Here is a 143,324-nt window from a genome sequence, read left to right on the forward strand (position 1 = left end):
GAGGTACGGCAAGAGCCCCGCCACAGATGCTGCAGCACAAGGGCTGGAGCTGCACTGCAGGGTGGGAGGGCTTTAGCTCTGGTGTCAGCTTGGATCATCCTGGCACTGAGAGATCTGCACTGCTGGGAGGCCTCTGCTAGCTGGCTTACTCGGGATGTTCCTCAAGGAGCACTGTTTGGTTTCCAAAATCATATGCTGAGCTTACAGACCTTATGGTCAAGGCCTGAAGCCATTCTTGTGTTTTTGAGAGTGATTGATTTGATTGCAAGGGGGCAGAGCAAGGATGAGGGCAGAAGGTGGCTGTTAGAGAGATGTTATTGCATAAAGCAGTTAGCTTTTCTTCTTTGTCTCATTTCCCCCCTCCTGGAGAGCAGAATGATTTGTGTTCACTGCAGGAAGCTCCAGTGGAGACGAAAAACTCTGCAGCCATGTGTAGTGGTTCAAATTTATTTTATCAATTCCTTGTAAAGTGGTTTGTTCTGTTGTACCCCATGTTCTCCCTGAGCTGGTTTACCCCTGGGTTTTACCCTCCCTCAAAGCTGTCCCTCATGCCATTCCCTTCCCCTTGGTCTAGCTGTTTCCCTGCCTGTCAAACCCAGCCCCTTTTGTTCCCCAACCTTCTTTGCCAATTTAACCTGGAGCCAATCCCTGTCTGCAACACCCCTTTGGAATTCCCCTATTCCTGGAGGCCCCATTGGCCCATGTGAGCCATCCTCCCCACCCTCCTACCCAAAGTGGCCCTAGACACTTGATGTAATCCCCTCAGTGCTCCCCTGAGGATTCCCTGTTATGAACAAAAATTCTGATAATTTTTTTTGTGAGAAAAGGTTACAAAAATCAGCTGAGATCACTGTAGCTGCCGAAGTTCTGCTTGTTGTGTTATGGTAATTACGGGTCGTTGTTGTTAATAGTTGTTTTTGTATCAGTAAAAGCCCTGGCTGGGGCGAGTTAATGGCCCTTCTCTGAGACAGTGAAGGGTGGGGTACCTCCCAAACAGTGAGGAGAAGAGACTTTGGAGGGGAGGGATGTGCAAAATACTCCAAGGACCAGCATGCTGTGTGGACCCCTACTCCAAACGTGCTGGGAGAACCCCAAAAACAACAAGCCACCTAAGAGTTGAGAGATTGGAGTGATGTCTGGACGAGAGGAGCGGAGTGCTGGGCCTGTAGAGATGCGGAACACCTTCAGAGTCCCTCTCGCCCTGAGCATGGGAGTTGTCCCTGGCGCCGAGGGCCGGCTAAGACAGTCAGCAAAAATTAACAACAGAGGGTCTTGATGCTCTAAAGGCTCCCACGAGGACCGGACCCCCAGCTCTGCCCTAGTGGACAAAGCTGCGCATTTCCTTCTCCTCTGAGTCGCCCTGGGAGAGACGGCGGGAGACTGCAGCCCCGCCAAGCTACCCAATCCTGAGCTGATCACTTATAATAAAGGCATTAAAAAGGAGAAGAAGTCTCCTTGCCCTGTTTATTTCAGCTGAGGCGCTCGTCCGGAATAGCCACGCCGAAAGAAGACAACAGGACTGGTCACTTGGACCTCCAGGACAGCTGGCTACCAGGACCAGAGGGATCAGCTCAGGACCAGCGACGCAGAGGAGCATCGGAGCACCGGACTGGTGAGAAATCCGGTGGTGGGAGTGGGAGACGTGCACATGTGTGTGTGAGTGAGATGAGGGCTGGCAGCCGGACCTTCAAAGTGAGAGCGGAGCCCTTAGTACCACGTTTCTGAACTTTCGCGAGAAAGCCGGCCGGGAACTGGGGAAAGCGAGTGGAATTAGCGTGAGTGAGTCATCTCCAAAGGGGGAAAAAAAGGCCCCCCCCGTCCAGGTGTACAGAAGGAATAGTTGTACGAGTGGCACGCACCCAATGTAAGTCCTGACAGAGGGAATTCAGGCAGATTTGTAAGTCCTGAGAAGGATTCGGGTAGGATTTGTAAGTCCCAAGAAGGATTCGGGTAAGCTCAAGCCCTGCAGGCAAAGTAAGTCCTGACAAAGGAGTCAGGCACAAACCCCAGCGAAGGAGGCTGCGGTTTGCTTATAAGTCCTGATACGGTGAAGCCTAAGAATTGGCAGGTTAGGCAAACTAAAAATCAGGCAGTTGTTTTTCCTGACTGAGGGAGTCAGGCACAACCTGGATTCTTAGGCCGGGGTTTCGTGTGTTCAAGTCCCAACAGATCTAAGACCTGACGTTGGAAAGTTGGGCAATCAAGAGATCGGGCAGTTGTTTCAGTATAAAGTCCTGAGCATCAGGCAGAAATTTGAAGTTCGGTGGAGGAGGCTGAAGCTCCTCAAAGAAGGTTTTTTTGAAAATTACCGGTCAGTAGAGGCACCTTTGGTACTTTTTACTGTTGAGACCTGAAAAATGGGAGGGTGTAATAGTAAAAAGACCAGCAAGAGACTGAGGTATATACATCCCAATAGTCCCTTAGGAGAACTGTTAGTAAAATGGGACTCTATGGAGGCCACGGAGGGATTAGATAAAGCGAAAATGATCCATTATTGTGTAGAAGTCTGGCCGGAATTAGAGGTGCAAGGAGGATGGCCTTGGTGTGAAACAAAGGATAAGTGGATATGCCAGCAACTGAGTCATTATCTGACAGCTCGAGGAGATACTGATCCTGAGCAATTACTGTATGTATCTTGCTGGTTAAAGAACGCTATTGGGGATGAAGGGGTGCGAATTTGTAAGGTACAGAGGAAGGAAGAGGGGAATGAAGGAGGGGATGATAGGACTAGTAAAAGATGGGACCCCCTGGATTATTTGCCTCCTTCTGCCCCTCCACCTTATAATCCTCTTCTTCAAACACCTCAAATGGCAGGTCCGGTTCTTCCCCAAGCTGCCATCTCATTACCACCTGCTCAAATTCCTCCTTCTACCTCTTCATCTTCCCCTATGATAAACACAGTATCCCCTCCAGTAACCACTCCCTCACCACTCTCAGCTCCTCCAGTTCCTTCTGCATCACCACAAGTGCCTACTCCACCTGATGCATTCTCCACCCCTTCTCCAGCTCCACTTAATATCCACTTGGGCTCTTCTCCCCCTCCTATTGCTGTCCCTTTACCTCCTCCTAGTTGGGACACAAATATCTCCTTGCCCAGTAAACAGCTATCAGCAAATACACCTGCTGATGTGCAGGAAGTTCAGGGTAACCCAGATATCCCTCAAACTAGTAGTTTGGCATCTGAAGATGGGCTGTACAGTAGTACCAGGTCCAAGATCTCCAAGGCAGTGAGACTCTTTCCCCTCAGAGAAGTTCATATGGGAGGAGTAGCGGGAGGTGTTGGCTTTGTGAATGCTAGCCTAACTGCTTCTGAGGTGAGAGGATTCAAGAAAGAGTTGGGGCATTTAGTTGAGGACCCAGTGGGCATAGCCAACCAAGTGGATCAATTTCTAGGTCCAAATATCCACACTTGGGAGGAGATGAATTCCATCCTGAGTATATTATTTTCCCCAGAAGAGATCCAGATGATTAGGGCGGCTGGCATAAGAATATGGGAGAAAGAGAACCATCCAGGACCCCAGGTGCCATCAGGTGAACAGAAATTGCCACTAACGGATCCCAAATGGAACCCTAATCAGGAGAAGTGGAGGAAGGCCATGATGAAATATAGATCTTTGATAATACGGGGGATCAAAGAGTCAGTTCCCAAAGGAACTAACACCCAATTGGTATTCGAGGGTACACAAGAGAAAGATGAAGCTCCTGCTGCCTGGCTTAACCGCCTAAAGCGGAACTTCCAGTTGTACTCTAGAATAGACCCAGACACCCTAGAAGGTCAAATGCTACTAAAAGTCCAATTTGTTACCAAATCTTGCCCCGATATACGGAGAAAATTGGAACAGATGGAAGATTGGCAAGAGAAGGACATAAATGAGTTATTAAGAGAGGCATTGAAGGTGTATTTAAGGAGGGAGGAAGAAAAAGCAAAGGCCAAGGCTAAGATCATGATTGCTGTAGCTAGAGAAAGTGTGGGGTGGGTGGGTCCACCACCAGGAGGAGGCAAGGATAAGCCTCTTGTACTGTCAGGTGCAAGAGGGATGGAGACACCTCAAGTCCCTTTAAGAGAACAACATTGCTATTATTGTGGAGAGGCAGGACACATCAGAAGGTTTTGTAGAAAGCTCAATCTTGATGAGGCAATAGCCAGGGAAGAAGATAATTTAGGGAAGATCCTTAGAGGTGACAATTAGAGGGTCAGGGGCTTTACACTTTAGGGGACCCGATGCAACATCTAGAAGAGCCCTTGGTAAACTTTGAGGTGGGACCCCTAAATGAAGAATTACAATTTTTTGAGTAGATACAGGAGCAGATAAGTCCTGTCTCAACAAGGCAACATCTGAAGTTAGACAAAACCAGCTAGGTAGAAAGGATATCCAATAGCACAAAAACTGGCCAGTAACACTAAACTTGTAATAAGTGATGTGAAAGTAAAAGGTACCTTATTGTTGTCTTGTTGTGTGTGTGAGAGTGAGTCACACGCAAAGTCAGCCTCAACTTCCTGGGCAGGTGGGAAGGGGGGCAGTGGAAGTGTGTGTATGTGTGACCTGCAAACCAGGCTTGTGTCCCCCGGGCGGGTGGGGGCTGTGGCCAAAGGGTGTGTGTGACCTGCAAACCAGACTAGGGCTCCCCAGATGTGTGAGGGGGCCATAGCTGTAAGAGAGTGAGTGACACACAGACAGCCTAACAGGTGAATGTGCACCAGAGGCAACCAGAGTCAGGGCCTTCCAAGAGGCCCAGAGACAATGAGACCTGTGGGCCAACCCCAAGGTGAGGGGGGGGCTAAGGGGACCAGTGATTATCTAGGAATAATGATCCAGTTTGTGTCTTGAGGGTGTGAAGGAATGTGTGAAAGTGAATGAGAAATAATGTAGACAAATTAAAGTAGAGGTAATGTAGATTGTGCATTACAAGTTTTACCACATCTCCTTAGAGGGAAGTGCATTGTGTAGAAGAATAGTGTGAGAAAAAGTGTAAGGAGTTAAAAGAAAAGTAGTATTTAAGCTGTAAGTGAAAGTAAGAAACAGAAGAAAGAGATAAATAAATAAGATCTTGAAAACAGAACAGAAAACCAGTGAATTAAATACACAGAAAAATAGGAGAATAAAAGCACTCTGGGAGTTAAGTTAGCTGACAGAAATACAACTCCTTGCAAAATACAGAGTATGTAGAAGTTGATGAGAGAAACATACAAGCTATGGGAAAAGAGAAACTAACATTAAACAGAGAAACTGAATTTTGATATAATCATAAAATAGCAGACCATTAATGCCTGTGTTTGAAAGCCCATTTCAGGTACTCTTCATTACTAATTCAACTGTGCAGACCAAAAGAAAAAGGTTGGACCCACATCACTCTCACCCCCTGGCATTGGACCAGGATTCAACATCAGTTTTTTTCCCTCTGGCATTGGACCAGACTCTATCCCATTCTCCTTCTGGCATCGGGCTAGACTCCCAGTTTTTCCCTCTGGCATTGGGCCAGAGTCCACACCACTCTCACCTCCGGGCACTGGACAAGGATTTAACCACATCACAAGTTAATTCACTTAAGTATACTGTGATTTAAAGTTGACTCTCAGAAGAAAGTGTCAAAAAGACTGAACTGTGTGGGAAAATTGGTATCAGAGCTCTAACATTGCTTAAAATGTTTCAAGATGGTTCTGTGTAAACTATGTTGGTAAAAAGTGTAAGACTGTAAATAAGTAATTCTGGTTAAGTTCTCCAATTTAATTCTAAAGACTCCAGGTTAATCCTCTACAGAGCACTTCCCTAGGAGAAACCAAAATTGGTAGGGAACAAACCAAGAGAGGTTTAACCAGAGAAGCAGATAGAAGGGACTCTAAAGAGCTTGGAAGCTTCTTCTCAGTAAAATTCCCCAAGAGGCAAGGCCGGGTGGGCAGGCTCTGCAAGATGACCCATACCGGACTCTTGGGAAGGGTAGTAATGATAGCTCTGATTGCTGGTGTTGCTCTGGGGAGCCCGAGAGAGCCGTGCAGTGAGTGCTACCAACCCCTCTATGAGGAGGAAGAAGTAAGCTCCTGGTCTAGAGTCCACATCAATTCTAACCCTAACTGTGTTAACCTCTCCCAATTAGTCTTTATCACAAAAATAAGAGAGTGTATTGGATAGCACACAACACTGCCACTTGTAGGCAGTCACTCCTAGTGTTGTAAAAAGAAACGAAATTTAGCAAAATGTTTAATTACAGTTTAGTTATGAGTTGTGTGTGAATTGGTTTGTTAAAAACAGTTTGTAGCCGTTGATAGTATGTGTTGGGTTTCGTGTGTAACTTAGCAGGTAGTCTTAGGAACTTAATAAATATTTAAACTAGTGTAGGAAAGTAAGAATGCTAACCTGTCTGGAGGCAGCATACAATGTTCTTAGAATAAGATAAGCAGAAGATTTATGATTTTGTTTGTGAACTAAGGAATGTATCACAAGGGGTCTGTTGCTAGGCAAGGGGAACTGTTTCTTGGAGACCTTGTATCATATAAAAAGGGCAGCATCTGTATGTGAAGTTGGGGCTCTGACTTGGGATGCTAGTCCACAGGCTCCTGGGCCCTCAATAAAGCACCGCACAAAACTTATCCGAGTTTTGTGTCCTTTATCTATCGGGCAACACTAGGACAGTGCCCTATAGGGGAAGCCTGGTTGTGCTTTAAATGTGATGCTGCTGAAACAAGCTCAGTAGATCTAGTAAAAAGAAAAGAAATGGTAAAAATGGTAAGAAAAATTGTTTGTAACAAACATTTAGCAGTAAAGTATTCAGCTACCCGGTGGATCCCAAGAGATCCACACAAATTAGAGTCTGTTGAAAAAAAAGAAAGAGAAAAGTGTAATTACCATGAAGTTTATGAATGTTATGAGTGTACTGAAAAAGAGATAAACCCCTTTTGGAAAATGAAAGAACTATGTAAATGTTGGGAATGCCCAACAGAAGCTGAAAACACATTTCAGGGGAGCTCTAAACCCCTAGGTTTGATCTCTGATACCACAGCACACACCAAATTGTCAGGAGACTGGTCTGGCAGCTGCACCGCTAGAATGATAAAACAAATTTTCTTCTTGTTGCCCAAAGAAACTGGATCAAGTTTAGGAGTTCCTATATATAATGATTTGGGAGAAATTAAACAGAACAAGCAAAGGGAAATAGAAATTGAGAGAATTAAAAATTGTAAAGGACAAGTTCAGACCCCAATATCTGTGTTAAACAAAGTCATCAGGCTCCAGGCAGTATTAAAAATAAAGAATGCAGTTATTAGGAGCATTTCAAACGAAATAAAAAGATTAGCATGTGTAAATAATCAAGAACAAACTCCTACAGTTGATTCCAGTTGGTGGGAGAACCTGGAGATTTTCAAAAAGGATGTGTGGGAAAAGGTAGTTTTTCTCACTGTGTGTATACTTGGAGGATTGCTCTTTTTACTATGCTTATTTATCTGTTTCATTAAAACAGTATTTGCCGTGCAGACCAACCTAAGAAACCAAGGAAAGTAACAAAGTTAAGTAACCGTGATTACCAAAGTGCACAAGAAATTTATAGTCAATTAAAAAAATTAAACATGAAACCCATGAGTCAAAAATTGTAAGTTGATGGGAGCTTAAAATTTAAGCTCGATCAAAGAAAAAGAGGGGTGACTGTTATGAACAAAAAATTCTGCCAATTTTTTTCTGTGAGAAAAAGGTTACTACTGTTGCTGCTGGGCTGCTGCTTGTGTTATGGTAATTACGGGTCGTTGTTGTTAATAGTTGTTTTTGTATCAGTAAAAGCCCTGGCTGGGGCGAGTTAATGGCCCCTCTCTGAGACAGTGAAGCGTGGGGTACCTCCCGAACAGCAAACAGCGAGAAGAGACTTTGGAGGGGAGGGATATGCAAAATAACTCTAAGGACCAGCATGCTGTGTGGGACCCCTGCTCCGAATGTACTGAGAAAATCCCAAAAACAATGAGCCACCTAAGAGTTGAGAGACTGGAGTGATGTCTGGACGCCAGGAACAGAGTGCTGGGCCTGCAGAGATGCTGAAAACCTTCGTTGTTCCTTACCGTGTTTGAGAGCCCCCAGGCCGGGTCTGGGAGGAGGTGAGACTGAAACCAATTCAACATCGAAGGGTCTTGAAGCCCTAAAAGCTCCCACGAGGATCGGACCCCCAGCTCTGCCCCTAGTGGACAAAGCTGCGCATATCCTCCTCCTCTGGGTCGCCCCGGGAGAGACGACGGGAAGCTGCAGCCCCGTTAAGCTGCCCAATCCTGAGCTGATCACTTATAATAAAGGCATAAAAAAGGAGAAGAAGTCTCCTTGCCCTGTTTATTTCATTTAGGGAGCTCCGAGTCTCAATGAAAGCAATTTAGGGCTATTTTTAGCTCAGAAGCAGCAATTTAGAGAGATTTCAGCCTCAGAAACATCAATTTAAGGATATTTTGATGTCTGAAATACCATTTTAGGGAGCTAAGAAACACTCATTTAGGGAGGATTTGGGCTCAGAAATATCAAATAAAGAGTTTTTGACCTCCCAAATAAAAAACCTTTTTGGGAAGGGTTTTGCTCATGAGGGCTGGAATATAAGTGTGGGGAGTCCTGGCAGACTGACTGTTATAGGTTAGTTGTGGTGGGGAATCGATCATCGACTAGTAAGTCCAAATAAAATGAAATTTATTAATTGATAGAGCAAGTGATAATAGGCAAAGTCAGTGCTGGGTGAAGCCAACAAAAGGCTTGCACCCACCTGGGAGTGCTGGGTATGGCCGCGGAGTCACCACTCCAGCAATGGCCCACACTCTTCTGATATTTCGTGGAGATTTTATACAGTCCGGGTTGACGTGTCTTTCAGGGTAGTACTCTGCGTATTCTTCTCCTGCTGCTAGGAGGTCTGAAGATGAAAGCCGGTATTTTCCTTATTTGACAGGTTTGTCTGATTCCTGGAATTTTGGGCTCAATCTGCTGAGTTCCTGGAATCTTAGGTTTACTGAGCGGATAAGCTAATACTGTGCTATCAATCATAGCAAGCCCATCACCCATATTTAACAGTTTACTAAGCAGATAAACAAATGTTTGTGAAACCCATTGTCTTTGGTTTCGTCTTCCTTATCCTTTTAAGTCTGGAAATTTATTAGGCAAACAAATGGAGGTGGTGCAACAGTCTTACTGGAATAGCTTTGTCAGCTTGGATGAACAAACTTAAAGTTTTAACCCATTACACTGACTATACCCCAAACCCACCACGGCAAGTGCTATGTGCCCCTGGTGGTGAGAACAACCACTGAGTGCCTGCAGACAAACCCTGTGTTCCATGTCACTGCATGGGACAATGTCCTGAGCTTGGAAATGGGTGCTATGGGCACAGGTGCCCCATGAAAGAATTTAATCAGAGTGTGGTACTCATTGCTAAAGCAACCTTACAGACGCCTGGGGAAGAAGCAGGCACCAAGTGGATTTATGACATCCCCTGTGATGGACCAGCCTCTGGAATGATGGAATGGGCTGGTGAAGATGACAGCGAGCAACATGTCCTTTCGGGACTACAGCTCACATCATGCACCGCAGCATCCACTGAGCACCATTGCAGCCGAGACTTCATCTCCCGTGATGCTCTGCGCACCGTAGAGCGTCTTTGTAACCGGACCACCATTTTCAATATGCCCCGCGACCCCGGAGCCCAGACATTACCCGTTCCGGCCATACAAAGTGCCATCATGTTCTGTGCCCCAAAGAAACTCATAACAACTCTCCAAGTGGCCCCCAAGGGCTTCCCGGCACCATAGGTTCCTTGCAGATGCCCCCTGAGGACCTGAAGTGGCCGCTCACACCCACAATTGGCTCCCCGGAGCCCTAAGTGCTGCAGTAGAGCTACTTCTGGGACTACAGTTCCCATCGTGCTCCGTGGTGCTTGTGGCATTTTAATGCAGCCGGGACTTCATTTCCTGTCACCCTCGCGCTCTGCAGGGCGCCATTAGCGCTCCGCCTTCACCCCCGCGCCCAGAGAGCCCCGTTAGAGCCCCCCAAGGGCCCTCCCGGACCCCGAAGGGCCCCAAATTCCTCTCCCTTACCTCCAAGGGTCTCCCTGCATCCCCAAGGGGTCCCCTGGACCCCGAATTTTCCCTCAGAATCCCTGAGTGCTTCCCCCCACCCCCCATTTCCTACCCGGCTCCCCCAAGTGTTCTCCCGATGCTCAAGTTCTCTCTGAATTCCCTCCCCAGACCCAAAACTGCCCCAAATGTGCCCCAAAATTATCTCCGTGTAAGCCAAAGTGCCCCCTTGAACCATGTGTGAGAAAACCATGATTAAAAAGATTATAAAAGGACTAAACATAGGGCAAATTAGCATAAAGCGGGGAAAAATCAATAACCAATAGAGGTGAATTAGTGAATGAAGGGAATTGTTATACTTAGAACCAGTTACCATTAATTTTATTGGTTGTTAAACATGCATAGATTTTTGATATAAATATAAAATTAGGTAATAAAAATGAAACAACTATTATTAAAAATAAGAAACAAATACAATAAATACATTTAATTGAAAAAATATTAAAAATAAAGAATAAATTACATAATTTTTTTTGATATTTTGGTATGTTAGTCCCAGGTGGATGATGTCAGACATGGTGAGGCTGGGGATGAGGAGCAGGTTGTCCAAACAGAGTCAGCTTGCAAGGGTGTTATTCTTCTCTGCGCCCAGACCTCCTAAGGAGACATTCAGCATCAAGATCACTTGGGGAAAGCTTCAGTTATCTTTTCTCTAAACTGAAAAATAAAAAACAATACTCATGATTAAAAAACTAAAAATCATGAGGTGCACTTTGAAATCATCCTCCTGAACAGAACTCCAAACTGACTCTAATCACTGCACAAGCTGTGGAGACTCAAAAACAATGGAAGGGAGACAAAGACCCCCTGAGGGCATTCTGTATTTTCATGATCCCCATGGTGGGTTTGGAGCTAGGTCCAGGAGCCTCAGGCATGGAGAGAAGGATGAAGAAGCTGCTCAAGGAGTCAGCAGCAAAACTCCAAGTGCCTTGGAGCATGGCTGGGCCCCACTGAGGGCAGGGAGTGCCAAAGGCGGCCCAGGGACTGCTGAGAGCAGATCCTTGAGGCCAGGATTGCAGGGAGCCCAAGGCTCTGAGCAGGGAACTGCAGTGCTGAACAAGGCCTGGCTTGGCTGAAGGAAGCAGAAAGGCCAAGCCCTGAGCCCAGCCTGGGACAGCGGGGCCTGTCCCTCAGGGCTGGCTCAGGGCTGTTTGTGGGCCAGGGGTACGTGAAGGGCAGCAAGGACAAATGGCATAAACCTGTGTGACACTCCAGATCCTCATGGAACCGAGGGGCCAGTGGGACACTGTGGGAAGTTGTGGAACCACGGGGATCATGGTGGCACTATTGGGGCCCATGGAACCAAGGGGCCATTGTGAGCCTGCAGGGCTGCAACACCCCAGAACACTGAAATGCTGGGGGTAACCAAAGGTTCCTCTACTTGAGTTTGGTGCACAGGAGAAACACCAACCAGATTTTCTCAGCATGGACAGATACAAAGAATATTCTTGGTAGGAAGGGCCCAGAAGGATCAAGTCCAGCTCTTAAGTGAATGGCCCACACAGGGTTGAACCCACAGTCCCACTGATACATGCTCTGATCAATGGAGCTAAGAGGTCAAAATGACACAAAATATTACGGGCAGAATATAGACAATCAAGGAACTTGTGCAAAGGGTTTAATACAACATCCACTTCAATATGAAACCCTTATCATAGCATTAAATTCAATAACTTAGTAATTTAATCTAAAAACCTTTATCCCTTAAGATGTTAAGTTACCCTAAAATGTTCCAGGTAAGCAGGATTAGAAGGAGAAGAAATAGCGAACAAGAGAAAGACAGAAGATCCATAGAAAGACACACACATAGGTACCAACTGCTCAGGTTCCAGCATCACTAACAAAGGAACCCCAGGAGAAGGCAGGACCCAGACCATGGTCTGGCCTCGTGCTCCGTCTTTTAACCCCCTGGGCCCTCATGGGCCCACCCCTGGGGTGGGACTGCCAGTTGCTTGTCCATTCAGAGCCAGGGTAGCACCAGCTGCTAGTGTGTGATTGATTGATTACCAGCTGGGCTAATCAGAGCTGGATTAACATCACCCCCCCCCCCCCTGCTGTGTGATTGACAGCTATGCCAGGCCAGGGCTGGGAGCGGGGCTCTGTCCCACCACAAACCAAGGCCTGAGCCAGCCCTGGCCCCACACGGGCATTCTGAGCACCCCAAGGTGTCTCGGGACATTGATCTCATCCAGCCTCTGACAGCGACCATGGTGACACTACAGAACCTCATGAAACCATGGGTCAGTTGTGACAATGCGGGTCCAAGGACACCACGGTGAGACTATGTAACCCCATGGAATCAAGGAGACCACTGTGCAACTCAGAGGCCCTATAGAAGCAAGGGTCAATGATCAAACTGTGGGGCCCATAGGAACAAGGAGCCATTGTGACACAGCAGGACCGCATGGAGCCATGTGGGCCTCATGAAACCAAGAAACCATTTGGAACATGGAACAGGTCTGCCTGGTTTGGCCTCCTGGGGGCTGTCTGACAGGTCCCACTGAATCAGACATGCCAAGGGCCACTTCCCATCTGACCATGAGGCACTGAGGCCCTGTGTTTTTATTCCTATGGAAAAGAACTGTCTTTCTTGTCTAGCTTCCCATGGCTGAAATTAGGATTCCACCTCTGAAATTCCCTATATCCAAGGGTTGCTCCCAGATAAAATCTGCTAATACAGTCAAGTCTGGCTAGCCTTGGCCTCTGGTGACTGCCTCTCATCTGCCCCTGCATCACTGGGGCTCACTTGTTTCCTTCCTGTGGAGACCATTGTGGCACTGCGGAGCGTTGTGGAGCCAATGGGCTATGGTGACACTGCAGGCCCTTGTGGAGCCTGTTACACTCTAGGAACTTGTGGAACCAAGGAGATCATTGTGACACTGTGAGTACCATGGATCCAAGGGGCCATTGTGACACTGTGGGGTCTTGAGGAAACATGGAGATCATTGTGACTTTTTTGAGCCTTGTGACATGCAGGGGCCATTGTAACACAGTAAAATACCATGGATCCAAGGGACCATTGTGACACTGTGAGGCCTCATGGAACCAAGGACATCACTGTGGCTCTGTTGGGCCACATGGTCCCAAGGGGCCAGTGTGAAGCAGCGGGGCTTTGTGGAACCAAGAGGCCATTGCTGCATTTCAGGGCCTCGTGAAGCCAAAGGGCCATTGTTATCCTGAGGGGCACCGTGGATCCATGGAGATCATTGTGGCATTGCAAGGCCCCATGGAATCATGGAGACCATTTGTCGTGATCCGTCCTAGTGAATGGATGATGTGATGGTTCGTAGGGGTGATCTCAGGGTGCAAAAAAAACCAACATGGCACAGAGGATTTGCAGTAACAATCAACAAGTACAATTTTATTGAAATAACCACAACAGAAATGCATTGGTGAGGGGAACCGGGGGAACAAAGGAGAAAATAAGGAAAAGAGGGAGGAATAGGAGGAGTGGGTTATAGCTATCAAACGTGGTGCTGCATTATCCTTTGGGATCCAGCTGATGGAGTCTGCCAGGCCACGTCCGGGGAGATCTTGGAGGCACAGTTCATCTGGACCCCAAGTTATACTATTTCTCATTGGGGGAAGGGGGAATGAATTTCACAAGCGAAACAAAGGTCTTCAGGGGGAAAGAATAGTATTTGTTCAGTGATGAAGTCGAGCCAGGCAGCAAGGAAGAACCATTGTTTTCATGGTCCACTGCCTGCACCCGTGCTTGCTCTGGGCAGCTTTCCTCCCTGCCCTCTGCACATCTCCCCCGAGTTGGGAGGGTTTCAGTCCCAGTCTCTGGAAGAAGGTGAGAGGGGGCCTTCTCACACAGGGGTTTCATGTCTCAGTTCCTTGAGGAAGAGGCCTACATCTCTACTTGTCTATCACGATGGTTGAGGACGGGCGAGAGGGGTCTTCTCTTGGAGGAGGGACCACGCTAAAGCTCAAACCAGCCAGGCCAGGAGGTGGGGAGAAATTCCAGGACCATTGTTCAGGAAAAGGGAAGGGTCCTCCTTCGAGTTCAGTGTCGCGTGTAGCAAAAAAGACCTCTGGAAACAGTGAGCTAAGAGGCACATGATTTCCCCCCCCGCCCCCACATGTTTAGCAGTTTTTAATTTTTTGGTGGTCTCTCTTCATGGCAACTGTGAGGCAAAAATGAAGGATATTTTGGACAGACTCTCACATGGCCTCAGGCCCAGGACCAGCAGCCATGGCCAAAGTGCTGCAGGAGTTAGCTCTGGCAGGGCTGTCTTGCAGCTGCTGCCCATCCCTGTGCCCTGTGCAGCCCAGGCTGTCCTACGGTGTCCCTGCCCTATGCCTCTGTCCCTGCAGGCTGTCAGCATCCCCTGGCAACCCCACCTGGCTGGGCCCTTCCTTTGCTGACAGCTCTGCCTCCTGCCTTCCTCTGCCTGCTCACACAAAGCCTTGGGCTGCTCCAGGCTCCTGCTGGGGACGTGCTGCACCACAGCCCTGCCCTGGCAGGGAAATTCCTTTCTCCTGGTGTCCACTCTGCACCTCCCCAGCTGCTCTAGGTGCTATTATGTCTTCTTCAGGCTCATTCTCACTATGAAGAAAAGCTCCAGCCCCTCTGAAACCACCCTTCCACCCCTCCCAGGCTACTCCTGTTCTCTCCTCAGTCTCCTTATGCCTTCTGATATAAGGCAAGGCGACCTGGTTCTGAGGAACAGCACGGCAACCCAAACTCTCCAGGGTCACTCGGGCCAAGGAGCACGCAGACACCAATGTGGTGGATGGCCCAAAGGGCCTTTATTATCTCATCTCGTGGGGTTTTATAATCTAGGGGGTCTTCTACGTCAGAGGGGGTCTGTCTTTACTATCTATGTTTAGTAAGGAGTGGAAAGTTACTGGGTAGGGAATGGAAAGTTACTGGCATTCAGTTTAGGGAGGCTACATTCCTATGATAATTTCTTATCTAAGGGGACCAGGGGTCCTGCCTTCCCGTTACATCACGAGATCTTCCGACCGCCTGTCCCTATCTACCACATCTCCCCCCCTTTTTCACAAATGAATGAGGTAGTCATATACATGGGCACTGAAATGAGGTATAAGGTTGTAGTTCGACAAGGGAAAGGGGTTTGGTAAACCTCAGTAAGTTTTTGCCAGACAAGTTTAGGACTTGTGACTGGCAGTGTTCCCTGGTTGAATTCACAGCAATTGTTGCCGGCCTGTGAACAGGATGTTGGTCCATTCTAGGCAGGCCTGAACTAATGAGACTAGCTTGTTCAGCAGGCATGGTCCGAAGGTAACTGCCAAAAGCAGCAATGCCAATGGACCTATTAGGGTAGAAATCAGAGTGGTTAGCCATGGTGATTGATTGAACCAGGACTCGAACCAATTCTGTTGGGCTTCCTTGTCCTTCTACCTCTGAGCCAGTCTGTTTCGGAGTTCCGCCATGGAGTCTCTTACAACTCCTGTGTGGTCTGCATAGAAGCAGCACTCCTCTTTCAAGGCTACACACAGGCACCCTTGCTGCATGAACAGGAGGTCCAGACCTCGCCTGTTCTGCAGGACCACCTCCGAAAGTGAGGAGACTGACTTCTCTAGAAAGGAGATGGATTTCTCGATCCTTTGCAAGTCCTCGTTGATTGTCATTTGCAGCTGGGACAGTCCTTGGTGTTGGGTCGCTAAGGTTGAGACACCCATTGCCGTTCCTGCTGCTCCTAGACCGAGCAGCATTGCGATAGTTACACCTGTTATTATTTCTCTTTTGTGGAGCCGGCTGGGTCCCTCGAAAAGGTGATACACTTCTTCATCTGAGTGGTACAGGACCCTAGGAACAATCAGAACTTGGACACAAAAGTCGTTAGAGTCATTGAATTTGGCAAGGAACACACAAGGACTCACTCCAGATAGCTGGCAAACCCACATCCCAGGTGCGGACGGGACTACCCACTTATTGTTTTTCCTGTTGGGCCTGACTACTTTGGTGCAGACGTTGCCTCTCTGCCTAGCTAGGGTTGCGTTGCCAAAGCATCTGCCCGGGCCTGTGACATGACTCAGGGTGATTCCTTTGCGAGGGTTATCCCATCTGCACTGGTGAGGGGCGTCGGCTGTGGAGTAACTGAAGGGAGTGTTTAAAGCGACTCCTTCGTAAAAGGGCGGTTTGACATCATAACAAAGCCAAGCAGGATTCAGTTAGGTTAGGGTTGGATTCGTTCAGGGATACAAAGTTAGCTTCTAACATACGAAGGATTGGGTCTGAGTCCGACCCGGCTAAATGGCCTATCTTAAAGGCTTCCGCATGGCCGGTCGGGACGTTGCTGAACCCTGTGGGTAAGGTTTTGGCATAGATTACGTTTCTCCCTTTCGGCACGCTTTTAATCACTTTGTGGGGTCCGACCGCTCAGGGTGCTGACGGTTGGAGCCTGATAATTCGCACATTCACCCTCTCTTTCGACCCTTGAAGGACTACTGTCCACGTTCTGCCTATGGCCCAACTGGGGTGATGTGGCTGCAAGACCATCATGTTATAGCTAGTACATTTCCGAATTTTTGGGACTTTATGGCGATTTCGATAGAAGCTTCCGTGAAGGAAGACGGATGTTTTGCAGCCGCTGGGTGCCCAGGTGAACTGTAAGAATTTGTTGGGCTCTTGTGGATCCCACCCAGGCCCCGACGGTCTGGCATCTGTAACTATGGTTTCGCAGCCCCAGTGCCCACAATATCCCCACCCTGGGTGATTGCAGTAGCTTTTCCCAGGGTTTGAAGCTGGGCACCAGTAGGATAGGTACATGTGTGTGGCGTGTGGGGAATTGGGGTCTACCTTTGGTCGTCCTGGAAACAGGTCGGTGATGCGGAGCACGAAGGATGGGGTGTTCGGTGTGGTGATTTCTCTGAGCACCTTGTCACTACTAAGGTGTCGCGTGACCCACCTGAATGGCTGATGGGGGTAGTGGTCTGGGCTGGCTTGCCCTCTGGCAACAAGCCCCAACAGCAAAATCACACAGAAACACCTTCGATGCTTGGGTCTCACCCGTGCAGGTCTCTCGGGCGCTGCCTGGTGGCTTGGTGGTCTGTCACTTTCCTCTGGAATGGGGATGTACGCGTCACGAGGATGTCCCACGAGCATGTCCTGTAAACAGAAACTCGCAATTCTCGTCAGTCTCATTCTGCTCGTTATGGAGGTCGGGCTTAATTGACTTAAGTGGACACCACCTGATTCTGCCGTCCTTTTTGACAGCTGCGTACCCTCGCCCCGTGAGCATCAGCCTCCAGCCCCGTTCCCATTTGCCTAGCTCATTTCTAATTACCACCTGTGGGCCCTCCTCTAGCGTTTGGTTGGCCCAGTGTTTTTGAACGAGACTGTTTGTTTCATCTCCTCTAGGGAACTGATTCAGTGCTAGCAAAGCGGTTGCAAGCATACGCGCCTGATCTCCTGGGGGAATGGCATTGGCAAAGCCCTCTGCTTTCGCCAATACTTCTATCTTGGTTTTCAGGGTGTGATTTGCTCTCTCAACTATGGCCTGTCCGGTACTGTTATACGGGATACCTTGCACTAATGTGATGCCCCATTTTGAGGCGAATTCTTGCACTGGTTTGGAGGTGAAATTGGACCCGTTGTCCATTTTGATCTGCTTGGGGATACCGAGCCAAGCCATGGCTGTCAGCCAGTGTTGAACTGTGGTTTTGGAGTTAGTTTTGGGGTGCTGTGTGGCTATGATCGTTCCGCTATAAGTGTCTATGGTCACTGCAAGCCATGCTCAGGCCTTCAGCAGTTGACACCAGGTGAAGTCCGACTGCCAGATCTCTGAAGGCTCGAGACTTCTCGGGTTGACCCCACAGGTCCATAGGGGTAACTTCTGGCAGTAAGGGCAAGTGGCTACCACATGTTTTGCGTCCGCTGTCGGGATTCCGCATTTCTTCGCCAGTGCTTTGGCTCCGATGTGGAGCGACTCGTGCAGCTGACAGGCTTCCTGCAACGTCCATATGCCTTTTGCTGCGGCATCCACTTTGTCGTTGCCGATCTGGAAGCAACCTTTGACTGGGTCATGGCTGTTGATGTGAATGACTGACACGGTACCCTGTCGCGAGGAAAGTGCTTCTTAAAGCATTAGGGCTGCTGCTGATGTTGGCACTACTGGTCCTGCCATGGCTAGGCACAGCCTTGCCACGAATATAGAGTCCGTTACGATGTTGAGGTGTTCTTCTTGGAAGAGTCCACACGCCAAGACGACTCTCTGCCTCCAGTTGTTGCACTGACAGTGTGGGGTCACATGCTTTGACGCAATGCCATTGCTCTCTTGCCTGCCACACTGCTGCTGCGGTTGAAGTCGTGGAGGAAGCGTCTGTGAAGACCGTTGGTCCTGGCTGCGGTCGGTCCTTGACCTTTGGCGGCATGTCCATGTCGACTATGGTCAGCAGCTGAGTCCAGGGTGGTCTGGAGGAGTAGGAGATTACTCCTACTGGCTTCTCCTCCGAAGCCAGTAAGAGGAAGGGCTAGGTACTCCGATATTGTGGCTGACTCCAAGGTCGGTTGCTTGCGAAACAGAAGGTGGATGCTTGTCGGCTCTGTCCCTAGGTGTTTCAAGGCGAGTTTCCTGCCTTTCATGATGAGGTTAGCGATGCATTCGATTCCTGGGGAAAAAGCATGGGCAGGTCTTCCAAGAACCACCCATTGGATCGGTCGAGCCTTTTCAGAAGGTCCTTGAGCCAATGCTTCCACTCCCCCCTTCAGTGTAAAGTGGACGTATAGGTGCAGGGGCATGGCTGGGTTCCACCTGGCAAGTGTGCCAGCGGTCATCTGGCTTTCGATGAAGTCGAGGGAGCTCGTTGCCTGCGGTGTCAGCTCCTTGGGTTCCCAGGGGTGCTTTCCTTTCAGGAGGTCATATAGAGGGTCCATGACCTCGGGAGGGATCAGGACGATGTTGCGAAGCCACTGCAGTGATCCCACCAGGCGTTGCACGTCGTAGAGTGTTTTGATGTCTCGACTGACCTTCACCTCGGGGGGTGTCATGTAGGAGCTTGTGATCCCTACTCTCAGGAAGGTCACGTAGGGTCCTCTCTTGATCTTTGCGCTCGCGATCTCGAAGCCGTTGGCCTGAAGCGTTTCCGTGATTGTGGACACCAGGTGATCTACTTGGCTTGCTGATGGTGCTGCAACTAGGATGTCATCCATGTACTGAATGATGGTTGCATTGGGATAGGAGTGTCGGACTGGCATCAGTGCTTTGTCCACAGTGATTTGGCATATGACAGGGCTGTCTACCAGACCTTGTGGTAATAGTCTCCATTGGAAGCGGAGGTTGGGCCACTCGCCGTTTCAGAATGCCACGGAAAAGGCGAATCGTTCTCTGTCCTCAGGGTGCAGAGGTATTGAGAAGAAACAATCCTTGATGTCCAGCACCACGCACGGCTGCCCTGCGGGAATGGCTGAGTTCGTGGGTAGCAGTGTCTGGACTGGACCCATGGGTCGGATCATGTTGTTCACTTCTCTCAGGTAGTGGATGAGGCGATATCCTTCTCTGGACCTTTTGTGGATCACGAATACAGGGGTGTTCCATAGGCTGGTGGAGGGTTCTATGTGACCCTTTTGCAGTTCGCGGTCGACCAGTTCCAGCAAGGCTGCCGCTCAAGGCTCTGTCAGGGGCCACTGCTCGACCCATACGGGGTCTGATGATTTCCAGGTCAATTTGATTGGCAGCGGAGGGTGTACGGCAGTGGCCCTCAGGATAAATTTTTAATCCGAAATCCTAGCATGGAAAGAACGTCCCTTCCTAACAGGGGTGGAGAATTTTGCAGTATGTAGGGATAAATCGTGACTGTCTGTTCTGGTCCCTTTTTCGTATGAAGTGTTATAGCCACCAGCTGGGTGCTTTTCCATGCCCAGGACTGCCCTCCCACTCCGTTCACTGGAGGGACTTCTTTGAATTGCCAATGTCCGGGCCAATGTGCTTGGGGAATAATCATACAGTCTGATCCCGTGTCTGCCCAGAACTGAAACCCTATGACGTGGGGATCCTGGCTGCCATAAAGGCGGCATGTCCCCCACACCATCAGGGGTTCCTTTCCTATTCTCATGGCCAAGGCCACCCAGGGATCCTGCTCTGGCGCGTCTCCTGCTGGCCCTGTACCACCGGTGCAGGTTGTGGTAGTAGGGGGTGCGAGGGTACTGAGGGTGCTGCATAACTCTGCCATTGCACCATAGGCGGGGATGCAAAATTGACTGCTCCCTGTGGGGGCATGGGGTATGAGGGTCCCCTGCCCCACTGGGGGTTGCTGTAGCTGGGCCGCTGCATATTCCAGGTGGGAGGGGGCTGGATGCAGCCCAGCTGCCTCCTCCCTCTCCTGTTTCCCTGAAGCCTGGATCGGCATTCCTTAGCTAAGTGCCCCTTCCTTCCACATGCCCAGCACGGTCCCCTAAATCCCCCTTGGTGTGGTGGAGCAGTTGCTCATAGGCATCTTGGCTGGGGGCAGTTTACTGCCAAGTGGCCTGCATGGCCACACCTAAGGCATGACATGACACTGGTTATTGCAGTGTGAACTGCTGCTTGGATGGGAGCTAGGTGTTCCTCCTTTGCAACGTGTCTGATCATGGCTGCTATATTAGACCCAGATGGCAGTGACCTTAAAATGTCTTTGGTGGCTGAGTTGCATTGCTGGCGTAGGCAGTCTGCCAGCACGGGACCCTTAGCCTCTGAGGGTAATGAGGAGGAATCTAATGCTGCCTGAAGCCTGTCCACAAACTGAGTGAAGCTCTCACTCTTACTCTGTTTTATAGTTGACCATGGTGAAGGTTTGGCTACTACTTTGGAAGTAGCACAGATGGCTTCTTGGGCAGCCCGGGTGGTTGTCATAACCTCATGGGCCCGCAAGCCCTCAGCCTGGGCCTGGGGGGTAATCATAGTGGGGTCTCTGCCCATCAACCTCTGTATGGTGGAACCGTGCAGTGGATGGTCAGGTCCCGTTATCTGGGCTAGCTCCTTTGTGCATTGATCCTCCCACTCTTGTTTGAAAACAATCATCCCCGCGCCATCGAAAATCATCCTACACGTCTGCTTAATATCAAAGGGCAACATATCATCCCCTCCAAAAACGTCATCAATGAGTGTGGTAACAATGGCAGAATTAATTCCCTTGTCTGCAATCGCTTTAATGATTTCCTGGACATCCTTTGGATTAACCGGGGAATAGGTCCTTCGTTGGTTTTTGCCTGCCCCCCCCACACGGACCGGGAACACCAGATTGGCAGACGGGGCCCATTCCGTGCAAGCTATCTTTATTTTCCGCCAATCTGTAAGCGGGGTCCGGTCTTTCTTTGATAACCCCTTCACCCACGCGGGAGCACTGCGACTAGAGACCTTATATGCCGCTGCTCACACTCTGTTAAAGCTAGAATAAGAATCGGAGTCCTCTGATTCCCTCTCGAGCATAGAGCTCGAGACTGAGTCGGAGTCGGAGGTCGAATGACCGAGCATTTCCAGGCTGCTCTGCCTTTTTCTCGGGCTCCGACCCCGCCCCTTCCTGCAGGGGTCGGGCCGTTCCCTCCCCCTGGGGTCCCCCCGCCTCCAACTGGGGGAGGTCCCTTCCCTATAAGGACCTAATTTGAATAGAGTGCTCTGATTGGTCTTACGCTCCACCCTTTCTCCCTGCTCGTCCGCGCACGCGTTGTTAAGCAGGCTGACTGCGTTTCCGCCCCCCGCCTCCTCCCTTCCGCCCTTGCCACACGGTTCGGCGCCATTTTCAAACGCAATGGCGGGGGCGAGTTTTTACCAATCCCTGTGGGGTCCAACAATCCGGCAGCGTTCTGCGCCTCCTCCGCGAGTCCCTGCCAGAACACCCGGGTGTGTTCCCCCCCCTCCGATGGTGAGTCCACTCGCTGAGGGGGTCCCGGCAACCGCGCCTCCTTGCGTCTGCCCGGATCAAGAAGCTCCGCGGTCTGTGTTGCCGCACCCACCTCGAGCTGCGGCGTGGCTAATAAACAGGTTTCTGCGGCTTTCCAGGTTTCTTGCTCTTGTCAAGCTTTTTGCAGAGCCTGGATAACTCTGCCCCACGATTTTAGGGCTTTCCCTGACCCCGAGGACATAGTGTCCTCCGCCAGAGCTTTTGTACAATTATCCCACACCCCTGGGTGTAAAATATCCACAGGGCTTTCTATAGCCCCAAGCTTAATCAATATCGGCAATGTGAGAGTCATATTTCTAATTTTACATTCTATACCCCATTGTGCATGCATTTCTGATACGACCTTCGTGATAGCATCCATGCTCGTCGCTGGTCCGAGGGCGTCCCCTCCGCTGCACTAGGCCAGCTGTGCAGCCGCCGTCCTCTGTCCAGGAGAATCCCCGTTCCCCGGGCGCAGATCGGCTCCCGGGTTTCAGCACCAGTTGTTGCCTTCTGATATAAGGCAAGGCGACCTGGTTCTGAGGAACAGCACGGCAACCCAAACTCTCCAGGGTCGCTCGGGCCAAGGAGCACGCAGACACCAATGTGGTGGATGGCCCAAAGGGCCTTTATTATCTCATCTATTTTCTCCCAAATCTTGCCATTACAGAAAAAGGGTCAATATCTTTAAAATGAATGAAGGTGGATTTACATTTGTTAGAAGGAAAAAATATTTTACAATTATGAAAGTGGCATGAAACTGCACCTGATTTTCTAGAGAATTGGATGCCCCATCCCAGGAATTGCCCAAGAGCGGGAGCTTTGTGTAGCCTGACCCAGTGAAACCCTCCCCAACCAAAGAACAGAATTCCTGTAGTGTGGGTTCTCTGATGTGCTGGGTGCCCTCACAACGCTTCTGGCCAGAATATCCGCTGGGGGCAACCAGGCTGCTGCAGCGGCAGTGACCTCACAGCCATCACCATGGCAGCCCTGTCCCCTGGGCCTGGCTCTCCCCTTTCCTCTGCCCCTGCCTAGGCTCTGCTGGCATGAAGAGTTTTGTCATTAATATCTTGTCCCCAAGGTGCTGGGGCCAATGGCTTCCCAGTCAGGATCCTGGAGCAGAAGTGGCTTTTCAGAGCCCAGCCAGGAATGAGCCCTGAGGCAGCAGCTCTGCAGTGGTTCCCACCAGGCCAGGCTGCCAAGGGAGGCTTCTGGCCATGGCCTGCAAGCAGCTGCTGCTGCCAAGGTGCCTTTGGTGCCTCAGGCTCTCCCTGGCACAGCTGCCAGCATGGCACTCTGCCCTTGTGCCCGAGCCCTTCCCTGTGCTGGGGCTGGCCTGGGGCTTTTCCTGCAGTGGGACCTGCCCTGCCCATGGCACAGGAAAGGCAGTTCCTGCTGGAGCAGGAAGTTCTGCCTGCAATGGGCTCCAACAGCTCCAGCAAGGCCCTGTTGACTTCAAAATTTCTTCCCAGGGAAGAATATTCTAATTGTTAGAGCTCCAGTGCTGTGGAGGAAATAACTCTGATCAAGATCTTTCTGTCTAAGCATGATCAGAATCAATCAGAGCTGTATTTTTAGAAATCTCTCTGGTATTCCATCATGAATCCTGTGGGACAAATTGCATTAAAGTTCAATTCCACCTGTCCAATCTTTTGCCCCTTTGTCAATGTCTGGGGCTGGGATTGGATCCAGCCACCCCCAGTCTCCTCTCTGAGATAGAACTTAAGAAGTCTAGAGTTCAATGGTGGCTGCTGTGTCCCATTTCTCCATCCCATGACTCAGCAGGAGTTTCTCCAATAAAGAAACAAAGCTTTTGCCTGCAGCTCCCACTCTGCCCATGACAGGAACCCCTGTGAGTGTCTGAGACATCCTGAGACTTGGGCAGCCTGGAGACTCCTGGGATGTCACCGTGAAGCCCCCGTGATTGCCTGTGACAGATCGGTGCATTTGCAGCCCAAGGTGCCTTGGGATGTCACCATGGAATGGCTGTGACTGCCTCTGACCACAGGGCTCTTCATCATCCCCAGAAAGCCCTGGGAGGTGTCCATGGAGCCCCTGTCTCTGTGTGTGACATTCCAGCTCTTGAACGGCCTGGAGACTCTTGGAAAGTCCCCATGTGTTGCTATAGGACACAAGAGAACACAAGCTCACACCGCTGTTCTCATGGTGAAAAAAAAGTAAGTTTATTTTCTGACTCCAACATTTATAGTTTTCCAAGAGTGACAGTGGATTGGAGGGTGACTGTGCCACCTCTCCAATGACACTGGACAAACCAAGACTCCATCAACTTTCTCCTCCTCCATAAAGGAATGCAAAACGATGAGTTATTTACAGCAAGTGTGTGAGAAAGTTTGCTACAAGAATGTCAATATCTTAGAAAATCTTAAAAAATCAGGGCACCTCCCATGGAACTCCTCTGAGTGCCTGTGGCAATTCAGTTAATTAGAAGGCACCCATCACCAGAACCCATTGCTCTGGACAGTTTCCATGGCTACCCTCGCCAGCCCCCTGTTGCCATGGTCAGTTTCCATGGCAACCATCACTAAACCCCTTTTGTCTGGACAGTTTCCATGGCAACCATCACCAGCCCCCTGTTGCTAAGGTCAGTTTCCATGGCAACCATCACCAGCCCCCTGTTGCTATGCTCAGTCCCCTGGCAGCTCCATGGAGACCCCATGCCAAGGGTGGTTGCCATGGACACCAGATCAGGCCTGCAGCCACAGCCTGTTGCCATGGCAACCATTGGCAGCCCCATCCCCAGGCTCATGGGATCCCAGAACCACAGAATTGGCTGAGCTGGGAGGGATTCATCAGGATCCTCCAGTCCAACTGCTGGCCTTGCACAGGACACCCCAACAATGCCAGCCTGGGCCTGCCAGTGCTGTCCAAACACTGCTGGAGCTCAGAGAGCCCTGGAGCTGGGACCATTCCCTGGGGAGCCTGGGCAGGGCCCCAGCAGCCTCTGGGCAAAAACCTTTTCCTGACAGCCAACCTGAGCCTGCCCCGACTCAGCTGCAGCCATTCCCTCCACTCCTGTCCCTGGGCATCAGTGTTGTTGCCATGGCCACCAGGGCTGGGACCAGCTGGGATGCTCGGTTTCCAGGGGCTGGGGTTCAGGAATGGGATTCCCCAATTTCCTGCTCCTGCTAAAACCACGCTGCCCTCACTGCCCTCCCACCTCCCATGGAAAGCACAAAAGGCGAAGATCCCAGCCTGGGATGAGAACAATTTATTGGGAACAGCAACCAGATAAGGAACAAACAGGAACAGCAACAACACTGGTAACAGGAGGGATCAGAAAAACTACTTAAAGGGGAAACTACAACACCACTGACTGTCTCTTTCCAGCCACATATTCACTCCTGCCTGGAAAGGACACCCTTCTCTCAAGGGGAGAGAGTCCCTTTCCTGCCTCTGGCATTGACCTGAAGCAGCAGTGAAAATAATGACATGGCATTAGCCAGACCCTCATGTTCTTCGATCCCACATCATGTCGTTGGCAGGGGCAGGAAAAGGGACAGGAGTTTTGCCAGTAAGGCTCACAGGGAACATGGAGCACCAGCGTTCTTCCCAACTTGGGTTCTTCAATGGGAGATGAAGCTGGAGCTGTGCACAAAGCTCCTCCTGCAGTTAGGGCATTTGCAGGGCTTCCCTTACTGGTGCCTCTGTTGGTGTTTGGTCAAGGCAGAGCTCCGGCTGAAGCTCTTCCCACACTGGGGACACTCGTAGGGCCTCTCCCTGGTGTGAATGCACCGGTGGGTGACAAGGTGGGAGTTTTGCTTGAAGCCCTTCCCACAGTCAGGGCAGCGGAAGGGCCTCTCCTCTGTGTGAATCCGCTCATGCAGAAGGAGATGGGAACTGGTCTGAAACCTCTTCCCACACTGGGGACACTCGTAGGGGCTCTCCCCAGCATGGATGCGTTGATGGATGATGAGGTGGGAGTTTTGCTTGAAGCCCTTCCCACATTCAGGGCAGCGGAAGGGCCTCTCCTCAGTGTGAATACGCTGGTGCAGGATGAGATGGGAGCTGATCCGAAACCTCTTCTGACACTTGGAACACTCATAGGGCCGTTCCCAGGTGTGGATGCGTTTGTGGGTAACGAACTCAGAGCTGCACCTGAAGCCCTTCCCACATTCCCCACACTCATAGGGCCATTGCCTGGCGTGGATCATCTGGTGGCGGATCAGGGTGCTGCTCCAGCTGAAGCTCTTCCCACACTCCAAGCACTTGTAGGGCTTCTCTCCATCGTGAAGCTGCTCATGCACCACCAGCTCCGAGCCCTGGCTGAAGCTCTGTCCACCTTCCTGGCCCAGGGTGGGTCTTTCCTCCTCAGAGCAACCCGGGCTGGGTTTGGTGGCACTCGTCCTGTGGGACCTCTGGGACTTTTCCTCCCCATTGGATTCATGCGCGGTGGAGCTGCTCAAAGTGGCCTCTTCCACCAGGTTCTGCTCTGGAGATTTGTCCGCCCTGGTCTCCATCCTCAGCTTCTTGTCTGGGGGAGGAAGGACAAAGAGAGGATGAGATTTGCCTCTGTGCCAGAGGGAAGGGGAAGGAGATGTCCCCAGTGCTTCCCCAGCAGGACGGCATTGGCAGTAGGGTTGTCCTCAGCCGGCAGCTGTGCTGGGCTGGGAGATGAAGGAGGAGAGAGGGGGAAAGGGGCACTGACGTCCTCCTCACCCGCCTGGGTATCCTGGGGCATTGTCTCGGTTTGAATAGACAGGTGTTTGCTAAGGAAGGCAAGAGGCTCCCTTGAAATGGAAAATGTAAACCCTCCCCCTCTGAATTATTATAATCTTGAAATTAAGGTTGTCTCAGGCAAAAATATGGGACTAGGAAAAACAGTTATTGACTAGGAAAATTTTAAAAATACAAATGCAGCTGTACAAAAAAAACCCACTCACCAAGTCTGGATACGACCTGACACTCTGTGGGTCAGGGCCCTGATAGCAATCCTGTTAAATAGTGCCTGCAGTCCTCCTGCAGTGACAGGTGTGGCTCTGTTGAAGCAAGGATCCTGTAGAAGGGTGGCGCTTTTCTCTGAAGGTTCAGTGGTGGTGGTGTTGGGCCTGGTCTTCCTCTGGGAATTCTGTGGATAAGAAAGCTGCTCCTCTGACAATCCTGTGGGAAAGGCTGGCTATGGGGTCCCAAGGCTGAGCTTATATCCAGGCAGGAATGCTTGGCTCCTCCCTCTGGGCGGAGCATCTCATAATGGGATGATATACTTTTTATCAGTCATACAGTGACACTCAATGGCCCATTAAGAGAAGATATTTCCCAGAGGGAGCATTGGTTGTAGAAGAGATAAAAATAACTGCTCAATTAACAGATGATACCTGCCCCACTTCTAACAGATGGGAATTGATGACAAACCCTCAGCTACATCTTGCAACCTAAAACAGCAATCTTCATCTTCCTCACAGCCTTCTCCTCCATGCCACCAACGACTGGGAATGGAAACTCCTGGTTCAGATAAAACAAGGGATGAGAACATTGAGATTGAATGTCCCTCTGCCCAAGTCCATCTCTAGAAGCCACCAGCCACTGGGCTCCATGAAAACCTCCCAAGATTCAGCCCTGAAAATGCTTCTCAGGAGTTGCCTGTCTCTGCTCTCTCCCCTGTGGTGTTTGAGGATTGCCCCCTGTCCCAGCTGTTGTGGGACATGCTTGTATTGGGGGTCCCCTGTCTCCTTGGTTCCCACCCTCCCCAAGCTGCTGGGAGTCCCAAGAATCAAAAAGCTCCTCCCTTTTCCATCTCCCAGTTTAGGGATGCTGGGGCGTTTTGGGATCCTAGGGTCCCTTCTCCCCTCATTCTTTGCTCGGGGCTGTAGCGGCTCCAAGGAGTTCCCCCTGCCCCTCTCCAGGCTCTTGAGGCTCCCGCCAATGGCGGTGCTCCCCCCTCTCTGGGCTCCCCACTTTGGGCTCCTGGGGGACACAGAGCTCTACTCCTCCAGGCTGCCTCTGCTGGTAGCCGCTACTGGCACCCCCCGATGTCCCCCCATGGTGCCTTTTCTGCTCAGATTTGGAGTTCTACATTCTACAATCAACCCCCCCCCCAAAAACCCAACCCAGGGACCCCCCAGGATATCTGGGCCAAGCTCCACTTCCCTGGTCACCTGTGGGATGGGGGTGATGATCCCACACGTGGGGGCTTCGAATTCAGGGAGTGCTCAACCTCGTGGTTCCTTCTGCTTTCCCTGATCCTCCTTTGTCCCTCCTCTTCTTCTTCCTCCCACTCCTCCTCTTCTGCCCCTTCTCCACCTCCTCCCTAAGCCGTTCTCCTACTTTCATCACTTCTTGCTATCCTCCTTCTTCCCCCCTCTTTTCTCCCTCCTCCTCCTCCCCCAGCGGGAGCCACGCCCTCGGTGCCCATTCCCACAGCCCTCGCAGCCCGCGGCAGGAGCAGGGAAGGAGCCGGGACAGGTCAGGATGGGCAGCACGGCGCTCTCAGCTGCTCCCAGCCGCTGTGGGCAGGGGGAACACGGCCCGGCCCAAAGGAGAGGCAAACTGGGAAAACTGGGGGCTGAACATCCAAACTGGGCCTCGCTGGGGACCCTGCCTGGGAACTGCCAGCCCTTGGGGTTCCTCTTGGGAGATCCAGGAGGGGCGAATGCAGAGAGGGCTGGGGGATCCCAGGAATGGCATCACTGGGAGGGACTGAGCTGTACTGGGATCATACTGGGATCATACAGGCAGTGACTGGAATTGTACTGGGTTTGTACTGACATCATTCTGGGATCATATTGGGAGCAGCTTGACCCATGCCGGGGGAGACTGTGATCACACTGAGGAGACTGGGATCATAGTGGGATCATAGTGGGATCATACCGGGACTGCATAAGAGCCTGCCAGGTGCAATTGTGACCCTGTTGGAGGCAAATGGGATATACTGGGAGCAAGTGGGATCATGCTCTGGGTGACCAGGAGCAGCTGTGAGCCACTGGGATCATGCCAGCAGCAAGTGGGAGGAACTGGGGGTGATTGGGTGCATGCTGGGCATCATTGGAAGCAACTGGGCTTCTACTGGGATGAACTGGGATCATACTGGGAAGGACTGGGAATATGCTGGAAGGAACTGGGATACACTGGGAAAGACTGGGAGAGACTGGAACAAAAGTCAGGGTGAAAGGGAGCAAGTGGAACCATGCGGGGCACAAGTGGTTCATACTGGCAGCAACTGGGACCACAGTGGGCTCATTTCTGCATCATACTGGGACTGACTGGATTAACACTGGGAGTTTCTGAGAGTGACTGGGAAACACAATGCACATCATCCCTGGACTGGGGGTGACTGGGAGCAAATGGGAGCACACTGGGAGCAAATGGCATCATACTGGGATTGAATGGGTTGATCTAGCTGGAGGCAAATGGCACCATCCTGGGACGGCTTGAAAGTAACTGGGATTATTCTGGGACCATACTGGGAGTGCTGGCATGTGACAAGGATCATACTAATACATAAAATTTTAATAGCCAATGCAAATTTTATTTCAATATCTTTGATTTGAAAGAAGGTGAGGAAGCAGTGCTGGGGGACCGGGGAGTCACTGCTCCACTCACGGCACACAGCACTTACAAATTCAGTAAAGTATATGTACTATTTTGAAGCCTACAAAGCGTTTTCCAATGTTAATACATGCTTGGTTAATACAAATGAGTAAATATCAATAAGCTGGAATCAGCAATTGCATCATCTTTCCAGGTGGTTGTTGGCTTCCTGTCCTTCTTGTGCTCGTCTGGAGGGAGGCCCCTTCACTGCTGTCTGCTACATGATTTTGTTAAGCTTTTTATTATACATATGCATTTAGTTGCATTGCAGTCCCCTTAGCTTTACCACATCTTCCTTGATTTTATTCTTAGCATCAGCCATCTTTCTACCTCATCTCTTTGCTTTACCATACTTCCCCTACTTTGAAGCTTTATTTGGCTAGAGAAAGTTTCAAAACCCTTCTTTGTATCTATCCCAAAGAATGCATCCATTTTCTACACAGCAGATACAAGCATTTCTGATTCCATTGCTGATTGAGACAAATCACAAAAACATTTTTCACAATATTGCACACCAAACTGATGATGTGGGGGTCTGCTTCCCTTTCCTGTAGGGCATGTAGAATGTGCTGCTGGCTTATGGTGTCAAAAGCCTTGGTGATGTCCACAAATACAACACCCTGGGGTTTGTGTTCTCCTTTTGCTGACCGAATAATGATTTGCAGGAGTTTCAGGTTTTCACAGCATCCCACTGCTCTTACAAAGCCTCTTGGCCTTGGGATGAGGGGACAAGCCTTGGTCAGTTTGGCTGTTAAAATGCTGGAGAACAGTCTTAGCAAGATGGAACTGTTTGGGATAGGTTTCCAGTTGTTAATTTCCTTTAGGTGCTCTGGTTTGGTTGACTTAGGAATCAAAACAGTCCTGCAACCCCTCACCATGTCTGGGTTAACCATAAGCTGAAGATCTCTGTGGCCCAGGAGTTCTTTGGGTTCCCTTTCCTGAGGTTTTGCTCATCTCCTGCCCATTTTTCTCAATTTCTTTTGCTGTAATTAATTCTCTGAAAGCACCATTGTCGGCTTTCCCATTAGTTTGGAAGTTCCCAAGGCTATCAACTGTTCTCATATGGCTTTTAAAATTGAAAAATGTTCGATGGGTATGATTTCACAGGACAAACACTGTGTCATTCAGGATAATTTTAGCAAGTTTTCCCCTATCTAGATGGAACAAGTCCTGGACAAAAAGAAAATTACCTTTCTTAGCTGCTCTTCTTTTCATCCATTTTTGAAAAGGTCCTGTTGTTCCTTTTTCCTGGGTCCCCATTTTTCCTTTATCTCTGGTTGCTATTCTTATCTGGCTGATTGATTCAAAGCATCAGGAGCATTCCTGTGCTGATTGATTGACTGTTGATTGCATCTCCTGGCCATCTAGGAAGTGCTTGAATGCCTGTGGGAAGATGTTAATTGTCTCAGCTGATACCATTCACTGAGGGTTCTGAGATAATGGGCCTGCAGCTGCCCCTCACTCTGTCACTTGCTGTTTCCCAACTGTTGTTATCTTTATCAGGGTGGTGACTCATCTTGGGATCTGTTTTCCTTCCAGCAGCTGCTCTCCCAAGCATCTGACTCCTCCCAAGATCTTTGTCCAAGTCCATTCTCAGGCCCTCATGTGATGTCCTGGTTTGATGAGTCATCCCTGTTTCTTTATCTACATTCTCAGCTGGTTTCTTGGGCAGCAATCTCCTTTTCTCCTTGCTTTGTTTAGCTGTTTTGCTTGTGATGAGTGTCCTGCAATGAGTCTATTGATGTTCTTGCTCCCCGCAAACTGAGCCTCCAATCTTATCAGAAGTTCATCCTCCTCTTTAGTCCAGCATCTTTTGTGGGCTCCTTGGTTGGAAGTCTCTTTTGGGTGGGAAAGCAACCCTTTCCTGATTTCTAACCAATAAATGTGCCAATCTTTTGTGTTGTCCCAGAAAATTTTCATCTTGAAGTCCATGCTGCATTCCTCACATATCCACTCCCTGCCTGGAGCCATTTCTGCTGTTCTCCTGCATTTAGGAAAGTGACAAACAATACTATGATTATTACTCTTCTCTTTTCCACAGAGCGCACTGAAAACAAACCCTCCTTTTTCCATGGGTTACCCTCAGATGTTCAATCAAGCCCAACACAAAGTTCACCTGGGTACCACAGCAAGGATAAGGTGGATTTTTTTATTAGGAACAGTCACAGTAAGGATGTCTTCCAGTGTCTGTTCCCGCGGTTCATTGTCTGAGCTGGGGATGTCGCCAGCTTGGTGTCGTTCTCTGGCTCAGCAGGCCATGTTTCTGGTGTGCCCTCCATCTCCCAAGTGCTGTTTCTCTTCCCGCTGTCAACCACAAACAATTCACAGTTCCTCAGAAGGCAGGTCTTCAGTCCCACACTTGGCCGTGGTGCAAGCTGTTCATAGACCTCAGGCAGCCTGCTCAAACCCTCCCAGCTTGTGGGAAAATGAACACATTCAAAGTTATTCACTAAAAACTCATATTTATAAAACCCCAAGTTCACCAGCGTAGCCAGTCCATAGTCTGCCAAAATGGAGGGTTCTGATGGTAAACTTTTAGGCACTAGGTCTACCTAGTTTTTAGACAAGAGGTCTACCTGCTTTTTAGAAAATAAAGTCATCAAATTTCCCTTACAAAATTGAGACAAATTATCCACTTTAAGACCCTGCGACACCAAGGCTACCTAGTCACATTTAGAGGTTTGTTGTTAAAGTGGTTCCCCATTTTACGGACCTGGATAGTTAATTTGCCACAATTTTAGGGGAGGTAGAATAAGAATGGTAGTGGACCCCTAAGGCTGTAGCAATCTTTTGCCCACTTTCAAAGTCGGATGTTGCAGTGTGATGTTGGAATTAAATCCCAATACTCTGGAGCCAGGTTTTGGGCAAAAAGCCACATAGCTCTTACTGTAAATTTGTTTCAGGAAGATGAAATTTCAACCGGGGGATGTTGAACTGGCCATCCCCACTGCCTCTGTGCTGGGGCAGAGATCGATTGGGTTACATTACACAGGATATCCAGCAGGACCACGAGGAGGTGCAATCTCTGCAGCAAGGCCCAGTTTGTAACTATACTCTCAAAAACTGCCTTAGGAGAGTCATAGTTGCTACTGCCATTTGCCTGCACTTCACTGAATTTCTTAACTTTGACATTCAGAGCACTGGGCAGAAATCACATTGCATCAACACCCACCTCAGGCCTTTGTGATGCTTTGTTTTAATTAAACAGTCAGATTGCCCTGGTTTGCACCAGTTCTAAGCTGGCTGCTTGGTGCTGGCCCAGGTGGGGCACTGGCCCAGGGAACCCCCCCAGGGACCTTCCCCTGCACAAACCTCTCGGCCGACACCTTTTCACAGCAGTCGACAGCAGGACATGGAGCGACAGATACAGCTTGATGGTAGCCATGTGTTCCACAGCAGCTGGGAGCCTCACAGCAGCCAGGTACAGCTTGGCAACAGGCACAGGCAGCTCCATAGCAGCCAGGAATGGCTCCTCAGCCAGGCACCCCCTTACAGTGCCAGGGCGCTCTCCCGCCGGGGCCCGGCACTATCTCGCCATGGCTGGGCACAGCTGTAGGGGCGCTTTCAGTCACAGCAAAGCACAGAGAGGTGGTTCCACCGCAGGCAGAGATGGCTACAGGGGCAGCCGCATGGCACAGAGGAGCTGGAATCTCACAGGGGACAGGCACTGCTTCTGAGATCTCAGTTGGTATGGCAGGCCTGCCGCAGGGGCAGCAAAACCCGCTCGATGGCCGGGCACTGTCCTGCAGGAGCAAGGTGTCTCACAGTGGTGGCAGCTGGGTGCTTTGCAGCGGCTGCAGGGGCAAAGCGCCTCCCTGCTGCTACCAAATGCTGCTTCTGGTGTTCCAGCTATGGCAGCAGGGCACAGCAGAGTGGCAGAGTGCCTGTTCAATGTGGCTCTACAGCATGACGTCTCTCCACCCTCTGGATCAGCAGCACTGCACTCCATTGACAACCCGCGCTGCTCTTGGCCAGTTTCAGCAGTTTCTGCCAGCAGGGCAGAACAAGGGGCAGCAGAGGGCACAGCAGCACAGCAGCCAGTCCTTTCAGGAGTCTTGGCAGCCACGGCAGGGCATGGAGGGGCTGCAGGGTGCTCATTTAACACAGCCAGGCTGCTTGGGTCGCCTCCAGCACTGAGCCCGGGGACGGCACACTCAGCTGACAGCGCCCTCTCATCCGGGGCAGCGGCACGGCCCCGGGTGACCAGGGGACATCCTTCTGGGCAAACACCTCTGCCAAGGATGGCAGCACAGTCCTGGGGGCAGCAGGGCACACCCTGGGCAGGTCACCTTCACCTGGGGAGGCTCCACAGCTCTGCCTGGTGGCCTCCTGGTGGGCTGTGCCTTCTGCACTCATCCTCTTCCCTCGCTCACCCAGCACAGCGTCTGCTCTCCCTGCTGCCTCCCCCAGCGCCCTGCTTTCACTGTTAGCCTTGGTGGAGACCCAGTGAATGCCCCAACTTTCCCCTCCTTGTGACATTGCAGCTGTGGAAGCCCCATGTCCCTCTCTCTCTGACACCACACCAGTGGCTGCCCCAACCTTCCCCTGTCTGTGATACCACAGTGGTGACAGCCCCAAAGTTCTCCCAGTGACACTACTGCTGTGGCAGCCCCAATGTCCCCTTCTCTGTGGCACCACAGCAGTGGAAGCCCCAAAGTTCTCCTCTCTATGACACTGCAGAGGTGGACAGCAAAAGTTCTACTCTCTATGGTAGCAACAGAGTGGCAGTTCCAACATTTCCCTGTCTGTGACTCGTCAACATTTGCAGCCCCAGTGTTTCCCTGTCAGTGACACCCCAATGGTGGAAACCTCAGTGTTCCCCTCTCGGTGACATGACAGCAGTGGCAATACCAATGTCCCCCTGTCTATGACACCAAAGCAATTGCAACTCCAGCTTTTCCCTCTCTGTGACACCGCAGAAGTGGCAGCCCCAAATACTCTCCTGTCTTTGACACCACAGCAGTGACTCCCCCAACATTCCCCTCTGTGATACCACTGCATTGGCAGTCCCAACATTGACTTCTCTGTGGCACCACAGCAGTGGCAGCCCCAAGATTACCCTGTCTTTGAGCCCACAAGGATGGCAGCCCCAACATTCCCCTCTCTGTGACACTACAGCAGTGGAAGCCCCAATGTTCCCAATGTTCTCCTCTCTATGACAACACTGCACTGGCAGACCCAGTGTTCCTTTTTATGACACCACAGCAGCAGCCACCCCAACATTCCCCTCTCTGTGACACCACAGCAGTGGCAGTCCAAGTGTTCCCCTCTCTGTGACACCACAGCTGTGGCAGTCCTGTTGTACCAGTCTCTGTGACACCACAGTGTAGTTGCCTGAACGTTCCCCTCTCTGTGACACTGCAGCTGTGGCAGCAGCACTAGAACAGAAGCAGCAGCCATGGAACAACAGGGGAGCAGGGGAGGAGCAGAGAAGGAGCAGTGGAACAGTGGGAGATGAGCAGTGTTGGAGCAGCAGGGGAGCAGAGGAACTGTGCTGAAACAGCACAGCACGGCTTTTGAGCAGCAGTGGAGTGAGCATGGAAAAGGCAGAACAGTGGTGGCACAGGAGCTACAGCCATGGAAGAGTGGTGGCGCAGGAACAACAACCATGGAACAGTGGTGGCACAGGAGCTACAGCCATGGAACAGTGGTGGCACAGGAGCTACAGCCATGCAATAGTGGTGGCACAGGAGCTACAGCCATGGAATGGTGGTGGCACAGGAACTACAGCCATGGAACAGTGGTGGCACAGGAACTGCAGCCATGGAACAATGGTGGCACAGGAACTACAGCCATGGAATGGTAGTGGCACGAGAGCTACAGCCATGGAACAGTGGTGGCACAGCCCCGCAGCTGTGGAGTGGCGCCTGAGATGCCGAAGCTGCGGGACACAGAACGGCTCCCAGTGCTGTGTCCTGCAGGAGCCGGCCCTGCACACACCTCAGGCTGAGCCAGAGCTGGGGACAGAGGCAGGAATTGCTGCTGGGCTGTGCAAGGCGTGGATCGAGTGCATTTAATGGTGACCTGGGGATTTGATCCTGCTCATTGTCGTGGCTTTTGTGCTGTCGGGACCATTCCAGTTCATCTGAAGTCATGAACTCAGGAGAAACTTGGGACAAAAGGAATCAAAGTGCCTTCAGTCCTGCTGTCTTGGTTTGGAAAGACAGGTGCCTGCTAAGGAAGGCAGAAGCCTCCCATGAAATGGAGAATGTGAACCTCCCTGCCTCCAAATTGCTATAAATTTTAAACTATGGGGGTCTCAGGCAAAAAATATGGGAGCAGAAAATAACAGTTATTTCATAGGGAAGAAAATAAATGGATAAAATCAACAATGCAGTAAACTAAAACAACACTGACAGAGTCAGAACACAACTGACACCCTGTTGGTAGCAATCCAATTGGAAATGTGGCTGCAGTCCTCCAGGAGTGTCAGGTTCTGTTGGAGCAGTGGGTCCTGTAGAAAAGGGTGTAGTCTTTCTCTGAAGATCCAGTGAAAGAAGAGGCAGCTGCTATTCCTCTGGGAAATCCAGTGGAGAAGCTGTGCTGCTATTCCAGAATCTCCATATTTTATCCAGTTAGGAATGCTTAGCTCTTCCCTCTGGGCGGAGCATCTTCCAATGGGATGCTGCAGTTTTTATCAGCCATGCAGTGACATTCAATAGCCTGTTATCGCGCAGATGTTCCCCCAGAGGGAGGAGTGACTGTGGAAGAGATAAGGAAAACTGCCATACAGATGGCAAATAGAATCCATCTTGCCTTGCAATCTGGGACACCTGCAGAGAAAGACATCTTGGTAGAAGTTGAATGATTTCTGATTTGGGAACTGAAGTGGGTCAATTATTGGCCTGTGGTTTGTTCTCATCCAGAAAGAATTGCCAAAGTACAGCAATTTGGCATTAAAAATAAGGAACATGCCTCTTCATCTTGATATTGCATATGGACTACAGAGCTATTTGTGGTCAATATGATAAGAAAACAACTGGAGATCTTTGCCTGATTTCACTCTTTCTTCCTGTCTCTGGGATTAGGCCTCCAACAGTCCCTGAAGGTCTTCTTTCCATAATCTGCTCCTCTGGAGTTGGGATGGGACAAATCAGCAGTGGGAAGAGGGAGGACAATGGACCATTACAACTGCAGACTCTGGTTTTTAGAGTCTCTGGATTTCCAGTGCTTAGAAAGTGTCATGTTTTCAACTGTCTGAACAAATCCCACATTTGTTACTTTTTCCGTGGCAGAGAACCTTCCTTTGGCCCTGTTTGGGAACTGACCCTGGGAAACACCTCAATGCAGATGCTTTTTTGTTGGCTTTGCTAAGAGATGACAAGAAAATCAGCACACATGGCAGGGATGAGAGAAAGGGAAGAAACAATTCCTTTCTTTTCTCTTTCTTGTGCTAACTCTCCTCTAGAGATTGTGCTCCAGTCAGAGACTTCCCGGGCCAAGGGCTGAGGGAAGCAATTCAGCTGAGGCAGCTGAGGCATCTCCTCCCTGGTGTGTAGCCCTGGGGCTGTCAGGGGACATGAGTGCCCCCCTTGCACCCCCTGGAATGGGGGATTCCTCCTGCCTCTGCCAGGCGCTCCTGATCCTGGCTTTAGCCCTGGCCTGGGTGCTCCTGCTCTGAGCTCCCTGGCATGGTCATTGCTGGTGCTGGAGGGCAGGAGGGAGGGATTCAGTGCAAACCTGGGAGGTGTCAGTGGGCTCAGAGATGTGTGGATGTGACAGAGACCGAGTGACGGGAGGTCCAGATGCACACAGGTACAAGACAACAACCCAGGGAAAACCTCTTGGAAATTTGGGGGACTTTGAGTGTAAAATACACATGAACACAGACACAGAATACTGCAAAGCATTTCCCAGCTGTCTTAGGTTGGACATGGGGCGTGTATTCTATTCCTATATGATGGGACAGTTACCTTCTGTTAATTGGGCAGTTTTCTTTATCTCTTCCACAACCCATCCTCCCTCCCGGGAGATATCTTCTGTTAATGGGCCATTGAGTGCCACTGCATGACTGATAAAATTCCATCATCCCATTGTGAGAAGTTCTGTCAAGAGGGAGGAGCAAGGCTTTCCTACCTGGATATAATCAGAGGGCTGGAAGACAAGAGTCAGCCTTTTCCACTGGATTCCTGGAGGAAGACCAGGCCCAACATCACCACCACTGGATCTTCAGAGGAAAACTCCACCCTTCTACAGGATCCCTGCTTCTACAAAACCACACCAGTCACTGCAGGAGGAATACAGCCAACCGTTTATTGAGACTGCCACCGCCACTGTAACCCACAGGGTGTCAGGTCGTATTCTGAATCTGTCAGTGTTTTTTCTTTGTACTGTTGTGTTTATATTTTAATTTTCCTGCTAAATAACTGTTATTCCCATTCCCATATCTGTTGCCTTAGAGCCCCATAATTTCAAAATTATAACAGTTCAGAAGGAGGTTATTTACATTTTCCATTTCAAAGGAGGCTCTTGCCTTCCTTAGCAGACACCTGTCTATTCAAACTGAGACAATGCCCCACGACACCCTGGTGGGTGAGGAGGAAGTCAGTGCCCTGTTCCCCCTCTCTCCTCCTCCATCTCCCAGCCCAGCATGGCCCCCGGCTGCAGGACATCCCCACTGCCAATGCCGTCCTGCTGGGGAAGCACTGGGGGGATCTCCTACTCCTTCCCTCTGGCACAGAGGCAAATCTCATCCTCTCTTTGTCCTTCCTCCCACAGACAAGGAGCTGAGGATGGAGACCAGGGTGGACAAATCCCCACAGCAGAACCTCATGGAAGAGGCTGTTTTGAGCAGCTCCATGGCACAAGAATCCAACAGAGAGGAAAAGCCCTGGAGATCCCACAGGAGGAGGGGCACCAAACCCAGCCCAGGGTGCTCTGAGGAGGAAAGACCCACCCAGGGCCAGGAAGGTGGACAGAGCTTCAGCCAGGGCTCGGAGCTGGTGGTGCATGAGCAGCTTCACGATGGGGAGAAGCCCTACAAGTGCTTGGAGTGTGGGAAGATCTTCAGCCAGAGCAGCACCCTGATCAGCCTCCAGATGATTCGCACCAGGGAATGGCCCTACGAGTGTGGGAAATGTGGGAAGGGCTTCAGCTGCAGCTCAGAACTCATCAGGAACTAACGCATCCACACTGGGGAGAGGCCTAAAAAGTGTCCCCAGTGGTGGAAGAGATTTCGGATCAGCTCCCATCTCATCCTGCATGAGCGGATTCACACTGAGGAGAGGCCCTTCTGCTGCCCTGACTGCGGGAAGGGATTCCAACGTAACTCCCACCTCATCATCCACCAGCGCATCCACACCGGGGAGAGGCCCTACGAGTGTGTCCCCAGTGTGGGAAGAGCTTCTCACACAGCTTTACCCTGACACGACACCATGCAGGCACTGGTAAGGGAAGCCCTGTGTGTGCTCCAACTGCAGGAGGAGCTTTGTGCACTGGTGCAGCTTCATCCCCCATGGGAGGACCCACATTAGTCAGAACACTGGTGACCCACATTCCCAGTGGTCCATGTTGGGAGGACACCTGACTGGTTATCCTTTTGGCCCTAATTTTCTTCTGATTTGTCTTTATCACTTAAAAACACCTGAAATAGGACTAAAATGACAGTAATTGATCAAGGATGTCTAAAGTCCCGCACTTTAACAGGTATTTAAGGTGGAATTTATGGTTTGTGAACATTTGTTCTATAGGATTTGTGGGTTCTTGGGGGATTTCAGCAAGTGTTCTCCATATCTTTGCACTCCAGAATTCCAGATAGATTGGTTTGTCACCTCAAAATCATTCAATCCCATTAAAAACACCTCAATTTTACTCCAAAATTGACCAATCCATGTCAAAATGACTTATTCCTACCTATGACAAACTCAGTCCAATGACAAATCTACTTGATTCCCCAATGTCCAGGGTGAGATGGGTTTGGAAGGAGATTGGGAGAAGTAGCATCCAAATTTGAGGGTGTGGGATTGGGATTGTGTGGGGTTGGATGTGTGGCCTGTATTTTGATAGTAAATAAAACTTTCAGAATTACTGACTTCTGTCCCATCCATTTTTTGTCAGTTCCAGTTTGTTTTTCAGAGTGCCACCTTCTCAGCTGATTGTGTTTGTGCCCTTCTTTCTCTCCTGCCTTTCTTTGCCTGCTCTGTTTCTCTCTCAGTGTCTCTCTTGACCATGGGCAGCTCCCACCAAAGACCCTGCCCTGATTTATTTCCCAATCCAGGAGCTACAACAACCACGGTGAAGCTATGAAGGTTGGCAGTGAAATGTCACTCTAAGATCTTGCTCCACTTGGCCTTTTTCTCCTTCTTAAGAGCTTTGCCTTCCAGGGCAGGAACATCTTTTCCTGGCTGGGATCTGGAATTCCCACCACCGGGAGTGTGTGCCATGGATCCCAGAGGGGCATTCCTGAGGCTCCCAGGGTGCTGCTCCTGCTGTGCCTCCCAAGGAGCTGTGCAGGGCCAGGGGACGAGGTCCAGCAGCTCTGTTGGTTCTGCAGTGCCACAACAGCTCCTGGTTCCATGAGTTTTACTGCTGCCAACAGAGGTTCCTTGGTTCCCATGATGCCCTGCTGTGTCACCATGGATATTTGGTGTAATGAAGTTTTTCAGTGTCACAATGGCCTTCTTGGATGGGCAGTGCCACCATGGACCATTGGCTCCATGCAGCCCCACTGGGTCACCATGGACTCTTTGGTTCCATGAGGTTCTGGGGGTGTCTCCATTGTCTCCTTGGATCCACAGTGTATCAATAGACCACTGGATCCACGTGGCCCTGCTGTGTCACCATAGCCCCTTGGTTCCATGGGACCCCAGGGTCACAATTGACTCCTTGCTTCCACATGACCTCCTCAGTGCCAAAATGACCCCTTCGTTCCATGAGGAACACAAAAGTTTTGCATCAACTTTGAAAAATCCTGCTTAATACACCTGGGAACATCTGTTTGCATTCAAGAGAGAGGAAAAAGGTGAGGATGGCACCAGCAGCTTCATCTGCAACAGAGATCCAGGGAAAGGACAGGGACAGAGAATTCAGCTGCAAGACTCAGAGAATTCTGCTCCCAGAGATCATTTCTGCTCACCCTGTCCCTTGTAGAAAGGTGACATCATTCCAGGCAGCCTGGACTGAGGAGGTGGTTTCTGAGGTGGGTTTGTTTTTCAGGAAACCCACTCAGGCTTTTCCATTTTTTCTGGTTTGAAAGCAAAACCAGAGAGAGAGACTCCAAGTCAGAAATACAATTTATTAGGAAAAAAATAATGCAATAATACAAAAGAAAAAACACTGATAAACTCAGAATATAACCTGTCACTCTGTTGGTCAAGGTGTTGATAGCAGTCCAGTTGGAATGGTGGCTGCAGTCCTCCTGGAGTGGCAGATCTGGTTATGTTGGAGCAGTGATCCTGTAGTAGGGTGTAGCCTACCTCTGAAGATCCAGTGGAAATGGCAGCTGTTGCTCTGAGGAATCCAGTGGAAAGACAGCTTGTTTTGTCCCAAACCCCAGATAATATCCAGGGGGGGATGCTTAGTTCTTCCCCTCTGGGTGGAGCATCTCACAATGGCCTGATATCATTCTATGAGTCATGAGGTGGGTCCATTAAACAGAAATGGCTCCTGGAGGGCATTATCTCTGAGTCATGCAGAAAGGCATTGATGGGCCTATTAACAGGAGATAAGGAATAAAACAATGCCTCTCCTGTTTCAACAGCTCTTGAGCATGGGAATAGAATACATCTTTATATTGTAACCTAGGACATCTCTCACCAATGGAAGGGTGAGACAGAATAACTTCATATTTGGTGTCATTTCATGCTCTGCTGGGAGTTTCCTGACGGCTGGTAGTGCTGTTGGCTTCAGGAACAGTTTGGGTAATGGCTGTGGGACTGAGGGCTGGGTAAAAATCCAGAACAGTTTTTATTCTTGTATTTATAATCTTTTGCTACATGTCCAGTTTTCCTGCAGTTATCACAGTTTCCACTGCCTTTATTACATTCTGTATTGTGGGGAAGCACATTTGCTGCAAGCAGCATTTCAATTGCACCCTGGCCGGTGGCCTTGGCTAGGCTCGAGTCACGGTCTGAGACGGCTTGGCAAATTCAAGCATCAACCATCTGAGTGATGGTCAACTCAGGGTCAAGGGGGAGGCTGTGAAGAACCTTTCTGCAGTCAATACTGGCATTACAGAAAGCTAATTTGCTACTAAGATAATCCTGGATCTTTTGATCATCTACCTGTTTTTCCAGGGCTTTCAAAGGTGCTTTATGAACTTTATGATATAGCTCTCATCTGGGCCCTGGTGAATGTCAGTGAAGTCAGTGTCGGGTGTAGAAGCATCAGGTGTTTGGAGGAGGGTAGACCGTGCAGCGCCTTTGAGATCTTCCAGTATTGACTGGGGGATGACTTCAGCCTGATGTTGCAGTCTAGTATAGTCTCCTTCCCTGGTAATGCGGTCCATTGTGAGGTGTTATTGCCCTTCCTCCCCAACATAACCTTTTGGTAACCCATGAACGTTATTTATCCAAACTCCTATCCAGAAAATAAATTCAGCAAGTGACAATATAATTTTCATACACCGTTTTAAATTTTGCAGTATCATTGTGTGGGCAGTAAATGGCATGTCCAGCAAATTGTTAAAATAGGGAGAACCCCTCCAATAATCCTTGGCAGCCTTTACTAAGTCCTTCATTTCCCTATGGAGGTAGGAAATCCAAGATTCAGGTGGCACCTGTGCAGTATAAGCAGGGGCCAATACCTAAATGGGAATCCATAGGGAATAGATTCCCATTTAGGTTTTGACCCCTGCTTGTACTGCACAGGTGCCACCTGAATCTTGGATACCACCTCCCAGTCCCCCTCCTTTGCAGCTTTTCTCCACATCCTCTGCCAAGAATCCTTGGGCTCATCCTCACTCTCAGATAAGCTATCACTCTTTTCCTCTGTAGAGGAGGCAGGTCTGCTGGCAGAGGCGCAGGCCTTTCTGCCGACCAGCAATGCCTGGCATTGAAGGCCTTTGGTAGCCAAAATGGCTTCCTTCCAGTTGGCCCCATGTCCGGATCCAGTGATGTGGGAACTGGAAGAGGCTGGACTGGAGAAGGGGCCTGGAAGTGGAGAGGTGGAGCCCACATTGGGGAGGAACTTTCTGATGACAGGAGAGGGACCCAATGCAGTGGTGGAATTCAACATTAAGGTGAGACCTGTCACAGAGGAGGCATCTGGAGCAAAGGCAGGAAATGTGGATGAAGGCAGGAGGGAATCAAAAATGGCGGTCTCTCTAACAGGAGTATTGCCATCTTGTGATTTATAGGATGGAGGATTAGAACTAGGGAATTAAGGAATGTGGGTGAGAGAATATCTCAAGGCAGCATGGCCACCACCACCCTGAGGAGAGGTCAGAAAAGGAGGGGAGATGGCAGACAGCAGATGGCTTGTCTGTGCCAAAGGGTGGGCTCCATCTCCTGTCCTGTTCTCAGGGAACCTGGGTTCGGGAACGTGGAGGGCGGGTTGAATAAACCAGGGCAAAGGGTTGGAACCATGAACTCATTAAATGATCCCATAAATTGAATGAAACAACAGATAAAATTTCCCAACTTTTAAAACCCCTTGTGTTTTTAAAATATAAAGATTTTCCCCAACAGCATCCCAAAACAATAACTGATAGATAGAATCAACAGCGATATCAGGAAGCTCCTCAAATAACCATGAACAATACCTTTTAAACTCCCTTCAGAAAATTAACTCCCCTCTAAATTTAAAACTCTCCAAAACTTAACAAAAACATCCTTCTCAGCTTGGGACTGAGTATTTCCCGTAGCTGCCCCCAATGGAAGAGGGAATGACCATCCACAGGAACAGAAAATCAGAAGCCCAAACCCCTGGGAGCTCTCTGCCACTCAGTCACTCACTCTCAGTCCCACAGGCACAATCTCCAGCCAAAGTGGGGCTTATGGGGCTGTCAGAGAAGCTGGTCCCACGGATGTTGAGGGGATTGTCAACTTCTTCTTCAGTGAGATTCAATAAAACTGGAGTCTCACTTCAGTGTTGTGGCTGACCCGAAGGAGTACAGCTTCCAGTGATGTCTGGCTGGCAGGATCACTGCTGGAGACGCTCACAGGGACCTCAAGGAATCTGGTTCCTCTTCGGGTGCCATGTGTAGCATCATGGCCCTACTGAGGCCCTTGGAGCGTCCAGCACTCATGAGCCCAAACCTCACTGCTGTCTTAGAAAGCTGACAGAATGAGCAGTATGGGTCTTCATATGATCTCCTGCAAACTGAGTTTATTGGTACACAAACAGGCTACACAGCTGAACAGGCTCCAGGGACGAAGGCAGGGTGTAGATTGAGGGAACAGGGCATTATATGAGGTTGTGAGGGTGTAGCTGAGGGTCAGGGTCCAATGGATATGGGGGAACATGGTGCAGAGGAGGGGTCAGAGCTGAGGTCAGCCAATAGGAAACAAGGGTGGAGGAATACAGCAAACTAGGGCCAATGGAGGGACAGAGAGAGAAGAACATTCTAGGGCCAAACAAACTTGGGTAACAGGAGTTGAGCTAGGGTAATTAGGCCAATGGGCCAATGGGGTAACCTAACGTAACATAAATCAGCATGTGTCTGCAAAGATCAATATGAGAAGAAGGCATCTCACCCTAACCTGAAAGCCTATTCCTCTTATCTAGAACCAGTCCTCCATGTCTGGGGGATTGAGACTCTGATGATAGGCCTCTGGGCCTCCACACATCCTCACAGCTGGCCCAGGGAAGGTCTGGAGGGGTCTTGGTGGCAGCTTGGGTTTGGCACACACTTCAGGAGGGTGTCTGTTTCCAACAGGGAGCTTAGGAGCTTTAGAGTGCTAAAAGAAAAGAAAAAAAAACCCTCTTTGCCTGAGACCAGCCAGTTCTCCAAGCTAAGCTGATGCCAGGTGAGTGAGGAGAGACAGGATGGGGTTTGGAAATGTGGAGCAAGGCTCTCCACACTGTGTCAGATCTCAAGACACAGCTTCTCAGAGCAGGCCAGAGCTCCTTAGCAAAGTCCCGGGGTCAATATCAATCAGAATGCTGCTATCATTTCTTCTCTAAATAGAACCATACACCCGTAAAACAGGAATGTGGATTTATTAGAAGCTCTTTGAAATATTTCTCCATAACAATAGAAAAAAACTTCCTAGTGAACTGCACTTCAGTAGAGTGAAATCAAGGCAAAACCATGGTTTGTCAGGACTTGCTTGATTCTAATGAGCCCTGTGGTGCATTTAGAGCTGAGCCCTTGAATCTCAAGGTCTGAGAGGAGATTGCACAAACCTTTCCAGGAGTCAAAGACAGAAGAAAACCCCAGAGTGTCTCAAAGCATGAATGGGTCCCGCTGAGGTCCATCCCCAAAACATGCTCCTCATGACTCCTTGGAGGAGAGAATTGGAGGCCAGATGGCACAAAAACCTCTCAGAAGCCTCACTGAGGAAAGGAAATTCCAAAGCACCTTAAAAACCATTATTACCTCAAAGTATTAATGAGTTCCACTGAGTGTCAATACAAAGCTCTCAAGAGACTCGTTAAAGCAGATAATTGGGGCCATGATTGCACAAATCTCTCAGAGTCTGTATCAAAAGGGAAACACCAAGTACCTTAAAAGAACTGAAGTACCTTGAAGCATTAATGAGCCCCACTGAGTGGTGTTACTGACAAAGCCTCTCCATGGACTAATTATAGCAGATAATTGGAGATCATGATTGCACAAACCTCTCAGAGACTCCAAGGCCAAAGCAAAACCCAAAGTCCTTTGATAAACCTCCAGTCCCTGGGAGCATTCAGGAGCCCCCAGGGCCATTCCTGAGCAAGGCTCCCCAGGGACTCCTTCCAGCAGATCCTTGAGGCCACTGGGATGTGGGCCAGGGGGGAATGCTGAAGGCAGGACAAGGGGCTGACAGTGCCCAGCCTGGCTGGGGCTGTGCCAGGAGGCCCCAGTGCCTCAGGACAAGGTGTCTCCTCCCAGCTGTTGGTGACAGAGATCCTGCTGTGCCCCAGGGCACCAAGACTTGGCTTCTCTTTGTCCCCACCTGTCATCAGTGCCTCCAATTCTCTGCTCTGCCTGGGGCCTGGGGACACTTTCTTAGTCGTGTCCCTCAGTGGGACCCATTAAAAGTCAAAGAGATTTTGGAGTTGGATTCTGGCTTGGAGTTCTGGAGAAGTTTCTTCAGCTGCCTCTCAGGGACTGATGTTCAAGGCCTGAGCACAAAGCCCCAGAGGCTCATTAAAGTCCCTGTGCTGTGTCTGTGCTGCTGAGCTGGGCCGGGCTCCTGGCCCAGAGGCAGCTCCTGGCAAGGGCAGCGCTGCAGAGAGACAGCTCTGGCCAGGAGCAGCTCCTGTGCACAGCCCAGCAGGGCTGGGGCACTGCCTGCAGCCACCCCAGGAACAGCACAGAGGCTCAGAGAACTTCAGTCAGGCAGGTAGGGCTGGGAAGGGGCTGAGAAGTTCCTGGGGCAGAATCACTGCCAGCCTTGGCACAGGAACCTCTGGCTGCAGGACAATGCAGCTGCAGCTCCTGCAGTGATCTCCTAAAGCTGCAACATCCCAATGTCTGCTGACTCTGTGAGTACAACTCTGGGTATTTCTGGTGCAGGGGAGGTGAAATGCTCATGAAGCTCTGATGTACTGAGGGGTTCTGATCAGTCCCAGAATATTTCCAAGAAAAGGATTTTGATAAAAATGAGGACATTTCCTAAGATTTTGTGCTCAGATTCCTACTACTGAAGAGTGTCAGGTAGGGGGGATAAATATAAAGGATGAATATTAATTATTAGTTACGAATTTTGGTAAGTGGTGCCTGAGACAACCAAACTGTTCCTTTTAGTGACCAGTAGGCTCACAGGAGATCCCTAATTTACCTTCAGCCACTCTGTCCATGGTCAGCAGCAGCAGCAGCAGCACCTTTGCTGGAGCCATCAGGCTCAGTCTGAGCTGTCCTTTCTCCAAGCTGCAAACAGAACCTACCTCTAGGCAGTGCCCTGCAAACAGGCAGGGTTGTGTCAGGCCAAGGAGAGTGCACAGAGATTTGGGGTCTGTGAGTGCTGGCAGGGAGAGATCAGGCACAGGGAAGCACCTGCAGGAGGAAAATCTGCAGGAAGCAGAGAGAAGATCAGGCAAGAAGAGAAAACAAGACCCAGCAATGCTGTGGCAGAGAGAGTTTAGAGATGCCCACAGGATCCCCTCCAGTGCAGCCCCTCCCTCTGAACAAGCCCCCTCCCTCCTGTGCCCCAGCCAAGCCTCTGCCCTCAGGGCCGGGGCTCCAAGGCGTGCAGCCCCTCCTGTGTAGGCAGAGCTGCAGCAGAGCCGTGGGGCAGCTCTGCAGCCCCAGGCTCAGTTCCCTCTGCAGAGCACAGGGCTGGGAGCAGCTGCCTGGCCCTGGGGGCTCTGGAGGGGGCACCGCTGGCTCAGGGTGACACTGTCCCCAGTGCCTGGCTCTGGGCAATGCTGTCAGTGCAGCCAGGGAAGGAGCTGCATCTCCCTTCATCCAATGCCATCATAAGGACACTTGCAAGTCCCTCTGAGATTTCAGTCCAAGCTGGGAGCTTCAACCCAGCTTGCAAACCTGTCCTAGATCATCTCTGAGTGATAAGATCCATGGGGAAAGGCAGAGGTGTTGTGACACTGAAAATGCTGCTGGGTTGGTGGAATGAGCAATGTGAGTCCTGGGCTACAAATGTGGACCTGGGCTGTGGTGGATCCATCTGCTCTCAGCAGTGCCTGGTCACATTTTAGGGGAAATGTGGGAAGGTGATCACCCTCCACCTGAGTAGGGTTCAAGACCAGAGAAACTCTGGAAAGGTCAGAACAACAGATCATCTCCACTCATCACTTTGTCTCAGAGAACTTGCTTAGTTCTCCTTGGGGGCACAGAAATGCTGAGAGTTTCTGATATCCAAGAAAACCAGCAGAGATGTGGGGGAGCTGATAAAAAATTTCTGCAACTCTTGCACACAAAAGGGTGTCTCTGTGTGTTCAAGGGCAGGGTGTGTGAGAAATGGCTTTGAATTTGGTTATAGGTATCTCCTCTAATCCTTCACTGTCCTTTTCTCCATGAACAGGTGCCCAAGTGCAGCCACAGCAAATGTTCAACAGCAGCTCCCTCAGCCACTTCCTCCTGCTGGCACTGGCAGACATGCGGCAACTGCAGCTCCTGTACTTCTGCCTCTTGCTGGGCATGTCCCTGGCTGCCCTCCTGGGCAATGGCCTCATCATCAGCACCGTAGGCCTGCGGCCACCACCTGCACATGCCAATGTTCTTCTTCCTGCTCAACCTGGCCCTCAGCGACCTGGGCTCCATCTGCACCACTGTCCCCAAAGCCATGCACAATTCCCTCTGGGACACCAGGGACATCTCCTACACAGGATGTGCAGTCCAACTAATTTATCTTTTTCATTTCAGCAGAGTTTTCCCTCCTGACCATCATGTGCTGTGACCACTACGTGTCCATCTGCAAACCCCTGCACTACTGGACCCTTCTAGGCAGCAGAGCTTGTGCCCACATGGCAGCAGCTGCCTGGGCCAGTGCCTTTCTCCATGCTCTCATGCACACAGCCAATACATTTTCCCTGCCCCTGTGCCAGACCAATGCCCTGGGCGAGTTCTTTTGTGAAATCCCCCAGATCCTCAAGTTCTCCTGCTCACACTCAAAACTCAGGGAACTTGGGCTCATTGCAGTTTGTATCTTTTTAGAACTCGGCTGGTTTGTTTTCATTGTTTTCTCCTATGTTCAGATCTTCAGGGCTGTGCTGAGGATCCCCTCTGAGCAGGGATTGCACAAAGCCTTTTCCATCTGCCTCCCTCACCTGCCCGTGCTCTCCCTGTTCCTCAGCACTGTCATGATTGTTCACCTGAAGGCCCCCTCAATCTCCTCCCTATCCCTGGATCTGACCCTGTCAGTTATCTAGTCAGTGGTGCCTCCAGCCCTGATCCCCCTCATCAACAGCCTAAGGAACCAGGAGCTCAAGGCTGCAGTGTGGACACTGATGACTGGATGGTTTCTGGAACATTAAACTGCTGGCCAGTTTCTGCAAATCACTTGTAAGAACCTTTGATACTTTTTGATAGTTTCATTTTGTAAGTTCTTTCTCTTTGTTTTAGTTTTTCCATATTGGCCACAAAGAAAAGCCACTCTTTGTGCCATTTCTATTTTATTTCTCTCCACCTTCCCTGTGGCCACAGACTGTGTCAATCAGAGCCGGGGCTCTCGGTGGCATTAAAGGAACTAAAGGATCTCCCAGAAAAGTTTTCACTGAAGATGCCCTTTTGTTGCCCTCTCTGAAGCTGCAGCAGCAATGTCTGTGTGCAGAGCTGGGGGCAGATCAATGCTGGCCCAGCAGCAGCAGCACTTGGTGTTGTCAGTGCTGCTGCTGTGGCCCTGCCCCGCTGCCCTGGTGGTCCTGGTGTTGCTGTAGGGCCGGGCACAGCCCTGGGGGTGGCAGTGCCGGGGCTGCAGCAGGGACAGGCCATGGGCACTGCTGGGGCAGCGCTGATGCCTCAGGCCAGGGCCTGGGGGCTCCAGGCTCTTTGCCCAGGCTCTCTCAAGAACACGCCCAGGCCAATGCTCAGCACAGAAAAGCCCCGTGAGTAGTCACAGGGTGGCTGTGGGCAGGCTGGAGGCAAACAGCATGGCTGGAGCTCTGCAAGGGCCCTGGGGGAGATGGGAAGGAGCAGCAGAGCAGGGGCTGATCCATCCCCAGTGCGCTGGACAGCACAGGGCAGCATCCCAGAGCGTCCTGATGGAGCTGCCAACAACATCCCCCCTCTGCAGCCCTGGCCTCTCCCCCAGCTCACAGAGGTGCCCCATCCTTGCAGGCACCGACACGGCAACACTGGCTCAGCAGCCCCTGTTTGCATTGCACAGAGCAAGGGGAGCACCCCCATGCTGTTGGTGGGGGACATGAACCTGAGGGAGCACAAATGCCATCAGCCCCTGGGGCCAGCAAGGGCTGGGGGACACCAGGGAAACCACTCGGCTTTGTCATGGCCTCTGCTGTCAGCCAGACAGTTTGTTCCCTGGGGAACAGCTGGGAGTTTCCTGTCCCACTGCAGGTGCCGTTGTTCAGAGCCAGGGCTTTCTGGCAGCCACCCCCAAACTGCCCTCAGCATTTCCTTTACTTCCCCTTTCCTTTCTTTCCTCTTCCTGATACAAATGTCTTCCCATTGCCCACCCCTGTTCCCTCCCCTGCAAACAGCCCATCCCTGTTTGCCCTTTCCTCTCTGGCCCCACTCCCCACTGCAGTTCCTGACTTGACCCCATGGGAATGTCCCTTGGGCAGCAGGATCATCCTACAAGTGCTGCAGGAATCGTCTGCAGGCTCCTGCAGTGCCTGGTGCTGCTCCCTTGCCAGAGGCACCCCAGGCCAGGGGGGCACATCTGGGCTGCTGTGTCTGGCTCTGGGGCTCCCTGTTCTGGGCAATGAGGAGGAGCTGCAGAGGCTCTGCAGGACTGACAGGATGGGCTTTGGGGCTGGCAGGAGAAGCTGAGGGACCTGGGCTACTGGAGCTTCTGAAGGGGAGGCCCAGGGCTCCTCCTGCAACTGGTCCAAAGGTGGCTTCAGAGAATCCCAGAATCAGCAAGGGTGGAACAGGCCATGGAGATCATCAAGTCCACCCTGTGCCCTGACACCTTCTTGTCTCTGCTGGGCCTCCTCTTCTCCAGGATAAACAACCCCAGCTCCCTTAGCAACTCCTCACAGGACTTGTGTTCCAGACCCCTCCCCACTCTTGCTGCCTTTCTCTGGACACGGTCCAGCCCCTCCATGTCCTTCTTAAACTGGGAGGGCCAGAACTGGACACAGCACTCAAGGTGCTGGACCAGCCAGTGCCCCCAAGCACAGGGGAAGAATCCCTGCCCTGCTCCTGCTGGCCACAACATTCTGGATCCATCCCAGGAGTGATTGTTCTTTCCAGGGGGTCTCTCTGGTGGTCCCTGGTGCTCGTGGACCCCAATGTTCCCGTGGGCCTGGCTGAGCTGGCAGGACACTGAGGCTGCTGAACTTTCAGTTCCCTTCTCACACAATGGGCATTGTGCGGTTTCCACAGGCCTGGGGTTGGGGAGAACAAGCTCCAGGTGTCAGCTCAGCTGGTGGAGACAATTTATCATCTGGTAACATGAGGTGACAGGGTCGGCTATGACATCACAGAATGGGTCATGTGAGGTCTTTGATCAGCTATGACATCACAGATTGCCTCTGTGACATCACAGATCCAACTGTGACATCACAGGGCAGAGGTCTGACTTCACAGAGTTGGCTGTGACATCAGAGACCAGCTGTGTGACATTAGAGAATGGGCTGTGACATCACAGAGCAGGTTGTGACATCCCAGCAGGGCTGTGTCAGGTCACTGGGTTAGTCACTCCATCCCAGCTCCCCCTTTCACTCCGAGTTTCTCCCAACAAGTCCAATGCTGTTCATGCCCAGCAGGGTCCCTGTTCCCCAGGATCCCCCTGGCCCACCTGGAGCCACAGCCTCCACCAAAGGATGTTCCACAGGATCCATCCCAGAGCCTGACATGGGGACAAGGGGGCAGGGCTGTGTGACCAGGACATCAAGGACAGGGATTATCCAGGTCACTGTGGTCTGGTTTGGGTTCCCCAGGGCAGGAAAGATGTCTGGCAGCTGGAGCAGGGTCTGGGAAGGGCCTCCAGGGTGGGGCTGGAGCCCTTGGGCTGTGAGCAGAGGCTGAGGGAGCTGGGATGGTCCAGCCCAGAGCAGGGAAGGCTGAGGGGCTCCTCATCCCAGTCTGGCAGTGCCAGCGAGGAGGGGATGGAAAACACAGAGCCAGGTTCTTCACAGGGGGCTGGGGGGAGACAAAAGCCAATGGGTGGAAGGGGAAAGAGGGGAGATCAGCCAGGGCATGAGGAGATGAAATGAGTCAGGCTGGTTTCAGCATTTCCTCAACACCAAGAGCAGCCTGACCTCCCTTCTCCATCTACCACTGGCAGCTTTGCAAATCAGGAATTGTTTGAGCTGTTTTGCCTGCACTCCAAAATGAGCATCCTGATACAAAAACTTAATTGTGTTTATATCTATCACAGAGCCCCATTTCTCAGAAATTAATATTAGTATGGAAATCACTTGTGGATGGTGGACTCATCAGGTGCTTCTGGGACATTGCACATAGCTCAGGGAAGAGCGTTATTTGATATTAAATTGTGTTCTGTTAAACTGTGGTCTGTTTGCCATGAAGAGAAACTTTCTGTGCCTCTGAGTTTCAGCAGTTCCTGCCCCCCAGTGGACACAAACCTGATGAGTTGTGGTTCCCACTCCAGGGCTGCACCTGGACTGCCCCCCATCCCCAGAGCAGAGCTCCCTTAAACCCACAAAGTCCCTGGCAATGCAGGGAAACAGGACAGGCTATGGGGATCAGGGGCAGGGCAGAGTCAGGGAGAAGAATGACTTTTGTGTTTGATGGAGCTGTGCCTTCCCTTGGCTTTGTTGGCTGACATCAGATGAATATACCTCTGTGTCTCAGGCAGCTCCTTTCCAAGGAAAGCAGGTGGGAGTTGGAGCCAAGGAGTTGAAAGCTGCAGGTGCAGCCTGGGCTGGAGGGAGCTCAGATTTGCACAAGGCTGCTCTGAGTGCCAGGGCTTGGATGGGGGAAATGGTGGGGTGGGGATAGGGACAGAGTCTGATTGATTGTCAGCCATGAAGGGTCTTGATTTTCATATCTATTCAAACTGCAGGAAGAACTACTTGGATTCAATGTCAGTTGGAGAATGCACATATTATTAAATTAACAGGAAAACAAAACTAAACAGGACCTAAGAAATCTTTTCTTGCTGTCTTTTTAAATGTCATGTATTCACTTTGAATCACTACTGAGATCTACCTAACCATAAATTATTTGAAAATTAAAATCAAATTAACTGCAGAGGCTTGGCTTGTTAAGGTGTTCTGAATGTTAATGAGCCCTGGGACACTGAATTCCTGCACTGGAGAGCTGAAGGCTGAACAAGCCTCTGCAGCAGGAAAATTCAGCAGCAGCCTCCAAGTTGCTGAGGATGTCAGCAGCCCCCACTGAGGCCATCCCTGCCCAGAGACTGTGGGGGAATGGGCAGACAAGGAGAGTGTCCCTGGGGCTGGGGCAGCACAACTCAGAGGCACCAGCAGCTCCAGCTGGGAAATGGAGTGTGGAATGTGGCTGGGAAAGCCCTGCCTGGGCTGTGCCAAGTAGGACAGACAAGCCCTGGCTGCCATTCCCCAAACAACTCTCTCAAGAAGAAATTTAAAAGAAATTGCAATTGTTTGTGTAGTCTGAGTTGGACTCACGGGAGAAATACCAACAAGAGATTCTCAAGAGCTCAAAACAACAAGACAGCCTTTACTGGCAACTTTAGAAAATCAGAAAACTTTGGCAAAAGGTTTATTATGACATTGTAGTGGTTTTGGTTTGTTAAGTCAAGATTTTTGTAATCTTGAAATTTCCTAATTAATGGATTGATGAATGTGGTGGGTTTTAGCGTCGATTAATTATTTATATATTTATTTTGTTGTGAGATAGGATTACATGAAAGCTAAAGTAGGCCTAAAATTTAAATAGGGTATAAAGAAAATGGTATTAAAAGTAAATTAAAAAAGAAAAAAGTCATAAGAATTAAAATAAACTCTTTAGTACACTTTTTTTTTCTTTACAACTTTTTACTGACACTATGAAGAAACTAAACTTAAAATTTCTAGTTAGTTTACTATTTCAAAAATAATCTTTTGTTTTAGATTTTTTTGGGAGAGAAGTTTTTCTTGTTAAGCTTATGGAGTTTTTTTTTACAAGAGGAAAAAATAGGTTTTTTGTGGTTCTTAATTTTGTCATGGATAACAGTTGTCTGGGGAACTTAGTTATTGTGAAGTTGTTTTTATTGCTACAAGCTTTTTTACAGCTTGTTGATAAGCCATGTCAACTTATGGAGTATTGTTTTAAAGATGAGTTCTTTAAAGGTAAACGTTTTTATTATTTACTTATTAAATTATTTTTAACTCTGGGAATAGAGATCTTACCTTAGGGGATAGTGGATTTCTTTTTTTCCCTGTTTAAACTTTTGATGAAATTACGGTTATTTTAACATTTTTTTACTTTATTATGCAGGTTTTTGTCAGATATAAATTTGATTTTTTTTAATATTTTTTTTTTGTGTTTTAAAGCACAAGAGTTTTTTCTTTATAGTTTATAAGAGGATTTTAGTTTTAACGTTAAGGCAATTTTTCCTTTTTTTGGGGATTTAATTTCTTCTTTACTGACTTTTATGGTTTTTAATTGTTTTTTTATATGCTTGTATTTTGTTTTTTTCTTATACTCAAGAGGGCATTGAAGTGTTGAAAGGACTAACACCTGACCTGCCAGTAACTTGTGGTGGAAGTTGTGGTGTGTGGTTGTGTTAAGATTGGTTTTATGGTTTGTTTTCGGCTTTTTTTGTGTTTTTTAGTTATAGGGCTATTTTGTTTGGGTTGTAGGTTTTAGGGGTTTTTGGTTTGAGTTGTGTTGAGCGGAGTGGACTTGATGGTAAGGTTTTAATACCTGTGGCTAGCTTTGTTCTGTTTAGGGTTTTGTAGCCACTTTGGTTTTCCTGTTTGGTAGTTGTTGGGGTTTGGTTTGGTTAGAATGGGGCTGATGGGGAGGAGGGGCAGCCTGGAGAGTGGGGAAGGGGCTCAGCCCACGGCAGGATTGCTGGGTTTGGTTTGGTTTGGTTTGGTTTGGTTTGATTTGGTTTGGTTTGGTTTGGTTTGGTTTGGTTGAGATGGGGGCCAGGGCCAGGGCCTGCTGCTTCTTTGTTGGAAAAGAAAGAGGAGGTTCCTGGGTTTTTTCATCTTTAACATGTGTTTCACAGAAGTGTGTTCAGTATCTTAGTGGTTTAACAGATTGTCAGCTACACAAAAAGTCCACAGTCTCTACCTGCTGGTTATGGGATGAGGCCTTCAAACCCCATCTTGGGAGATTTTTGGAAAAAAAAATAAGGTATGTGAAAATGGAAAAATTGTGGTCAAAGTTATTTTCTCCCAAATCTTGCCATGACAGAAAAGGATCAATATCTTTAAACTGAATGAAGGTGGATTTACATTTGTTAAAATGAGGAAATATTTTACAGTTATGAAAGTGGCACAAAACTGCAGTTGTTTTTCCAGAGAATTGGATGCCCCATCCCAGGAATTGTCCAAGAGCGGGAGCTCTGTCCAACCTGACCCATTGAAACCCTCTCATCCCCAGTGACAGAATTCCTGTAGTGTGGGTTCTCTGATGTGCTGGGTGCCCTCACAACGCTTCTGGCCAGAATGTCTGCTGAGGACAGCCAGGCTGCTGCAGGGGCAGTGACCTCACAGCCATCACCATGGCAGCCCTGTCCCCTGGGCCTGGCTCTCCCCTTTCCTCTGCCCCTGCCTAGGCTCTGCTGGCATGAAGAGTTTTGTCATTAATATCTTGTCCCCGAGGTGCTGGGGCCAATGGCTTCCCAGTCAGGATCCTGGAGCAGAAGTGGCTTTTCAGAGCCCAGCCAGGAATGAGCCCTGAGGCAGCAGCTCTGCAGTGGTTCCCACCAGGCCAGGCTGCCAAGGGAGGCTTCTGGCCATGGCCTGCAAGCAGCTGCTGCTGCCAAGGTGCCTTTGGTGCCTCAGGCTCTCCCTGGCACAGCACTCTGCCCTTGTGCCCGAGCCCTTCCCTGTGCTGAGGCTGGCCTGGGGCTTTTCCTGCAACGGGACCTGCCCTGCTCATGGCACAGGAAAGGCAGTTCCTGCTGGAGCAGGAGGTTCTGCCTGCAATGGGCTCCAACAGCTCCAGCAAGGCCCTGTTGACTTCAAAATTGCTGCCTGGAGCATTATATTCTAATAATTGTTATAGCTCCTGAACTGTGGAGCAAAAACTGTGCTGGTGATCTGTCCATCTGATCATGATCAGAATAAGCCAGAGACATACTTATGTAAAGTAATCTGGTATCCTATAATGAATCCTGCAGGACAAATTGTGTTAGTCGAATTCCACCTATTCAATCTTTTACACCTTTGACAAATTCTGGGGCTGGGATTGGATCCAGCCACTCCCAGTCTCCTCTCTTTGAAGGAATTTTAGAAGTCTAGGGGCCCTGCAGGGGTTTGGGGATCCATGGAGGCTGTTGGGTGTAATTTCTCCACCTCATGTCTCAGCAGGAGTTTCTCCAATAAAGAAATAAAGCTTTTACCTGAAGCTTCCACTGTGCCCATGACAGGAACCCCTGTGAGTGTCTGGGACATCCCGGCTCTTTAGCAGCCTGGGGACTCCTGGGATGTCGCCATCAAGCCCCCATGAGTGCCTGTGACAGATCAGTGCCTTTGCAGCACAAGGTGCCCTGGGATGTCACCATGGAATGGCTGTGACTGCCTCTGACCATAGGGCTCTTTACCATCCCCAGAAAGCCCTGGGAGGTCTCTGTGGAGCCCCTGTCTGTGCCTGTGACATTCCAGCTCTGGAACAGCCTGGAGACTCTTGGAAAGTTCCCATGGAACCCCTTTGAGGGCCTGTGACAAATCTGATCCTTCACAGGCAACCATCACCAGCCCCTGTTGCTATGGTCAATTTCCATGGCAACAATCACCAGCTCCCTGTCGCTATGGTCAGTTTCTGTGGCAACCATCACCAGGCCCCTGTTGCTATGGTCAGTTTCCATGGCAACAATCTCCAGCTCCCTGTTGCTATGGTCAGTTTCTGTGGCAACCATCACCAGGCCCCTGTTGCTATGGTCAGTTTCCATGGCAACAATCACCAGCTCCCTGTTGCTATGGTCAGTTTCTGTGGCAACCATCACCAGGACCCTGTTGCTATGCTCAGTCCCTTGGAAGCTCTATGGCGATCCCATGCCAGGTGTGGTTGCCATGGACACCAGCTCAGGCCTGCAGCCACAGCCCGTTGCCATGGCAACCATTGGCAGCCCCATCCCCAGGCTCATGGGATCCCAGAACCACAGAATTGGCTGAGCTGGGAGGGACCCATCAGGATCCTCCAGTCCAACTGCTGTCCCCACACAGGACACCCCAACAATGCCAGCCTGGGCCTGCCAGCGCTGTCCAAATACTGCTGGAGCTCAGAGAGCCCTGGAGCTGGGACCCTTCCCTGGGGAGCCTGGGCAGGGCCCCAGCAGCCTCTGGACAAAAACCTTTTCCTGACATCCAACCTGAGCCTGCCCCGACTCAGCTGCAGCTGTTCCCTCCACTCCTGCCCCTGGGCACCAGAGGGAAGAGGTTCCCACAGCCCCAGCCAGGGACCCACTCCGAAGGCTGTTGCCATGGTCACCAGGGCTTGGACCAGCTGGGATGCTCGGTTTCCACAGGCTGGAGTTCAGGAATGGGATTCCCCAATTTCCTGCTCCCTCTAAAACCGCGCTGCTCTTGCTGCCCTCCCACCTCTCCTGGAAAGCACAAAAGGCAAAGATCCCGGGCTGGGATAAGAACAATTTTTTGGGTACAGCAATGAGATAAGGAACAAACAAAAACAGAAACAATATTGATAACAGAAGGGACTGTTTACAGGGAAAACTACAACACAACTTGCTGGGTCTGCCTGGCCATAATTTCCCCTTCCTGGAAATTTCACCCTTCTCCTCAGGGTGAAAGAGAGTCCATTTCCTGCCCCTGGCAATGACCTGAGGTGGGAGTGATTGTAATGAGAGGGCCATGGCCAGACCTTCATGTTTTTCCATTCCACATCATGCCATTGGCAGGGGCAGGAAAAGGTACAGGTGTCTTCCCAGCATGGATCATGTGGAACATGGATCATCAGGGCTCTTCCCAACGTGGACACTCCAATGATTGGAGTTGGGGCAGTGCACAAAATCCTCCGGCACTTGGGGCATTGGAGGCCTTCCCTTGCCGGTGCCTCTATTGGTGACTGGTCAAGGCAGAGCTCTGGATGAAGCTCTTCCCACACTGGGGACACTCGTAGGGCCTCTCCCCAGTGTGGATGCGCCGTTGGATGATGAAGGTGAATTTGTGCTTGAAGCCCTTACCATACTCAGGGCAGCGGAAGGGCCTCTCGCCAGTGTGAATCTGCTGGGACTGGAGGAGACTGGAGCTGGTCTGAAACCTCTTCTGACACTGGGGACACTCGTAGGGCCTTTCCCCAGTGTGAATGCGTTGGTGCCTGATGAGTTCTGACCTGTAGCTGAAGCCCTTCCCACACTCCCCACACTCGTAGGGCCATTCCCCGATGTGGATGTGTTGGTGGCAGATCAGGGTGCTGCTCTGGCTGAAGCTCTTCCCACACGCCATGCACTTGTGGGGCTTCTCTCCATCATGAAGCTGCTCATCGGCCGCCAGCTCTGAGCTCTGTCTGAAGCTCTGTCCACCTTCCTGGCTAAGGGAGGGTCTTTCCTCCTCAGCGCACACTGGGCTGGGTTTGCAGTCTCTCTTACTGTGGAATCTATCAGGATTTTCCTCTCTGTTGGATTCCTGTGCCCTGGAGTCACTCAAAACAGCCTCTTCCTGAGGTTCTGCTGTGGGGATTTGTCCGTCCTGGTCCCACTCCTCAGCTTCTGGTCTGGGGGAGGAAAGACAAGGAGATTTGGCTCCGTGCCAGAGGGAAATAGGGAACGAGATCCCCCCAGTGCATCCCTGGCAGGACGGGGTTGGCAGCAGGGTTGTCCTGCAGCCGAGGGCTGTGCTGGGCTGGGAGATGGAGCAGGAGAGAGGGGGAAAGGGGCACTGACTTCCTCCTCACCTGCCCGGGTGTCCTGGGGATCCTTCCTGTTCCTCACAGCCTCCTTTTCCATCTGGCAAAGGTTTGGAAATGGGAAATCCTGTTTTGGGAGGAAAACAAGGAATGAGTACATTGAGTTTTGCGCTGGGTTTAAGGCAAACCTGGGGAGGGGTCTAAACCAGAATTACAATTTAAAAGAAAACTAAGATCAATGCAATGCTACAGAAACACTGCCTTAAACCGACAGAGTCAGGATATAACCTGACACCCTGTTGGTCAGGGTGGTGGCAGCAGTCCCATTCAATGGTGGCTGCAGTCCTGTTGGAGTGATGAACGTGATTCTGTCAAAGCAGTGATCCTGCAGAAGGGTCTGGGCTTCCTCTGAAGGTCCAGTGGTGGTTATGGAGCTCTTGTCCTCTGGCAATCAAGTAGGCAAGCTGCTCCTGGTGTTGCAAGCCTCAGCTTATATCCAGGTAGGAATGCTTGGATCCTCTCCCTGGGCAGAGCATCCCAGATGGGATGATGGAATTTTATCAGCCCTGCAGTGAGACTCAATGGCCCATTCACAGGAGATATCTCCCCTGGAGGGCGTTATCAGGGCTGAGTCATGGAAGAGATAAAGAACACTGCCCCACCTGTTTATAGCAGTTTATGGAGATGGGGATTTAAAACATGCATTTGGTTACATCTTACATTGTAACCTGAAACAGTGGGGTAATCCCTGCTCAGGGGGTGAACACCTACCCCCTTACCCAAACAGGCTCCGGTGTAAAACCCCCACACACAGGGGACAATATCACACTTGCCCTGCTCCAGGGGAGGTCTCTGTCCCTTGTCACTCATCTTTTCTCTTTCTTTCCATCTCTCTACCTCACATTTACTGTTCAATAAAATCCATTTTGGATTTGGTCGCGTTAGCACCTTAATTGGGGCAGAGACATCTCTCTAACAATTTTCTTAACCATATTGCCATATTGTTTTGGCACAGTGAGTTCAGTGCACTGTTCCCTGACCCCAAGTGCCTTTGACAACAGCATGGTTCCCTCCACTGAGGAGGTTGTGGTTCTTTATGGAAGAACTCTTGGAAACTTGGACACAGTCCCTCCTTCCTCCTGGGGAGCTTATGGAGCTTATAAAAGCTTTATTTCTTTATGGGAGAAATAATGAGGAAAATGGATTTTATGGGTGGCCAGTGTAAAGAAAATAATTTGCTGTCTTTCCTTAAAAAGTTGTTAAAATCACTGGAGGAAACAGAGCAAATGTTACCAGCAAGACTGACAAGGTTCTTTCACCCCACGGTGAGGAACGCAAGGCGGCTAAAAGTCCTACCAGAAGCCCAGCTCAAGTAGCTAAATTTCCGAATAAGTCCTGAATTCCCAGGCTTGGGGGCTTTACCAAATATGACAATCATTTTTCTCTTTATCCCTGTCACCTTTGTGACTGCTACACAGAGCTTTCCCTTCCTTTTAACAATCTCTATTGGGCCAAATTTTCACTTTCCTTTTATCGGAACCTGCCAGCAGCTGAGCTGGAGCTGTGCAGGAAGCAATGAATATTGGAATTGCCACATCACTGCTTGGATTGCCAGTTTATTCATATTTGGGATTTCTTTGCGCTTTCATCACAAGTTACTTGTGGGAAGAGCAAATATACTTCAAAGTGATTTTGCAGAGTCAAATTTGATTTCTGCCAAGTTTATTTTGTCCAGTGCCGAGAGGATGGTCAAGGTGTCCCTGTGCCTCTCACTCTGGGAGATGCTTGGGAGGGGTTTGGGGGAGTTTTTCCTGTCCCTGTCACCCACCCCAGGCCGTTCCCCAGGGGGTCTCCACCATTCTCACCCCTGTGCCAGGGGGTGCTCAGGGCAGTCTCTGTCTCTCTCGGCCCAGGGGATGCTCGGGGGTCTCTGTCCCCTCGCACTGGGGGATGCTCGGGGGGTCTCCATCCCTCTGGCCTCAGGCAATGCCTGTGCAGGGCTGGGGACCAGGGGCTCTGTGTCCCTCTCAGCGCTGAGGGTGCTCGTGTTGGAAAAGAAATGAAATTTAGCAAAATATTTAATTATAGTGAGTTGTGTGTGAACTGGTTTGTTAAAAAGTAGTTTTGTAGCCGTTGAAAGTGTGTTGGGTTTTGTGTGTAACCTAGCAGGTAGTCTTAGGGATTTAATAAATAATTAAACTAGTGCAGGAAAGTAAGAATGCTAACCTGTCTGGAGGCAGCATACAATGCTCTTAGAATAAGATAAGCAGAGGATTAATGATCTTGTTTGTGAACCCAGGAATGTATCACAAGGGGTCTGTGACCAGGCAAAGGGAACGGGGAACTATTTCTTAGAGACTAGGCAAGGGGAACGGGAAAACTGTTTCTTGGAGACTTTGTTGTGAATCGCATGTATAAGAGGGAAGCACACATACATGAATTAGGGGGCTCGGGTTTTAGGGACGTGAGTCCCCCAAGCTCCCCGGGCCCTTAATAAAGCACCCACAAAACTTATCCAAGTTTTGTGTCATTTATCAATTGGGCAACAGTTTTCTGGCGACCGCGGCAGGACTCCAAAGGTCGCTGGGGCGGTTCGCGTCCCGATCCACTCCAAGCCGGCACCGAGCACTTCTCGAGGAGACTTCAGTCGTGCCCGACCCCGGCCTGTTGGACAACTGCCAAGGTAAGCCCGAAGGTGCTTTATATTGGAAAAAGGTGATAATTTGATTTGGATTTGGTGGTTGGTAAAAAAAAGCCTAGGCTCCAGCCATAAGATGTCTAAGGACGCAGGACCAGAACTCACCTCCTGTTTGTTTTAGGGAAGGACAGCGAGAAGGTATATTGGTTTAAGGTATATTGGTTTATTGGGATTAAAGGTGGAATTAAAGGTTATAATATGATGTCTTTTAAAACTTTTAAAACCTTAGTGCAAGCCAATGGTAAAATACCTGGAAATACACCCTTAGGTTGTATATTGAAACGGTGGAAAAGTGAAGGGTATTATCAAGAATTGAATAAAAGTAAAATGATAGATTTTTGTAATCATTGATGGCCTGAATATGAGATTGGGGAAGCGGGATGGCCGGTGAATGGTACACTGGAATTGGGGATAATGGAATCTTTGATGCAATTTTTAAGGAGAAATGAGAAATGGGATGAAATACCATATTTGGATTTGTTTTTCGTTTTATATTGGAAAGAGGAATGGCAAAAGGAATGTGGTATCTTGGTTTTAGAAATGAATGATGAAAGGGAGTGTGTGGGATGTAAAGAAAGAAAGGAGCCTAATTTGTATCCTTCAGTCGAGGAAGATTTGTCTTATATTATAGCAGCTCCGAGGGTTCTGGTTGCTCCTAATGTGCCCCCTGCTCCCCCTGCGGATATAGCTATAAAAACGGGATCTAGTGAGAGTGATAGTGATGGTGGTGATGGTGAAAAGAATGAGTGTGTTAAAAGAACTCCGTTAGCAGGGTGGACTCGCAAGGGAAGGAAGGGGCAGAAGGGGCCACAGTTAATTGCGCCGTTAAGGGAAGCTGTGGGACCACAGGGAGAGAGGATACCTATAAAGGTGTCTTTCTCCCCCGGGGATTTGGTAATATGGAAGCAATCAGCGGGGAGTTATCAGGAGGATCCTGAAAGTGTGGCAAGGGTGGTTAAAATGATAATAAAGACTCAGAATCCGGACTGGAATGATTTACAGGTATTATTAGATACTATAATGGATTCCACGGAAAAGGAAATGGTTATTAGAGCCACTAGAGAAAAGGCTCGTGAGGAAATTCAGCTGAGACAACTAAATGAGACAGTTGATGAATTGGTACCAAGTGAGGAACCTAAGTGGGACCCAAACTCTACGGGAGGAATAAGGGCTGTAAAACGATATCAGGAGTTGTTGGTGGAAGGAATTAGGACAGGAATACCTAAGACTATGAACTGGTCTAAGTTGTATTCGGTCAAGCAGGACAAGAATGAGTCTCCGTCTGCCTTTTTAGAACGATTAAAAGACATGGCTCAGAAGTTTACTAATTTAGATGTAGAGGATCAATCAGGAAAACTTCAATTGGCATTGTTGTTTATGGGGCAATCACAAGAGGATATTAGGAAAAAGTTACAAAAGCTGGAAGGAGAGGATACCAGGAGTTTGGATAAAATGCTGGAGGTAGCGTGGAAGGTATACAACAACAGGGAAAAAGAAACTGCAAAAAGACAACAAGCTAGCATTCTGGCTGTAATGCAACAGACAGGGCCAGGAGGAAGACCCATTAGGGGTCGAGGTCGGGGAGGAGCTAATAGCGGACAAAGGGGGTTGGCAAGAGGTCGGGGAGGATTTGGGTTTGCACCTAACATGGGGAGGTTGGATCCAAACCAGTGTGCGTTTTGCCGACAGTTGGGACACTGGAAAAATGAATGCCCGGTTAGAGGAGGTATGGGCATGGGAAACATAGGATTAAGGACAGGTCCAATGGGGAATGCTCCTGTGGGAGGATTCATGGGAGGACCAGCAGAAGTCGCTCAAGCACTAGTTTTGGGAAACTATCAGAATCAAAGCTGACTAGAAAAGGATTTAAGGGTAGTTTTAGAAATAGATGGAAAAGATCAAGAATTTATGGTAGACACTGGAGCTACTTATTCTGTACTCAATAGACGATTGGGACCTTTGAGTGACACAACGGTACAGGTGGTGGGGGCAACAGAGAAGCTAGAGGAACAACCATTTTTACAACATTTAAATCTTAGGTTTGGGGGGAAGGAATTAGATCACCAATTTTTGTATATGCCAAACTGCCCCACACCCCTTCTTGGCAGAGACCTGTTGTCCCGACTTAATGTGAAAATAATATTTGAAGGGGGAAGGGTGAAATTGGAAATACCTGAGGAACAAATAGCAGGCATTTTTGTGATCAAGGAAGTGGATGCCTCTCCTATTCCAAAAGAAATTGAGCAGGCTGTAGTACCCTGGGTATGGGAGTCAGGGGTCCCCAGAAAATCTAAAGCTGCACAGCCAGTAAAGGTGGAACTAAAGGAAGGGGCCCGACCAGTGAGGATAAAGCAATACCCCTTGAAGCTTGAGGCAAGGAGGGGAGTAGCCCCGTTAATTAAACAATTTTTGGTTCAAGGAATATTACAGGAATGTGAATCGGAGTATAATACTCCAATTTTTCCAGTAAAGAAACCTAGTGGTAAGTACCGTTTGGTACAGGACTTAAGGGCTATTAATGAAATAGTGAAAGACATACATCCAGTTGTTGCTAATCCTTATGCCTTGTTAACATCTGTGTCAGAGGAGTTTAAATGGTTCTCAGTGATTGACCTTAAAGATGCCTTCTTCTGCATCCCACTGGCAGTAGAGAGTAGGAAATATTTTGCCTTCGAGTGGGAGAGTCCTGATTTTGGGAGAAAGAAGCAGCTTACGTGGACCAGAATCCCACAGGTATTTAAAAACAGCCCTACTATTTTTGGAATCCAACTGGCCAAGGAGCTGGAGGAATGAAAGATAACCCAGGTAGTAATATCCCCATCCTTGTATGTAGTCCAGCAGTACATGGACGACATCTTTCTGGCTACTAAGGAAAGGGAAATGTGTGTGGAATTAACAATTAAATTACTCAACATGCTTGGCCAAGCAGGGCATCGGGTTTCTAAGGAAAAAGCTGAATTGGTCAAAAATAGTGTTATTTACCTCGGTTGTGAGATCACACAAGGGCAGAGACGTTTGGGAGTAAACCGAATAGAGGCAATATGTGCTATTCCTTTGCCTCGTAACCATCAGGAATTGAGATCTTTTCTAGGAATGGTGGGATGGTGTCGACTGTGGATCATGAATTTCGGTCTCCTAGCCAAGTCACTATAGGAGGCCTTGAAGCAGCATCGATTGGAGTGGACGACACAGCAAAAGAAGGCCTTCCAGGAATTGAAGCAGGCACTAAAGGAGGCCCCAGCCCTAGGACTCCCTGACCTGACCAAGGAATTCCAGTTGTACGTGAATGAGAGGCAAAAACTGGCATTGGGGGTCCTCACCCAGAAGGTGGGATCCTGGAAGAGGCCAGTGGGATACTTCTCTGAACAACTGGTTTCACTAAGTTCTGGGTGGCCCTCATGTTTACGAGCCGTGGCGGCAACAATAATTCTTATTCAAGAGGCCTGGAAATTGACTTTGGGGGCAAAAATGAAAGTGTTTGTTCTCCATATGGTCACGGCCGTTTTGGAGCAAAAGGGGGGTCAGTGGCTATCATTCAGTCGAATGTTGCAATACCAGGCCATCCTGAGAGAACAGGATGATATTGAAATAAGGACTACCAATCATGTTAATCCAGCAGAGTTTTTACGCAGTGACCAGGAGGCTGGGGGACTGGTGCATCATTGCGTAGAGGTAATTGAACAAGTATATGCCAGCAGACCCGACCTAAAGGATGAACCATTGGAAGAACCTGAATGGGAACTATACACTGATGGATCCAGTTTTGTCGAGAATGGGACTCGCTATGCCGGGTATGCAGTGGTAACATTTTTTTTCCATGACATCGCGAGATCTTCCGCAGCACCTTTTCCCTATCTACCACATCTCCCCCCCCCTTTTCCACAAATGAATGAGGTAGTCATATACATAGGTACTAAAATGAGGTATAAGGTTGTAACTTGACAAGGGAAAGGGGTTTTGGAAAACCTGAGTAAGCTTTTGCCAGACAAGTTCGGAAAATCTTGTGACTGGCAGTGTTCCCTTGTTGAATTCACAGCAACTGTCGTCGGCCTAAGAACAGGATGTTGGTCCGTTCCAGGCGGCTCTGAACGAACGAGACCAGCTTGTTCAGCAGGCATGGTCCAAAGGTGACTGTTAGAAACAGCATCGCCAATGGACCTATCAGGGCAGAAATCAGAGTGGTTAGCCAATTTGATTGATTGAACCAGGACTAGTACCAGCCCTGTTGGGCTTCCCTGTCTTTCTGTCTCTGAGCCAGTCTGTTCCGGAGTTCTGCCATGGAGTCTCTCACTACTCCCGTGTGGTCTGCATAGAAACAACATTCCTCTTTCAAGGCTGCACACAGGCACCCTTGCTGCATGAAGAGGAGGTCCAGGCCTCGCCTGTTCTGCAGGACCACTTCTGAGAGTAAGGAGACCGACTTCTCTAGAAAGGAGATGGATATCTCGATCCTTTGCAGGTCCTCATCAATGGTCTGTTGCAGCTGGGACAGTCCTTGGTGTTGGGTCGCTAGGGCTGAGACACCCGTGGCCGTTCCGGCTGCTCCCAGGCCGAGCAGCATTGCGATAGTTATATCGCATTGCTGTCATTATTTCTCTTTTGTGGATCCAGCTGGGTCCCTCAAGAAGATGGTACATTTCTTTGTCTGAGTGGTACAGGACCCTAGGAACAATCAGAACTTGGACACAGAAGTCGTTAGAGTCATTGAATTTGGGAAGGAACACACAAGGACTCACTCCGGATCGCTGGCAAACCCACATCCCAGATGCGGATGGGACTACCCACTTATTGTTTTTCCTGTTAGGCTTGACAATTTTGGTGCAGATGTTGCCTCCCCGCTTAGCTAGGGTTGCATTGCCAAAGCATCTGCCTCGGCCTGTGACTTGACTCAGGGTGATTCCTTTGCGAGGGGTATCCCATCTGCACTGGTGAGGGGCATCGGCTGAGGAATAACTGAAGGGAGTGTTTAGAGCGACTCCTTCGAAAAAGGGGGTTTGACATCGTAACAAAGCCAGCAGGATTCAGTTTGGTTAGGGTTAGATTCGTTCAGGGATACAAAGGTAGCTTCTAACATACAAAGGATTGGGTCTGAGTCTGACTTGGTTAAGCGGCTCATCTGAAAGGTTTCCGCTTGACCGGTTGGGACATTGCTGACCCCTGTGGGTAAGGTTTTGGGGTAGGTTACGTTTCTCCCTTTCGGCACACTTTTAATCACTTTGTTGGGTCCGACCGCTTGGGGTGCCCATGGTTGGAGCCTGATAATTTGCATGTTCACCCTCTCTTTTGACCCTTGGAGGATCACTGTCCACGTTTTGCCTGTGGCCCAGCTAGGGTGATCTGGCTGCAAGACCGTCATGTTGTAATCAGTACATGCCCAAAATCTAGGGATTTTATGTTGGTTTCTATGGAAGTCTCCGTGAGAGAAGAAGGGTGTTTTGCAGCCGACGGGTGCCCAGGTGAACTGTAAGAATTTGTCGGGCTCTTGTGGATCCCACCCAGGCCCCGACGGTCTGGCATCTGTAACTATGGTTTCACAGCCCCAGTGCTCAAAATATCCCCACCCTGGGTGACTGCAGTAGATTTTCCCAGGGTTTGAAGCTGGGCACCAGTAGGATAGGTACAAGTGTGTGACGTGTGGGGAATAGGGGTTTACCCTTGGCTGTCCTGGAAACAGGTCGGTGATGCGGAGCACGAAGGATGGGGTGTTTGGTGTGGTGATTTCTCTGAGTACTTTGCCACTACTAAAGTGTCACATGACCCACCTGAAGGGCCGATGGGGGTAGTGGTCTGGGCTGGCTTGCCCTCTGGCGACAAGCCCCAACAGCAAAATCACACAGAAACACCCTTGGTGCTTGGGTCTGACCCGTGTGGGTCTCTCGGGTGCTGCCTGACAGCTTGGTGGTCTGTCACTTTCGTCTGGAACCGGGATGTACGCGTCACGAGGACATCCCACGAGCAGGTCCTGTAAACAAAGACTCGCAATTCTCGTCAGTCTCATTCTGCTCGCTATGAAGGTCAGGTTTAATCGACTTAAGTGGACACCACCTGATTTTGCCGTACTTTTTGACAGCTGGGTACCCTCGCCCCGTGAGCATCAGCCTCCAGCCCCGTTCCCACTCGCCTAGCTCGTTTCTAATTACCACCTGTGGGCCCTCTTCTAGTGTTCGAGTTGCTCAGTGGTTTTGGACGGGACTGTTTGTTTCATCTCCTCTAGGGAATTGATTCAGTGCCAGCAAAGCGGTTGCCAGCATATGTGCCTGATCTCCTGGAGGAATGGCATTGGCAAAGCCCTCTGCTTTTGCCAAAACTTCTAGCTTGGTTTTCAGGGTCTGGTTTGCTCTCTCAACTATGGCCTGCACGGTACTGTTGTATGGGATGCCTTGTACTAACGTGATGACCCATTTCGAGGCGAATTCCTGTACTTGTTTGGAGGTGAAATTAGAGCCATTGTCCATTTTGATCTGTTTGGGGATACCAAGCCAAGCCATGGCTGTCAGCCAGTGCTGAATTGTGGTTTTGGAGTTAGTTTTGGGGTGCTGTGTGACTATGATCATTTCGCTATAAGTGTCCACTGTCACTGCAAGCCATGCTTGGGGCTTCAGCAGTTCGCACCAGGTGAAGTCCGACTGCCAGATTTCTGAGGGCTTGAGACCTCTTGGGTTGACCCCCTAGGTCCAAAGGGGTGACTTCTGGCAATGAGGACAGGTGGCTACCACATGTTTTGCGTTCGCCGTTGAGATTTCGCATCTCTTCGCCAGTGCTTTGACTCCGATGTGGAGCGACTCATGCAGTTGACGAGCTCTTTGCAAGGTCCAAATGCCTTTTGCTGCGGCGTCTGCTTTGTCGTTGCTGATCTGGAAGTAACCTTTGACTGGGTTGTGGCTGTTGATGTGGATGACTGACACGGTGCCCTGTCGCGAGGACAGTGCTTCTTCCAGCATTAGGGCTGCTGCTGATGTTGACACTCCTGGTCCTGCCATGGCTAGGCAGAGCCTTGCCATGAATATAGAGTCCGTTACGATGTTGAGGTGTTCGTCTTGGAAGAGTCCGCACGCCAAAACCACTGCTGCTGCCTCCAGTTGCTGCACTGACAGTGTGGGGTCACATGCTTTGACACAGTGCCATTGCTCTCCTGCCTCCACACTGCTGCTGCGGTTGAAGTCGTGGAGGAAGCGTCTGTGAAGACCGTTGGTCCTGGCTGTGGTCGGTCCTTGACCTTCGATGGCATGTCGATGTTGACTACAGTCAGCAGCTTCGTCCAGGGTGGCTTGGAGGAGTAGGAGATTTCTCCTCCGAAGCCGGAGAGAGCAAGGGCCAGGTACTCCGATATTTTGGCTGACTCCGTGGTCGGCTGCTTGCAAAACGGAAGGTGGATGCCTGTCAGCTTGGTCCCTAGGTGTTTCAAGGCGAGTCTCCTGCCTTTCATGATGAGGTTAGTGATGCATTCGATTCCTGGGGAAAATGCACGAGCGGGTCTTCTGAGGACCATCCATTGGATCGGTCGGGCCTTTTCAGCAAGTCCTTGGGCCAGTGCTCCCGCTCCCCCCTTCGGTGTAAAGTGGACGTACAGGTCCAGTGGCATGACTGGGTTCCACCTGGCAAGTGTGCCAGTGGTCATCTGGCTTTCGATGAAGTCGAGGGAGCTTGTTGCCTGCGGTGTCAGCTCCTTGGGTTCCCAGGGGTGCTTTCCTTTCAGGAGGTCATATAGAGGGTCCATGACCTCGGGAGGAATCAGGACGATGTTGCGAAGCCACTGCAGTGATCCCACCAGGCGTTGCACGTCATAGAGTGTTTTGATGTCTCGACTGACCTTCACCTCGGGGGGTGTCATGTAGGAGCTTGTGATCCCTACTCCCAGGAAGGTCACGTAGGGTCCTCTCTTGATCTTTGCGCTCACGATCTCGAAGCCATTGGCCTGAAGCGTTTCCGTGATTGTGGACACCAGGTGATCTACTTGGCTTGCTGATGGTGCTGCAACTAGGATGTCGTCCATGTACTGAATGATGGTTGCATTGGGATAGGAGTGTCGGACTGGCATCAGTGCTTTGTCCACAGTGATTTGGCATATGACAGGGCTGTCTACCAGACCTTGTGGTAATAGTCTCCATTGGAAGCGGAGGTTGGGCCACTCGCCGTTTCAGAATGCCACGGAAAAGGCGAATCGTTCTCTGTCCTCAGGGTGCAGAGGTATTTAGAAGAAACAATCCTTGATGTCCAGCACGCTGCGGGAATGGCTGAGTTCGTGGGTAGCAGTGTCTGGACTGGACCCATGGGTCGGATCATCTTGTTCACTTCTCTCAGGTAGTGGATGAGGTGATATCCTTCTCTGGACCTTTTGTGGATCACGAATACAGGGGTGTTCCATAGGCTGGTGGAGGGTTCTATGTGACCCTTTTGCAGTTCGCGGTCGACCAGTTCCAGCAAGGCTGCCGCTCAAGGCTCTGTCAGGGGCCACTGCTCGACCCATACGGGGTCTGATGATTTCCAGGTCAATTTGATTGGCAGCGGAGGGTGTACGGCAGTGGCCCTCAGGATAAATTTTTAATCCGAAATCCTAGCATGGAAAGAACGTCCCTTCCTAACAGGGGTGGAGAATTTTGCAGTATGTAGGGATAAATCATGACTGTCTGTTCTGGTCCCTTTTTCGTATGAAGTGTTATAGCCACCAGCTGGGTGCTTTTCCATGCCCGGGACTGCCCCCCCACTTCGTTCACTGGAGGGACTTCTTTGAATTGCCCATGTCCGGGCCAATGTGCTTGGGGAATAATCATACAGTCTGATCCCGTGTCCGCCCAGAACTGAAACCCTATGACGTGGGGATCCTGGCTGCCATAAAGGCGGCATGTCCCCCACACAATCAGGGGCTCCTTCCTTATTTTCATGACCAAGGCCACCCAGGGATCCCACTCTGGGGCGTCCCCTGCTGTTCCTGTGACTCCGGCGCGGCTTGTGGCGGTGGGGGGTGTGAAGTTATTGAGGGTGGTGCACAACTCTGTCATTGTATTGCTGGGGGGGATGCAAAGTTGACTGCTCCCTGTGGGGGCATAGGGTATGAGGGTCCCCTGCCCCACTGGGGGTTGCTCTAGCTGGGCCGCTGCATATTCCAGGTGGGAGGGGGCTGGCTGCGGCCCAGGTGCCCCCTCCCTCTCTCATTTCCCTGGGGCCTGGATCTGCATTCCTTAGCTAAATGCCCCTTCCTTCCACACACCCAGCATGGCCCCCTACCTCCCCCTTGGCATGGTGGAGCAGCTGCTGATAGGCGCCTTGGCTGTGGGCAGTTTACTGCCAAGTGGCCTGCCTGGCCACACTTAAGGCACGCCATCACACTGGTTATTGCAGCGTGAACTGCTGCTTGAATGGGGGCTAGATGTTCCTCCTTTGCAACATGTCTGATCATGGCAGCTATATTAGACCCCTGTGGCAGTGACCTTAAAATATCCTTGGTGGCTGAGTTGCATTGCTGGCGTAGGCAGTCTGCCAGCACGGGACCCTTCGCCTCTGAGGGTAATGCAGAGGAATCTAATGCGGCCTGAAGTTTGTCCACAAACTGAGTGAAACTCTCACTCTCACCCTGTTTTATGGAAGACCACGGCGATGGTCTGGCTACCACTTTGGAAGCATTATGGATGGCTTCTTGGGTAGCACGGGTTGTTGTCAATACCTCATGGGCCCGTAAGCCCTCAGCTGGTAGCTGGGGGTTGATCATAGTGGGGTCTGTGCCCATTAGCCTCTGTATGCTGGAGCCGTGCAGTGTATGGTCTGCCCCTGTTACCAAGGCTAGCTGTTTGATGCAATTATCCTCCCATTCTTGTTTAAAAACGATCATCCCTGCACCATCAAATATCATTCTACACGTCTGCTTAATATCAAAGGGAAGCATATCGTCCCCACCAAAAAGGCCGTCAATAAGTGTGCAAACCATGGCAGAATTAATTCCCTTATCTGCAATCGCTTTAACAATTGCCTGCACATCTTTCAGATTGACTGGTGAATAAGTCATTTGGTTTCCGCCTGTCCCCCCCACACGGACCGGGAACACCAGAGTGGCAGACGAAGTCCATTCTGCGCAAGCCATTTTTATTTTCCGCCAGTTTGTAAGCGGGGTTCGGTTTTTCTCTGGTAACCCCTTCACCCATGCGGGAGCACTGTGGCTAGTGACCTTACATGATGCTGCTCTCTCTCTGTTAAAGCTAGAATCTGAGTTGGAATCCTCCATTTCCCTCTCGAGTTCGTCCGAGCTTGAATCAGAGTCTGAGCCAGAAGTCGACTGAGCGAACGCTTCTGGGCTGCTCTGCCTTTTCCTCAGGCTCCGACCCCGCCCCTTCCTGCGGGGGTGGGGCCGTTCCCTCCCCCTTGGGTCGCCCCGCCTCCTGCTGGGGGAGGTCCTTGCCCTACAAGGACTTAATTTGAATAAAGCGCTCTGATTGGTCTTACGCGCCTCAGCGGGGGCCGCCCCGTCTCCCCGCTCGCCCACGCATGCGTTGTTAAGCAGGCTGACTGCGTTTCCGCCCCCCGCCTCCTCCTTTCCGCCCTGACCACACGGTCCAGTGCCATTTTCAAACGCATATGGTGGGGGAGCGTTTTTATCGATCCCTATGGGGTCCAACAATCCGGCTGCGTTCCGCGCCTCCTCCGTGAGCCCCCGCCAGAACGCCTACGTGTTTTCCCCCCCTCCGATGGTGAGTCCGCTTGCTGAGGGGGATCTGGCGTTCATGCCTCCGCGTGCCCGCCCGGGTCAAGCACCTCCGCGGTTTGTGTCGCCGCGCCCACCTCCAACTGCGGCACAGCTAATAAACAAGTTCGCGCGGCTTTCCAGATTTCTTGCTCTTGTCGAGCTTTTTGTAGAGCCTGGACAACTCTGCCCCACGATTTTAGGGCTTCCCCTGAGCCCGAGGACATAGTGTCCTCCACCAGAGCTTTTGTACAATTATCCCACACGTCCGAATGTAGGACGTCCACAGGACTTTTAATAGCCCCAAGCTTAATCAATCTCGGCAATGCGAGAGTTAAATCTCTAAGTTTACATTCTATACCCCATTGTGCATGCATCTCTGTTACAACCTTCGCTACGGCTTCCATGGTCCACGCTGGTCCGGAGGCGTCCCTCCCACTGTGGTCAGACCTGCTGCCACAGCCGCTGTCCTCTTTCCAGGAGAATCCCCGTTCCCCGGGCGCAGATCGCTTCCCAGGTTTCGGGCACCAAATGTTGCCTTCTGGATCAAGGCAGGCGACCTGGTTCTGAGGAACAGCATGGCGACCCAATACTCTCCAGGGTCGCTCGGGCCAATGACACACGCAGACATCAATATGATGGATGGTCAAAAGGCGTTTATTACGTCTTCTCGTGGGGTTTTATAATCTAGGGGGTTCTCTACGTCAAAAGGGGGTTTGTCCTTCTTATCTATGGTTAGTAAGGAATGGAAAAGTACTGGGTAAGGGATGGAAAGTTATTGGCACTACTGTTAGTGGGGCCACATTCCTACTGTTAGTGAGGCCACATACCTAGGGTAATCTCTTATCTTAGAGGAACAAAGGGTCCAGCCTTTCCGTGACATCGCGAGATCTTCCGCAGAGCCTTTTCCGTATCTACCACACCCCGGGACCCTCCCGAGGGGCGATCGCGGCTCCTCTGCCCCCGAAAAGCTTCTCTTGGGGAGCCCGGAGATATCCGGGGCTCGAGTCCGGGATCTGCCGGCTCCGAACACTCTCCAAAAAATCCTCCCGGAGACCCCTGGCTGGAGCCGGGGTGAGCTCGGCCTCCGCCCTCACCAGCGGCTCGGGGCTGGGGGCGCTGCTTCCGGGGCCGGGGGTGCTGCAGGCTCGGCGTGCGGGCGCTGCGAGCGCCGGGATTCTCCCGCTCCCGCTCCTGCTCCTCCTCTCCCTCCTCTTCCTCCTGCATTTCCGCCGCTCCCAGCCCGGACTCCCTTTCCCACCGCTCTGCCCCGCGGCCCCGCAGCACCGGCTGCTGGGTGGGGGATCCCCCGATCGGCCCCAGGGCTGGGCAGGGGGCTCGGGGAGCACCCGGGGCGGATCCGTCCCCCCAGCTCGAGCCCCAAATTCCGCTCCGGGTCCTCTGGGCTCTCCGGGCCCGCCTGGCAACCGGTGAGTCATTGGCGAGAAAAGCTTTGGTTGGCTGGAAATTGTTTACCGCGTCCTCTGATTGGCTGGAATTGTAAAAGGTGCTACGCCCTGCGGGTGATCCTGGGAGCTGCGGAGTCCAGGTGGGAGACTTTTCCTGTTTCTTTCTGTTCTCTGAGACCTCCTCCTGATTTCTTTATCTCCCTTTCTCCTCCCCATTTCTTGTTCTGTTCAGTCCACGTTCAATAATCGTCGGTTGCTTTCCCACGCTCTCATTCGCTCCTTCACTGGGGCAGAGGCGTCTCTCCCTCATGGGGTCATAATCCATGGACAGGGTCCCTTCCCACCCCAGTCCTTCCAGGACTTGCTTCTATTTCCTCCCTCCCTCTGCTTCCAGAGGGGAAGGTGCTGGAAAAGTTCCATCAAAGACACCTTTACTGTGTGCTCTGGAAGCCCACAGAGCTGCTGGATCTTCTCCCCTTTGGAGAGAAGCTCCTTGGGAGGCACGGCAGGAGCAGCACCCTGGGAGCCTCGGGAATGCCCCTATGGGATCCATGGCACACACTGCCAGGGTCTGGAATTCAAGTTCTCAGCTATGAAAAGATGTTCCTTGAGGGCAAAGCTGTCAAGAAGGAGCCAAAAGCCAAGTGGAGCAAGATCTTACAGTGGCATTTCACTGCCAGCCTTCATAACTTCACCCATGGTTGTTGTAGCGGCTGAATTGGGAATTAAATCCAGGCACGGTCTTTGGTATGAGCTGCCCTGGGTCAAGGGAGACACTGAGAGAGAAACAGGGCAGATAAAGAGAGGCAGGAGAGAAAAGAGGGCACAAACACACTCAGCTGAGAAGGTGGCACTCTGAAAACAGACCAGAACTGACTGAAAAGGAATATAACAGAAAGGAATAATTTTGCACCTTTTATTTACTGTCAAAATACAATTTCTTCCCCTTCTCACAAACCTCTTGCCAGTGTCATTCAGCAGGGCTGTCAGAAAGTCCTTAACTCTGGGTGGATGTTCCAGGCTGCAGCCACAAGGAAAGAGGGAATGGGGATTTTCCTGCTCCTGGGGAGTTTGACATCCTCAGCTGAGGAGAGGAGGAGACACCAGAAGAAAAGGGCAGATGGACTTCACCCTTCTACAGGAAAAACAGGGCGGGGGAATCTCTCATCCTGTCTGCTGCTGCTCCCACAGGGATATGAGGGCTGATCCCAGAGCCCTAAGGGTCACAGTCAGGGCTGCCCTCAGGGAATGCTCGCCTGGTATTGAGGGGCAGCATGGGAGCACCTGGATCTTGGAGCACACAGCTGCCCCCCATGTTTGGAGGTGCCTGAGGAGGGCTGGGATGATGCCAGGGACATCCTGCATGAGATCTCCCCTGTCCTGTTCTGGGTGAACTCAGTCCCAAACCTGACCCTGATCCTGGTCTCAATCTCACTCCATGTTTAGACACACTTACAGTTCTGTATTTATTCTCATCCCAATGCCAAACTTGTTTAGCCCCAGACTGAATCCCAACCCCAGCCCTAAAGTTAATCCCATGTCTAGCCTTAACCCCAATCCCAGCTCTAATCCAAATCTCAGCCCCAACTCCAACCTAGCCTCAGTTCCAGCCCCTTCCTAAATCCTCAGCCCCAAACCAAATCCCAGGTTCAGCCCTTCTGGGGGTTTGGGGGTGTCTCTGTCCCTCTGACCCCGATGATGTTTGGGTGGGGTCACACCAGGACTGAGAGGGACAGAGACCCCCCCAGCCTCCCCAGGGGTGAGAAGGTCGGAGAGCCCCCCCAGCCCCGAGCACCCTCAGCGGTGAGAGGGACACAGAGCCCCTGGTCCCCAGCCCTGCACAGGCATTGCCTGAGGCCAGAGGGATGGCGACCCCCCGAGCATCCCCCAGGGTGAGGGGACAGAGACCCCCAAGCATCCCCTGGGCTGAGAGGGACAGAGACTGCCCTGAGCACCCCCTGGCACAGGGGCAGGGATGAGAGGGAGGGAGACCCCCCAGGCATTCCCTGGGGTGAGAATGATGGAGACTCCCTGGGGAATGGCCTGTGGTGACAGGGACAGGGACAACCCCCCCAAACCCTTGCCAAACATCCCCCAGGGCGAGAGGCACAGAGACCCCTTCAGCATGCCCTGGGCACTGGACAAAATAATTTGGCAGAAATCAAACTTGACTCTGCATAAATCACTTTGATGAATATTTGATTTTCCCGCAAGTCACGTGTGATGAAAATGCAAACAAATCCCAAACATTAATAAACTGACACTACAAGCAATTTTGTGGCAATTCCAAGTTCCACTGGTTCCTGCACAGCTCCAGCTCAGCTGCTAGCACATTCTGATAAAAGTGTAAATTCAGCCCAATACAGATATCATTAAAAGGAAAGTAAACTCTTTGTAGCTGTTACAAAGGTGACAGGGATGAAGAGAAAAATGATTCTCACATTTCGCAAAGCACTCAAGCCTGGGAATTCAGGAGTTATTTGGGAATTTAGCTACTTGAGCTGAGCTTCTTGTAGGACTTTTAGCAGCCTTGTGTTCCTCGCCATGGGGTGAATGAAACTTGTCAGTCTCGCTGGTATAATTTGCTCCCCTTCCTCCTGTGATTTTAAAAAACATTTCAAGGAAGGATGTCGCAGACATTTTTTCATAAAATCCTCTCTTTTAGGATTTGTCCTTTCTGAGAAGCGGGAGCCCCAGAAGAAAAAATATAAACAATAATTATCTGCTGATGTGGAATGTAACAGGAGCACCTGTGATTGGTCTTCTGTGAGTGTTTGGATTTGCTGACCACTCACGGGAGAGTTGGTCCTTGCTTTCTGCTGGACACAGAACTTTGTTATTCATTCTTTTCTTTCTATTCTTAGCTTAGCAAGCCTCTGCAACTTTTCTCTTTATTCTTTTTAGTATAGTTATAATGTATTATATGTCATATATCAATAAATCCAGCCTTCTGATCATGAACCAAGATCCTCGTCCACTTCTCTCACCCTTGTGATAAATAGGTATGATTCGTGCTGATAAAAATTGAAACAGTAATAAATATTGATACAGTAATTAATATTTGAGATTAATGAAATAGTTAATAGTTAAAAGTTGTAATGCCAAAGAAGAGAGGGAAAGGAGGGGCTCCACCCACCCCCCCCTTCTCAGCATATGTTTTCAAGGACCACAGGAAAGAAGCTGAAGATACAATTGCTAAAAATGAGCAAGAAAATGCTAATTATAAGGGATTTATTGTCTTGATATGTAGATGCAGTGATATGTTAGTCTTGGCTTACATTGTACTGGCTTGATGGGCGTGTGTAACCCAAAGGTGAATTAAAGGACAACAAAGAAGACTACAGGGCCTTCATCAGCAACGACCCCCAAAGACTTGTGCGACCACCAAACCGAGTGGTGGCGCATGCGTGGTAAGGGTGGTGAGGAGGGCAGAGACAGAAAAGTGACAAACCGAAAATAGGAGGAGATGGCATTGAGACATGGCATATAAGGGGTGACTTTCACTTGGCAAGCTCCTATGTGAAGTGGCAAGGGTCATTGAACCCTGCACTCCGTACCCCGCGGTTGTTTTTGCATATGCACTATTATTTGAACCAAATTATCCCTTGTTTATATATTTTCTAAGCTATTTAATTAAAATTGTTTCTACTTTTAATATTGTTTGTCCTTTTTATGATGGGATAATTGGGCAAACATAACACCCTGAAGACCTTCATCAGGTCGCTGTAATATTTGGTGACCCCTCGTGTCAGAGCAAAAATTAATTTGATAAGACCAGAGGAGCAAATTGCTTCATTGTGTAAAATCCTGTATGTGTAGCATTTGATGGTGGCTTTGAAGCGACCACAGAAGTGGATTTAAGCCAGGAGCTGAACAACTGAAGATCCTGATTTGGACATAGTTCACAGCCAAGGCTGACCACAGGTGAACCTTCTTATGGAAAATCTTCAGGATGTTCGAAAAGAGGAGCAGAACCGTGGAGCAGGCCAGAGCATGCTGAACTCTTTCAAAAAGCACTGTTGGCTTTTCTTTTCCTGATGAACCCGCCCTAGAAGTTTGGGGCTGTTCGTATGGGGGACACATGCCTTGGAGGAAGAGGTTCAGTTCTCTCCTTCAGAGGAAAACCTTATTGCCCTCTGGCAAAGATGGTGTAGAGAGGATGGATTTTTCTTGTCAAAAACAAATCTCTGTGAGTTCTTTCCATGGGCAAAGCTTTTGGGTTCTTTACTGATGTCCTATATGCCTTGGATGTTTTCATGTGGGAATGCATGGACTCTATTTTGCATGGACTCATTTGGGGTCAGGGGTGCGACTTCCCTCCTGTCTACCCAGCATTTAGAAAGCTCTTCCCAGTTTTGAAATGGAGAGCAGCTGTTTTTCCATGGATTTCTATGGGTTGTCTCCATTTCCCCCAAATTCAGCGGGAGAAGACGCAGTGGGGGATGACATTCTGCTTCCCAGCCCCCACTGCTTCACGTCAGGGGGGTATGAAACTTTGCCGCGCGAAGTTTTTTTTTACTCTTTCTCTGGCGCATGCGCGGATGGAACCTTCTCTTTCCCCCCACCTTCTCCCCCGCTGTTGCCCGATTGATAAATGACACAAAACTCGGATAAGTTTTGTGGGTGCTTTATTAAGGGCCCGGGGAGCTTGGGGGACTCATGTCCCTAAAACCCGAGCCCCCAGATTCACGTATTCACATGTTAGCATTCTTACTTTCCTGCACTAGTTTAATTATTTATTAAATCCCTAAGACTACCTGCTAGGTTACACACAAATCTCAACACACTTTTCAACGGCTACAAAACTACTTTTTAACAAACCAGTTCACACACAACTCACTATAATTAAATATTTTGCTAAATTTCATTTCTTTTCTGACATTTCCCCCCTTTTGAGCATCCTTCAGTCCTGCTGCAAGGATGCTCAATCAACAGTATTGACAGTAACATCTTCATAATGAGGTGGGGAGTGTTCTTCATTCTGCCGCCTGCGGGTCATCGCCTTCAGCAACCGGAGAGATAGCCTCTTTTCCTTTTCGATCACACCTAAGAGGCATCTATATACAATCCATATAGTCACTAAAAATACTAAAAACATTAGTACATACTGTATAGCAGACATAATCCAGCCAGACAGGTGAAGCCCCAAAGAATCAAATACTGCTCCTATCCAATTATGCTGTGCTTCCCTTTCAATTTCCTTGGTTTTTGTTTCCACTTCTGCCAGTTGAGAAATATCTTCCTCAACTTCAAGTGTAACATTTGGAATGTGTACACAGCAATGATCTATTCTCCTACTCAGGTAACCACAAACTCCATGCTCTTTTAACAGTAGCAAATCCAATGCCATTCTATTTTGTAGGGTCATTCTTGATGTAGCTTGCAATTGCAAATTTAGATCTTTAAATCCCTTCTTAGTAGCTGCTGCCAACCTTTCTGTCTGTCCTAACAAATTGTTGAGCATTTCCCCGTTTCGATATGTCACTACCGGAGGGAATAATGACTCCAATATCCATCCAAATTGTACTCCTGAGCCAGGTTCATGCCACTGCTCCTCTAGGGATTCTTCCCTCTTTCTGAGTCCTTTCCTTTGGATCAATCTATTCTGTTTCCAGTATGGACACAATGTGGGAACCCCTAGGGTGATTTGTGTTACTGATCCATCTAGAGGTAGATGTGTGGTCCATTGTCCGTGTCCCAACACCCAGACTAAATTTCCAGGGCTATGCATAGTAGTATATCTGCAATCCATAGGCCCATCCATGGACTCTCTGCTAACTGTGTGATCATACCCCCTACACTCACATCCCCACTTTTATGCCATTTTCACCGGTACCAATCCAATTTGGTCTTCCGGTGTATCACATGTAAAAACTTCAGTACAATTCCAATCCTCTTTCTGCAGTCTGAACTCTCAGGAAGATGTAGACGTGGTAAGGGCCCTATAATGTGACTTATTCTTTACTCCTGACCATTGGATGCACCATTGTACTTCCCCAAGGTAATTATAGTGTTCCAAAACACTAGGTCCCCATAATGTCTTCCAACTATTCCAGGTGTCAAAATTCTGTGTGACATTCTGACAACTCATCTCATTTCGTTGGGATTTCGTTCTTATTCGTACTGTATTGCATGGCTCATCTATTGGGGTTGCAATTAAACACCTCCTGGTATTTTGAATCCAACCATAATGATTGGATTTCTTTTCACATTCCTCTCTAGTCATAGCCCGAATGGTCATACACAAATCCCTCCATACATCTACTGGTTTGGGAACTGACTGGCAGGACCATGAAACATTCTTGAATGTTTCAGGCATTTTGGTTACCGGTATTATTCCCCAGGGAATTGGTTCACCTGCAGCCTGTGGTAATGGCAGGCAAGGTGTAATTTTAGTCACATTCTGCATGATCCCAAAATCTCTGATTAATCCTACCACTAAGTTTTCCTGCTCAGTATTTCATTCTATTGTATCATTAACCTCCCGTCTACTCCTTCTACCGTGTCTCTGTAAGGATAACATCATTCTGTCATGCCTCCACCATGCATTTCCTATTCTAGGATTAGTGACAGTCAACCACCCACAACCTTTGCCTTCCTTCTCCCACCAACTGGTCCCGTCCTCTATTCTGTCCCAGGTCAGTTCCCTATTTTGCTTCCACCATTTGACCCAAAGGTTCCTTTGATATCTTGATCTTACTAGGAAGGAAAAATTTATTCTGAGAGGTGGCCCATCCCACATGTCCACTGCCATTGATACTGGATTAACCTTTATGTTTTCAGCACGATCCCTGTCCGTGGCAAAACCCTCATACTCACTCTTTTGTAATCAAAACTATCCCGTATTTTGACCAAACATGTATATTCTCCCGTATCGTTTGTGGTTACCTTGGTAAGATTCAGTACCGTGTTTCCTTGTTGTTTATCCTGATCCCAATCGACTCCCATCTTGCCTCGGCTTCTTTCAGCCCCCCGTTGCCATATTGGAATAACTTCACCGGCCTCAACTTTCTGGCTGTCAAAGATAACACAAGTTAATTGAACATCCATCCCTTCCATGACTGTAACCTTTGTTTCTTCAACCTGTACTAGAGTAGACCCTTGAACGGGTACTAGTCTCATGATCACTAGCAGTAATATAATTAAGAAGGCGGCCACGGAAGATCATCCGGGTTAGAGACACTATCTGGGTTTCCCATTGGATGGTGCCTTCTTTACCCTGGTCTAATGGATCCAAGCATCCATCCCCTGGACCTTGACCGCCGTGTAGGTCGTCATCATCACCTGGTGGGGTCCGCTCCATGATTCCCATAGCGGATCCGTGATCCACTTCTTGACGTACACCTGGTCCCCAGGCTGGATGTCGTGGACAGAATTCTCCAGCATGAGTGGTCTATTCCACTGTAACGTATATCTTAAAGAATTCAAGATCTTATTAAGTGACATAACATACTCTGCAATCGCCTGGTCCCCACTCACATGTACCTCCCCTTTTAATACAGTTGCATGATATGGTTTGCCATATAATATCTCATATGGACTTATGCCTACCTTTTCCCTTGGTTTAATTCGAATCCTGAGTAGGGCCAAAGGCAAAGCTTGAGGCCAGTGCAGTTTATCTTCCTGGCAAATCTTTTTGATTTGTCCTTTCAGGGTTTGATTCATCCTTTCCACCTGCCCACTAGACTGAGGTCTCCAGGGGGTATGCAAATTCCAGGTTATATCTAACATTCGTGCTAATTCCTGCACTACCCCGGCTATAAAATGTGGACCCCTATCTGATGACAATCCTAAAGGTACTCCAAATCTTGGTATTATTTCTTTTAACAAGGTTTTTACCACCTCCTTAGCCTGATTAGTTCTACATGGAAAAGCTTCCGGCCACCCTGAGAATGTACATATGTACACTAACAAGTATCTGTATCCCTGTGCCCTAGGCAATTCAGAAAAATCAACTTGCCAGTAATCTCCTGGTTGTGGCCCGACTTGCAACTTTCCCATTTGTATTTGTCTCGTAACTACTGGATTATTTTTCAAACATACCGGGCACATTGCATTAACTCTTTTTGCCATTGTTAACATCTGATTAGAGATTATCTCATTCTTCAAAAATTTTACCAATACTTCTGCCCCCCAATGACATTTATTATGTTCTGATTCCAAAATAAATTTCATTATGCCGGTAGGTACCACTATTTGTCCCATTGGTGTAACGTACCACCCAAGTTGATTCTTCTGTGCCCCTAGCAAGTTTATTAGTTTTCCATCTTCTATTGAATATTTGGGCTCCTGATTCAGGTATGGGGTAGCCGGATTTGTTCTTATACCAATGCCATTTGAGTCCATACTTCCCGTGCCACTTGCCGTGCTATAACATCAGCAAATCGATTTCCTCTGTAAACGTCTCCTTCCACAGTCTGATGTCCTCTAACATGCATTACTGCAACTGCTTTGGGACTGTGTACCACATCCAGTAGCTGTATCACTTCTTCCCGGTGCTTGATGTTGGTTCCCTGTGAATTCAAAAGCCCCCTTTCCTTCCATAACGTTTCATGTACATGAACCACACCAAAGGCATATTTAGAATCTGTCCAGATATTAACCCTTTTGTCCTTGCTCAAATACAGGGCTCTGGTGAGTCCAATCACCTCTGCCTTCTGGGCCCAAGTTCCAGGTAACAAAGCCTTTGCCTCTATTACCTGATCCAATCTTACCACTGCATACCCGGCATAGCGAGTCCCATTCTCGACAAAACTGGATCCATCAGTGTATAGTTCCCATTCAGGTTTTTCCAATGGTTCATCCTTTAGGTCAGGTTTGCTGGCATATACTTGTTCAATTACCTCTACGCAATGATGCACCAGTCCCCCAGCCTCCTGGTCACTGCGTAAAAACTCTGCTGGATTAACATGATTAGTAGTCCTTATTTCAATATCATCCTGTTCTCTCAGGATGGCCTGGTATTGCAACATTCGACTGGATGATAGCCACTGACCCCCCTTTTGCTCCAAAATGGCCGTGACCATATGGGGAACACTTTCATTTTTGCCCTCAAAGTCAATTTCCGGGCCTCTTGAATAAGAATTATTGTTGCCGCCACGGCTTGTAAACATGAGGGCTACCTGGAACTTACCGAATCCAGTTGTTTAGAGAAGTATCCCACTGGCCTCTTCCAGGATCCCACCTTCTGGGTGAGGACCCCCAATGCCAGTTTTTGCCTCTCATTCATGTACAACTGGAATTCCTTGGTCAGGTCAGGGAGTCCTAGGGCTGGGGCCTCCTTTAGTGCCTGCTTCAATTCCTGGAAGGCCTTCTTTTGCTGTGTCGTCCACTCCAATCGATGCTGCTTCAAGGCCTCCTATAGTGACTTGGCTAGGAGACCGAAATTCATGATCCACAGTCGACACCATCCCACCATTCCTAGAAAAGATCTCAATTCCTGATGGTTACGAGGCAAAGGAATAGCACATATTGCCTCTATTCGGTTTACTCCCAAACGTCTCTGCCCTTGTGTGATCTCACAACCGAGGTAAATAACACTATTTTTGACCAATTCAGCTTTTTCCTTAGAAACCCGATATCCAGCTTGGCCAAGCATGTTGAGTAATTTAATTGTTAATTCCACACACATTTCCCTATCCTTAGTAGCCAGAAAGATGTCGTCCACGTACTGCTGGACTACATACAAGGATGGGGATATTGCTACCTGGGTTATCTTCCATTCCTCCAGCTCCTTGGCCAGTTGGATTCCAAAAATAGTAGGGCTGCTTCTTTCTCCCAAAATCAGGACACTCCCACTCGAAGGCAAAATATTTCCTACTCTACTGCCAGTGGGATGCAGAAGAAGGCGTTTTTAAGGTCAGTCACTGAGAACCATTTAAACTCCTCTGACACAGATGTTCACAAGGTCTAAGGATTAGCAACAACTGGATGTATGTCTTTCACTATTTCATTAATAGCCCTTAAGTCCTGTACCAAACGGTACTTACCACTAGGTTTCTTTACTGGAAAAATTGGAGTATTATACTCCGATTCACATTCCTGTAATATTCCTTGAACCAAAAATTGTTTAATTAACGGGGCTACTCCCCTCCTTGCCTCAAGCTTCAAGGGATATTGCTTTATCCTCACTGGTCAGGCCCCTTCCTTTAGTTCCACCTTTACTGGCTGTGCAGCTTTAGATTTTCCGGGGACCCCTGACTCCCATACCCAGGGTACTACAGCCTGCTCAGTTTCTTCTGGAATAGGAGAGGCATTCACTTCCTTGATCACAAAAATGCCTGCTATTTGTTCCTCAGGTATTTCCAATTTCACCCTTCCCCCTTCAAATATTATTTTCACATTAAGTCGGGACAACAGGTCTCTGCCAAGAAGGGGTGTGGGGCAGTTTGGCATATACAAAAATTGGTGATCTAATTCCTTCCCCCCAAACCTAAGATTTAAATGTTGTAAAAATGGTTGTTCCTCTAGCTTCTCTGTTGCCCCCACCACCTGTACCGTTGTGTCACTCAAAGGTCCCAATCGTCTATTGAGTACAGAATAAGTAGCTCCAGTGTCTACCATAAATTCTTGATCCTTTCCATCTATTTCTAAAACTACCCTTAAATCCTTTTCTAGTCAGCTTTGATTCTGATAGTTTCCCAAAACTAGTGCTTGAGCGACTTCTGCTGGTCCTCCCGTGAATCCTCCCACAGGAGCATTCCCCATTGGACCTGTCCTTAATCCCATGTTTCCCATGCCCATACCTCCTCTAACCAGGCATTCATTTTTCCAGTGTCCCAACTGTCGGCAAAATGCACACTGGTTGGGATCCAACCTCCCCATGTTAGGTGCAAACCCAAATCCTCCCTGAACTCTTGCCAACCCCGTTTGTCCGCTATTAGCTCCTCCCCGACCTCGACCCCTAATGGGTCTTCCTCCTGGCCCTGTCTGTTGCATTACAGCCAGAATACTAGCTTGTTGTCTTTTTGCAGGTTCTTTTTCCCTGTTGTTGTATACCTTCCACGCTACCTCCAGCATTTTATCCAGACTCCTGGTATCCTCTCCTTCCAGCTTTTGTAACTTTTCCCTAATATCCTCTTGTGATTGCCCCATAAACAACAATGCCAATTGAAGTTTTCCTGATTGATCATCTACATCTAAATTAGTAAACTTCCGAGCCATGTCTTTTAATCGTTCTAAAAAGGCAGACGGAGACTCATTCTTGTCCTGCTTGACCGAATACAACTTAGACCAGTTCATAGTCTTAGGTATTCCTGTCCTAATTCCTTCCACCAACAACTCCTGATATCGTTTTACAGCCCTTATTCCTCCCGTAGAGTTTGGGTCCCACTTAGGTTCCTCACTTGGTACCAATTCATCAACTGTCTCATTTAGTTGTCTCAACCGAATTTCCTCACGAGCCTTTTCTCTAGTGGCTCTAATAACCATTTCCTTTTCCGTGGAATCCATTATAGTATCTAATAATACCTGTAAATCATTCCAGTCCAGATTCTGAGTGTTTATTACCATTTTAACCACCCTTGCCACCCTTTCAGGATCCTCCCGATAACTCCCCGCTGATTGCTTCCATATTACCAAATCCCCGGGGGAGAAAGACACCTTTATAGGTATCCTCTCTCCCTGTGGTCCCACAGCTTCCCTTAACGGCGCAATTAACTGTGGCCCCTTCTGCCCCTTCCTTCCCTTGCGAGTCCACCCTGCTAACGGAGTTCTTTTAACACACTCATTCTTTTCACCATCACCACCATCACTATCACTCTCACTAGATCCCGTTTTTATAGCTATATCCGCAGGGGGAGCAGGGGGCACATTAGGAGCAACCGGAACCCTCGGAGGTGCTATACAATAAGACAAATCTTCCTCGACTGAAGGATACAAATTACGTTCCTTTCTTTCTTTACATCCCACACACTCCCTTTCATCATTCACTTCTAAAACCAAAATACCACATTCCTTTTGCCATTCCTCTTTCCGATATAAAACGAAAAACAAATCCAAATATGGTATTTCATCCCATTTCTCATTTCTCCTTAAAAATTGCATCAAAGATTCCATTATCCCCAATTCCAGTGTACCATTCACCGGCCATCCCGCTTCCCCAATCTCATATTCAGGCCATCAATGATTACAAAAATCTATCATTTTACTTTTATTCAATTCTTGATAATACCCTTCACTTTTCCACCGTTTCAATATACAACCTAAGGGTGTATTTCCAGGTATTTTACCATTGGCTTGCACTAAGGTTTTAAAAGTTTTAAAAGACATCATATTATAACCTTTAATTCCACCTTTAATCCCAATAAACCAATATACCTTAAACCAATTTACCTTCTCGCCGTCCTTCCCTAAAACAAACAGGAGGTGAGTTCTGGTCCTGCGTCCTTAGACATCTTATGGCTGGAGCCTAGGCTTTTTTTACCAACCACCAAGTCCAAATCCAATTATCACCTTTTTCCAATATAAAGCACTTTCGGGCTTACCTTGGCAGTTGTCCAACAGGCACGGGGTGTCAGGCACGACCGAAGTCTCCCCGAGAAGTGCTCGGTGCCGGCTTGGAGTGGATCGGGACGCGAACCGCCCCAGCAGCCCTTGGAGTCCTGCCGCGGTCGCCAGAAAACTGTTGCCCGATTGATAAATGACACAAAACTTGGATAAGTTTTGTGGGTGCTTTATTAAGGGCCCGGGGAGCTTGGGGGACTCACGTCCCTAAAACCCGAGCCCCCAAATTCACGTATGGGTGCTTCCCTCTTATACATGCAATTCACATCAAAGTCTCCAAGAAACAGTTTCCCCGTTCCCCTTGCCTGGTCACAGACCCCTTGTGATACATTCCTTGGTTCACAAACAAGATCATTAATCCTCTGCTTATCTTATTCTAAGAGCATTGTATGCTGCCTCCAGACAGGTTAGCATTCTTACTTTCCTGCACTAGTTTAATTATTTATTAAATCCCTAAGACTACCTGCTAGGTTACACACAAAACTCAATACACTTTTCAACGGCTACAAAACTACTTTTTAACAAACCAGTTCACACACAACTCACTATAATTAAATATTTTGCTACATTTCATTTCTTTTCTAACACCACAGGGGGGATGGGAGTGGACAGGCCTGCCACAGCTGGTCTCTTGAGCCCCACCCCACTCAGAGATGGGGGTGGTACCGGTCCCCAAGGCCCCCCTGCCCCTGCCAGCCCTGCGGCCGCCTCCAAGACCTGCCCCGCAGGTGCGGCCACCACTCCGGGCGATCCCGTCTCCGCCTCTCCAGGCGGTCCCGCCCGTGGCTTCACCGGCTTCCCCGCCTGCATCTGAGAATGCAGAAATAGCATTTCCTGCGCCTGCGCCCATGTGGGTAGGAGACGCTCGGCGAAAACGGAGACTCCGCGCCACCCGTGGCTGTTTCGTCGCCGCCCCTCCCGGCTGTGCTGCTGTTTGCAGTTTCGGCCCCTGCTGAGTCATTGATGCTAGGCAACGAAACCACGTCTGCTGCTTCCCGCTCAGAAGAGGAGAGGTCCTCCCTGGCTCCAGCCCCCCTGCCACTTCCACCGGCCTTCCTGCTGCCTCAAGCCGAGACGGTCCCTGTCCCAGATGGTGCTGAAGATGGCGCCGAACCCGCGGCACTCTCGGAGCAGCCCGCGGCTGCTCCTACATCCAGCGTGATTCCCCCTCCAAGTGTTTCGGGTTGTCCCGGGACTGCGCCTGCAGCGGCCCCGGCGGCTCGTCTCCCCTTCTGTGGAGCGGGGGGTGCGCGACAGCTGGGGGCCGGGGCAGTGCATCTGCCTGCTTTCAAGATCAGCATTCTCGGCGGGTTGCGGGGTGTTTTTTCGGGGATTGTCCCATGGAGGCTGCCATCTCTGCCGCCTCTCTTGTGCCCTAGTGGCGGGGGGCAGGTGGGTCCTGAAAGCTCTGCCTTTGGTCCCCAGCCCGGAGGGGATGATGCCATGGGGCAGATGGAAGATACACCTGATGCATTTGTATTGCAGAGGGAGAGGGCACAGGTGGAGGAGACCATAGCTGGTTTGCTGTGGGGAACAAACATCTCCAGATCCCAGATGGGATTTCTGGGGAAGGCTTCTGTTCCCTCACTGCTGGCATGCCTCAGTGGTTTTGGGGAAAGGAAGCGTGTCACCACCCGTGCTGCCATTGTACTGGCAGCAGGGTGCAGGCCTGTGGGAATGCAGAGCCTGTTTCATGGGTTTGGGCCAGGGCCATCACTTGGCCTCCTGATGTTTCTGGGAGTTGTGGTTTCTCCTACCAGTCCTGGCCCGCCCTTTTGTGGGCCAGTTTTGGGGTTCCTGCTCCATCATGGGCCAGGGCCCCCAGGGCCTTTCCTTCTCTGGCTCTGCTCTGCTACTGCTCTTTTCGATTAAAAAAAAAAAAATTAAATTAAATAAAAAAGATTGAAAATAGCTGGCAGCAGCTCTGAAGCACTGAAGATTGCAGGGCCAGAAAAGGACATTCCAAAAATTGTTCAAATTGTTTGAAATTGTTTGAAATTGTGTTATGACTGTCAATGGTTTTTGATAAGCATTGATGGGACTTTTGCAGCAAGTCTGTTTCAGGACCAAAAAGGATTCTCAGATATTCCAAGAGAAACAACTTCAGCTCATGGACTGTTCCTGAAACTCAGCTGCTTGGACTTGAATTCTCTTTGCATCGTTTTTTGCATTTTCTTAGAATTTTAGGATTGTTTTAGTGATTTGTTAGTATTGTATATTTTAGAGGTGAAGAAATTTCCTGTTCATTTCACATTAGCATTTTTCGTTTTAAGTTATACAATTTAGAAAGGTGAGATGTCGCAGACATTTTTTCATAGAAATCCTTTCTTTGGGATTTGTTAATGTTCTGGGAAGCTGAGGCCCCAGAAGAAGAATGTAAACAATTGTTATCGGCTGGTGTGGAATGCAACACATGAAGCAGTGATTGGTCTTCTGTGAGTGTTTGGATTTGCTGACCACTCACAGGAGAGTTTGTCCTTGCTTTCTGCTGGACACAGAACTTTGTTATTCATTCTTTCCTATGCCATTCTTAGCTTAGCAAGCCTCTGCAACTTCTCTCTTTATTCCTTTTAGTATAGTAATAATGTATTATATATCATATATCAATAAACCCAGCCTTCTGATCATGAACCAAGATTCTCGTCCACTTCTCTCACCCTGAAGACCTCATCAGGATGCTGTAATAGACACCCTGTGGGTCCTGTTAAATTGTGGCTGCAGTGCTCCTGGAGTGAAAGGTGTGGTTTTGTTGGAGCAGGGATCCTGTAGAAGGGTGGAGTTTTCCTCTGAACATCCAGTGGTAGTGTCAATCAGCCTGGTCTTCCTCTGGGATCCAGTGGAGTTGAACGCTGCTCTTCTGGGAATCCTATGGGAGAAGCCTGACTCTGTTGTTCACAATCTGAGATTATATTCAGGTAAGAATGCTTGGCTCCTCCCTCTGGGCGGAGCTTCTCACAATGGGATGATGTAATTTTTATCAGTGACACTCAATGGCCCATTAACAGAACATATCTGCCTGGAGGGAGGATTCCTTGTGGAAGAGATAAAGTAAACTGCTTAATTAACAGATGATAATTGCCCCACCTTTAACAGATGGTAATTGAATACACACCCAGCTAAACCTGAGACACTGTTCCAGCCTTAGAAAGCAAGATTTGGTACCAAGACAGGTTAGGGAATGCAACCCTGATTGAAGGCAGAGATAGAATCTCCAGAGCCTGCAGCCAGAAATGGAGAGTTGTGTGATAATAATTTCAATATCTTCTCTTTTGGAATTATTTAATAATGATTATTTGCTTTGCCTATCTAAAACTTTTGAAAATTTTTGCAGATTTGCATCATCTAAATTAGCCTGTTCCTTAAGTTATATTAGTGTCTGTGTGTTTGGTGCTGCCCTGCCCACCAGTAAAACAGGGCCCCATCCTTCCTAAGTGTTACCTGGAAAGACAAAATCCCTCAATGTTCCACCTTTCCTCCTTGTTTTCCACACATTATACACTGATGATGATGTCCTATGGTCTGGGGTATCCCTGGGGTCAGCTAGGGCCACCTGTCCGGGCTGTGTCCTCTCCCAAACTCCCCCACACCCTCAGCCCCTCCCCAGCGTGACTGGATGGAGGGGCAGGACAGGCCTTGGCTCAGTGCGAGCTCAGCAAAAACAAAACCATCTCTGTGTGCTCAGCCCTGTGCTCAGCACCCGGCCCCGGCATTTCCTCCACTCCCACCCCAGACCCCCCTTTCCCACCCCTCTACCCCATGGCCGCCACAGCACCGGCTGACAATAGAAGCAATTCTGTGTCAATTCCAAGTTTCATTGGTTCCTGCACAGCTCCAGATAAGCTGCTGGCATGTTAGAATAAAAGAAAAGTGCAAGTTCAGTATTACAGCGACCTGTGTGGGTCGCAGCTGGTGATAGAGAGACGGTGAATCTTGTATCTTGATCAGAAGGCTTGATTTATTAAGATATGATATATAATACATTATGACTATACTGAATAGAATATAGAGAGAGATTTTCAGAGCTGCTAGCTAAGCTAAGAATAGATAGAAAAGAATCCCAAACAAAGTTGTGTCCAGGGACTCAGTCCCCTAGCTTGCACTGGTGATTGGCCCTTAATTATAAACATAGAAAATGAGCCAATCAAGGTGTCCCTGTTGCATTCCACAGCAGCTGATAATAATTGTTTACCTTCTCTTCGGAGGCCTCTGGCCTCCCGAAGATGCAGAAATCCGAAAGAAAGGATTTCTGTGGAAAAATGTCTGCGACAGTTCAGCCCAATACAGTTATTATTAAAAGGAAGTGGAAGCTCTTAGTAGCTGTCACAAAGGTGACAGGGATGAAGAAAATAATGATTTTCACATTTGGCAAAGCCCTTGAGACTTTGAATTTTGGAGTTATTCGGGAGTTTAGCTACTTGAGCTGGGCTTCCTGAGGGACTTTCAGCAGCCTTGTGTTCCTCATTGTAGGGTGAATTAACATTGTCAGTCTCGCTGGTAACATTTGCTCCCTTTCCTCTAGTGATTTTAATAAACTTTTCAAGCAAGGAAAACAAAATATTTTTCTTTGCGTTTCGGACCCACAACGGCCATTTTTCTCATCAGCTCTCCCATAAGTCACTCAGAGGAAGCTGCATCCAAGTTTCCCAGAGTTCCTCCAGAGACAACCACAACCTCCTCAGAGGAGGGAACCATGCTGTGGTCAAAGTCACTTTGGGTCAGAAAACAGTGCCCTGAACTCACTGTGCCAAAATAATATTGCAATATGGTTAAGAAAATTGCTATAGAGATGCCTCTGCCCCACTTAAGGTGCTAACAAAACCAAATCAAAGGTGGATTTTATTGAACAGTAAATGTGAGGTAGAGAGAAAGAGGGAAAGAAAGGGAAAAGGGGGGAGAGCCAGGGAGTGATCGGGACAGAGACCTTGCATGGGGCAGGGCAAGTGTGACATTGTCCCCTGTGTGTGTGGCCTTCCCGGGGTGGGGGTTTTACACCTGAGCCAGTTTGGGTAAGGGGGTAGGTGTTCACCCCCTGAGCAGGGATTACCCCACTGTTTCAGGTTACAATGCAAGATGTAACCAAATGCATGTTTTCAATCCCCATCTCCATAAACTGCTATAAACAGGTGGGGCAGTGTTCTTTATCTCTTCCATGACTCAGCCCTGATAACACCCTCCAGGGGAGATATCTCCCGTGAATGGGCCATTGAGTCTCACTGCAGGACTGAAAAAATTCCATCATTCCATTGTGGGATGCTCTGTCCAGGGGGAGGATCCAAACATTCCTACCTGGATATAAGCTGAGGCTTGCAATACCAGGAGCAGCTTGCCTACTGGATTGCCAGAGGACAAGAGCTCCATAACCACCACTGGACCTTCAGAGGAAGCCCAGACCCTTCTGTAGGATCACTGCTTTGACAGAATCACATTCATCACTCCAACAGGACTGCAGCCACCATTGAATGGGACTGCTGCCACCACCCTGACCAACAGGGTGTCAGGTTATATCCTGACTCTGACAGTTTAAGGCAGTGTTTCTGTATCATTGCCTTGATCTTCATTTTCTTATTAAATTGTAATTCTTACTTAGACTCTCACACTGGTTTACCTTCAAACCAGTAGAAAAGACAATGTGCGCACCCTCTGTTTTCTTCCCAAAACAGGATTTCCCATTCCCAAGTCTTGACTGGGTGGAGGAGGAGGCTGCCAGGAAGAGGAAGGAGCCCCAGGACACCCGGGCAGGTGAGGAGGAAGTCAGCACCCCTTTCCCCCTCTCACTTGCTCTATCTCCAAGCCCAGCACAGCCCCCGGAATAAAAGACAATGTGCGCACCCTCTGTTTTCTTCCCAAAACAGGATTTCCCATTCCCAAATCTTGATTGGATGGAGGAGGAGGCTGCAGTGAAGAGGAAGGAGCCCCGGGATACCCAGGCAGGTGAGGAGGAAGTCAGTGCCCCTTTCCCCCTCTCTCCTGCTCCATCTCCCAGCCCAGCACAGCCCCTGGCTGCAGGAGAACCCCGCTGCCAATGCTGTCCTGCTGTGGCACAGAGGCAAATCCCATCCTCTCCTTGTCCTTCCTTCCCCAGACAAGGAGCTGAGGATGGAGACCAGAGAGAACAAACCTCCTTGGCAGAAACTCGTGGAAGAGGCAGTTTTGAGTGACTCCACAGTGCAGAATTCCAGTGGGGAGGAAAATCCCCAGAGATCCTGCAGGAGGAGAGGCTGCAAACCCAGCCCAGGGGGCTCTGAAGAAGAAAGACCCACCCTGAGCCAGGAAGGTGGACAGAGCTTCAGCCAGTGCTCAGAGCAGGTGGCCCATGAGCAACTTTATGATGGGGAGAAGCCCCACAAGTGTTTGGAGTGTGGGAAGAGCTACAGGCAGAGCAGCACCCTGATCTGCCACCAGATGATCCACACCGGGGAATGTGGGGAATGTGGGAAAGGCTTCAGCTGCAGCTCTGCCCTCATCAGGCACCAACACATCCACACTGGGGAGAGGCCCTACAAGTGTCCCCAGTGTCAGAAGAGATTTCAGACCAGCTCCAATCTCCTCCAGCACCAGCGGATGCACACCGAGGAGAGGCCTTTCTTCTGCCCTGACTGTGGTAAGGGCTTCAAGCGCAAGTCCAACCTCATCACCCACCAACGCATCCCCATCAGGGAGAGGCCCTATCAATGTCCCGAGTGTGGGAAGAGGTTTCGGATCAGCTCTGATCTCCTCCGCCACAAGTGGATTCACACTGGCGAGAGGCCCTTCTGCTGCCCTGAATGCGGGAAGGGCTTCAAGCACAACTGCAACCTGGTCACCCACCGGTGCATCCACACTGGGAAGAGGCCCTATGAGTGTCACCAGTGTAGGAAGAGCTTCACCCAGAGCTCTGCCTTGACCAGTCACCAACGGAGGCACCGGTAAGGGAAGGCCTGCCAGTGCCCCAAGTGCAGCAGGATTTTGTGCACTGCCCCAACTTCATCCATTATTGGAGGATCCACATTGGGAAGAGCCCTCGTGATCCATTTTCCCTGTGATCTATATGGGGAAGACACCTGTCCCTTGTTCTGCCCCTCCCAGTGACATGATGTGGCATTGAAAAACATGAGGGTCTGGTCATGGCCCTGTTATTACATTCACTCCCACCTCAGGTCATTGCCAGGGGCAAGACAGGGACTCTCTCCCTGAGGAGAAGGATGTCCTTTCCAGGAAGGGGAAATTATGGCCAGGCAGACCCAGTGAGTTGTGTTTTAGTTTTCCCTGTAAACAGTTTTATTTATAAGCTCTGTTATCAATATTGGTTGTATTCCATTTGTTCCTTATCTTCTTGCTGTTCCCAATAAATTGTTCTTATCCCAGCCCGGGATCTTTGCCTTTTGTGCTTTCCAGGAGAGGTGGGAGGGCAGCGAGAGCAGCGCGGTTTTAGCGGGAGCAGGAAATTGGGGAATCCCATTCCTGAACCCTGGCTTGTGGATACTGAGCATCCCAGCTGGTCCAAGCCCTGGTGACCATGGCAACAGCCTTCGGAGTGGGTCCCTGGCTGGGGCTGTGGGAACCTCTTCCCTCTGGTGCCCAGGGACAGGAGTGGAGGGAACGGCTGCAGCTGAGTCGGGGCAGGCTCAGGTTGGATTTCAGGAAAAGGTTTTTGCCCAGAGGCTACTGGGGCCCTGCCCAGGCTCCCCAGGGAAGGGTCCCAGCTCCAGGGCTCTCTGAGCTGCAGCAGGGTTTGGACAGCGCTGGCAGGCCCAGGCTGGCATTGTTGGGGTGTCCTGTGCAGGGCCAGCAGTTGGACTGGAGGATCCTGATGGGTCCCTCCCAGCTCAGCCAATTCTGTGGTTCTGGGATCCCATGAGCCTGGGGTTGGGGCTGCCAATGGTTGCCATGGCAACGGGCTGTGGCTGCAGGCCTGAGCTGGTGTCCATGGCAACCACCCCGGCATGGGGTCTCCATGGAGCTGGCAAGGGACTGACCATAGCAACAGTGGCCTGGTGATGGTTGCCATGGAAACAGACCTCAGCCCAGAGGGGGCTGGTGATGTTTGCCTACTAAGGATCAGATTTGTCACAGGCCCTCAGAGGGGTTCCATGGGGACTTTCCAAGAGTCTCCAGGCTGTTCCAGAGCTGGAATGTCACAGGCACAGACAGGGGCTCCATGGAGACCTCCCAGGGGTTTCTGGGGATGGTAAAGAGCCCTGTGGCCAGAGACAGTCACAGCCATTCCATGGTGACGTCCCAGGGGACCTTGGGCTGAAAAGGCACCAATCTGTTACAGGCACTCACGAGGGCTCCACGGTGACATCCCAGCATTCTCCAGGCTGCCAAAGAGCTGGGATGTCCCAGACACTCACAGGGGATCCTGTCATGGTGAAAGCTTCACACAACGTTTATTAGAGAAACTCCTCTTTGGTCACGAGGTGCAGAAAAGATTTGCAATAGCCCCCATAGATCCCCAAATGTCACCGTTGAATCAGTGTTCCGTGCTTTCTTTTCTATGGAAAAGAACCATCCTTCTCCAGGTGTCCATATCTGAAATTGGGATTCCACCTCTAAAATTCTGTATATCTAAGTGTTGCTCCCAGGCAAGATTGGCCAGTACCATCAAGGCTGGCTGCCCTTGGTCTCAGGTCACTGCCCCTGCAACCCTGGGGCTGGGTTCTTTCCTTCCCATGAAGATCCCTGGGACACTCTGGGGACCACATGGAACCAAGGGGATCATTGTGGCACCACTGGAGCCCATGGAACCAGGGGGCCATGGTGACACAGCTGGGCTTTATGGAACCCAGAGATCATTATGACTCTGTGGGGCCTGATAGAACCATGGAGACCATTGTGAGCCTTCAGGGCCTTGTGTCACCAAGGGGGCATTATGACACCTCAGGGCCTCCTGGAAACAAGGGACCATTGGGACACTGTGGGGCCCCATGGAACCAAGGGAATATGGAGCAGATCTGGCTGCAAGTACTGAGCCCAGCTCAGGTCACGGAACCATCTGCAGGCCCTGGGTGAGATATGAACTCTTTCAGTGCTTCCATTGTCCCTCGAGTGAGAGAAAAAGACAAAGTGCAGGCACATAGAGGAGCAACATGAAGACACCAAGGCCAGTGAAGTGGAGGTTGAGTCCCAGATTGGAGGGATGGGGAGATGCCTTGATCTTGGGGCTGAAATCCCCTTGTAAAGCTCTAGAGAAGGATGTAATTGATACATCAGGCTCTCTTTTTCCCTGTATTGCATTGAAATGTATGGGGACATGACTTGTTCAGCAAAGGCCTCCATGCTAAAGTAAGCAAATGTTGAAGTAGCTGTGATCCCATGAGAAGTTAGAACATTGAAAAAGGGAAGAGTGATGAGATCCTGTGCCTTCAGAGGGAGAAGAAAAAGATCTCTGTTCTCAGAGATGAAGATGATTTCAGAAATAGATGAGGAGAACCTTTGCTCTTAAACAGCTCATCTTTAAACTAACACCCCATAAGTTGACATGGCCCATAAACACAACTGTAAAAAAGCTTTGAAAAACTGGGAGGGATGTCACAATTGCAGATTTTTCTGGGCAGTTGCTATTCATGGAAATTGAGAGCAACAAGAGAAGTGTTTCTTCTGGAGAAGTCTCCATAGCATGAAAGAGAGACTCCTCTCATTAAGTGAACTCAAAAAAGACTATTCTAGTTGGGGTAAACTGACTGAAAATTCTAGGTTTGTCTCTTTATATTGTCAGTAAGAAATAAAAGGTTGTAGGGAGAGGAGAAGTGTTCTGAAAGTTTTGTTCTTATTACTCTTTCTTTTAGTTGCTATTAATGAACTTTTCCTCATATCCTCTTAAAGTTTTGAGCCTGCTTTGCTGTTCTCCTAATCTTATCACACAGGAGGAAATGAGTAAGTATATTCTAGTGAGTGCACTGGTAATTAGCCAACACTGAACCCACTACAATAATTGCTGCATTCTCCAAGAAATCTCAAATTCGTGAACCAAAACCACTACAGAAATATTTCTGATGAACTGCACTAGAGCAGAGGGAAATCAAGGCAGAGCCATGGTTTGTCAGGACTTGCTTGATCCTAATGAGCCCTGTGGTGCATCTGGAGCTGAGCCCTTGAACCTCAGGGTCTGAGAGGAGATTGCACAAACCTTTCCAGGAGTCAAAGTCAGAAGAAAACCCCAAAGTGTCTCAAAGCATGGATGGGTCCCAGTGAGGTCCATCCCCTACACAGGCTCCTCATGGACTCCTTGGAGGACAGAACTGGAGGCCAGGATGGCACAAAAACTTCTCAGAGATTCAGTGTGGGAAGGAAAATCCAAAGTACTTTAAAAACCTCGAGTACTTCAAAGTATTAATAGGCACCACTGAGTGTCAGTACAAAGCTCTCCAGGGACTCGTTAAAGCAGATAATAGGGGCCATGATTGCAGAAACCTCTCACAGAGTCTGTATCAAAAGGGAAACACCAAGTACCTTAAAAGAACTGAAGTACCTTGAAGAATTAATGAGCCCCACTGAGTGGTGTTACTGACAAAGCCTCTCCAGGGACTAATTATAGCAGATAATTGGAGGCCATGATTGCACAAACCTCTCAGAGACTCCAAGGCAAAAAAAAAAAAAAAACCAAAAAAAAACAAAGTCCTTTGAAAAACTCTCTGAGCATTCAGGAGCTTCCAGGGCCATTCCTGAGCAAGGCTCCCCAGAGACTCCTTCCAGCACATCCTTGAGGCCACTGGGATGTGGGCTAGGGGGGGATGCTGAGGGCAGGACAAGGAGCTGACAGAGCCCAGCCTGGCTGGGGCTGTGCCAGGAGGCCCCAGTGCCTCAGGACAAGGTGTCTCTTCCCAGCCCTTGGTGGCACAGACCCTGCTGCTGTCCCCAGGGCACCAAGACTTGGCTTCTCTTTGTTCTCACCTGTCATCACTGCCTCCAGCTATCTGCTCTGCCTGGGGCCTGGGGACACTTTCTCAGTCAGGTCCTTCACTGGGACCCATTAAAAGTGCAAGAAACTTTGGAGTTGGATTCTGACTTGGAGTTCTCGAGAGGTTTCTTCAGCTCCCTCTCAGGGACTGAGCACAAAGCCCCAGAGGCTCATTAAAGTCCTTGTGCTGTGTCTGTGCTACTGAACTGGGCTGGGCTCCTGGCACAGAGGCAGCTCCTAGTAACCAAGACGCGCTTCAAAAGCACATTTCTCTTGATGAGCAGCTCTTCTGCCAGCCCAGCAGGGCTGGGGCACTGCCTGCAGCCACATTGGGCACAGCACAGAGGCACAGAGAGCTTCAATCAGTCAGGGCTGGTAAGGGGCTGAGAAGTGCCTCAGGCAGAATCACTGCCAGCCCTTGGCACAGGAACCTCTGGTTGCAGGACAATGCAGCTGCAGCTCCTGGAGTGATCTCCTAAAGCTGGAACATCCCAATGCCCACAGACACTGTGAGTACATTCTCTGATTGTCTCTTGTGCAGAGCAGCCAGGGGTGCCCAGGGCTGTCGTGCAGAGCAGGGTTCTGCAGCCCAGGGCGTTGTGCTGGGGCAGGGACTCTGCTGCCTGCCAGGGACAGCTGTCAGCCAGCCCTGGCAGCTGCTCCCAGCACTGGGGGACAAGATCTGGGTGGGAGGAGACAGCTGGTGAGGCTTGGAAATATTCTCCTTGTGTCGTGAGGATGATGCATTGCTCAGGACTGCTCCCAGCATGGCATTTAACTGCAGAACATTTCCTAGTAGATTGTACAGGGAGCACAGCAAGGCAGGGGCTGCATTGAAGAGAAAATCCTGCTCTTTTAATCTACTGCTCTGAGTTGCCTGGATGGGATTTGCACATAGATATTCATCTCTCAGTTCAGGTCGAGGAAAAAAAAATTCTCACATTTTACTAAACTAGGAAGTGACAGAAAGCAGCACAGGGCAGCATCAGTGTTGCTTTTCCAGCCTCCTCAGGGTTGCTATGAGGTTGCCATCAGAGCCTGCAGAGCCAGAGCTGCCCCTGGGCAGTGCCACAGTTGGGAGGGGTTTGCAGGGCAGAACTGAGACCCCAGGGCTGGGCTGGGCTCTGGCAGCACTGGCAGGGCCCAGCTCTGGGCACAGGGAAGCAACTGCTGGCAGGGACAGGTCCCTGAGCAGGCAGTGGGGGGAAAGTGCCTCTAGGCTCTGGTGGGATATTTCAAGACCTCTCCAAACCCAACTATTCCATGATTACTTTTTTCACAGGTCCTCTTGCCAAGAAACAGCAAATGTCCAACAGCAGCTCCATCAGGCACTTCCTCCTGCTGGCATTGGCAGACACACGGCAGCTGCAGGTCCTGCACTTCTGCCTCTTGCTGGGCATCTCCCTGGCTGCCCTCCTGGGCAACGGCCTCATCATCAGCGCCGTAGCCTGCGGCCACCACCTGCACACGCCCATGTTCTTCTTCCTGCTCAACCTGGCCCTCAGCGACCTGGGCTCCATCTGCACCACTGTCCCCAAAGCCATGCACAATTCCCTCTGGGACACCAGGAACATCTCCTACAAAGGATGTGCTGCACAGCTCTTTCTGAATTTCTTCTTCATTGCAGCAGAGTATTTTCTCCTGACCATCATGTGCTACGACCCCTACATGTCCATCTGCAAACCCCTGCACTACAAGACCCTCCTGGGCAGCAGAGCTTGTGCCCACATGGCAGCAGCTGCCTGGGCCAGTGCCTTTCTCTAGTCACTTCTGCACACAGCTAATACACTTTCCCTTCCCGTTTGCAAGGGCAATGCTCTGGGCCAGTTCTTCTGTGAAATCCCACAGATCCTCAAGCTCACCTGTGCCAAATCTTACCTCAGGGAATTTGGGCTCCTTGCTGTTAGTGCCTGTTTAACTTTTGGTTGTATTGTGTTCATTGTTTTCTCCTATGTGCAGATCTTCAGGGCTGTGCTGAGGATCCCATCTGAGCAGGGCCGGCACAAAGTCTTTTTCACCTGCCTCCCTCACCTAGCTGTGGTCTCTCTGTTCCTCAGCACTGCTGTGTTTGCCTACCTGAAACCCGCTTTGATCTCTTCCCCATCCCTGGATCTGGCTCTATCATTTCTGTACTCGGTGGTGCCTCCTGCCCTGAATCCCCTCATCTACAGCCTGAGGAACCAGGAGCTCAAGGCTGCAGTGAAGAGTCTGATGACTGGACGGTTTCAGAAACATTAAACTGCTGACCAAGTTCTTCAACTTCTTCTTACTCTTGTAATAAAATTTGTCTTTAATACTTCTTGTTCCATTTTGGAGGTTCTTTTTCCTTCTTTTACTTTAAAAATTTTGTCTGATACTGCTAGGCTGGATGTGACCCACACACACGTCATTAGGGTCAAAGAAGAAAAAGTTTTTATTTTGCATGTTCCCCAGCTTACATACTTTATAAAAAAAGTGATCTTAAATCATTAATTATATCACAATAACTTATTATATTCATTAATGCAAAGTTATTAGCATCAATATAATTGGCAGAAGTTTTACAGAAAATTAATAAGGTCTGTATATACATTTACTTATGTACATAGTCCAGCTTATAAAAATTTTCATGTATCTTTACTAATCTGTTCCCATGCTGACCACCTTGTCTTCCTTGCTATGGATAAACTCTAAAATAATCAATTGTTACTTCTTCTATTAACTCTGCTTTGCTTGCAGGCTAGCTGTAAAGCCCTTCTTATTGTCCACAGAGAAAGGCCATTGTTTGTGCCATTCCTCATTTTGTTTCCCTCCACCTACCCTGTGACCACAGACTGTGTCAATGAGGGTCTGTGCTGTACATGGCTTCAAAGTAACTAAAAGATCTCCCAGCAGAGTTTTCAGCCTGTGACTCGTGTGTTCAAAGAGCAGTTCTGGACAGAATCGGGGCAGGAAGGTTTTGGGGGACCTTGGCATCTATGCTGGGCACTGAAGGTGTTTTCCTTTGCTCTGAGGCTGCCTGCTGTGGAAAGTGGATTTAATGTCCAGCAGAGAAATTACTTTTGCATTTGATGGAGCTGTGCCTCCCCTTGGCTTTGTTGGCTGACAAGAAATGAACATCCCTCTGTGTCTCGGGCAGCTCCTTCTCCAAGGAAAGCAGGTGGGAGTTGGAGCCAAGGAGTTGAAAGCTGCAGGTGCAGCCTGGGCTGGAGGGAGCTCAGATTTGCACAAGGCTGCTCTGAGTGCCGGGGCTTGGATGGGGGAAATGGTGGGCTGGGGATAGGGACAGAGCCTGATTGATTGTCAGTGATAAAGGGTCTTGATTTTCATATCTATTCAAATTGCATGAGGAAGTTCTTGGATTCAGTGTCAATTGGAGACTGCACATATCAATAAATTAACAGGAAACTAAACTAAACTTGACCTAAAAAAATATTTTCTGGCTGTCTTTTCAAATATCACGTATTCTCTTTGAAGACACTACTGAGAGCTCTTTAACTAAAATATTTTTTGTAACTTTAATAAAAATATTCCCAGTGGCTTGGCTTGTTAAGGTGTTCTGAATGTTAATGAGCCCTGGGACATTGAATTCCTGCACTGATAGAGCTGAAGGCTGAACAAGCCTCTGAAGCAGGAAAATTCAGCAGTAGCCTCTGCAAGTTGCTGAGGATGTCAGCAGTCCCCACTGAGGCCATCCCTGCCCAGAGACTGTGGGGGAATGGGCAGACAAGAAGAGTGTCCCTAGGGCCAGGGCAGCACAACTCAGAGGCACCAGTGGCTCCAGCTGGGCAATGGAGTGTGCAATGTGGCTGGGAAAGCCCTGCCTGGGCTGTGCCAAGCAGGACAGACAAGCCCTGATCCCCCATTCCCCAAACAACTCTCTCAATGAGACATTTAAAAGGAATTACAATTGTTTGTGTACTCTGACTTGGAGCACTGGAGAAATACTGACAAGAGATACTCAGGAGCTCAAAAGAACACATCAGTCTTTACTGGTAATTTTAGAGATTTAGGGAACCTTGGCAAAGGGTTTAATATTATATTCAATTTAAAAAAAAAACAAACCACTTATCAAAGCTTTAAATTGGACCATTCAACTTCACAAACTCTAAGCCTGCTCAGTTTTAACATACTTAAAATTTGAAAGAGAACACAAATAGAAGAAATAGACAGAGAAAAAAAAAGAAGATTTAAAGAAGCTTACACACAGCTACCAACTCCTGGATTCCAGCAATGTTCAGATGGATGTTTCAAGAGGAGGTAGGGTCAAGATGTGTGCTTGCCTTGTGGTCAGCCTTCAATATCCCTTGGTCTTCCTGGGCCCTTTCCCCAGGTGGGAATTGGGCTCATTTGGTCCCTCAGGAGCTGGACTGGGGCTGCAGAGGTGGCTGTGGAGCATTGCCTGTGCTGTGCCAGGGACTGGCAGCAACTGCTGGGCTGGGATAGAGGCTCTGGGGGGGATTGGGGTTCCAGGGAAGGGCAGGGCTGGGGTTGCTGGGAAGTGCAAGGCTGGACCTGCCCCTTCCTCCCTCACACATGAAATGTCTTGAGCCAAGAAACTCCTCCAGTCTGTCACAATAGGGAATACTGGAGGTGAAATCCAAATTCTGCTGATGGGCACCTAGATAAGAAGGACAGTTCCTTAGGAATGAAAACCCCAGTTCTCAGTTTATTTCTGGTTTGATTGTCTGGATTTGGTTTGGTTTTGTTGTTGCGTTATTTCCTTGTTGTACCTGAAGTGTCCAGACAGGAGCAGATTGACTCTTGCCAAGGAACTTTGTGCTGCTATCCCTTTAATATTAAATCTGGTTTTTGCTGCTCCCTTGTGGGGGATTTTTTCAGCTCTCTCAAGTCCTCATTAATAACAGGGTGAAGGAGCCCTGGCCCAGGCTCTGGCCCTTGGGGACATGGGGACATGTGACATCACAGGAGGCAGCGTGACATCACAGGGGAGGTCACTCTGCCCCACCCCCCCTCACAGTTCCCCCCAGAGCAGTCCAACCTTGCTCATGCACAGCGGGGTCCCCTGCCCCCTGGGTCCTCCCCACCCCACAGCCTCCCCCAGAGGATGTTCCACGAGATCGACCCCAGAGCCTGACACGGGGACGGGCAGCTGGGGCCCTGGGCGTGGCACAGGGGGACAGGGACCCCCCAGCAGCGTCCCCATGTCCCCCAGGGCCAGAGCCTGGGCCAGGGCTCCTTCACCCTGTTATGAATGAGGACTTGAGAGAGCTAAAAATATCCCCAGCACGGGAGCAGCAAAAACCAGATTTAATATTAAGGGACAGCAGCACAAAGTTCCTTGGCAAGAATCACTCTGCTCCTGACTGAACACTTCAGGCACACCAAGAAAACAAAGCATCAACAAAACCAAACCAAATCCAGGCAATCAAACCAGAAATTAAGCAAGAACTATCCCTGTGTGTGAGTGTGTGTGTGACACAAGGACAGTGAGGGCAAGGATAAAAGGAATATGTCCTAAAAGCTTAACAGAGCTCAAACTTAACAGGACTTAACATAAGCTTGACTGATACTTTAAACTTGACAATTTAACAAAAGAACAGCACTTAACACTATTTCACCTGACTTGTAACCTATGAGTTTGCAATTTAACAGAGGAACGACATTTAACAGTATTTAACTTAGCTAATAACCTAAACTTAACAACTTCGCTAAAGAACAACTCCAAGCAGCACTTAACTTCAGTTAGACTTTGTGACTGAACCTTACCTACACGCCTGACTGACTCAGCTATCCAAGGCCCACAAAGCCCTCAGAGAGCAGCATTTCTGCCACATTTCCTCAGCACAGACACTCCTGTGTGCACACAGACACAAAGAGTCAGTGCAAGGCACCTGTGAGAAATTCCCCTGAGGGCAGGAAATGCTCACTGCGGATGCTTTGGCATCTCCCCAGCAGGCAAAGGGCTGAGCCTGGAGGAGTGGCGGGGTCGGCCCAGGTTCCTTCCTTGTTCAGGATCCCCGAGTCCAGCAAACGGGAGAGTTCCCGGCTGGGAGAGGCCCCACTCAGAGGGAGTAGATGGCCCAGGAGTGTCACTATAGGACACGAAAGAACACAAGCTCACATAGTTGTTCTCAAGGTGAAGACAAAAGGGGAAGTCTATTTTCTGACTCCAACATTTACAGTTTTCCAAAAGTGACAGTGGATTGGAGGGTCACAGTCCCACCTCTCCAATGACACTGGTCAAACAACAGTCCATCAACTCTCTCCTCCTCCATAAAGAAATTCAAAGCAATGAGTTATTTACAGAAAGTGTGTGAGAAAGTTCACTACAAGAATGTCAACATCAGAAGGCTTAGAAAATCTTAAAAAACCAGGGCGACATCTCACCCTTTTCCGTTTAAAAAAGGAAAAAAAGAAAATGAACAATATGAAAAAGAAAACATGAACACTGTTCAGGGTCCACTTGTGGAGGAATCATCAGAGTGATCACTCTCATCATCTGCATCTGAGACATCACTCAATGATTCACCCGCTTGATGCCTTTCAGCTTGGTCACGGTTTCCATCTTTCTCATCGGCTGGATTCTGTCTCTGCGGTCGCAGGTCAGGGCGAACAGATTTCAAAGGTACCCTGCGTACCCCAGTATCTGTGGATACACAAGCATACCCACGCCCGGAAGCGATAAGGTCATAGGGACCTTCCCACTGTTTGGTTACTAAATTCCACACCTGAACCTTCACTCGAGGCTGATGTGCCTCATCTGCAGCATGCAAGGAGAGATGGTGATTCAAAATTACAGGATTATTTGAGTTCTGTGGCACAGTGAGATGACTGATTGTGCACAAAGCTTTTGCCAACTGACTGTGTGGGGTTTCACCCTGCATTCCCCATTTTTGTTTTTGAAGAACTCACTCCAGAGTACCATGACCATGTTCTACAATAGCTTGACCAGTCGGAGAATGAGGGATACCAAACTTGTGCGAGAGACCCCACAACTGCAGGAACTGCCGCACCTTTTGCGATGCGTAAGCAGGACCATTGTCGGTTTTCACAGCAGAAGGTATGCCCAGAACGGCAAAGGCCTGCCTCCAGTGGGCAAGGACATCACGGGGCTTCTCCCCAGTGTGAGCAGAAGCCCACATCACAGAGGAGAACATGTCCACAGTGACATGCACATACTTGAGCCAGCCAAACTCAGCAATCTGGGTGACATCGATCTGCCAAAGCTCCAAGGCCCTAAGGCCTCTGGGGTTTACCCCTGACAGCAAAGGCGGAGTAAGTGCATGGCAGTCATCACATGACTCAACAATGTCATGAGCCTCAGTTGGTGTCAGCTGAAACTGCTTAGGCAAGGTATGTGCATTTTGGTGGAAAAACACATGCAATGTCTTGGCCTGCACGAGTGTATCAGGCTGAGGCACTACCCACGCTGGGTTAGCCAACTTGTCAGCCCTCGCATTACCTTCCACTATAAAACCTGGCAAATTGGTGTGACTCCTCACATGCAGAACAAAGAATGGATGAACCCAGGCCTGAATGGCACACCGCAAGGTCTTCAGTAAATGAAACAAAGCAGGATTACTGACCTCCTTCAAAACAGAATGAGCCAACCGCTGTGCGATATCGGCCACATAGGCAGAGTCCGTGACCAAGTTGAAAGGTTCCTGGGAAAATTTCTCAAATGCAATGACAGCAGTCCTCAGTTCAACCAATTGGGCTGACTCATCCTCGTGAGCTTCCAGAACCTGCAACTCAGATCCATCCCTCCAGGTAAGAATGGCCTTTCCTGTTTTCCCTGAAATGTCAGTGAAGACAGTGGGTCCTTGCATGGGTTCCTGGCTATTTTTGGGCCTCAAAGAGATTTGTGTGAATTTTGCCATATGCAGTAGCCTACGGCTGGGCAGATGATAAATGATCTGCCCTGAAAAATTTTCCAGAGCACTCTGCAGGGACACACTGTTTGCAAAGCTCCGGTCAAAATGCTCCCGTTGCACCGGGAGCATGATCTTTGCAGGATCCGCACCCATCAATTGCAAATGCCGTTGCCGGCATTTGATTATCAAGCAAGCAATCAGGTTAAAGAATGCAGTTGCCGTCCTCTGCCACTGATGGGGCAGGGAAACCCATTTCAAAATGTGCAAGGAATTGAACCATTTGTCACTCCATTGGCCAAATGATGCCCGTGGGATATGAATCTGGAGTGGTGATGAAGATAGTTGTGGAGAGTTTTATTAATAGTTGGTTAGCTGAGAAAGGCCATACTGACATAATGCCGTTGGTTAAGCTGAAGAAGGGAAGTCAGCAGTCAGTAAGCTGAAAAGGGAAGTCAGCAGTCAGTGACCAATGACAGGCAAGGACAGGGTGCCCTTGCCGCAACATGAGGATAGGGAAGAGAGATTCTTCCTGAGAATATGTAGAAAATATCAAAAGTATAACCATAAGAATGTAGAAGTAGGCGTAGTTGCTGATATGTAACTAACCAATCCTGAGCTCAACTTTTGCAATATGTATGAAGCTCATTATGAACTGTATTTAACCTGCTGTACCAATCAATAAAATCGGACCTGTGATGATCTAATTGATGTCCGGGTCTCCTTCCATCGACAAATGGTGACCCCGAACATTTGCCCTCTCGGATTAAAAGAAAAAAGGGGGGAACGCGCCACGGTCGAGGAAGTTGGGTTTGGGTCCTTGCAGCAGGGACGGTGCCGGAATTTGGAGCACCCTTGAGGTTCACAACGGTGACTCAAGCCAATACGTGCCTCCGGAGCCTGGAGAGCTGCAACAGCGCGCACTGACGAATAGGTATGGATAGGCAAGCGGCATACTATTTATTCGCTGTGTATTTAGAACGGAGAGGAGTAAAAGGGATAGATTTAAAAAAGGAATTACCAGGGTTATTGGCTTACGGCCATGCTAAAGGAATTTTTGCTAACCCACGTACAGTTCATGAGCTAGCAGAGCGGAAGACGTTTGGGGAAATACTGTGGGATACAGTGTTAGATGATGATAAGTCAGCAAAGAAATTAGGGAAGTTATGGCGGGTGGTGTATAACACGTTACTTCAGCAGGTCTCTGAGAGAAAAACAGCAGAAAGGGTGACAGAAGCTCATAAGAGGAATATAGGGTATGGTCGTGAGGATGATCCCTTAGCACCTTCTGTAACTAAGATACTTATGCCTAAGAGTCCCCACCAAAATGGTGTGGAGAATTTTCCTTTAGATATAGTGGAACCATCTGCACCCTTCCTGTCAGAGGGGGAGGGCGAGTTGGATGGTGGAGGTAAGAGCAAGCCAGCTTTGCCTCCGCCGCCAGCTTCAGGCGGGTCGGATGGTGGGGGTGGGAGCAAGCCAGCTTCACCTCTGCCGCCAGCTTTGCCTCCGCCGCTTCCCCCGAGCGGGCCGGCTCCGGCGAGGGGGCCACTTCCTCCGCACGAGTTGACTCCGGTTTCACTGTCAGCTCCGGCTGGGGGGCCGCTTCCTCCACACGAGCCATCTCCTCTTCCACTGCCTCCCCCATGTGAAAACTCGGTGTCTGTACCGAAGTGCCAGCAGCATAGCACCCTTAAAGAGCCAGATCCCATCCCAAGGGCACACAGTGACCCATGGGGGGAAATGACTAAATGGAGGAGGGAAGCTTGGGCTGCTTTGGCAAAAGAAGTAATGCAAATGGGGGATGGCGAGGCGGTGGAAGTAGCTTCTAGTCTTGCATGTCCGGTCACATACACACCACAGTATGATGCACATGGGAACCTTATGCATAATATAGCGGCATATACTCCATTAGATTGGAAGTTGTTAGCCCAGCTACGTTCTACGGTTAGTCAGTTTGGAGTAAAAAGTGAACCTGTTAGGCAAATGGTAGATTATCTTTTTAATACTCAGGTTTTATGCCCAAATGATTTAAGAGGAATAGTTCGGTTGATATTCACTCAGCATCAGCAGTTATTGTTTAATGCACATTGGCAAGCTCTGGTTAATGAGTCGGTTGCTGTACAACGAGCCCAGGGAGACCCATTACATGGAGTAACAGTAGAGGAGCTGATGGGCTTAGGGGCATATTTGCGTACAGAGGCACAGATGATATCGGGAGCAGATAAACTTAGAGAGTCTATGCGATTAGTGCGTGCTGCAATAGATATGGTTAAAGAGCCAGGAGGGTTACCGGTTTATATGGGCAATAAACAAGGTAGAGAAGAATCATTTGGAAATTTTATTGATAGAGCAGCTACTGCTATAGGTCGGGCTGGTGTTGCATAATACATGAAGGGGGCGCTATTAAAACAGTGTGCCTTGCAAAATAGCAATCCAGCAACACAAAGAGTGTTAGCTACTTTAGGAGCAAATTGGACTATTGAGGAGGCTTTAGAGTGAATGGTATTAATGCCAACAGCTTCACAGGGATTTATAGCAGAAGCCTTAAAGGAATTAGGATTAGGGTTACAAAAGCAAGCAGAGTCTACTCAAAACCAGGTGTTAACTGCTCTTGCTCCTCTCCGAAGCGGCTCACTGGCATTCATGCAAGGAGGTTTGAAACCATTCATCAAGTGTTACCGATGCGGCAACGAGGGACACATGCGCCGAACATGCCGAGCAACTGGCATATGGTGTCAACACTGCCGATCTAGTTCCCACAATTCTATGGCTTGTAGGCACCAGTTGGGAAACGATCGGAGGAGGGCGAATCATGGGGGCCGCGCCCAGACACAAGTTGCTGCCGTGACATCGGAGACACCAGCTGCTGCCGTAACATCGCTGCCACCTTCTGTCTGCAACCCGCAACAGCAGGGAGCCTTGGTTTGGACTTATCAGCAGCAGCAGACGTCACACTAATGACGAATCGGCCTGAGAGGATACCAACTGGAGTAAAGGCTCCTCTTATATAAATGGACAAACATGTGGAGCATTGTTACTAGGACGTTCCTCAACAACCATGTTGGGATTATTTGTTTTGACTGGTGTTATTGATGCAGACTTTACAGGGGAAATACAAATCATGGTTTACACCCTTTATCCTCTGATTAAAATAACAAAAGGACAACGCATCGCACAATTGGTACCACTATCACAAATGACATCGGGAATACAATCATTTACTGGGCAAACATGGAATGAAAAAGGTTTTGGCTCTACTGGTGTTACACTTTTGACTGTGGATTTACAAAAGAGACCAAAGCAAAAAGTTGAAATTACCCATGGGCATCAAAGCATAACCCTTTATGGATTATTGGATACAGGAGCAGATACCAGCATCATTTCTCCAAAAGCGTGGCCACAACATTGGCCCCTATTCCCATCATCAAACATGCTCACAGGAGTAGGAGGATTTACATTGGCAAGCAGATCGCCGCCTTTGTCTGTGTGCATTGATAATCAACAAGTATCTGCTGTGTTTTCAATTGTTCAATTGCCTCCTACAGTTTCTTGCTTACTTGGAAGGGACATTTTAACACAATTGGGAATGGTGTTAACTAACCATCACCCTTTGGGGTAATTGCCATTGCTTGGACTTTCCCCATTCCACTCACCTGGAAGACGGACACACCGGTGATGGTTAAGCAATGGCCATTAAAAGGGGAAAGTCTTATGCACGCTCATGAATTGGTAAAGGAACAATATACAAAGGGACATCTACGACTTTCCACGAGCCTTTGGAATACACCTATTTTTGTAATTAAGAAGAAATCAGGGAAATATCGTTTGATACATGATTTACGGGCTGTAAATGACCAGATGGAACCAATGGGGGCCTTACAGCCTGGTCTTCCAAATCCAGCTATGATCCCAGAACACTGGCCACTTTTAATTATTGACCTAAAGGATTGTTTTTTCACTATTGGGCTGCATCCTGATGATATGAAGAGATTTGCTTTTACTTTACCGGCAATAAATCTTGGAGAACCAGATAAAAGATTTGAATGGACAACTCTTCCACAAGGCATGCGCAATTCTCCGACTTTATGTCAGCTTTAGGTTGATGCAGCATTACAGCCACTACGTCGCAAATGGCCAGCAACTATAATATATCATTACATGGACGATATTTTGTTTGCACAGCAACAACCATTTTCCTCTTTGCAGATTGACAGCATTAAAAATACTCTTGCAGCATATTCGCTTGTTATTGCTACAGAGAAAATTCAGACCACTAGGCCCTGGAAATATTTGGGATGGACTTTGATGGATCAAATAATAATACCTCAAAAATTGGAATTACAGTTAGACATTAAGACTCTACATGATGCACAGAAGTTGCTGGGAGATTTACAGTGGCTGAAGCCCATTGTGGGAATACCAAATCATTTACTAGAAACCCTACAGCCTTTGTTAAAGGGTGTCGACCCTACTACTCATGTATGCCTGACAAAGGAGCATCATCTTGCCTTGCAGCAAATTAGTAACTGTGTACAAAAAGGGTATGTGTCTTGTTGACAACTCGACCACCCCATTGACCTTACTATCTGGAATAGCCCTTGCCACTTGCTTGGTGCTTTCTCTCAACAACAAAAGAAAACGGGGGAGATACGGGTTTTGGAATGGTTGTCACCACCACTACAGCATAAGAAAACAATATTTTCAAAAATCGAACAATTGGCTGCATTAATCAAAAAGGGGCGTCTCAGAATTCTTGAAGTGGATGGTAGAGAACCTGCTACCATTAGATTACCTATGGAAAAAGAAACCTTGGACTGGAACTTGATTAATTTGAAGGATTTACAGGAAGCATTACTGACATCGTCTGCTAAAGTAGATACCAGCAAATTAGTGCCTTGAGTTTTACAATGGATGACAGAATGGAACTGGATCACTCGACCTTTGAGAGAAGAACACCACATAGAAGGAGCTATTACAGCTTTTACAGATGCAGGAAAGAAATCAAGGCGTGCTGCTGTCACCTGGCAAGAAAAAGGACAATGGAAGCATCAACTCCTAACAGCAGACCCTGCAGATAGCTTACAAACTCTGGAATTGTTAGCAGTAGTATGGGAGGTGTCCAATTTACAGGAACCTTTAAATGTAGTCACAGACTCTATGTATGTTGCAGGAGTAGTCAGACGAATAGAGGAAGCAGCAATTAAGGAAGTGAATAATAAACGATTGTATGAGTTATTGGTACAATTAAGGAAGGCTTTATGGGAGAGAAATGCAGCGTATTCTGTGATTCATATTAGGAGCCATAAATGGTCTGAAGGTTTAGGAGAAGGGAATGAACATGCAGATAAATTTGTTACCCTACCCATTGATAACTCTTGTCCTATTGATAAGCATACATTGGCCAGAGAAGCACATAGTAGATATCATCAAAATGCAAAAGGGTTAGCAAGGCACTTTGAGCTGAGTTTGTCAGAAGCTAAGGCCATTGTTAGAGCATGTCCAACATGTAGTTATCATAATGGTGGAATAGGTTTAGGCATTGGAGTTAATCCTCGAGGTTTAGAAATAAATGAGAAATGGCAAATGGATGTTACACATGTAGCTAGATTTGGTAGAGTCAAGTATGTGCACATCCCTATAGATACATATAGTCATTACATATGGGCTATGGCTCACGCAGGAGAAAAAGCTATACACGTTATCAGACACCTGTTAAGTTACTTCACTGTCATGGGAGTCCCAAAGAGTATCAAAACAGATAATGGTCCAGCTTATGTAAGTGCTAGGGTCCAGAAATTTTTAAGTCAGTGGTCTGTTAAGCATGTGACAGGTATTCCACACTCCCCTACTGGACAGGCAATAGTGGAAAGAGCAAACGGTACCCTTAAGCAGTATATTGAAAAACATCAAGATTTGAGAGATCCACAAGCATGTTTGGCTAAGGTTTTGTATGTGATTAATCATTTATGTATTTTTGGGGAAGACGATACCCCTCCTGCAATGAAACATCATCCGAGGTCAGGTCAGGAAAATACTAAGGAAACAGAGGTCTGGGTTAAGTATAAGAACCCGAGTACAGGATTATGGGAAAAACCTGCAAAAGTATTATATTGGGATCGGGGGTATCTTTGTGTTTCCTCACCTACAGGGCCTTTATGGGTGCCTGCTAAGTGGACTAAACCTGTTTTTGATGCAGCCTCTGGTGGACCGCCTCACGGAGGAGGACAAGGAGAGACTGGGGAAGAAACTGCTTCTAGTCCTACGACCGCTACTGTTACAATTGAAGGGGCACTCGAAAGTGGTGGACAGAGCACTGACACATCACTACCGGACAGCCCAGGAGCTGATTGGTTTTATTGACTCATTATCAACCTCTCGCTTAACAAATCCAGCAAAAGAACATTGCCTTGACTGTCACGATCCACACTGTGCTGCCTGGATAGCCCTACATTGTGGGGGTTGTGAAAGAACTTTTTGGATAGAACAATCATTATTATGGGATTTGTGGTGTCGCACTTTTGAGCACGAGCACACATGGGGTAAAAGCTGGCAAGATGAACTAAGGAGACAAACAGGGAAAAATGCATATATAGCTTTAAATCTTTATGAGTCTCCTGAACAGAAAATTCTTGCTTATTATCGATGGGAGGTACAATGTGTTGTGAATAGAATTAAGGTTCAAAGTAAATCACATATAGTCTCTGTAAGGTGTAGAAAATTAGTACCTTAAATGCAGCGTTCGATTGTAGGGCCCTTCAGGGGGAATCCTGAAAGAGCACTAGACTGCTGCATTGAAAGGTTGCAAAAATTGAGTTTGCAAGTAACAGGACCAGTAAAATTAGGAACAGCAAAACTGAAGACAGATAAGAAAAAGAAGGCAAGAAAGGGAATGAACTCATCTAAATAAGGCTATTAGTGATTGCTAATTAGTTTTCTATGATTAGGGCAATTTTACATCTATGGGACCCTGCCTGGTGGGATGCTGCAGCTGTTGAAGAACAAGAACAGCAATTACGAGATAAGATACGTTTTGCATTAAATAAGGAGCTTGAATTGGTAGCCTAATATAGCAAGAAAGCTGAAGAGGCTTTGCAATCACCACCATTGAACTGGTTGGATTGGATCACACAGACAAATTTTAATACTGATCCTTTCCTATATACACTTCCTTGTTATGTTTGCAAAAAGGATAATGATAAGTGTTATGCTTGGGTAGGTTTGCATTGTGCTGATTGCAGTAAGGTTTATCAGTATTCACAGAGGACAGTAGGAATTTTATGGTGTCACTCTTGTTTTGGGAAGTGGATTCGATATTCTTCCTGGTATAGAGCTCTTGAGCAAAGTACTGGTCTACCAGGAAGGTCAGGATTACAACTTTATGAGAGTGCAGAACAAGTAGCCATAGCATATATAAGGTGGAAATTACAGCAAGTACTTAGAGAGCTTGAAATTACTACATCCTCACGCATCATAGCAACTCGCTGTAAAGCTGATTTGCCTTTAAATTTACCTCACGCTATACCTGTAAGCAAGGATGCTGATTTGGAATTAGATCAGTGTATTCAAAAATTGACTCAGCCTTACAATAGACATTCTAGCAAACCAGGGAAAAGACAACGAAGAAAAGAAAAACAGAGAAAGCAGAAAGAAAAATGAGGTTTGTTTTTATTATACTGCTCAATGCTGTAGCAAGTGAAGCAGTAGGAATAACACATTTTAGTCAGCCAAGAGAAAACTTATGGGTGACACTTGCTAATCAAATTAACCAATCATCGCTTTGTCTTAGTCTTGGAGGAGTTACTAACCCATTTCGAACATGCCTGGTGGCACTTCTGGTGTGGTCTCCTGGAGAATTTTGCAGTTTGATAAATAATCGAACCTTATGTATGTCTAACATGTCAAACATTACATTGCCAGTACAACAAAGGTATACTGCAAGTCAGAGTGATGGTTATCGTCAGTGTTTACTAATCCAATCACTTAACACCTCTTTGCATTCTCCTCCTGAGGAATTGGATCTTTTTGGAAGTACAAACGCCAGTATGTCTAACACTACAGCTGGCGGATGGTTTAGCTTCGAATTTTCGGATGCTCGGAATTCAAACCAACCTAAAGAAACATGAGCCACCCTAGATTCATTCCTGAATGTGAGTAAATTCTCTCCACAGCATTACAGTAAATGTAATAGCACAAATATCACAGCACCACTGAAATTACCCACAGGAATATTTTTGATTTGTGGAGACAGGGCGTGGAATTGTATACCAGCTAAACCACAGGGTGGACCCTGTTATTTGGGAAAATTGTCATTGTTTCACACTAATGTGTCCTTGCTAATGCAGCTGAGTCAAAATTCAAATAGGAAAAGACATAGTATACATGACTTAGACTGCAGCCAAATAGGAGATCCACAGTTTTGGGGTACATTCAAACAATTGGTGGTTTCAACTATCTTGCCAGGAGGATCTGCCAATAAAGCTATGAATTTAGCAAAACAATTAGGATGCTGGGCAAAGGATGAGCTGAACCAGACATCACAGATTCTAGACATGCTAACCACAGATGTGCAGAGTGTCAACCATGCTGTTTTGCAAAATAGAGCTGCTGCAGATTTTTTGCTCTTAGCACAAGGGCATGGATGTGAAGAGTTCGAGGGAATGTGTTGCATGAATCTGTCTGATCATTCAGTGTCCATTCACACTAAGATAAAAGAACTGCAACAGGGACTTCACAATCTCAAGGAAGAAGAAGGTTTAGGAATTGACGAATGGCTTAAAAGCTTAGGACTTGGGCCATGGCTGAGGAACCTTGTGATCTATGCTATAGGACTACTGGGTGTAATTTTACTGCTTTTGCTTATTTTGCGTTGTGTCTTTAATTGTATTCAAAACATGGTCAGCCGTACAATAGCAAAAACCTGGCAGACTAATCTTCTTGCTCAAGAAGAAAACGGGGGAAATGTGGAGGATATTATTAATAGTTGGTTAGCTGAGAAAGGCCATACTGACATAATGCTGCTGGTAAAGCTGAAGAGGGGAAGTCAGCAGTCAGTAAGCTGAAAAGGGAAGTCAGCAGTCAGTGACCAATGACAGGCAAGGACAGGGTGCCCTTGCCGCAACATGAGGATAGGGAAGAGAGATTCTTCCTGAGAATATGTAGAAAATATCAAAAGTATAACCATAAGAATGTAGAAGTAGGCGTAGTTGCTGATATGTAACTAACCAATCCTGAGTTCAACTTTTGCAATATGTATGAAGCTCATTATGAACTGTATTTAACCTGCTGTACCAATCAGTAAAATCAGACCTGTGATGATCTAATTGATGTCCGGGTCTCCTTCCGTCGACACAGTGACATTAACAGAGGGATCAATGCGATAAACTTGGCAAGCCGAAACAGCTTGCTGAACCACCTCCAGCACCTTATGCGCCTCAGGAGTCAGTGTGCAAGGTGACTTTAGATCAGTCTCCTTTCAACAAATCATACAGAGGAGACAGCTGTGTGTTGGTTAGTCCCAAGTACGGACATAACCAAGTGATGACACCTACCAATTTCTGAGCATCATTCAGTGTCTTCACAGAATACACAAATTGCACCTCCTGGTGACGGATAGTCCGTTCCAGAATTTTGACCCCCAAATACTTCCAAGGTGATTGTTGTTGAACCTTTTCTGGAGCCACCTGCAGTCTATGAGCATGCAAAGCATCGAACAACCAAGGCTGAATCCTCAGCAGCTCATCCTGGGTGGACATGGCCACCAAAATGTCTTCCATATAATGATACAGACGTGCATCAGGAAACTGCTTGCCAACTCCAGACAAGGCACGGGCCACACACCACTGGCATATGGCAGGATAATTGTGCATGCCCTGGGGCAATGTCCTCCATTGATATCTCTGTGCAGGCTCAGCCTTGTTAATCGCTGGCACTGAGAAGGCAAACTTCAATCTGTCATCAGGATGCAAAGGAATTGTAAAGAAACAATAATTCAGATCCACAATGAGGACCGGCCAGTCTGCGGGAAGCATGGTAGGCGATGGCATGCCCGCCTGCAATATTCCCATGCTTTCCATCATGGCATTAACCTTTCGGAGGTCTTGCAACAACCTCCATTACCCAGATTTCTTTTTGATGCAGAAGACAGGAGTGTTCCAGGGAATGGTAGAAGGCTCCAGATGACCCTGGTCCAACTGCTCCTGCACCAGATTCCAAAGGGTGTCCAATTTATCTCAAGGGAGGGGCCACTGCTTCTCCCAGACAGGTTTGTCCACCAGCCACTGTATAGGAGGCGTAGGACACTCTGCGCCCTTCATCACAGCGGCCCACATCAAAAATCCATCTCGATGCACACCCCCCAGACAGACAGAATATCCCTCCCCCAGAGGTTGGGAGGAGTTGAAGTAACATGAGGCCTAACCCAGGCCGTCTGTCCCTGTGGGTTCGCAACCAGCACGGGCCGCTGGCTCACGTAGCATCGCGCCGTCCCTCCCAGGCCTGCGACAGATGTCTCCACCAGATCCAGGCACCACTCAGGGGGCCAGGCAGCAAGGGAGAGAACCGTGATGTCAGCACTGCTGTACAGAAGCTCATGGAGGTGGATTTCCAATGGCGTCGCACCAGGAACAGACAGGGTACACAGCATCTCAGGACGGTCCTTGGTCAGGACAGCAGTCCAGTGAACTTGAGGTGGCCCAGTGAATCCAAAGTCACCAGCTCCACACGACCGGTCAGCTGTCCTGCGAACAGAGGACTTAAAAGGCACAAGTTGAGCAAGTCATATCCCTTTCAGGATGGTGATGGGAGGGGGTGGGTGTGGAGAGCATGGCAGACATCTGCCCTGTGAAATCTGCATCAATGAGCCCCAGGTGCACAGTGATGCCCTGAACGGTGGCACTAGACCTCCCCACCAGGAGAGCACTCATGCCCCCACCCAAGGGACCAGAGGCATCCAGGGGAACCTTGTTTATTTTACAAGATTCTAAGATAACTGTTGCTGCAGTGCAGACATCCACACCTGCTGATCCGCGGGTGCTGGCTGCAAGCTGGCAAAGGAGACCTCCATTGGCTCCGGGGTCTGGAGAGAAGCTTGTGTTTGGGCACGTCCCTTCTGCGTGCTCTGCTTCATGTTCCCCAAGCCCAGTAAAGCCTGGCCATTAACATGAACAGTTGCCTTGCAGATATTGGACATGTGATTCGGCCTACCACACCAACTGCACAAAAACATGGGGAATTTGACCTTCCATGCTTTCTTCCCCCACTTCTTGCCAGCCTGCACATTCCCCTGCTGTGGCCGCCTGCCCTGCAGTGCCACCCAGACTGACTGCACAGCGGCAGCCACGGCAGCCAACTTCTGACCCAAGGGGATGATGTCCACACAGGCCTCCGCCATCTGGGAGACAGTAGGAAAACCAGGCACAGCCGCTATGACCCTCCTACAAGCATCATTGCAATTACACCTCACAAGGTCTGCAATCACAATCCTCTTTGCCACAGGATCAGGCACCTGCCTCTCCACAGATGCAGTCACCCTTGCTGCAAATGCCATGAAAGGCTCAACATCCCCCTGGACGATGGTCGCAAATGGCTGCTTCAGAGCAGTCATTTCTAGGGTCTGAAAAATCGCTGCTATGCCCAGCGGGTGCCACTGGTCAAGCACAAGGGGATCGAATCCAGTCTGCCCCTGAACATAAAGCCCCGTGTCCAACAGCATGTCAGTGACATCCACACACCTGGGGTCCTGCGGCACCAGCGCAGCATTCTGCACCACCGCGTGGGCCGCCAAACGAGCCCACTTGGTCTCAAAAACATCAAAGTGCACAGGGTCAAAAAGACAGCGCGCCACACTATGGAGGTCATGAGGCATCAGCACATTCATAACAACCCTCCAGAGAGTCAGCATAACCTCAGCAGACCCCAAACCATGCTAAGCAACCGCATCATGGACTTCCTTCTCCAGCTTATAAAAAAGGGGTTGATGGGTGTTATGAGTAACACCCCCTGAGCACAGGGAAAGCCTGGGAACCCCCTGGCAAAGCCACAGCACCTGCTGTGTCCTAGTCCTTGGGCCTCACAGGGACAAGAGCAGATGATTGACAGGAGCCAGGTCAACACCACTCGCCCCTGTGCCCCCTGCAGCACCAGAAGAGCCAGAGGAGCCTGCTTCGCGACCCAGCAGATACCATGAAGAGACAGGCTCATTCATCTTGTCAGTTTTAATTTTGGCTTCTCGCCAGAAACGCACAGGGTTCCTCAGACTCAGAGTCACCTGGCACAAGGGAAGCGTCCACAAATTCAATGAGGAGGCATCACAGCCCCAGGAACCCACCGGCCTCCCGCCAGCCGTGTCGGCATTCACACTAAAGGTAAATACCTCAGCGCCCTGTGGCGCCACAGCCCAGGCAGGGGGCACCTTGGCGGGCACAGGTGCCAGCACAGCCTGCAAACCCGGTGCAGATTGGGACAATGTGACTGTGGTCACTGGGGCTTTCAGGATAAGAGAGAGACGAGAATGTTGACTCCATGATCAGAAGGCTTGATGTATTATTTTATCATATATATACTACATTGTAACTATACTAAAAAGAAATAGAAAGGAAAAAGTTTCTCAGAAGGCTAAGCGAAGAATAGCATCAAAAAGAATGAATAACAAAGATCTGTGTCTCAGCAGAGAGCAAGACCCAGCTCTGCCATGAGTGGTCAGTAAATCCAAACATCCACAGGAGACCAATCACTGATCCACCTGTTGCATTCCACAGCAGCAGATAACCCTTGTTTACACTTTGTTGTTGAAACTTCTCAGCTTCAGCAGGAGAAATCCTAAAGAAAGGATTTAATGAAAAGATGTCTGTGACAGGGGAGGGGACCCCATCCCCGACATGGAGGAGGGGAGGGGTGCTGAGAGAGGTGCAGCCTGTGGAGCCACTTCACTGCAGAGCGGCACAAGGGAGCCTGGCACAGCCAAATCCACCCCAGGGGTACAGTCGCCATCCCCCCATTTGGACCTGTCCCCCCACACTCCCAGGGTGGGGGAGAGAGCTCCACATCGCACAGAAACTCAAACTCCCCCTTGTCCACATCTGAGACAGAAGGGCTCCCCAGGGAACACCGAGGGGTACAAGAACCAGACTCCTGCCAAAGCTCCTCACACTTTTTCCCCTGCACCAGCAGCGATCCCACGTCTACGGTGCAATCATCAAAGAGGGCCTCCATGAGGCGGACTCCCATGAGAGACTGCGCCTCCCTAGAAAACGCCTTCGCAGGGTCTGAAAATAACTCTTGCTCTCAGGCCCACAGAAACAATCTCTCAAAATCATCCCAGGAAACAGAAACCTGTTTCCACTCCAGGACCCCTCTCCAGAGGTCAAAACGAGGGAATCCTCCTTGAAACCCACAGCGGTTGCCATTACCCCAAGAACAGCAGGCAAAGCACCAAAGAGAGGGGGAGAATACAACCTCACCGGCAATCCGGACTCTGTGTCTCAGCCTAGGCTGCAGTACACTTCGGCAGTCACCAGATGTCACTATAGGACACGAAAGAACAGAAGCGCACACTGTTCTTCTCAAGGTGAAGAAAAAAGGGAAGTTTATTTTCTGACTCCAACTTTTATAGTTTTCCAAAATTGACAGCGGATTGGAGGGTGACAGTCCCACCTCTCCAATGACACTGGTCAAACCAACAGTCCATCAACGCTCTCCTCCTCCATAAAGGAATGCAAAACAATGAGTTGTGTACAGAAAGTGTGTGAGAAAGTTCACTACAAGAATGTCAACATCAGAAGGCTTAGAAAATGTTAAAAAACCAGGGTGACAATTTCTGACAAGTCTGGCTGGCCTTGGCCCAGTGAGGCTCTCACCTGCCTTCCAAACACTGGGGGTCCATGCTTTCCTTCCTATAGAAAAGAAGTTTTTCTCAGCCAGGTGTCCATGGCCAGAATTGGGATTTCACCTCCAACATTCCCTGTTGTGACAGACTAGAGGACATTGTTGGCTCAAAACATTTCGTGTGTGGGGGAGGAAGGGGCAGATCCAGCTTTGCCCTGCCCTGGAACCCCAGCACTGCCCTTCCCTGGAACCTCAATCCCCACAGAGACTCCATCCCAGCCCAGCAGTGGCTGCCAGTCCCTGTCACAGCACAGACAATGCTCCACAGCCACCTCTGCAGCCCCCAGCCCAGCTCCTGAGGGACCAAATGAGCCCAATTCCCACCTGGGGGAAGGGCCCAGGGAGACCAAGGGGTATTGAAGGCTGACCACAAGGCAAGCACCCATCTTGACACTATGCCATCTTGTATTTTCCGTCTGAACACTGCTGGAATCCAGGAGTTGGCAGCTGTGTTTGTGGTTCTCTGTACCTTTTTTGTCCTTCTCTCTTTCTGTGTCTACTTCTTCTGTTTTGGTGCTCCTGCAAATTTTGATTAACATGAAATTAAACAGGCTTAGAGTTTGTGACGCTGAATGGGCCAAGCAAATGCCTTGAGAAGTGTTTTTTGTTGATTGAATGTCTATCATAGTTGGACATGAGAAGAATTTTAAAAAGTGTTACAAAACTTTTTGTGTAACTGACAATCTTTTAAACCACTAAGATACTGAACAGGCCTCTGTGAAACACAAATGTTAAAGATGAAAAAACCCAGGAACCTCCTCTTTCTTTTCCAGTCAATTAAGAAGTAGCGGGCCCTGGCCCTGGCCCCCATCTCAACCAAACCAAACCAAACCAAACCAAACCAAACCAAACCAAACCAAACCAAACCAAACCAAACCAAGCAACCCTGCTGTGGGCTGAGCCCCTTCCCACCTCCCCATTCTAACCAAACCAAACCCCAACACAATTAAAACTAAAAACTCCTAAAACCTATGACCCAAAAAAACCCCTATAGCTACAATTAAATGCAAAAAACCCCAAAAACCAACCATAAAACCAATCCTTACACAACCCAACCACAACTTCCACTACAAGTTTCTGGCAGGTCAGGTATTAATCCTTTCAAGACTTCATCCTCCCTTGAATAAAAGAAAAAAAAATGCAAGCATATAAAAAAAAATTAAAACCATCAAAGTCAGTAAAGAAGAAATGAAATCTCAAATAGAAAAGAAGAAAAAAATACCTTAATCTTAAAGCTAAAATTCTCTTATAAACTATAAAGAAAAAACTCTTTGTCTTTATAACACATACAACTATTAAAATAAATTCAAATTAATATCAAACAAAAACCTCTATCCTAAAATAAACAAATGTTAAAATAACTGTTAAAACTGTTAAAATAATTTCATCAAAAGTTTAAACAGGGAAACAAAAAAACAAGTAATCTAGTATCCCCAAGAGAAGATCTCTATTCTTAGGGATAAAAATTATTTTAAAAGTAACTTATAAAAACTTTTACCTTTAAATAACTCATCTTTAAAACAAAGCCCCAGAAGTTGACATGGCCTATCAACAAGCAGTAAAAAAGCTTGTAGCAATAAAAATAACTTCACAATAACTGAGTTCTCAACACAACTGGTATCCATGAAAAAATTACGAATCACATAAAACCCTATTTTTTGCTCTTGTAAAAAAATCTCCACGACCTTAATAAGAAAAGCTTATCTTCCAAAGTAAAATAAAAAGACTATTCTACAAATAGTAAACAAACTAGAAATTTTTAGTTTACTTTCTTTAGATTGTCAGTAAAAAGAAAAAGTTAGATAGAAAAAAAAGTGTTCTAAAGGGTTTATTTTAATTTAATTTTTACACTTTTTTATTTTTCAATTTACTTTTAATAAAAATTTCTTTTTACCCTTTTAAAATGTTAGACTTACTTTACCTTTCCCGTAATCCTATCTCACAACAAAATGAATAATTAACCGACATTAAAACCCACCACACTCAACAATACATTAATTAAAAAATCTCAAGATTAGAAAAATCTTAAATTAATGAACCAAAACCACTACAATGTCATAATAAACCATTTGCCAAAGTTTCTCTCATTTTCCAAAGTTGACTGTAATGACTGTTATGTTGTTTTGAGTTCCTGAGAATCTCTTTTTGGTACTTCTCCAGGGAGTCCAACTCAGAATACACAAACAATTGTAATTCCTTTTAAATGTCTCCTTGAAAGAGTTTTTTAGTGGATAGGGGTCAGGGCTTGTTTGTCCTTCTTGGCACAGCCCAGGCAGGGCTTTCCTAGCCACATTCCACACTCCATTTCCCAGCTGGAGCTGCTGGTGCCTCTGAGTTGTGCTGCCCCAGCCCCAGGGACGCTCTCCTTGTCTGCCCATTCCCCCAGAGTCTCTGGGCAGGGACGGCCTCAGTGGGGGCTGCTGATATCCTCAGCACCTTGGAGGCTGCTGCTGAATTTTCCTGCTGCAGAGGCTTGTTCAGCCTTCAGCTCTATCAGTGCAGGAATTCACTGTTCCAGGGCTCATTGACATTCAGAACACCTTAACAACCCAAGCCTCAGGGACTAATTCGATTTAATTTTCCAAATCACTTGTTCTGCCTTCAACTCCTCAGTTTAGGAATTCAGGGGCCCAGGGCTCATTAACATTCAGAACACCTTAAAAAGCCAAGCCTTGGGGAAAATTCGATTTAGGTGTTCAAATCTTTTTGTGGTTAATTTGAGAGATTTCAGTAGTGTTGCCAAAGTGAATGCATTATATTTAAAAATACAGTGAGGAAACTTTTTTACGTCCTGTATAGGATTTTTTCCTGTTCATAAATTGATATGTGCAAGCTCCAGCTGACACTGAATCCAGGTTCCTCCTCATGCAATTTGAATAGGTATGAAAATCAAGACCCTCCATGGCTGACAATCAATCAGACTCTGTCCCTACCCCCACCCCACCATTTCCTCCATCCAAGCCCTGGCAGTCACTGCAGCCTTGTGCAAATCTGAGCTCCCTCCAGCCCAGGTTGCACCTGCAGCTTTCAGCTCCTTGGCTCCAACTCCCACCTGCTTTCCTTGGAGAAGGAGCTGCCCAAGACACAGAGGGATGTTCATTTCTTTTCAGCCAACAAAGCCAAGGGGAGGCACAGCTCCATCAAATGCAAAAGTAATTTCTCTGCTGGACATTAAATCCACTTTCCACAGCAGGCAGCCTCAGAGCAATGGAAAACACCTTCTGTGCCCAGCACAGATCCCAAGGTCCCCTAAACCCTCCCTGCCCCAATTCTGCCCAGATTTGCTCTTTGCACACACAAGTCACACGCTGAAGTCAGGAGCTCCCTCCATGCCCAGAGGGAGGAAAGAGAGAAAGGGGATGAAGAGCTCCCCTGTGCAAAGCCAAAGTCCAATAGCAGCCCGTGCAGTGGGAACCACAACTCATCAGGTTTGTGTCCTTTGGGCTCAGGGACTGGTGATACTCAGAGGCACAGGAAGGTTTCTTGCCAACAAATACAAGGTGAACATTTGAACAGTTTAATAACCATCACAGCTCTTCCCCCAGCTCTCTGTAATGTCCCAGCGGCATCTGACATGTCCACTATCCCCCAGGGATTTCTGTACGGGAACAGTTTTACGCAGAGACATAAGGATGTGATAGATATAAACACAATTAAGAGATTTATTATACTTTTATTTGAACTTCAGAAATATTGGGCAACTGCCTGCAGCTCAAATCATAAAACCAGTTAGTTGAGAGGCACTTGAAAGACCAGAAAGCATCTGGAGAAGGAAATCTCAGAGGAATGGGAAGAACATAGGTCCAGCTGCTCTAAATGAAGAGATGTTCTTCGACATGGCATTAAACCCGGAGGGTTGGAAACATGTGATGGAAAAAATGTGGTTAAATATTAGAATGAATATTGGTGACACAAGTAGAGGGGAAGATCAGCATTTCTTCTCCTGCCATTAGTAAAACAATCCAGAATATCCAGAGAATTCTTGTTCCTGATGGGATAACTTTGCCATTTCTTGAATGTACTCAAATGACCCAGATAATAAAGATTTGCAGGTATATTATGAAACTAACCGGTATTAAAACCTGTGCCCATTTCCAGGACAACATCAGTTGTGCGCCCATGAACAGGCAGTGCAACGTGTGCCCTGAAGTGCCGAGCTGGGATTGGATCTCTCCGAGGGAGAGCAGAGTACCTTGCAAGCTGCAGGTCCCTGACAGCCCCACAGGGCTCCTGTCCCATCAACATCTGCTCTGCCCCAGCATGAAATTGAGCCCAGCAGGGTGCCGGGATCATCAGAGAGCTGAGGTGTGTGCTGGAATTCAATGCCCTCTCCATCCCACAGCAGCCCTGCATTTCCCTGCTGCAGCCTTGGTCTCCAGCACAGCCATGGAGGCTCTTTGGGCTCTGGACTGTTGCTGCAGCCCCCAAAGGCAGCTGAGCTCTGCCTTTGGCACAGTCAGGCCTGGCCAGCGCAGGCCATACTCAGCAATTGCTTGTGTGTGCCTGGCCTTGCTGTCAGCCCCGGCAGCGGCTGCGTGGCCCCTTTGTGGCCCTGTGCTGGCCCAGCCATGGTGGCCCAGCCCCTGTGCAGGCCCAGCCCAGGCCAGGAGCATTGTGGCTGGGAACGGCCCCTGTGCCGTGGTGCCCACAGCAGCCTTGGGGCTCTGTGCCCCATGGCCTCCCTGCTGGGCAGCCTCTGCAAGCTCCTGCAGAGCCCGTGGCACCTGTGGGGCTGCACAGACAGCCCTGGCCCGGGCTCTGCCGGCCTCTGGGCCAGCAGAGAGGCAGGAGGGCTTGCCATGTCTGGGAACAGGCCCTGAGCCCGGCAGCAGGATGGAGCTGGGCCACAGCCAAACTCAGCCCAGGCCAAAGCTGGGCTCAGCAGCCAGGGCTGCCAAGGGCTGGGCACAGAGGCTGGCACTGACAAATGTCCTGGGCCCCCTCCCTTCTGTGTCCATGCCACCAAAGGCACAGAGCAGCCTCCTCTGTTGACCACTTGCCTGTTTGCAATGCCTTGCACAGGTGCTGGCCCTGCCTAAAAGGCCTGGCCTGAGTCCTGCCCCTGCACGCTCAGCCAGGCTGAGATGGACACTGATGGTTTCTGGGCCAGGCTCTTGGAGCCCAGCCCAGCTCCCTGCAAGCTCTGCCAGCTGCCCTGAGCTCTGGGCAGCACCAAGTGCCTCTCCCCAGCCCAGTCCAGCCAGCTCTGGCCCCACAGCTCTGCTCAGGCCAGGCTGCTCTGGGCACTGCCCCACGGCCTCAGCCCCTGGCAAGGGCACAGCAGCAGCTGCAGCTGCCACAGGACTCAGCCCCAGCTGTGGGGGAAGGTGCTTGGCCAAGGCCAAAGGAGGCTCCCTGGCTGCCCTGCTCCCCTCTGCCTGAGGTACTGAGAGCTCTGCAGCCCCTGCTGCCATCCCATCTGCCCAGGGCAGCACAAGAGCCCCGGCCTTGGGGCCCTCAAGAGCTGCTCCTGCTCCAGACCCAGAACCCATGCCAAAGCTGGGGCTTCCACAAAGCTGTGCCCATTTCTGTTCATTGCTGCTCTGATGGGGATGGATCCTCAGCGACTTGGAGGTTGAGGATGAATTTTAATACACCAGAGGCGTCTTAACTCTTGAGAGTTCAGTAAAATGACCCTTCAGTAAAAAAGGGTCATAAGCATTTGTTCTAACATACCCGAAGGATAAAAGCTCCAAGGAGTTATCTAAATGTTCAGTTCTGTGGTTAACTGAAAAAATTGCAGAAGTATATTCAAAGTGAATATACACTACTGAGGGTAATGCAGAGAGAACTGTTTTGTCCTCTTTTTTTTCCTGTTTATATATTGATATCAGCAATGTCCACTTGATATGGACCCACAGCACCTTCTAATGCAGCCTGAAAAGATAGGAAAAGATAGGAAAATCAAGACTATTCGTTGCCGACAATCAGTCAGACTTTGTCCCTTCCCCCACTCCACCATTTCCCTCATCCAACTCCTGGCACTCCTATGGATCAGGAATAGTGTGACCAGCAAGAGCAGGGCAGTGAATCTTTCCCTGATCTCAGCACTGGTTGGGCAGCACCTCGAGTGCTATCCAATTCTAGGCCCCTTTGGGTGGGCCATAGAAAGAAATTTCTGCCAGGGAAGAGTAAAGAAAGCAAAGCTGAAGCAAAGGAAATGGTCAGGGCAGTTTGGGGGTGGCTGCCAGAAAGCCCTGGCTCTGAGCAACAACGTCTGCAGTGGGACAGGAAAGTCCCAGCAGATGGGAACAAACTTTCTGACTGACTGCAGAGGCCAGAACACATCTGAGTGGTTTCCCTGGTGTCCCCCAGCCCTTGCTGGCCCCAGGGGCTGATGGCATTTGTGCTCCCTCAGGTTCATGTCCCCACAGCAACAGCATGGGGGTGCTCCTGCCTGCTTTTTGCAATCAAACAGGGGCTGCTGAGCCAGTGCTGCTGTGTCTGTGCCTGCAAGGATGGGGCACCTCTGTGAGCTGGGGGAGAGGCCAGGGCTGCAGAGGGGGGATGTTGTTGGCAGCTCCATAAGGATGCTCTGGTACACTGTCCTGGGCTGTCCAGCACACTGGGGATGGATCAGCCCCTGCTCTGCTGCTCCTTCCCATCTCCCCCATGGCCCTTGCAGAGCCCCAGCCATGCTGTTTGCCTCCAGCCTGCCCACAGCCAGCCTGGGGCTGCTCACGGGGCTTTTCTGTGCTGAGCATTGGCCTGGCTGTGTTCTTGAGAGAGCCTGGGCAAGGAGCCTGGAGACCCCAGGGCCTGGCCTGAGGCGTCAGCACTGCCCCAGCAGTGCCCATGGCCTGTCCCTGCTGCAGACCTGGCACTGCCACCCCCAGGACTGTGCCCGGCCCCGAGAGCACTCAGGCCCTACAGCAACACCAGGACCACCAGCGCAGCAGGGCAGGGCCACAACAGCAGCACTGGCAACACCAAGTGCTGCTGCTGCTGGGCACAGCTGCTGTGCCAGCCCTGATCTGCCCCCAGCTCTGCACACAGACATTGCTGCTTCAGCTCCAGAGAAGGCAACAAAAGGGCATCTCTGCAGAAAACTTTGCTGGGAGCTCCTTTAGTTCATTTAAAGCCCCTAAGAGCGCAGCCCCTCATTGACACAGTCTGTGGGCAAAGGTAAGGTGGAGAGAAACAAAATGAGAAATGGCACAAGGAATGGCATTTATTAGTGGACAATATGAAAATGTAAACCAAAGAAAGAGAACCTCCAAAATGAAACCAACGAGTAGTATCAAAGATGACTTCTTTTACAAGGTATTGGAATGGAATTTTGCAGCCGTTTATTCTTTCTGGAACCATCCAGTCATCTGTCTCCACACAGCAGCCTTGAGCTTCTGGTTCTACAGGCTGTAGATGAGGGGGTTCAGGGCTGGAGGCACCGCCGAGTACAGAAGTGACAGGGACAGATCCAGGGATGGGGAGGACAATTTATTAAGGTTGATAAATTAGAATATCTAACCAGAACATCCAATAGGAGATTCAGTTACCCCAGTTACACACCCCTGGCTCAACCCATTGGAGTAGGTCCAACGGTTTCTTTGCATTCACTTTTTGCTTATGACTGCTCACATTCTGATTGAGAAACAAAATGTTCCTGTTGGTCCTCTTCCTGATAATAAGACTATGTTGTGGTGTGCTGTAATGTCCCATTTTGGCCTTCCAGGTCACTTTCCCAGGTGTGCTTATACGTCTCTCCCTTCCCCCTTTGCCCCCATGCTGAGTGAGTCCTGTCAATCAGGCTTAACCTTCCAGCAAGGCGTCGTGTGGTTGGTCAAGTTCAAAGGATGCCCCTATGCCCAGAGGTCATTGGCCTATCTGGGTGTCATCTTCCCCTGAGACCCTGCCCCTCTCACCCGGTTGGTGGCTCACCTGTACCTCCCCTCCCCCTGTCCCTGAGCTTAAAAGGTGAATCAGACCATGCGGTCTCATTCTGTTGGAGCAGTTCCTCACGTTCAGACCTCTGTAACCATGGAATAAACCTCTGGACATTAAACCCTCCAGCAGAATCCTCTCCTTTTTCTCTTCACCATCACCTGAAGCTATTCCTCCTGAGGTAAACGGGGTTCCTAACAAGCCTGGACTTGTTCAGTGCCCAGCTGCAACCACCAGCAAGCCAAGATATCTCTGGGGTGATACACCAGAGGCAGCAGTTGCTGCCTTTGGCCCAGCAGCGAGGGTCAGACCGGCCCAGGCACAATCTAACTGGTAATATTGGGAGCCTTTTTTCCAATATTTGGCGTCCCTGAGGCGGGCCAAGCGACTCTGCAGCTCGAGACAGACCCGCAGCACCTCGGAGAAGCTTCTAGCAGCCGTGCATCCAGCTGAAAGGGGCTTTGGTTGCAACGCCCTCAGCTAGAGACTTTGGGAATATTCCCAGAAGAAGTTTCGTGGACTGTTCGGCACCTCTGAAAAGCCCAGCTCCTTTCTGGTGAGCAGATTTTCCAGAGGGAGGACAGGGTAGCCTCTCTCGCCCACAGAGAGGTCCTGTTCCGGTGAAGAGACCTGCCTGTACCCAGCCAGCTACAGCTTCCATTTCGGGTGAGTATCTCTGCTCTCGGTAGAGCAGGAGCTCAAAAACAGACTCTGCCATGAATTCTGTTCCTTTTTGCCCTTGCATTTTTGGCTGCGCAGCCCCACAGACGGGAATTCATTGCGTTCTAGCTTTCTGCCGCGTGTGTTACTCTCTTTTGAAATTCGCACCAGAGTGGGAGCTCTCTGCCCTTCCCCCCGGCTTTGCAGCGCAGCATGCTCGGCTCTCTCCACGTGGTCGGGGGATCCCTCTCTCTCTCTCTCTCTCTCTCTCTCTCTCTCTCTGTGCGGGGGAGGGGGGGGCTCTCGGCTCTCTTGCCGCGGGGGACTCTCTTTCTCAGCTCTCTGTGGGGGAAGGGGGGGTTCTCTGCACACGCGGTGCGGGGGGCCCCGGTTTCGGCTTGCTACCTGGCGTGGCTGCTCTCTCTGCTCCGCGGGGGCGCTGCATTCCACGGTGGGGAGGCTTTGTTTCTGCCTCGGATCGGCAGGGCGTGCCCTGCTGCTGCTGCCCAAGAATTTTAAAAGCAGTATATACCGCTGCATTGTGAAGCTTTTGTCTGTTCGTTATCGCTTTCCATCTGTGTTTTTTTTTGAAATCGGTAGCTGATTTTAGCTTTGTTTTTGGTCAGGAGGGATTTAGTACTTTACTTTTTACATCTAACATGGGTTTGAAACTCAGCATTGTACAAAAAGGAGTGTTTTATAATATTGTTAGCATTTTAGACAGTGGGAATGTGAAGTTCTCAAAGGGAAAATGGAAACAGTTTATAAGATGGCTTTTCCTCCACTTCCCACAAATCTCCCCTGAAGAAATTCACAATATTCAATTCTGGGATAAAGTTGGGAATGAATTGATAACCTTAGGACAATCTGGCAATGCACCCTCAGCTAAATTTTTGTTTTGGAGTTTACAAATTCAAACAGCATTGCTCAAACAAAAGGAAATGGAGAAAAAGCCAAATTTAAAGCCACATACCTCTGCTCTCCCTGTTTCTCCCTCTCCTAGCTCTAAAACCCCTAAACCTCTTTCCCCTTAACTTTGTATTTTAAACAGATCAAACTCATTGGGAAGTCGACTCCCGGAGTCTGTTGAAATGCCTGAGTTGCCCTGTCCACAAGGCCCTGGCCAGGCTGCGTGGAACCTTTCCCAATCCCCTGTGTCCTCTCCTCAGAAACCTACAGCACGTGTCAGCTTTCCAGAGACCAGTGATGCCCAAAATGGCCCCCAGTCCCTAGGGGGTCCACAAGATGGTGGGTGCCACGTGGCATCTTCCCAAACCTGGTCTTCTTCTTCCCAAAATCCTCTTAAGCATCCCGAAATTCCAGCCCCATCCCCCTCTCCTCCTGTTCCTCGTGATACCTTCCCCCCTCCCCCTCCCTTTCCTGCAATACCCTCAGCTCCACCCCTCTACTCCTCCCAGGGGGCGTCGGCTGACGTGATGTCACCAGGTGTCCCCGCCTCCTGCCAGCCCCTTGACCCCGCCCCTTGTTCCCACGGTGTCCCCGCCCCCTGCTTGCCCCCTGACCCCGCCCCCTGTTCCCACGGTTTCCCCGCCCCCTGCCGGCCCCCTGTCCCCGCCCCCTCCCCGGGTTCCCACGGTGGGGACACACCCACTGTCTGTCCTCAAACCTGTGTCTGTGATCCCAATGCTTCTGTTTCAAGGGATACAGGGCAGGGAACAGCAGCTTCAATGCATAGTCCCATGTTGTCACTGGCTCCTGTTACCTTTCAGCCTGCAGCTCAGGGGGGAGCAGCTCCAACTGCTAATTGGAGTTCTTTTGGACGACAATTGATTAAAGAGATCTGTAAGTCTCATAAAGAATATGGTCCACACAGTCCATATTTCCATGGCCTTTTAAATTCTGAACTGAGTAGGACTGTAGTGATTCCACATGATTTAAAACAGCTTTTTTCCTGTCTCATGACCTCCACGGAATTCAAATTATGGGAAATAGCATGGAAACAAATGCTGAATGATGCTCTCCCAGGCTTGCATGCTGATCCAAACACAGCCAAAGACAACAGTGGTAACCCTATCACCATTGAGCACCTCTGTGGTGAGGGCCAATGGTCTTCTCCCTCAATCCAAGCTACTGCAATTCCTGCAGAAACACTCGAGAAAGTAAAAGAAGCAGCTGAAAAAGCATTCTTTTCCCTACAACCTGAGGGGCCTTTTGAGCCCTATAGTAAAATTAAACAGCTACCATCAGAGCCTTTTTTGAAATTTGTAGAAAGGTTAACTAGAGCTATTGAAATACAAGTTAAAAAAGAGAATGCTAGAGAAGCGATTTTAGAGGAAATGGCATTTACAAATGCAAATAAACAGTGTCAAGCGGCAATCCTGAGCCTTCCTATCGAACCTCCTGCAACCCTAAAAGATATGCTTCTAGTGTGTAACAGGAAAGTGCCTCTGATGGTGTGGCTGAAGACACCAGACCAAGGCTGCTGGCAAAACCACCTCAGCGTGTCGCCGTTGCTAGCCCTGCGCCTTTTCCCTCAGCACAGCAGTACCCTGGGCAGCAGCGGAGACCAGCAATGGCTGAGCCCACAAAGCCATGCCTGCTTTGTAACAACCTAGGGCACTGGAGTAACCAGTGCCCCCTGAAAAGGGAATTTGATGAATTTCGAAATGGCAGGGGAGGAGAACTACAAGCCCTCCCTGGGGGTCAACAACAACAAAAATCTGAAAAGAGAGCGCCGGCCTGCCAGGCGTGCAGACACAAAAAGAGCAGGCCAAGGGAATAAGGGTAGCAAAACAAATCAAGCGCGCGATAATATTAATGTTTGTGTAAGTGAAGCAGGTTCTTCAAGGACTGTGTATGATTTAAGTGATCCTGAGTTAACCACGTCTTCTGTCAATGAGCCTTACAGGTTGCAGCTGACTGAGTCACTCCATCTGGAGGACACTGATTGGCATTTTGTGTCTGTAAATCCTGAACAGAAAGGTACTTGGAACCGGATTCGTTGCAAGTACATCGTCATTGGGGACACCAAACACACACCACAAGAGATCGAAATTGCTCCGGGAATGACAACATCAGATCCTGAGCAATTCGTTCTCAGCCTGCATTGTTTCCACCCACCCCTATTTCTTCCCAAGGGACAAATTGTTGCACAAGCTATCCCTGTGCCATCTTTACCTGAAAATATCAAAAAACAAGGGCCCACAGTCGCCCGGGTACAAGTTATTGGGAAAGACAAACCCAAATTATGGTGTAATGTCAGTGGGGGTGGGGAGTCAAAATGCATTGAGATGCTTGTAGACACAGGTGCAGACTGCACAGTGATTCCAGTACAAGACTGGCCAGCACATTGGCCTTTGCAAAATGTTGCCGGTCACCTTCGAGGTGTAGGAGGCCTGCAATTGGCAAGACAATCCAAAAGCATTATTCAATTTGAGGGACCAAACGGACAATTGGCAAATATCCGTCCATTTGTGTTAGATTACTCAGAACCTTTGTTAGGGAGAGATTTGATGGCCCAGTGGGGTGTCACAATTGATATTCCAGACTCTCCACAGCATATTTGTACAGCAATCATTGAACAACAGCGCCCCACCCAAAAACTGAAGTAGAAAACGGACAAACCAGTTCAGGTAAAACAGTGGCCGCTCAGTAAACAAAAAATAAAGGTGCTTGAGGAACTAGTGGAAGAGCAACTAAAAAAGGGCCACATTGTGGAGACCATGTCCCCATGGAACTCTCCAGTGTTTGTCATCCAAAATGCTGACAAAAAGAGATGGCGGCCCCTCTGTGACCTCTGACAAATTAATAATGTAATTGAAGATATGGGTTCTCCCCAACCTGGTATGCCATCCCCAACAATGCTTCCCCAAGATTGGAAATTAGCTGTTATTGATATTAAAGATTGTTTTTTCCAAATCCTCTTGCACCCTGACGATGCACCGCGTTTTGCATTCTCAGTTCCTTCTATTAATATGGAATCACCTATGAAAAGGTACCATTGGACTGTTCTTCCTCAGGGATTAAAGGTATCTCCAGCTATCTGCCAGTGGTATGTGTCTTCCCTGCTTTCCCCAGTACGTGCAGCCGCAGAGAAGGCCATCATCTATCATTATATGGATGATATCCTTGTGTGTGCCCCCAATGATGATTTACTCACACATGCGCTTGACCTAACGATCGATGCATTGATTGTTGCAGGGTTCGAGCTCCAGGAAAAGAAAATTCAAAAGATGCCACCTTGGAAGTATTTGGGCTTAGAAATTGGAAATAGGACCATTGTTCCTCAAAAATTAGAAATCAATCCAAGGATCAAGACCCTTGCGGATGTCCACAAGTTGTGTGGGTCTTTGAATTGGGTAAGACCATGGCTTGGTCTGACTAATGAAGACCTTGCCCCTCTTTTCTATTTATTGAAAGGGGGAGAGGACCCAGGTGCTCTTAGTTCTGTTACCCCCGAGGCACGGAAAGCTCTAGAAAAGGTTCAGATTGCAATGTCCACAAGACAGGCCAACCGATGCTGGCCTGACCTGCCATTCAAATTTATCATCCTAGGTAAGTTGCCACACCTCCATGGAATTATTTTCCAGTGGAAGGAAAAACAAACACCTAAGGCAAAGAACACACCAAAAAAGGACCGGGACCAGAGGGACCCTCTCTTGATCATAGAATGGGTTTTCCTCAGTCACAAAGCTGGTAGCAGAACTGATCCGAAAAGCAAGGACCCGGATCAGGGAGTTAGCAGGATGTGATTTTAAGTGCATTCACATTCCAGTTGAGTTAAAATCAGGTCAAAATACTATGAAAATACTGGAAAAATTGTTTCAAGAAAATGAAGTGTTGCAGTTTGCTCTGGATTCCTACTCAGGACAAATTTCAGTAGCGCGGCCCGCTCACAAATTGTTCGAACAAGATGTTCAATTTACCTTAAAATTGAGAAGTGCTCTAAGTAGGAGACCTTTAAAAAGGGCTCTAACTGTCTTCACAGATGCATCCGTTATGACTTGGAAGGATCCTCAAACCCAGCAGTGGGAGACAGACATTGCTGAGGTGGAAGGTTCACCTCAGGTTGCTGAATTGGCTGCGGTTGTTAGGGCCTTTGAAAGGTTCTCAGAACCATTTAATCTGATTACAGACTCTGCATATGTGGCAGGAGTAGTATCCAGGGCAGATCAAGCAATACTGCAAGATGTGTCTAACATCGCACTTTTCGAATTGCTCTCAAAACTGGTAAAGTTAGTCACTCACCGAGAGCAACCATTTTATGTGATGCATGTCAGGTCACACACTGACTTGCCAGGGTTTATCGCTGAAGGCAACAGAAGGGCAGATGCTCTTGCTGCACCTGCAGTGATGGCCACTCTCCCAAATGTTTTTGAACAGGTAAAAATCAGCCACCAGCTTTTCCACCAAAATGCACCTGGCCTGGTTCGTCAGTTTAACATCAATCGAGAACAGGCCAAAGTGATTGTGGCCACATGCCCAAATTGCCAACAACATGCACTCCCTACAGTAAGTACGGGAGCAAACCCAAGGGGACTGAACAGTTGTGAACTGTGGCAAACAGATGTAACACACATACAGTCTTTTGGACGGCAGAAATATGTTCATGTTGAAGCCCCAAAACAGATAGCCTTCAAGAAATAATGAGTTAAAACATAGAAGGTGAGGCATTTGAAGAAAGCATAGCATTTAGGAAACACATAGAGCAATTAATCAGCTAAAGCATGGAACACAATGACAGGAAAAAGAGATAGGGATAGGGGAACTGATGGGCTAAGCATGTTCAGAGCCAACAATGTCAAACTGACCCTAAGAACTTTGCCAAGCCATAGAGACCAAGCCAAGTACACCGGGAATTGGCCAAATTAGGAAAGAAGTTCAAAAGTTTAAGGAGGAAGACTCATCAGGAGACCCCAGCCCATGATGAAGGCAACTGGAACGACCACCAAGATGATCCTCAAAAGAGGTGTCCCCGCCTACGCTCCGCCTACACCACGCCCCATATGAATATTCATGCAAAGATATGATTATGTATATGATCTGATGTAATCCTATATTCAAAACTGTATAAAAGGCTTGCTTTTGTTACGGAAAACTCAGAAATCCATTTTGTGATTTCTCTGACGCGTCGCAATAAAATACCTCCTGCTTATTTGACTTAAGCTGAGTCTCTTAAGCAGTTATTCTCGCCTTTTGGGGCAAAATTCGGCATCAATGTTAGTGTAGATACCTTTTCTGGAGCGGTCTATGCTTCTGCCCACACAGGAGAATCATCTATTGATGCTATTAAGCACCTCTTGCAGGCTTTTTCTTTCATGGGCATCCCCAAGGAGCTGAAAACTGATAATGGGCCTGCTTACAAATCCAAGGAATTCAGGAGCTTCCTGCAGCAATGAGGAGTAGAGCACAAAACTGGCATCCCCTACTCCCCTACAGGTCAAGCCATTGTAGAAAGAACTCACTGTGATACTAAAAGGGTCCTGGACCAGCAACAACAGGTTCTGAAGGTGGAACCCCCCCACATCCGGTTATCCCGGGCGCTATTCACAATAAATTTTCTGAATTGTTCTTTTGACAGCCTGAACCCACCCATCCTACGCCACTTTGGGGGGAGCAATCATAGGTTAATGAAAGAAAAACCTCCAGTTTTAGTAAAGGACCCTGAGACTTGGAAAATGGTGGGACCCTACAAATTGGTTACTTGGGGACGTGGATATGCCTGTGTGTCCACCCCCTCTGGTTTAAGGTGGGTTCCTTCCAAATGGGTAAAGCCCTATGTTCCCAAGGTCTCAGAGAAATCTACAGAAGCACCCCAGGTTGCTCATGCTGCCTGGAGAAGAAAACGCCGCATGCGTTCTCTGGAGGAAATTGCATTTAAGCCTCCTATCTGGAATAGTTTATAATATATGCTTGTTTCAAGTTTTTGTACCAGTTTAGATTCCACTGTTCGTGTGTAGCCTCGAGATGCCACGAGACCGAGCCTGCTTCTCGTCCCACTCGTGATCATCCCACCTGTGACCTCCTGCATACTGCCGCAGCCCAAACCACATATGGACTACCTTGACAAAGGCTCTCGGACATCAACAGAGAAACTGACAACTGGCTGAACGGACTGTTCAAAGGCTGGGGACTCTCGGGCTGGTTGGGATCTATTCTGAAAACTGTGTCTTTAGTGCTGTTTATTTTAGTTATTGTAGTTGTTAGCATTGTTTTTGGACTAATCAAACGCATGGTCCTCAAGTTAGTTTCAAGCTCATCTCCCCCTCTTGAGGTCTACCATTTGGAAGCCCTCAGTGCTCCAATGGATGACCTGGAAGCCTCAGTGGAAAACACTGACCCTCGTGTAGAGGAAGAACTGATTTACCAACCATGGTTTGGCAATCATTCTGCACCACAAACACAGTCCTCTTCTTTTTAAACAAAACTAGGGGGAGATGTTGTGGTGTGCTGTAATGTCCCATTTTGGCCTTCCAGGTCACTTTCCCAGGTGTGCTTATACGTCTCTCCCTTCCCCCTTTGCCCCCATGCTGAGTGAGTCCTGTCAATCAGACTTAACCTTCCAGCAAGGCGTCGTGTGGTTGGTCAAGTTCAAAGGATGCCCCTATGCCCAGAGGTCATTGGCCTATCTGGGTGTCATCTTCCCCTGAGACCCTGCCCCTCTCACCTGGTTGGTGGCTCACCTGTACCTCCCCTCCCCCTGTCCCTGAGCTTAAAAGGTGAATCAGACCATGCGGTCTCATTCTGTTGGAGCAGTTCCTCACATCCAGACCTCTGTAACCATGGAATAAACATCTGGACATTAAACCCTCCAGCAGAATCCTCTCCTTTTTCTCCTCCCCATCGCCTGAAGCTATTCCTCCTGAGGTAAACGGGGTTCCTAACAAGCCTGGACTTGTTCAGTGCCCAGCTGCAACCACCAGCAAGCCAAGGTATCTCTGGGGTGATACACCGCAGTTGCTGCCTTTGGCCCAGCAGCGAGGGTCAGACTGGCCCAGGCACAATCTAACTGGTAATATTGGGAGCCTTTTATCCAATAAGACTATATAGGATACAATATGTATTGTATACTATATATATTTCAGGAATGCATTTACACAATCAGCTTATTTTTCTAAAATCAAAGAAAAAGGTTAGAGAAAATAATAGAATTAATACAGAATTATAGTTATAGAAGTATATATTAGTAAAGAGTTAATTACGAGTTTAATAGACGTAAATAAGGATTATAGATTCATAACTATGTAATAGTAATTTATAGAGCTACAAATATATGAAAAATGTATAAAATTAAAAAATTTTTGTCATCATCCCAGGAAATTGAAGGAAATTGAAAATACTCTCAGGAAATATCCTGATCTTTACAGGAATCCCAGGCGTACCTTCTTTGGGAAGTGCCCTCTGGAGATGTGCCCAGGCTGGTCTAGAGATGGGAGCAGCCCTGCCCCACACAGCTCCTCTCAGCAGCAGCACCTGCCCTGCTCAGGATGGCTCCTTCCTCCCACAGCTTATCCCCAGGGCTGGGAGCAGCTCCCCGGCCTGGCTGAGAGCTGTCCCTGGCAGGCAGCAGAGTCCCTACCCCAGCACAGCACCCTGGGCTGCAGGACCCTGCTCTGCACGACAGCCCTGGGCACCCCTGGCTGCTCTGCACAAGAGACAATCAGAGAATGTACTCACAGAGTCTGTGGGCATTGGGATGTTCCAGCTTTAGGAGATGGCTCCAGGAGCTACAGCTGCATTGTCCTGCAGCCAGAGGTTCCTGTGCCAAGGGCTGGCAGTGATTCTGCCCCAAGCACTTCTCAGCATTTTCCAAGCCCTGGCTGCTTGAAGCTGTCTGTGCCTCTGTGCTGTGCCCGGGGTGGCTGCAGGCAGTGCCCCAGCCCTGCTGGGCTGGCAGAAGAGCTGCTCATCAAGAGAAATGTGCTTTTGAAGCTCTTCTTGGTTACCAGGAACTGCCTCTGTGCCAGGAGCCCAGCCCAGCTCAGCAGCACAGACACAGCACCAGGACTTTAATGAGCCTCTGGGGCTTTGTGCTCAGGCCCTGAACATCAGTCCCTGAGAGGCAGCTGAAGAAACCTCTCGAGAACTTCAAGTCAGAATCCAACTCCAAAGTTTCTTGGACTTTTAATGGGTCCCAGTGAGGGACACGACTGAGAAAGTGTCCCCAGGCCCCAGGCAGAGCAGAGAACTGCAGGCTCTGATGACAGGTGGGGACAAAGAGAAACCAAGTCTTGATGCCCTGGGGCACAACAGAAGGGTCTGTGCCACCAAGGGCTGTGAGGAGACACCTTGTCCTGAGGCCCTGGGGCCTCCTGGCACAGCCCCAGCCAGGCTGGGCACTGTCAGCCCCTTGTCCTGCCCTCAGCATCCCCCCCTAGCCCACATCCCAGTGGCCTCAAGGATCTGCTGGAAGGAGTCCCTGGGGAGCCTTGCTCAGCAATGGCCCTGGGGCTCCTGAATGCTCCCAAGGACTGCAGGTTTTTCAAAGGACTTTGGGTTTGGCTTTTGCCTTGGAGCCTCTGAGGGTTTTTTACAATCATGGCTTCCAATTCTCTGCTTTAATTATTCCCTGGAGATTCTCCTTCTGTTGCAGCATTCATTGGGACTCATTAATACTTAAAGGTACTTCAGTTATTTTAAGGTACTTGATGTTTCCCTTTTGATCCAGACTCTGTGAGAGGTTTGTGCAATCATGGCCCCAGTTATCTGCTTTAATGAATCTCTTGAGAGCTTTGTAGTGCCATTCAGTTGGGCTCATAAATGCTTTGAGATACTCAAGGTTTTTAAGGTACTTTATGGATTTAAGAATACTTTTAGGTACTTTTAAGGATTTTCCTTCCCACACTGAGTCTCTGAGAGGTTTTTGCACCATCTTGGCCTCCAATTCCCTCCTCCAAGGAGTCCATGAGGATCCTGTGTTGGGTATCTTCCCTCTTTCTGTTTTACAACAAAGAGGGAACTGGAAGAATTTTTTAAGACTTTCTAAAAGCATCCAAACAAGCATGGGAAAATTAACAATACAACAACAGCCACTAACAGAATTAAATGTCCTGTTTTAGCTAGACATCATCCAACCCTTTAGTCCCTTGGATTGGAAGAGTTCATTGACCCAGTCTTTCTTTTCCACTTGAAGCTTCTTGAACTCTTCCTTCAGTACCTGAATGCTCTTGTGGATTGACTTACATTGGCTGGAGAGGTTCATGCAACACATGCCCTCAGAGTCTACACAGCCATGCCCATGTGCCCAGAGTAAAAACTCTATCGCTGTTCTGCAAGGTGGCATGTCTGATGGTCTCTATGTCTGAGAGCAGGGAGGTAGCATTGGTTTGCTTACTTAACAGGCACCCAAGATGGTCTAATTGTCATAAAGCTTTAGCTGCAGGCACCCAAGGTAGTCCAAATTGGGGGTGCTACCATCCAATACCTGGATTAAAGCTTTCAAAGCCATCTCTTTGATATCATCCAATACTTCTCTGGGGATACCTGCTGCTTGATCATCTGGCAGGCTGTGTTGTCCGTTCTCCAGCTAGATGGTTGATTGTCAATTCCGGCCTTGCCTCATTATTAGCATAGTCTGCTATTAATTGATTTAGTAAACACTTCCATCCCCCTTCCCACAGGGTGTGTTCTGTAGGTGGCAACAACATGGTCATAAAATATTTTAAATCATAGGCGGTTAAGACATGAGCTGTAAACATGGCCCTCATTAGGCCATTAAAACAAGGTAAGTCCTTCCTATGGTCTTTCGCTGCCCTACACAGATCCTTGATTTCCTCATAAACCAGTGGCTGATACCTGGGATTATGCCCCCTTCTTTCAAAACATACAGGGACAATGAGGAGTTTCGAGACTATTTGCCTGTCTTCTTCCTTTCCCAGGGATCTTCTGGGGTTGAGGGGTGAGATGGCTCTGAGGAATCCAAACTGTCTTTCTGGGGAAGAAGAATATCTTGGAGCAGAAACATTCAGATTAGAAATAGTGTGACAGTTGGGCTTAGTATCTTTGATCATGGGGTTATATTGTTGCCGGAGAGTGATTCAAAGGGTACTGCCATTTTTTCAGGTGTTGGGGAGGAAGGGCCTTGATCTAGGATGGCAGACTTCCAGGCTGGCCTTCTAGAGGCATGGCCCTGGGTGGAAGTGAAATGATTGAACATGGGGGCATGACCCGCAGTCCTGGGGGTGGAGTCTGGAGGTCTGTTCAGGGCAGAAGAGAAGGTTGTAGCAGGAAATGGAGGAGCCAAGATGGAAGGAGGATGGTCAGGCTCAGGTGTATCTGGAAAATTTTTAATGATCCACTTCACGATTGATTTTAATTTGTTCTTTGAAATATTTGGTGATGATCAGTGAGAATTAACTTACAGCATCCAAATACGTGCCTTTCTACTTCGGACATCCGACTGCTCATTTTTCTCTTTCTCCACCCTAGATGGAACAGCCACTGGACACTCCAAATCAATTATGGGATATGGATGCATATTGTGAAAACACAGTGGCAAAATGGCCAATAACTGTCCTGCATTTCCCCAAACCCACCTGCAATCCTATGCAGGTGAAACCATTGTTGTCCCTGTGAATCCTCGCCGAGGTCCCTCAAAGCAATGATGAATCTGCCAGCACAGGACAATCCAAAATCCCAGGGAGCGCTGGCCTATCCATCAGCTAACCCCAGCTGACAGGACTGAATTTCAGGGTCCCTATTCAGGCACCATAGGTCACAATGAGAGTGGCTGTTGCAAATCTTTCTGGTTCCCCAACTTCAGGGCAAGGGTGGTGAATATGAAAAGAAGCAGATGCTGGGGAAGATGAAACAGGAAAGCCTTATAAATATGATTGCCTGGCAAAAGATTTTGAAAATATGGAAACTATAAGTGAGATTGAAATGAAAGCAATCTTTGAAATACCTTAGTTACTGAACAACTGGAAAACAATGGTATGGCTGGCTGAAGGTAATCCCCTTTTGATGAAACAATTCCCTCTGCTTGCAGAAAGATCCAAGTGTCAGAGGAGACTCTAGTGGCTTGGCAGAAGGGGTCAAAAGAGTAGGTTTTAGGGTTTAAAATGTAACACAGTATGGCAATATAATAATTCTTATTGGCTGTATGTAAATGCTATAAGATTTGTATCTTGTACTAGATTGGTTAGTGAAAATTGGAATATGCAGCACAGAAGATTTATTGTTTTGTAGTGGGAACTCCCCTCCTCTTTTGGGCATCCATTTTGGGCACCTCTTTCAAGCTCTTCTTCTGGACCTGCTCCGAGCTGTGGCTGGCAGCTCCAAACAAGGCCCCTGCACCCACACCCTTTGCAGTAAACAACAAGTTCCAAGACATGGCTTGAGAGATCTCTTGTGTCTGTCCATCCCAACCATCCTAACCCCCGACGCTCCGACAAGCAGGATCAATAGAGTTTCCCAAAAAGAACTTTTGTAACAGGGTGAAAAACAATAAACATGGAGAAGTCAAGCACAGTACGAGGGGTGGGATTTAAAGACCTGAGATAAAGGTGAAGCAACAATATATATACTTGAGGGTAGAACACTCTAGAACAATAACCCTACAGGGGAAACAAGTAACCAATAGGGGAGTAGAACTTGGAAAAGTTCGCATAACAATATGAAAGGCTTATGAGGGAACTCTCAAACTCACCCTAAGTTGAACAAATAATTCCCAGGGCTTGAAACTCACACCCAGTTCTTCAGGGGTAAAATCTGGCTGACTCTGAGTTACAGCTGGGTCAAGTACCACACTGCTGCTTTGCACTTGTTCCTTTGGACCATGCAGCCCAACAGAGCCACAATGATGTCGATGTCCGTGGTTCCACGAGGCCCCACAGTGTCACAATGGTCCCTTGGATCCATGGTGCTCTGCGGTGTCAAAATGGCCCCTTCATTTCAGAAGTCTCCCAATGTCACATTGGTGTCCATAGCAAGGAAACCACAGATCCCCCATGTTTTAGGAGCTGATAAACGGCAGCCACCAAAGGTCAAGGCAAGCCTGACCTGTCTGTCCTGGCAGGTTTGCTCTGAGCAACCCTTGGATATTCAAAATTATGAATGCGGAGTACTAATTTCAAGCATTTGTGCCTGAAGAAGGATGATTTTTTCCATACAAAGAAAAGCACAGAGCCTTTTCCAGTGTTTGCAAAACAGGTGAGTTCTGGCACTCAGGAGTTAAAGACCAGCCAGACCTGTCTGTCCTGGCAACTTTTGTCTGGCAGCAATCCTTGGATACACAGAAATTTGGAGGTGGAATCCTAATTTTTGCCAAGGATACCTGGAAAAGATGGACAGTTCTTTTCCATACAAAGGAAATACCAGAGCCCCAGTGTTTCAGGGGTGGATGAGAGTGGCCTTCCACATTCCAAGGTCAGCCAGACCTGTCAGGTCACCCCTGGGAGACCAAGGCAGCCACACCTATTTTGTGTTGCCTTGGTTCCACAGGGCCCTACAGTGTCACAATGGCTCCTTGCTTCCATGAAGCCTTGCAGTGCCACAATGGTTCTCTGGCTTCCATGATGCCCTCAGGTGTCATATTTGCCCCTTGGTTATACAAGTACTTAATGGTTACAAAAGGTTCTTAATAGTCTCCATGGTTCTACAAGGCCCCTCAGTGTCCTAATAGTCTTTGGGTTCCATGAAGCCCCTCTGTGTCACCATGGTCCCTGGATTCTATTAGGGCTCAGTAGTACAACAATAATTTCCTTGTTTCCACAACTTCCCATAGTGTCACAATGACTCCTTCCTTCCATGAAGCCCTGAAGGGTAACAATGGCCCTTTGGTTCTGTGTGGCCCCGCAGTGTCACAATGGTCTCCACGATTCCATGGGGACTTGCAATGCCACAATGATCTCCATGGATCCATGGTGCCCTACAGGATCACAATGGCCCTTTGGCTCCACGAGGCCCTAAAATGCAGCAATGCCCTCTTGGTTCCACAAAGCCCTGCTGCTTCACACTGGCCCCTTGGGACCATGCAGCCCAACAGAGCCACAAAGATGTCCTTGGTTCCATGTGGCTCCACAGTGTCACAACCGTCCCTTGGATCCATGGTGTTTGGCAGTATCACTATGATGTCCTGCATTTCACAAGGCCCCAAAGTGTCCAAATTGTCTCCATGGTTCCTCAAACTCCACAGTGTCACAGAAGCCCCTTGGATCCATGGTACCCTGCAGGGTCACTATGTTCCTCTTGGTTCCACAAGTTCCGACAGTGTAACAGGTTCCACAAGTTCCTACAGTGTCACCATGGCCCATTGCTTCCATAATCCTCCGCAGTGTCACAATGGCGTCCAAAGGAAGGAAAAAAGTGAGCCCCAGTGGTGCAGGGACAGATGAGAGGCAGTCACCAGAGGCCAAGTCTAGCCAGATTTGACGTGTATGGGCAGGTTTTATCTGGGAGTAACCCTTGGATATAGAGAATTTTAGATGCAGAATTCCAATTTTGGCCATAGGTGCCTAGACAAGAAAGACAATTCTTTCCCATAGGAATAAAAGTACAGAGCCCTAGTGCTTCCAGGTCAGATGGGAAGTAGCCCTTGACATGTCAAATTCAGTAGGACCTGTAAGACAGCCCCCAGGAGGCCAAACCAGGCAGACCTGTTCCATGATCCATTGACTTCATGGGTCCTAATACTGCCAAAATTATCCCCTTGATTCCATGAGGTCTGACAATGTCACAAGGGCTTCTTGGTTTCATGAGCCCCAACAGAGTCACAAGGGTCCATTGGCCCCACGCAGCCCCGCTGTGAAACAATGGCTCCTTGTTTCTGTTCTAAATCAATCACAATGAAACCAGAGTTTGATCATTGATCCTTGCTTCCATAGGGCCCCTGAGCTGCACAGTGGTCTCCTTGATTCCATGATTCCTGGATTCCACAGTCTCACCATAGTTTCCTTGGATCTCCATTGTCACAACTGACCCATAGTTCCATGAGGTTCCGTAGTGTCACTGTGGTCGCTGTCAGAGGCTGGATGAGATTGATGTACTGAGACACCTTGGGATGCTCAGAATGCCTGTGTGGGGCCAGGGGAGGGTCAGGCCTTGGTTTGTGGTGGATCAGAGTCCCGTCTCCAGCCCTAGCCTGGCAGAGCTGTCAATCACACAGCAGGGGGCTGTGCTAACCCAGCTCTGATTGGCTGAGCTGTCAATCAATCACACATTACCAGCTACACCTAGCCTGACTCTGATTCGACAAGCAACTGGCAGTCCCACCCCACAGGCAGGCCCATGAAGGCCCAGGGGGTTAAAAGCCGGAGCATGAGACCAGCCCATGGTCTGGATCTTGGCTTCTCCTGGGGTTCCTTTGTTGGTAATGCTGGAACCTGAGCAGTTGATCCCTATGTGCGTGTCTTTCTCTGGATCTTGTGTCTTTCTGTTGTTCTTTATTTCTTCTGCTTCTAGTCCTACTTACCTGGAACATTTTTGTGTAACTTAATATCTTAAGGGTCAAAAGTTGTCAGGTTAAATGGGCTAAGGCAATGAAATTACTGCTATGGTAAGAGTTTCATGTTGAAGTGGATGTTATATTAAACGCTTTGCCAAATTTCCTTGATTGTCTATATTTTGCCAGCAAAATTTTGTGTTATTTTGACCTCCGAGCTCAGTTTGTTAGAGCATGGTGCTGGTATCACTGAGGCTGTTGGTTCAATCCCTGTGTGGACCATTCACTTAGGAGCTGGACTTGATGATCCTTGTGGGTCCCTTCCTAGCAAGAATATTCTTTGCATCTGCCCATGTTGAGAATATCTGGTTGGTGTTTCTCCTGTGCATCAAACTCAAGTCAAGGATTACCCCCAGCATTTCAATGTTCTGGGGTGCACACTGCAAGCTCACCATGGCCTCTTGTTTTCATGAGGCTTCACAGTGTCCCACTGGCCCCTTGGTTCCATGAGGATCTGCAGTGTCACACAGGTTTATGACATTTGTCCTACCTGCCCCTCACATCCCAGTGCCCCACAAACAGCCCCGAGCCACCCATAAGGGACAGGCCCTGCTGTCCCAGGCTGGGCTCAGGGCTTGGCCTTTCTTCTTCCTGCAGCCAAGCCAGGCCTTGCTCAGCATTGCAGTTCCCTGCTCAGAGCCTTTGGCTCCCTGCAATCCTGGCCTCAAGGATCTGCTCTCAGCAGTCCCTGGGAAGCCTTTGGCACTCCCTGCCCTTAGTCCCTGGGGACCCAGTGATGCTCCAAGGGACTTGGAGTTTTGCTCCCGAGTCCTTGAGCAGCTTCTTCAGCCTTCTCTCAGTGCCTGAGGGTCCTGGACTCAGCCCTAAATCTACTATGGGGCTCAATGAAATACAGAAACCCTCGTGGTCTCTGTCTTCCTTCAGGTCTTCAGGGCTTGTGCAGCTGGTTGGAGTCAGTTTGGAATTCCATTAATAATGAAGATTTCAAAGTCCACCTCATGACTTGCTTTCTTTAATCAAGTGAGTATTTTTTATTTTCAGTTTAAAGAAGAGCTGAGGGAAGCATTCCCCAGGTGATCATGATGCTAAATGTCTCCTTAGGGGGTCTGGGCACAGAGAAGAATGAGCCCCTTGAGGGTTGACCCTGTTTGGACAAGTTGCTCCTCACCCTCAGCCTCACCATGTCTGACATGGCCCACCAGGCACTGACAGCCCTGTGCCCTGCAGCCGAACCTTGTCCCTGAGCTCTGCAGCTCCATGTCCCAGCCCCTTGCACCATGTCCCACCTGCTCTCCTCGGGGCTCTGCCTGCACACAGGCCCAGGAGAAGTTCTCCTGTTGGGAAGGAAAGAATGGAAAAGCCTGAGCAAGTTTCCTGAACAACAAACCTCACGCAGGAAGCACCTGGTCAGCCCAGGCTGCCCTGAATGATGTCACCTTCCTCCAAGGGATACTGTGAGCAGAAATGATCTCTG

The 143,324-nt window shown here is 49.0% G+C and overlaps 2 protein-coding genes across 2 annotated transcripts; one reads left to right on the forward strand and one right to left on the reverse strand.

Moving 5' to 3' along the window:
• Positions 1-19,349: 19,349 nt before the first annotated feature.
• On the reverse strand, positions 19,350-68,824 carry LOC131094589 (zinc finger protein 883-like). The gene is made up of 8 exons (XM_058042246.1): positions 68,555-68,824; positions 57,346-57,769; positions 25,568-26,210; positions 21,800-21,939; positions 21,078-21,239; positions 20,796-20,886; positions 20,161-20,259; positions 19,350-19,557 (listed from the first exon to the last, which is right to left on the reverse strand). Exons 1-8 carry the CDS (start codon positions 68,822-68,824, stop codon positions 19,350-19,352), a joined length of 2,037 nt encoding a protein of 678 aa, XP_057898229.1.
• Positions 68,825-86,024: 17,200 nt separating this feature from the next.
• LOC131094590 (zinc finger protein 239-like) lies at positions 86,025-92,280 on the forward strand. The gene is made up of 3 exons (XM_058042248.1): positions 86,025-86,099; positions 86,230-86,529; positions 91,678-92,280. Exons 1-3 carry the CDS (start codon positions 86,025-86,027, stop codon positions 92,278-92,280), a joined length of 978 nt encoding a protein of 325 aa, XP_057898231.1.
• Positions 92,281-143,324: the final 51,044 nt, after the last annotated feature.

Source organism: Melospiza georgiana, chromosome 30, assembly GCF_028018845.1.
Source record: "Melospiza georgiana isolate bMelGeo1 chromosome 30, bMelGeo1.pri, whole genome shotgun sequence".
Classification (NCBI taxonomy): Eukaryota; Metazoa; Chordata; class Aves; order Passeriformes; family Passerellidae; genus Melospiza; species Melospiza georgiana.

Coding starts and splice junctions, on each gene's coding strand:
- LOC131094589 (XM_058042246.1), bottom strand. CDS start 68,824: ATGCCAGTCCGACACTCCTATCCCAATGCAACCATCATTCAGTACATG. Junction 57,770..68,554: donor TCTATGACGTGCAACGCCTG/GTGGGATCACTG, acceptor TCCCTTAGCCAG/GAAGGTGGACAGAGCTTCAG. Junction 20,887..21,077: donor CTTTGATATTAAGCAGACGT/GTAGGATGATTT, acceptor CGGGCCCATGAG/GTTATGACAACCACCCGGGC.
- LOC131094590 (XM_058042248.1), top strand. CDS start 86,025: ATGGGGGTGGTACCGGTCCCCAAGGCCCCCCTGCCCCTGCCAGCCCTG. Junction 86,100..86,229: donor CTCCAAGACCTGCCCCGCAG/GTGCGGCCACCA, acceptor CCATGTGGGTAG/GAGACGCTCGGCGAAAACGG. Junction 86,530..91,677: donor CGGCTGCTCCTACATCCAGC/GTGATTCCCCCT, acceptor TGCTCAGAGCAG/GTGGCCCATGAGCAACTTTA.